Source organism: Taudactylus pleione, unplaced genomic scaffold (genome assembly GCF_031769625.1).
Source record: "Taudactylus pleione unplaced genomic scaffold, aTauple2 ptg000535l, whole genome shotgun sequence".
Lineage (NCBI taxonomy): Eukaryota > Metazoa > Chordata > Amphibia > Anura > Myobatrachidae > Taudactylus > Taudactylus pleione.
Genome location: NW_028284937.1, coordinates 6,041,968 through 6,186,146, shown reverse-complemented (window position 1 = coordinate 6,186,146; position 144,179 = coordinate 6,041,968). Strand labels below are relative to the sequence as shown.

The 144,179-nt window shown below is 44.2% G+C and overlaps 1 protein-coding gene and 1 long non-coding RNA gene across 2 annotated transcripts; one reads left to right on the top strand and one right to left on the bottom strand.

The window, feature by feature from the left end:
• The first annotated feature begins 58,820 nt into the window (after nt 1-58,820).
• LOC148501072 (uncharacterized) lies at nt 58,821-88,789 on the top strand. The gene is made up of 3 exons (XR_015870088.1): nt 58,821-58,873; nt 61,492-61,539; nt 88,773-88,789. It is a non-coding gene; the product is annotated as an uncharacterized LOC148501072 (long non-coding RNA).
• Nucleotides 71,425-119,555, bottom strand: LOC148501071 (suppressor of cytokine signaling 3-like). Its single transcript, XM_088450992.1, has 2 exons — nt 119,095-119,555; nt 71,425-73,036 (listed from the first exon to the last, which is right to left on the bottom strand). The coding sequence occupies exon 2, from the start codon at nt 72,919-72,921 to the stop codon at nt 72,286-72,288; it is 636 nt and encodes a 211-aa protein (XP_088307118.1). The 5' UTR covers nt 72,922-73,036; nt 119,095-119,555; the 3' UTR covers nt 71,425-72,285.
• Between the last annotated feature and the right edge of the window lie 24,624 nt (nt 119,556-144,179).

Below are 144,179 nucleotides of genomic sequence, written 5' to 3'. Positions count from 1 at the left end.
CTGGGAAATTCTCAATACCTCCTGCAGCATAATAATATGAGGTGTTGCTTACCTCATGAAAACAATGAATAAGAAGCCAAAAAATTCTGCGCTGAAGAGTATACTTAACACTAGGGATGAGCGGGTTTGGATTTGCGAAATCCAAACCCCCCAAGCCCCCCCTATCCGTGCCGGGAACCGAGTCTGGCTCGGGTTTTCCCACCAGACTCGGGTCCTTGAACGGGGCAAAACATCATCATCCCGCTGTCGGATTCTCGTGAGTTTTGGATTCTATAAAGGTCCCGTGATCGCCGCCATTTTTCATTCCAGCTGTGGAGCATGCAGAGGGAGGGAGCTGGGAGGTGTTGGCTACTGTTGTGTGTTAAACAAACTTATAATAAAGTACTTATATTATATACACTGGGTTGGCTGGCTACTGTGAAGAGGGAGGGAGCTGGGAGCTGTTGCTGACGCTGACCATAGGGGCTGGCTGGCTACTGCTGTCCATATCCATAGGGGCTGGCTGGCTACTGTTGTCCATATAGGGGCTGGCTGTTGCCCTGTCCATAGGGGCTGGCTGGCTGTAGTGCTGTGTTGTCCAGGAGGTGCTCTGTCCTTCAGGGGTGCTCTCTTCAGACACCCCCAGTGTGAAAAAAAATATATATTTTTTTTCTTCTGTGTGCGTGTTAGCCACACCTGTCATCAGCGTAGGTGTGAAGTGGTGCTGTACTCCTGTCTGTCAAGGGGCTGCTGCCCAAAAATAAAAATAATTTTTACAGGGGCTGTCCTGTGTGGTGTAAGTTGCCCTATATCCAAATAATTTTTACAGGGGCTGTCCTGTGTGGTGTAAGCTGCCCTTCATCCAAATAATTTTTACAGGGGCTGTCCTGTGTGGTGTACGCTGCCCTTCATCCAAATAATTTTTACAGGGGCTGTCCTGTGTGGTGTACGCTGCTCTTCTTCCGAATATTACAGGGGCTGTCCCTCCTAGTGCTGAAGCTGCTGCCACTAGTCATGACATAGATGATTAAAGGTCGATGCCCAGTGGCATAGTAGAGGGCATGTAAAATCCAAAAAGCCAAAGTTCAGTAAAATTACCCCCCAAAATTTTTTTAATTGTCTGAGGAGAAACGTAAACTTGCCAATATGCCATTTACGACACGGAGTGGCAAGGAACGGCTAAGGTCCTGGCCTATGTTCAGTGGTTCAGCTTCACATGATGATGGAAGCCCTCCTCCTCCTGCTAGAAAAGTGAAAAGATTTAAGCTGGCAAAAGCACAGCAAAGAACTGTGCGTTCTAAAAAGATATCACAAATCTCCAAGGAGAGTCCAAGTGTGGTGGCGGTTTCGATGCCTGACCTTCCCAACACTGAACGGGAAGAGGTGGCTCCTTCCACCATTTGCACACCCTCTGCAAGTGCTGGAAGGAGCACCCACAGTCCAGTTGCTGATATTCAAATTGAAGATGTCACTGTTGAAGTACAACAGGATGAGGATATTGGTGTAGCTGGCACTGAGGAGGAAGTTGATGAGGAGGATTCTGATGGTGATGTGGTTTGTTTAAATCAGGCACCAAGGGAAATATTTGTTGTCTGTGGGATGAAAAAGCCCATCGTCATGCCTGGGCAGAAGACCAAACATTCCACCTCTTTGGTCTGGAAATATTTCTATCCATCCATCTGGACAACAACTGTCTTGCCATAAGTAGCATATGTAAAGGTGTAATAAGTAGGGGTAAGGATGTTAACCACCTAGGAATATCCTCCCTTATACGTCACCTACAGCACGTTCATAAAAAGTTACTGTCAAATTCACAAACTGGTTACGACCGTAAGCAGTCCATGGACACCTTATTCCCATTGTCCTGTTGTATCCAAGTACCTGCAAACAACACCGTCAACTCCCTCCTTGTCAATTTCCTCCTCAATCAGGATCGGAAGTAGTCCTGCAGGCCATGTCACTGGCATGACTGACTTCTCTCCTATCCAGGATTCCTCCAGAGGATCCTGCATTGCTACGCCAACTGCTGCTGCTGTTGCTGCTGGGAGTCATTCATCATCTCAGAGAGGAAGTTGGAACACCACTACTTCTTTTACTAAGCAATTGACCCTCCAACAGTCTTTAGCGAGGAGAATGAAGTATGACAGCAGTCATCCTTTTGCAAAGCGGATAACTGAAGCCATGACAGCTATGTTGGTGTTAGACGTGTGTCCGGTATCCTCCATTAGTGCAGTGGGATTTAGACAATCAGCCTGCTTTTGCCTTTTAAATAATTGCCGCTTTAAATCTGCTACCCATTTAAAATTTGTTAAGGACCACTTGGATTAGCCCGAATACTATTTAATGTTCAACAGTACTTATACATATACATGGAGCGATGATACATTACTCTGTTACAAAGCCAAGATTATAAACTATATTAATGCATGAGTGATGGAAGGAGTTACTACTAAGGAATTTTATCCCCTTAAACTATTGCTTATTTTTCCAGAATTCAGCATTATTATGAATTTTAGACTAGGAAAAGGATAAGTGGTAATAGTTTCCCATAAAGCCCTGGATTTGTGGAAAGACCAAATAGGTTTGGGCTGAGCATCGTGGCCTGCCAGAATATAGAATAAATAATCATTGTGAATTACTGGTAGAATACATGTATTTCTTTTATACAGATGGGATGATGTACCATGGAGTGCTGCTGAGAAAATCACTCATTTCCTACATCTATAACAACCAGAAACAGAATGCGAGCTTCAGCAATATTCTAACATCAGAAACAAAGAAAAATAAATCCAAAAAGGACTTTGTTCCGCTGATGTATTTAAATAATCCTCTCATTCCTTTTTTGTGTGTCTTTAATTATTTGTCTTTCTGCAAATATAAAATTAGATTTTCTTCTATTGTTCGCACATATATTCACCATATTATTATTACCATATGTGTTTATGGTACATATCCAAAGCATAATAATATGATTAATAACAATTGCAAGCATTGGCGGCTCCAGAGGTGGGGCTGCAGCACAGTCCAAAATTCAAATAGGGGAGTCACACCAACTGCCAGCGAGTCCCCGGCCAGTGATGTCTGGCAGCATTTGAAAGGGCAGTTGGTGTGGCTCCCCTCTTTGTATTTTGGACTGTGCTGCAGCCCCACCTCTGTAGCTGCCACTGATTGCAAGTGTTCAGAGGTAAGTTAGGGTATATACTTACAGTAGCAGTAGGTACATAGGGACTGATGCAGAGCTGTACGTTATGCCGATGTTTTCGTAAATGTAGCGATTTTTGGCCATTGTACATGATTCTGAGTCACACTACGCATGTGTGATTGACATTCAGGGAGCACTTGAGGGAAGCAATGGGGAGAGTCGGCTAAAAACGCAGCTGTGTCTTGACTGTTTCGGGGACGTCATATACTGCGTCTGCGATCCTGTACACAGGAGACATGTCTCCAGCGTCTCAATTATGGCGGCCGTTCTGAGGGGGAGATGTACTAAGCTTCGGAGATAAAGTGGAGAGAGAGAAAGTACCAACCAGTCAGCTCCCAACTGTCATTTTACAGGCTGTGTTTGAAATATGACAGGAGCTGATCAGTTGGTACTTTATCTCTCTCCACATTTATATCTCTCCACGGCTTAGTACATATACCCCTCAGTGACCATAGACTCACTCAGGAAGTCAATGTTTGCTTGATCTGTGTCCGATGATGCGCATTTGTATGCAGTTGCAGATAGCTGTTATGGCTCATTTGGGCATCTCCGTACAAATCCCAGCCACTGTTGCATTAGCGTATTTTAACACATCCACAGCCACAAAAATTGTTGCAGCGGCAGCATTAACGTACAACTCTGAATCAGGCCCATAGTCACCAATGGTGCGGTATCCTGCACTGATAAGTAATGTAGACTAAAATATTGATATATTTGTCACAATTAAGGTGCATACACACACAACGATTTTTTGAATGATTATCGATAAACGATATCGATTATCATTCATTGTTGAAAAATCGTTCACTTTCTAAGTTAAAACGATGAATGATTATCGTTCATGCGCGTTCACGTTTGTAGTTTGTAGTTCAGTCAGACTGACCAACTGAACGATTTTCATTAAGGGAACATGCAAGAATCATTTGTAGTTCAAAAAAATCGTTCATTCCACTTTAAAAAATCTGACAGATAATCTGACAGAAAATCGTTCAGAAAATCGTTGGTAACAAAATCATTGTGTGTGTATGCAGCTTTAGGAATACTTTGGACTGATGCCGAGTTTGCTACAATTGTGCCAAAATCGCATACATAAAAAGCATTCACTAAAAAAGTCACAAAAGCAGGCATACGCTAAGTTGCAACTATAACAAGATGTGTGCATATTCGCCATACTTATGTATCATATAGGGGCAGGATTGACTACAGGGCTTACTGGGAATTTTGTTCTCTGTGTCCTATGGTGCTCACTAGGATTCGCTCTACACTGTATTGTGCTCAGTTGGAAGTATGGCTTTGGCAGTCATTCGCATGCTCTCTATATTGTGTATTGGTTACTAGAATGCTCTCTGTATTGTATAGAAGTCACTAGGATGCTCTCTGTATTGTATGGCAATCACTTGGTTGCACTATGTACTGTTAGTCTCTCAGGGCCATCTGTGACCTGTGCCGGCCAATGCCTCCTCCCCCGAGAGCATGACGTCATGAGTAGGGGGAGGGTCCAGCAGCCACAGTAATAACAGCTCTGACCAGAGCATCCTCAGGAAGCTCAAGGCGACACTGAAGCAGCAATTCTGGCTGTATAGTGCAATTCCAGGCACACTTCTAGCCAGATGCAGGGGCCATGGTTGAGCAACGGTGCGCACTAGTTATGGCACTGATGTCACTATAATGCTTTACATTTTGGGTATAGGTAGGCAGAAGCAATATGATTTATTTCTCTTACACTGCTAGGGAAAAGGTTTGTCAAGCCCACCTTTGAGGTTGCCCGACTTGAAGTTGGTTTGGTCTTGCCCACTTGATGCCACTTTCATTTCCAGGGCCCCTTTAAGTTCACAATCTGCCCCTGGTGTCATATACTGCTATGGATTCTACCTATCGATTCCTACCTATACCTTCTAAAATTGTCGCTATTTAGCGTAATGAGTTGCGCAAGAAATAAATGCTTTCAGACTTTGAGTGTGGTTCCAAAGCACAAAAAGTTATTATTCAATATAAAAACATATGGTTACATGCTGTGATCTAAATACAATTAGCGCAAATAAATCATACAGACTCAAGGTACAGTTGTTACATACGCACGCACTCTGGAACCAGATACCGGCATCAGAATAGAAACCTCCGTCAGCAGCAAAGCAGCCAGACTGGCATCCAAGTTTCGAGAGCCCCATATATACCCTTACAGAGATAGGCAATACAATAGAACAGTTTGGCATGATTCCATTGGTTCTTCTTCCTGGTTCTTCTGTTACAGTATAGTTCATAGGTCAATTCGTATGGACACAAACCAGCCTCCAACAGCCCTTTGTGTCCTGTTTCCCGCTGCATAATAAATCTAAGCTGGCTATATTACAAAGTACATTTTAATGTTTAACTCTCTATAGTCCATAGTTTGCAGACACATGTTGAGATCTTCTCACCGATGGTACCGGAAATCTGCAAAGACACAGTGGATCAGTACAACACCAAAAACGGTATACTTACCATGTGCTAAACCTTAGATATCAATTTACATTTATTTCACAACATTAATAATACTGAATAAACCTTGAATACACTTTAATGTTAGGCAACCTTTTCATGTAAGTGTGCAGTGTGTAAGTATTGGGGAATTGAGAAAAGACGCTAGTTAGCGTTGTGCGACTACGTGTTTGTGGAGTACACCATGGTACGTGTTTTGCAGGGTTAATCATTTTATATGTTTTAGTGACTGTCTGTATTTATATGGTGAGGACTTTTAACTTCTTTCTATTGCGTGGGAATCGCATGGCGCTAAATAATAGCTTCGCCGTATGTACTAATAATGGGCTAGATTCACTAAAATGGCGCTGGGCGGCCAGTCGCAAAATGGCTTCTCATTGCCATTCGCAAAATGGTGTCGCGCAGATTTAATTTTGAACCGATCCTGCTCAGCCAATTATCCGGCTTCGACACCGCATACACTTACACTCATGTTTTTAACCATTCATTTTGGTTGTGAAATATGCATTTGCTATTAGGCTTTAATTAAAATTGCCTAACACAGCAGACACAACACTCCATATTGTGTATGAAAAATAAATTGGCAAAACACACACAAAAATAATATATGTACAACAAGATAAGGGCCTATAAGCGTCAGGGGGGCCTTCACAATCAGCCAATCGTAAGCAGTATGCTGATTCTGGTCTACATGTTTTGACACTTATGTGAATACGCAGGGGCTTATTATGAGTGGAGGGGGACCATGTGCAGTCTCCATCTGGGACCCCATCCTCTATCTGGCGGCCAGCAGTACAGTACATAGCTCAGGGACATGCGGCAAATAGAATAAAGCACCTTAATTGAACTTACATATTGCTACTTTGGATTATAGAATCTGTCGGAGGTACACAAATGGCAAACAAGTCAAAAAGGAATACAAAAATCCTCATTGAATTTGTAGCTGCCACAACCAAGTGCCTTTTCTATTTTAATACGTATGCCTCACTCATGTTTCCCAGAAGGAGAAAAATAGGAAAGGTGATTCATATATCAAATCTGTGTTACTTGGAGTCCAAAATAGAATGCTCTGCGCTCTGCAGCCAGATGGAGCAAGCACATTGGGAACATCACAGCTTCATCTTCTGATTAGTTTCTGCATTATCCTTCCAGCTACAGCAATGGCATCATGACTGCATGGTTGTAAATCCAGAGCCAATTGAAATTGGAGCATTTTATAATCCTTGTAATACACTATTTGAATTATATATAAAAACAGCACATTAGGACATCAATTCACAAAGTTTACAGATATGAATTCTGTTTTCAGTAGAGGCCAAGTCCTTTCACGTTCAGAAATCCTGAGAGAGGGCGGAACCAAAGTACCAGGGACAAAGCCTTCAGGGGGCATGGTACACAGTGTCTGCAGGGAGCCCAGGGATGTGAGCCCCATCCCCACAATTCTAACCACGCCCCCTGACAGATCACTGTTCGCTCTCATTTGCAAATTAGACATTAATGACTGTTGAGTGCTGTGTGTGCCTTGTGTACTACAAGTCATCATCATCATCGGAGTGTAGCAGGTGCAAAAGATACGCCTCTAAACTGGGGTATATGGGTTTTTCTGCAGGTCTACATGATGCAACTCTGCGGTGAGAGTGGGTTAAAGCCGTGGGGCTCTAAGGGCAACCAAAACTGACACCCTGCTTTGGACACTTTTGGAACAGTAATGCTACTGAAATCCACCTGTGTTAATCCTAATGGTGAGGAACAAAACTAGGGATTATTGGTATGCATATGTGACCAGATTCAACTAGAAATCTAAGACTATTGCTTTGGAAATCTGCTGAATAAATTATGAGTAAATGCTTTAAAATATTCTTTTTCTTTTAGAAGGCAGATAGAGATATTTAGAGCGATTGGTAGTTCCAATGTTACTCCAACGTTTAATTCGTAGAGTGTTTTATGGGTACTGAGAAAGAGAGAAATGTGTATAGTGTATACCATGTAATATATGTGAAACAATCATCCAATCATCCAACAAGTGGTATGCTCACCATTTGGTGTAGAGAATTGCGCCTTGGGTAATGTTGCACCGATACCCGCTGAGGGTCACGCTTTGCAACCGTTGTCTCCTGGATTTCCAGACTGTGTAGTCCTCAATGGGTATATGGAATACAATGGGAGAAAAACATTTTGCTCTCTGATATAAAGAGTTGTAGGGATGCCCTCTTAATTGTAGGAGGAGAATTGCGTACTGTGAATGCTATACAGTACTCCATTATTAAAAATGTATCAGTTGGTAGATGGGACGATTGTTTCACTTATATTACACAGTGTACACTATACGTTTCTTTTCTTTCTCTGTACCCACAAAACACTCTATGAATTAATGGTTGGAGAAGCCCTGGAGCTACTAATCTTTCTACATATATTCACGATGATACTCAAAAGGACAAATCCCTTACTCACATATAGGGCAGGATGTATTAAAGATACGGTACATCCCGCCTCTCATTGGGTACATACAGCAGTTGATGACTGCGATATGTACTTAGGAATGCTATTTAAATCACAAAGGATAGCTCTTCCGATAAGACCTGTCCTTTGCAATAGCCTCGGCTAGAGAGACCTCTGGGTTTAACACCCAGAAGTCACTCTGGCATCCCTCTGCGACCCCGCATACCACATCCCACACTGTGAAGCCCCTTGGTTTGACAATAGTGTTAGTGAACTCAAGAAAAGGGGTCGTAGGCTTGAAAGACGATGGAGGAAAACAAGCCTAGAAGAGGATAAGTTAAAACGAATCAAACATATGGGAGAATATCAGTCAACAATCACCCGTAATAAAACAGAGTTCTTTTCAAATGAGATCAAGGCAGCAAACAATAGGCCAGCTCAGCTTTTACGTACAGTGGAGATGCTTTGGAGCATGCCTGCAGCTTGATGAAACCATCTTCCAGTCAAGATGCGATGAGTTTGCAAAATTCTTTGCAGATAAAGGATCTTCCACACGCAGACAGCTCTCATGTTACCTCCGCCAAATGCTGACGCTGACCACATGACATTTTCTTTGCCAAAGGATCCTCTGTGCGTACGAAAGAGCACAGCAATTGCGGTGCATGCACAGTGCAACTTACTCACATGTGCAATGGCAAATAATTGCTCGATTTGCATTAATATCGGCATTGCGTCTACTGCTGAATCAGGCCCAGAGTCAAGTAATTACACCTGGCTCATGGTTAGCAAATTGTCATGAAGATAAGTGTATAAATATCACAATATATGTTTTTCTCGCTATTTCAGACTATACATTGCATCTAAACAGTAATAAAAGAAGACTCACATGCAGACACTGTTTATTGGCCAAGTGTGACAATATTGTTTGCACCTGGTTGTCTATCTGAGGTGCAAGTTCAGTACTGCACATGCTGATATTGGATAATAGGGGGCCGTGCCTATTTTGCCAGTACCTGACCCCACAATTTCTGATGGCAGCCATGCTCACAGACCTTCCACATGCTGCTATGTGTATATCTCACAGACCTCCCACATGCTGCTATGTGTATATCTCACAGACCTTCCACATGCTGCAATGTGTATATCTCGAAGACCTTCCACATGCTGTTATGTGTATATCTCACAGACCTCCCACATGCTGCTATGTGTATATCTCACAGACCTCCCACATGCTGTTATGTGTATATCTCATAGACCTTCCACATGCTGTTATGTGTATATCTCATAGACCTTCCACATGCTGCTATGTGTATATCTCGCAGACCTTCCACATGCTGCTATGTGTATATCTCACAGACCTTCCACATGCTGCTATGTGTATATCTCACAGACCTTCCACATGCTGTTATGTGTATGTCTCATAGACCTTCCACATGCTGCTATGTGTATATCTCGCAGACCTTCCACATGCTGCTATGTGTATATCTCACAGACCTTCCACATGCTGCTAGATGTATATCTCACAGACCTTCCACATGCTGTTATGTGTATATCGCAGACCTTCCACATGCTGCTAGATGTATATCACACAGACCTTCCACATGCTGCTAGATGTATATCACACAGACCTTCCACATGCTGCTAGATGTATATCTCACAGACCTTCCACATGCTGCTAGATGTATATCTCACAGACCTTCCACATGCTGTTATGTGTATATCGCAAACCTTCCACATGCTGTTATGTGTATATCGCAGACCTTCCACATGCTGCTAGATGTATATCACACAGACCTTCCACATGCTGCTATGTGTATATCTCACAGACCTTCCACATGCTGTTATGTGTATATCGCAGACCTTCCACATGCTGTTATGTGTATATCGCAGACCTTCCACATGCTGCTAGATGTATATCTCACAGACCTTCCACATGCTGCTAGATGTATATCTCACAGACCTTCCACATGCTGCTAGATGTATATCACACAGACCTTCCACATGCTGCTATGTGTATATCGCAGGCCTTCCACATGCTGCTAGATGTATATCACACAGACCTTCCACATGCTGTAGATGTATATCACACAGACCTTCCACATGCTGCTAGATGTATATCACACAGACCTTCCACATGCTGCTAGATGTATATCACACAGACCTTCCACATGCTGTTGTGTGTATATCTCACAGACCTTCTACATGCTGCTAGATATATATCACACAGACCTTCCACATGCTGTTATGTGAATATCTCATAGACTTCCACATGCTGCTAGATGTATATCTCACAGACCTTCCACATGCTGCTATGTGTATATCGCAGACCTTCCACATGCTGTTATGTGTATATCTCACAGACCTTCCACATGCTGCTAGATGTATATCACACAGACCTTCCACATGCTGTTATGTGTATATCTCATAGACTTCCACATGCTGCTAGATGTATATCTCACAGACCTTCCACCTGCTGTTACGTGTATATCTCACAGACCTTCCACATGCTGCTAGATGTATATCACACAGACCTTCCACATGCTGCTAGATGTATATCACACAGACCTTCCACATGCTGCTATGTGTATATCGCAGGCCTTCCACATGCTGCTAGATGTATATCACACAGACCTTCCACATGCTGTAGATGTATATCACACAGACCTTCCACATGCTGCTAGATGTATATCACACAGACCTTCCACATGCTGCTAGATGTATATCACACAGACCTTCCACATGCTGCTAGATGTATATCACACAGACCTTCCACATGCTGCTATGTGTATATCGCAGACCTTCCACATGCTGTTGTGTGTATATCTCACAGACCTTCTACATGCTGCTAGATATATATCACACAGACCTTCCACATGCTGTTATGTGTATATCTCATAGACCTTCCACATGCTGCTAGATGTATATCTCACAGACCTTCCACATGCTGCTAGATGTATATCTCACAGACCTTCCACATGCTGCTATGTGTATATCGCAGGCCTTCCACATGCTGCTAGATGTATATCACACAGACCTTCCACATGCTGCTAGATGTATATCACACAGACCTTCCACATGCTGCTAGATGTATATCACACAGACCTTCCACATGCTGCTATGTGTATATCGCAGACCTTCCACATGCTGTTATGTGTATATCTCACAGACCTTCCACATGCTGCTAGATGTATATCACACAGACCTTCCACATGCTGTTATGTGTATATCTCACAGACCTTCCACATGCTGCTAGATGTATATCTCACAGACCTTCCACTTGCTGCTAGATGTATATCACACAGACCTTCCACATGCTGCTAGATGTATATCACACAGACCTTCCACATGCTGCTATGTGTATATCGCAGACCTTCCACATGCTGTTATGTGTATATCTCACAGACCTTCCACATGCTGCTAGATGTATATCACACAGACCTTCCACATGCTGTTATGTGTATATCTCATAGACTTCCACATGCTGCTAGATGTATATCTCACAGACCTTCCACATGCTGTTACGTGTATATCTCACAGACCTTCCACATGCTGCTAGATGTATATCACACAGACCTTCCACATGCTGCTAGATGTATATCACACAGACCTTCCACATGCTGCTATGTGTATATCGCAGGCCTTCCACATGCTGCTAGATGTATATCACACAGACCTTCCACATGCTGTAGATGTATATCACACAGACCTTCCACATGCTGCTAGATGTATATCACACAGACCTTCCACATGCTGCTAGATGTATATCACACAGACCTTCCACATGCTGCTAGATGTATATCACACAGACCTTCCACATGCTGCTAGATGTATATCACACAGACCTTCCACATGCTGCTATGTGTATATAGCAGACCTTCCACATGCTGTTGTGTGTATATCTCACAGACCTTCCACATGCTGTTATGTGTATATCTCACAGACCTTCCACATGCTGCTAGATGTATATCTCACAGACCTTCCACATGCTGCTATGTGTATATCTCACAGAGCTTCCACATGCTGCTATGTGTATATCGCAGGCCTTCCACATGCTGTTATGTGTATATCGCAGACCTTCCACATGCTGCTAGATGTATATCACACAGACCTTCCACATGCTGCTAGATGTATATCACACAGACCTTCCACATGCTGCTAGATGTATATCACACAGACCTTCCACATGCTGCTAGATGTATATCTCACAGACCTTCCATATGCTGCTATGTGTATATCGCAGACCTTCCACATGCTGTTATGTGTATATCGCAGACCTTCCACATGCTGCTAGATGTATATCACACAGACCTTCCACATGCTGCTAGATGTATATCACACAGACCTTCCACATGCTGCTAGATGTATAGCACACAGACCTTCCACATGCTGCTATGTGTATATCGCAGACCTTCCACATGCTGTTATCTGTATATCTCACAGACCTTCTACATGCTGCTAGATATATATCACACAAACCTTCCACATGCTGTTATGTGTATATCTCACAGACCTTCCACATGCTGCTAGATGTATATCACACAGACCTTCCACATGCTGTTACGTGTATATCTCACAGACATTCCACATGCTGTTACGTGTATATCTCATAGACCTTCCACATGCTGCTGGATGTATATCTCACAGACCTTCCACATGCTGTTACGTGTATATCTCACAGACCTTCCACATGCTGTTACGTGTATATCTCATAGACCTTCCACATGCTGCTAGATGTATATCTCACAGACCTTCCACATGCTGTTACGTGTATATCTCACAGACCTTCCACATGCTGCTAGATGTATATCACACAGACCTTCCACATGCTGCTAGATGTATATCACACAGACCTTCCACATGCTGCTATGTGTATATCGCAGGCCTTCCACATGCTGCTAGATGTATATCACACAGACCTTCCACATGCTGTTATGTGTATATCTCACAGACCTTCCACATGCTGCTAGATGTATATCTCACAGACCTTCCACATGCTGCTATGTGTATATCTCACAGAGCTTCCACATGCTGCTAGATGTATATCACACAGACCTTCCACATGCTGCTAGATGTATATCACACAGACCTTCCACATGCTGCTATGTGTATATCACACAGACCTTCCACATGCTGCTATGTGTATATCGCAGGCCTTCCACATGCTGCTAGATGTATATCACATAGACCTTCCACATGCTGCTAGATGTATATCTCACAGAGCTTCCACATGCTGCTAGATGTATATCACACAGACCTTCCACATGCTGCTAGATGTATATCACACAGACCTTCCACATGCTGCTAGATGTATATCATACAGACCTTCCACATGCTGCTATGTGTATATCACACAAACCTTCCACATGCTGCTATGTGTATATCGCAGATCTTCCACATGCTGCTAGATGTATATCTCACAGACCTTCCACATGCTGCTAGATGTATATCACACAGACCTTCCACATGCTGCTAGATGTATATCTCACAGACCTTCCACATGCTGCTAGATGTATATCACACAGACCTTCCACATGCTGCTATGTGTATATCACACAGACCTTCCACATGCTGCTAGATGTATATCACACAGACCTTCCACATGCTGCTATGTGTATATCGCAGACCTTCCACATGCTGCTAGATGTATATCTCACAGACCTCCCACATGCTGCTAGATGTATATCTCACAGACCTCCCACATGCTGCTATGTGTATATCTCCCAGACATTCCACATGCTGCTAAATGTAAAAGTCAATATAATTCACATGCCAGCATCCAATTCAAATGTCCCCATAGAAATGTTAAAATAGACTCCGATAGTGTCCCCAGAGAGTCCAATAGTGAGGAAAGATGAGAGAACTATAGAGAACAGTCTGGTAAAATAAAGCCCATCAGCCCTCCCAGCATCCTTAGCAGCACAGAGTGTGTAATGATGCTGTTGCACTTAGAGATGAGCGGGTTCGGATCTCAGAGATCCAAACCCACCCGAACTTAGGGGATCCGAGTCACATCCGAGTCGACTCTGGTTTTCCCGCCTGACTCGGATCTGAAAACGAGGCAAAACTTCATCATCTCGCTGTCGGATTCTCGCGGGTTTTGGATTCTATAAAGGTCTCGCGATCGCCGCCATTTTCCATTCCGGCTGTGTAGAATGAAGAGGGAGCTCGGAGCTGTGCTACGCTGCTGTTTGGCTGCTGTTGTGCATTGTGACTTGCAGGGGCTGGCTGGCAACTTTTAGTCTGGGGGGCATATGCAATCAAGTGGCCCGGGCGGGGGCGTAGACCGAGGCCTGGCACCGTAGATGCAGATGGAGGGCCTGGCCCCGGGATGGTCTGGGCCCCATAGCATCTGCAGTTACTGCACCTACAGTAGTTACACCACTGCACACATATACAATACAATAACACACATACATACAGTTACACACATACATACAGACACAATTTGCAGTCACACACTAATACACACATTCATACAGTCACAGACTAATACACACTTGGGGCTCTATTTATTAACATTATTTTTACTAAAATAAAGTGAAAAAGGGTGTTTTCACACCCTTTTCACATTATTGTAGTTTCACCTGTAGTTATTACAGGGCAATTGGAGTAGAATTAGTAAAATTCTACTCCAACCCCTAGGTATCACTTATTTTTAGTAAAGCAGATCGCATTTCCCATAATTGTAATGGGAAATGTGATCCGACCATAGTTACTAAAAATAAATTGTAAAAAAATACCGGGGGAAGCCCTGTGATAATAACGCCACCTGGAGGTGGCGTTATCCAGGGTCTCCCACTCTGCTCTAACGGGGAGAGCAGAGCCAGGAGCCGGTACCAGTAATCAGCTGTGTGGTCTAAACAGACCGCAAGCTGATTGCTGTAAAATAAAGAAAAAAAAAAATGAAACATTTTTTTTTTTACTTACCTGAATCCAGGGACCGGTGATCGGGCCTCCGGTGATGGCTCCTCTCCGGTCAGCTGGTCTCCCACAGTGCACTGCTGCCTGGTCTTCAGGTGATCGGGCCCCAGTGCAGTATGGGAGATCACTTGACCGGAGGAATGGAGAACATCACCGGAGGCCTGGAGCATGCAGGTAAGTGTATGTAAGGGAGAGGGGGGTCGCGCGGGGGGGTCCGCAATCGGGGGGGCGGGGGAGGGGGGGCCGGAGGGGGGTAGCAGCGGCGACCGGTCAGCGCATGCGTGGGCACTTAATCACTGTATTTTTCGCGAAAATACCGTGATAAGGCTCCAAAGGGGATTCGCAGGGACAGAGCTTTATCGCAAGCTCTGTCCCTGCAAGGGATTTGTAGTAAATCCCTGTGATATTGCCTGAATTCGCAATGCGAATTCAGTCGGTAATATCACACTACAATCTGCATTACCAATGTGGATTGTAGTAAATAGAGCCCAAAGTCACATACGCACTTACAGTTACACACATGCATATACACATTTATTCACTGTCACACACTAATGCACACATACATACAGTTACACACTAATACACACCTACAGTCACAAATTAATACACACACACAGTCTACATATAATCACATACACACACATACATATAGTTACACACATACATACACACACTGATAAATATAGTCAGACACACATACCCACAGTCACAGACATACATACACACACTTATACAGACATACACAAAGTCACACACAAACATGCATAAACACACTTAAATATAAACACATACCCAGACATACATACACAGTCAAACACACATACATACAGTTACAGAGACACATACATACACACAGATACATGCATACAGTTACAGAGACACATACATACACACAGATACAGTTACAGAGACTCATACTTACACACTTATACACACAGATACATACACAGTCACAGGATCCCCCCCTCTCTATCACCTTACTGTCAGACAGGATACAGTATACTCACTGTTTATGTACTCTGGGTCTCATTCAGACTCGCTCGCGAGCACTGTACGCTCGCAAGCGGGTCGATGTTACCCAAATGCGCATGCGCACGACGGAGGCGCCTCTGTCGTGCGCATGCGCGAGACCCGGCGAGCGACGGGGAAGCCGTCGCTCGGTCTCGCACCAAAGGGGGCGTGCTGTCGATGATGAGTGACAGCACGCCCCCTTTGGTGGGCGTGCTGGGGGCTTGGCTGCCCAGACGGAGGCGTTCCCATGGAAACGCCTACCGTCTGGGTCCGGCCCCACTGACATCACTAGTGATGTCAGTGGGAGTGTTTTTGGCTCTGATAGAGCCAAAAGCACTCCGGGCTTGCGGCAGACGAGACCCTACCACAAGGGTCTCGTCGCAAGCCCGATGGTTGCGATGGTCTTGACCATCGCGACCAACTTTTTGGCCGCTCGCATAAGCTGTGGGTGGTCACCCACAGCTATGCGAGCGGCCAGGAGGCCGCTCCAATTTTAGGTATGCCGGCCCTGATTCAGAGCGAGCGCTCTGGTCAGAGCGTCCGGCTCTGAATCAGGCCCTCTGTCTCCTCCATCCACTCTCATCCATGCTGCTGCTGGCCTGGCACTGACTGCCGTGTAGCCCCGCCCCCTGTCCCGACTCTGCCTCCCTGTTAGCCTACTTCGAACTGCACTGCATTGACTGCAGCTGCAAATAATGGCCTGGGGCCCGCTGCCAGAGAAAGGAGAACAGGAGGCGGGGCACGAAGTAGGAAGTTCGATGGAGCAGAGAGCGGAGGAGGACCAGCCCCAGCGACGGCCCAGCCCGCCACTGGTGACTTGTGACTACTACTAGGTTGTGCTGGGAGCTGTGCTTCATAGGTTGTCCTGTCCTGGCTTTTATCCATAGGGGCTGGCTGGCTATTGCTGGCTGTTGTCCTGTCCATAGGGGCTGGACAACCTATGCTGGCTGGCTGTTGTCCATAGGGGCTGGCTGTTTTGAGGTTGCCCTGTCCATAGGGGCTGACTGGCTGTTATCCATAGCGGATGGCTGGCTTGCTTTTGCTGGCTGTTGTAATGTCTATAGGGGCTGGCTGTAGTCCATAGGGGCTGGCTGGCTGTTGTCCACAGGGCTGGCTGGCTGTTTTGAGGTTGTCCTGTCCATAGGAGCTGGCTGGCTGTTGCTGGCTGTTGTCCTGTCCATAAGGGCTGGCTGGCTGGCTTTAGTCCATAGGGGCTGGCTGTTCTGGTGTGTTGTCAAGGGGGTGCTCTGTCCATCAGGGGTGCTCTTCTTCACCCCCAGTGTAAAAAAAAAAAAATTGTGTGTACGTGTTAGCCACACCACCAGTGAAAAAATAAAAACAAGTTATTGTGTGTGCGTAATTACGTATTAGCCACACCACCAGTGTGAAAATAAAAATTTTTTTTGTGTGTACGTGTTAGCCACACCACCAGTGAGAAAATAAAAACAATTTTTTGTGTGCGTAATTGCGTATTAGCCACACCACCAGTGAGAAAATAAAAACAATTTTTTGAGTGTGCGTGTTAGCCACACCACCAGTGAGAAAATAAAAACTAATTTTTGTGTGTGCGCGTTAGCCACATTTATCAGCAACATAGGTGCGCAGGGGTGCTGTGCTGCATGTGTCATTTAACAAGAGGCTGCTGCCTCATTCGGGTGCTCTCCCTCCCAAGTGCCCCCCAAAAATTAATTCAATCAATCAATTTTTTTTTTTTGTGTGTCAGGGGTGCTGCCTGTGTCGTTTATCAAGAGGCTGCTGCCTCGTTAGGGTGCTCTCCCTCCCAAGTGCCCCCCAAAAATTAAATCAATCAATCTTTTTTGTGTGTGTGTGTGCGCGCATTAGCCATGGCATCACAAACGCCTCTGCTGAGATTTGCATAAACAGTTTCAAAGGCGAAAATAGAGGATATGGTTTAAAAAATGGAATAAAGCAGCTAAAACTGCGTTCTCTGATTAGAGTGTCCCTACTCTCAGTCCCTACCCATGGCACCTCGACCTGAATTTCAGTGAGGTAGAGGGGCAACTCTATGCAATCGTATTCCAGAGTGCAGTTGTTCCTCCTGTAACCCAGGTCAGAATATGTGTACGGTGTGTGGTGATGATATGGACTAAAATGGAGCTCACATCCGCTAAAGTGGACAATGAATCCCTAATCTAACAGGGTGCGCAGCTGTAATTTATACACAACACAGGATGGGATGACGATATAGGCTTGGGTGCTGGTATAATCTGGGGTGATGTATACATCATCCTCTTCACACAATATTAATTTGCCCCCGCTGGAATTCACCATTACAGGTGCCTCTGTAATTTTTGCACGGAACTGACAGTAAAGGTCTTTCTCGTAGAATTTGTAGTTCATTTTGATGGGCATCATATTTTCCACATTTTGGGGAAGTAGTCTCAGGCCGATCACTGACAAGGTTCCCGGCTGTGCTGAAAACTCTTTCTGAGTACACACTGGAAGGTGGGCAGCTCAAGTAAAGCAAAGGCAGTTTTGTGTAAGGGCTTCCAAATTGCCTCTTTTTCCTGTCGGTAGTTATTTACATCTCTTCAGATCTGTGTCCGTTGGGAAGAAAAAACAATGTATTTATCCCTTCTGGGATGAAAATCCACTCCCAACAGCAGGCATGGCACTCAAGACACAATATAAGACTTAAACCTTAAATCTTAAATGTTGCATTTGCTACTCTGTTCCGCTTGTCCACAATATCTGCTCCTGTTAAGTGAACAGTGGGTACAATGGCAGTTTGAACTGAAGGTCACTAACTAACTATGGGCCTGATTCAGACCCACTCGCGAGCGGCTGTCCGCTCGCAAGTGGGTCGATGTTATGGACTGAGCATGCGCACGACGGAGGGAGCTCCGTCGTGCGCATGCGCCAGACGCGACGAGCGAAGGAAAGTCCTTCGCTCGTTGTGTCCGATCAAAGGGGGCGTGCTGTCAATGTTGATTGACAGCACGCCCCCTTTGGTGGGCGTACCAGGGGCGTGCCTCCCTGACGGGGGCGTTCCCACGGGAACGCCTCCCATCAAAAGCCGGCCCACTGACATCACTAGTGATGTCAGTGGGAGTGATTTTGGCTCTGATAGAGCCAAAATCACTCCGGCTCGCAAATTCGATGGTCGCGATGGTCTTGACCATCGCGACCATCACAATGCACGCTCGTATAGCCTGTGGGTGGTGACCCACAGCTATACGAGCGTCCAGGAGGACGCTCCATGAAAATGGAGCCCGGCCCTCATTCAGAGCATGCGCTCTGCTCAGAGCGTACGGCTCTGAATGAGGGCCAATGTTTTTTTAATGTCCCTGTACAGGTTGGGAAATGCTTTTTTGGAAGGTTTGCAAAGTATTTAACAGTCAAGTGAAAATCCACTCCTAGCCGCAGGATTCTCAAGAAAGACACAACGTAAGGCCTTAAATCAGGGGTAGCCAACATTGGTCCTCAAGAGCTAACAGTTTACGTTTTCCAGACCACCTAGCAGGTGCACAGGTGTATTCATTACCCAGCACCACATTTGAAAAGATCTACAGGTAGAGTTAATTATTACAGTTGTGATTCTGTCATGAGACCTGGAAAATATGCACCGTTGGTAGCTCTTGAGGACCAGGGTTGGCTACCCCTGCCTTAAATCATAGTTCTTACGCTTGTCCACATATCTGTGCTGGTTAAGTGGCACTTTGAGGCCACTAACTATGTTTTTTTTCATGTCCCTGTACAGGTTGGGAAATGTTCTTTGTGGAAGCTTTGCAAAGGATTATTTTACAGTCAATTGTTTTGGAAAGCTGTCTTCCTGGTCCCCTTCTGGGATGAAAATCCACTTCTAGCAGCAGAAGTTGGCGCAGGATGCGCAAGAATGACACAACGTAAGACATTAAGGGGTAAATTTAATTTACTAAAGTGAGAGTTTTTAGAAGTGAGTTTTAGAAGTGATGTTCCTTGCCCATAGAAAATAATCAGATTCTAGCAATTATCTTCTAGAAAGTGATGTTAAGTAGAATCTGATTAGTTGTTATGGGCAACATCACTTCTAAAACTCACTTCTAAAAACTCTCACTTTAGTAAATAAAATTTTCCCCTTAATATCTTTGTGCTGGTCTAAGTGGCAGTTTGGAGGCACTAACTAACTATGGCCCTCATTCAGAACCGTACGCTCTGAGCAGAGCGCACGCTCTGAATGAGGGCCGCCCTCCATAATTCTGGAGCGTCCTCCTGGACACTCGTATAGCTGTGGGTCACCACCCACAGCCTATACGAGCGTGCAGTTTGATGGCCGCGATGGTCGTGACCATCGCGACCATCGAAACTGCGAGCCGGAGCCTGCGGTTGAGGTTTTCAACCGCAAGGCCCGGAGTGATTTTGGCTCTATCAGAGCCAAAATCACTCCCACTGACATCACTAGTGATGTTAGTGGGCCGGCTTCTGACGGTAGGCGTTCCCTTGGGAACGCCCCCGTCAGGGAGGCACGCCCCCGGCACGCCCACCAAAGGGGGCGTGCTGTCAATCAACATCGACAGCACGCCCCCTTTGATCAGACACAACGAGCGAAGGACGGCTCCCGCCGTCGTGCGCATGCGCAGTGCACAACATCGACCCACTTGCGAGCGGACAGCCGCTTGCGAGTGGGTCTGAATCAGGCCCTATGTTTTTTTAATGTCCCTGCACAGGTTGGGAAATGTTTTTTTAATGTGGAATGCACTACTAGAAGTCTTCCTGGTCCACTTCTGGGATGGGAAAATCCACTCCCAGCAACAGGCATGGCGCTCAAAGATTCTTCTGGGGCAAAGACTGATGTGAATGAGTAAAATATTTTTTTGTAAATGCCTCCTCCACTCCCCTTCTCCCTCATAAATTTACTTCAGAATAAAAAAATTCAATTAAATTTACTACCAAACCCTTCCTGCCCCTGCCTTCAACTACATTTGTTTCCTGATGTGCCATGTTGGCAGTTGAACTGCCACGTTTTTGTGCTGCCCACTGCTGCCACATAGCTTAGTCAGCCAGCAAGCTTGGTGCAAATTTTAGGCCTAAACTGGATGAAAACAATATAGTGAGCTGTGAGGTGGTCAAAATTGACAGGAAACGAGTGGAAATAAATGTTTTTTGAGGTTAATAATACTGTAGGAACAAAAACAGGCCAATTTTATGTGATTTTAGCTGTTTTTATGATTTTTTAAAGAATAAATCCAGATCCTTAACCAAAAAAACAAAACACGGAGGTGAGGTTTTGGCAAAACCAATCCAGATCCAAAACCAGGGGAGATCCAAAACCAAAACACGGGGGTCGGCACACATCTAGTTGCACTCACATGCAGACGCTGCGCTAATTCAGTAAGGATTGCTAATGCAATCACAGCTGTGATATTGCACGGAATACAGCAGTGAAAATTTGCTAATGCCTGCCAAATCACAGCCGGCATAAAGACACCCACTGCATGCGTACAACGTCACTTACCTGCGGAAACATCGGTACTATCGATGTACATCAGCCAGTCATGCAGCTGATGTGACAGGTCTGACCTGCTGTAGACACTGCAAGTCTCTTCATATGCAGTAGGCTCTCAAGCTGCGTATGCAATCGCAGTTGCTAATTTATGCACGCCCAAGCAATGGTGTTCAAGGCATGTCTGTGTTTTTCCGACCACTCCCACGTCACCACCCACAAACGCTCACAGCTTGTCACTCACTCTGCGATGGATGCCTCTATGCATGCGTAATTGCAATGTGATTGCATTGCACGTGCAGTGTGGCTTAACCTTAGACGCATGCGCAATGGCTATCAATAGCTTGGTATGCGTACGTAGTTGCATTTGCAATCGCTGCTGAATCAGACCCACTGTTTGTTGGCCAAGTGTGATGATATAGTTGCATCTGATTGTCTATCTGGGGTGCAAGTTCAGTACTGTGCTTGCGTAGGACTGGCAAATTGGTGAATGATCATTCCAGCCCCCACCCCCGCCTTCCGCAACCCATGAAAACTTAATTTTGGGAATGAGGAGGATCTACTCCACCCAGTACATATAAAGCCATCATTTAAATACATCCAAAATATTAACATTTAGTAGATAAAGTTACATGTATACATTTATACTGTATCTATACTCTTCATTATATGTATCCACATACCTTTATCTTCTAAATGTAAATGGTTTTAATGGCATCTCTTCATGCTTTATGAAGTACGGATTTTACTTATTTTTATGTTTTTTACATGGTTATCTGAGGGTCAAACCATATGACTCTCCCACATGGTGGGTCTTGAGTCAAAACTGGCTGTGGGCTTCACTAGCTCATGCCAGCATGTACAGTAAACAGTAGATTTCTGCACAAAGCTTTAAATCAGAAATAGTGAAAAAAAAATAATCCTACATGATGTATTAGCTGTTGGCACATCTTGATATGCTACCTCTGCCTCTGTATTAAGTATATTCCCATAATGTGCTGGAAATGCATGATAAACATGTGGTGGTTTTGCATTATTAGTTACCAAATTGTTGGTGCTTAACCCCCCAGTCAAAATCTCTCCTCTAAACCTGTCTCTGCCAACTGAGTGAAGTTAAGGAAACATTTGCTAAACAATTTTGCAGATAAAACCTACATTTCTCCACTTGGAAACAATAATGTTGTAGTGGGGTCCGGCGAAGGCCCCTGGCATGGCAGCAGGCCCAGTTCTGGAGCAATCCAGGCTCCATCTGCCAAAGCAGTGAAGGCCTCGGGCAGGCCTCCCTGGCTCACTCAGCAGAGTTCGGCAGTGGCCGTGGCTCCAGCGGCATTAGTTTCACACCAACGGCCAACGTGTACAATGGTGGCAGGCTTGCATCTGTAAAGATTCAGGTCCTGCCAATCACAGTGGCCCAATTTTAAAATGGCTCCCCGAGCAAACCAATCACAGCTCACCGCATCACCACCCTTTCCCCTGGCCATCAGCGGAGAAGAAGCAGAGAAAAGCATCTGAAGATTAGAGACAGAAGAAGACGCAGGACACAGCCTTTTGTCGGTTCCCATCCTATGTAATCACTGTTTCAGTGTTCGCTTCTTTGAATCCACCTCCTCTTCGCTACCTCTATCTGTTGGAGTACCGCAAGCCTCAGTCTTAGGTCCTCTGCTTTTGTCAATCAATACCACATCTCTTGGCAAACTAATCAGCTCTTTTGGATTTCAGTATCATCTGTACATGATCTACATAAAAAATCTGCACCTAATTGAATAGCAAAAATCCCGCACCTGCAGGAAATACCTCGCAGGTGCAAGATTTTTGCTTTTCTCGCACCCAATTGAATATGCCCCATGAGCTCCATATGACTCCCTCTTGCACCTGCCCCTAGAGGTTGTTAAATTTAAGTTAAGTGTCTATTTACCAATGTCTTTTGGCACTCAAATGTCAGCACACCACCATCCCCATACCATGTATGGGGACGTTGCAATTTTAAAAGCTTCGAAAACATTACATTTTTGGAGCTTTTTTGCATAAGGTAAAGAAAATTGAAGATGGCGTTACCCTACTTACTATTCTGAGCAGCCCTGAATCTTGAGATCTTTTCCAAATGGGCTGTAGCTGAACCAGATGCCCATCACAATACTTTGCACTGCACATTTGAGGCCACATGGCTGTGCATGCCCGGTTGCTGGCCAGGTCCAAACCCAATATAAAGCTATCACTTTACTTCTTATTCATTCAGTTTGGACTCTTTATAGCCCATGTCCCAGCAGTTGAAGGATGATACATACCACCGAAAAAATATTCCTTATTGCTGCGATACACCACAATTACATGCATATATGCCTTACTAAAATAAAATTCAGCACACCCTGCTACTAGGAACACCCTGTAGATCTAATTGGGTACAGTTTGTGCCATAAGAGTCCATTTTTTAAAATGGTTGGGGGTGCTCAAGTTACAAACAAGCACAAAGAGAGCTGGCTTCTCCAGTTTGTATTATCTCTGCACACTTCAAAACTAAAGATGTCCATGAAAAGTAGGAGTTAAAGATACAATACAATAATGCAGCATAAGCTTAGTCAATACACTCTACATACAGTGACAACAGAATGTTCTAGTGCACAGGTTCTCAAACTCGGTCCTCAGTACCCCAAACAGTGCATGTTTTCCAGGTCTCCTCACAGAATCACAGTGAAGTAATTAGCTCCACCTGTGGATCTTTTAAAATGTGTCAGTGAGTAATGACTACACCTGAGCACCTGCTGGGTGACATGGTAAATGTGACCTGTGTGGGGTCCTGAGGACCGAGTTTGAGAACCACTGCACTGGAGTGGTAATTTTCATGTGACTACTTCTGTCCATTATGGACTTGATTCTGAGTCGGACGCAGCAGCATCTGTGTTTTGGCGTTCTCACGTCTGCAAACACCGCTACAAGCCCTTCCCTGCTGTACAGCCATGTATCGTAATGTGCAAGGACTGAGGCGCTCACTTTGTGCGTCTTTGGCGCTAAAATACTGCTTGGTGTGTCTATAGACACGATCATCTGTCACACCATCGAAACCGCTTGGTGTGTCTATAGACACGATCATCTGTCACACCATCGAAACGTGCACCAGCCCCATGCAAGTGGCAGATTCTCCACCAGAGTATGGCCTCCAATGTGGGTTATTAAGTGTCTGAGATCACAACCACTTCTGCAGCACTCCCATTACACGCCCATAAGACGCCCATGCATCTGAATAGCCACCGCCCATTACATTTTCAATACGTGTGCTTTAATCGATACTGTGACTTGTACATACTGTACAGCCCTTTGACGCATGCACTGTGCAACTTTTTTGTGACTTTGATGCACGTGCAGTTAATAAATATTGGCCATTTGCGCGTATATTGGCATTGCGCCCGACTCAGGCCTATAAGTCACAAGGATAAGAGAAGCAGATTCAGGGGCCTATTCATCAACACTAAAATAACGGTTTTAAGGACATAAGTCCTTCATTACCGTTATTTTAGTATTCATTAACACAGGAGATATCACTGATATCTCCTGGCTAAGTACGCCTGCGTTAATTTCCACACTCCCCATACATTAGTACATTAGTATGGGGATGTAGAAATTAGGCTATCCATCAAATTCATCAAACTCCATGCGAGTTCTACACCTAATTACCTCCATCGATTTTTTAGTTATGATGAATAGGCCCCTCAGTCCTTTATCATGCAGAATTATGTTACCATGTAATAATTCAATGAGGCTGTTTTTACTTTGTGCAATATTGCAAATGTTATACCATTAAGCTAATATAAAAAGCGGGGGTCTTACTGCTTCATTTCTGGGAGCTCATTTACTTTGCATCTGATTAACCCTTGTGTGACAGTTATCTCTGCTGCTTTGTTGATATGTTTGAGCTCATACTCAAGTACTGGGATATCTATGACATTATTAACAAGAGTGTCTATTCCTCCTGCATTGCAGTATATGTGTTTAAAATTAAATCTATTCTATTTTTCTTTCTTATTAGTCACAACTCACAACACCTGCCAAGTATTACTCTCATTGGTTGTTCAGTGCTTAGAAGGACAACAACCAAAAGCAGACATTAACAGCTAATTATTTGGTGTTAGTAGCTGTTGTCTCTAAGGGTAAACTGCTTTAAACAGATCTCTCACTTCTCATGCAATGCTATTTAGGAAAATGAGATGCAGCAGAATCTAACAAATGCAGACCAATTTATCCTAACTAACCTTACACCTCATCTAGTTACTTATTATTGTCTAGAGATGTGCGCCGACCCCCATGTTTTGGTTTTGGATCCAAATTCATCTTCGTGTTTTGGTTTTGCAAAACCACCCTCACGTGTATTGTTTTTTTTATCTGTATTTTTAAAAATATAGAAAAACAGCTAAAATGGTGTCATTTGGTGTAATTCTGTTCACATGCAATCCAAAACCAGAGTTCGGTTTTAAAATCAGAGTTCCGAACTGTGGGAAGTTCTGAATTGAGAATCAGTTCGACTCGGTAACCCAAAGTGATTCCGAAATCGGACTCGGTTCAACTTGGTACCCCTAAATTAGTTTGTTGTCGGTTGTCTGGGAACCAAACTCGCACATCTCTATTATTGACATTTACTGCAAAAGGTTTCCAATTGTTATACTGTCATATAACTGTGTCTGATATCTTTACATACAATTTCGTACATGTGCAGAGCTTTAACATCTAGTGGCCATAGGGCAATGTTGCCTCTACTGTATAACTGGTGCCTTTTAGAATATTTTTGTCATTTGTACACTTATACATGTTTTGTCTATGTCTTCTCCTTACCTCGCTGTCCCTAGGAATCAGGGATAATTAATCCCCCACTTTCCACCACCTGCACTTTACCTTGTTAATATGTAGTCTATTTTAAGTCCATTTTAACTATATATTGAACTATGTGCATTTCTCAGTCCCATTCCCCCAGCCCCAGTGTGTGTCTCTCTGCCCCAGTGCGTCTCTCAGCCACATTCCCCAGCCTCAGTGTGCCTCAGCGTCATTCACCAGCCCCTGTGTCACCCCAGCCCTGTTTAAACTCCAACCCCCCCAGCCCTGTGCAATCAACTCCAACCTTCCCCCTCCAGCCCCCTGTGCAGTCAGCTCCAACCTTCCCCCCCAGCCCTGTGCAGTCAGCTCCAACCTCCATCCCAGCCCTGTGCAGTCAGCTCCAACCTCCACCACCCCCCCTGCAGTCGCCACCACCACCAGCACTTACCTGCTGTTCCTAAAATAATTATGATTTTCACTGTGCTTCTTGTATTCGTATGATAAATGTTTGTTTACTCTTACATAGCTATGCCAAAATGGCTGCCCCTGTCAAAATGGCTGACCTCGTCTAAGCACTTAAATTAATATTAGATGTACTCCAAGTCATAAAATAATGTGTGTAGAATGAATGTGGTACAGTGAAAATAATAATGAGCATTACACAATTCCATCCGTTTAAAATTCCTGACTGCAGCATCAAACCATTATGTCCACTCTGCATATTCTTGGATCAATGGTCTCCTTTTCCAGTGCCTTGGACTAGCCACTCTTATTATGTGAGGGGAAGGGGAGCTCAGGCTATTTAGAGGATGTACAGTCTTCATAGATGTTTTACAATATATTGCATCTAATAACTTGCACTGCCTGCCTGTTGCCCTTTGAACCCATTTAAACATCAATATTTTTCAAGGTTAGAGGGCAGCTGGGATAGATACCAAACAAATTTAACATTTTAGTTATGTGTGTCTAGGGAAAACGTTAAGCTACTCTAGATCACCTCATAGATGGAGGCACTTTCAATACTAGAGGATTATGGATATATTCAAAACCACTTTCCATCTTCTACGTGTAATAATTTCTGTGCCTTACCTAAATCTATGTGGAAGAAAGTTTAAGATTTTAGTTTAATCAGATTTATTTCACTATATTATTATTGTTTTGTATAATGTTTGATCCGATTAATTCTTACTGGTCTATTGTAATATATACAATATTATCAAGACAATTCCATATTGTTGGCAGATTGAGCCTGCACAAAACAACATTTTATTTGTCTCCATGCTCTAATGAAACAATTGTTCTCCATTTATGAACTAGGCATCTGAGGAATTCATAGAGGGCGAACGTTAGGGGAAAAACTGTTGTATATTCCTCCATATGACCAAAGTGACAAGAATTGTCCCACTTTAATGTTTAATCTTTTTTTCTTATACATCTTTGTGGTTAGTCTGTCTGTCTGTCTCTTTGGTGGAATCTGTATGGTTGCAATAGGTATCAATGGAATATGAAATGGATGGTCAGTCCACACAGATGTCCTTCATTATTAGGAACAGTGGGTTAACAGTGGTTGGCCAGCATTATACACAGTAAGCAGTATGCACAGGGTTAACAGGGGTAATCACAGTGGCTATAACAGCGGTAATCACAGGTCACACATAGGAGCATGTCCGTGCAGTACTGCGGCACTCTAACACAGTGGTGCAAATGGGGTTCGCACATGCACCCAACACAAGCCCGGTGGTGACGTCATCTTTCTAATGCATCACAGCAAACAAGTGAAGTTAGCACAGAAGCGCATTCCCGTCTCCCTCACTTGGGGCTGTCTCAAGTTACACAAAAAAACATTATACCTTACTTGAGCATCTCAGTAAACTCCACCCGTTACCAGAAATATGGGGTTATGCAATAAATAAGTAAGTAAAGTAAGCAGGTAATAAGCAGTGAAACATATCAACACTTCAAATATATTCCAGGCCACATTTTCTTAGGAACACATTTAACAATTGTGACATCAGTCCCTATGTTAGCATATCAGCTGCATTCTTTGCTTGCTACATGGGTCACACTTATAGACTTTCTCTACACTAATTCATGGAGGAAGTGATGTCTAATAGTAATTTGCTTAGAACGTCCATGGTATTTCATGTTATAGGACAAGTCAATTGCACCCTTGTTGTCACACTCAATGCTGATAGTCTCATCTTCAGTAAGAAGATTTCATTCACGCAAAGGGCCCTATTCAGACCTAAACGCTAAGCCGGGGACGCACGCTATGGGCGATTGTCACCTGTCTGCGCATGCGCGAACCAGTCACTGCGTCCGGGAATCGTGCGCTCGTAGTACACAGACTGGACACTACGTGACAGGGGAATGTGCTTGTGAACAGGGGAGTGCTGCAGTGATCACAGGCATGTCTAGGCATCAAAACTGAGTTTTATGGGTGTGCATTATTAGCATGGAAGCATCATTGTACACGTCACTTGGTTGTATTTCAGCCTGCAGTGATCGCAGTGCTTGCGGCGGGGTAGGGTCTACCTCAAGGTCTGCGTGCTACTCTGATGGCTCTCGATAGTTCTGATTAATCATACACTTCCTAAAGATGACGTGTGTTAAGAAGGAAAAGTGGGCGTCTTTAGACTGGCGTGCATTCACTCTGCTGTTGCTCTCTAAGACATAGAGGGCATACTTACACCAGACAGTGCGATCACGGAATTTGCATACACTGCCCCTTTTGGCAGTGAGAGAGAGCAGCTTAGCGTCCGGGTCTGAATCAACCCCAAAGTCTCTTTTAAGCATAAGGCTTCCTTGATGGTTTCTGTAAGTGCCATGTACTCCACCTCAGTGGTACATTGGGCAATAGTGGGTTATTTTCTGCTTGCATAGTGGGCACCTGTGCCTAAGAGTACAAACAGGAATCCTGTGTATGAATGACGGTCATCCTCATCTGAACCCCAGACGGCATCACAGAAAGGATTTAATGCAGAATTTCCAGACTTTGAACACTCTAATTTCAAGAAAGTTGAACCCTTTCAGTATCTCAGGATTCTTTTAACTGCAGTCCAGTGTTGTTTCCCAGGATTAATTACAAATTGGCTCACAGTATTTGTGATGTCCTGGCGAGTCCCAGTGCTTACATACATTAAATTTCCAAAAGCTCCCTGATAAGGAACATTCTTCAATCCTCTAACGCTGCCTCACCTGTTGATGACATGGCTTTTGTACTTTTGGGCCTTTGTCAATGGGAGTACTGACTTGTTTTGCATCCGTCATTACATTCTTAGTAAGTTTAAGGTCCTTAAGCCTAAGAGGTGAAGTGCAGGCCCTAGGTCTTTTATCTTGAATTTTTGTTCTAACTGATGCTTGACACTGGCTGAATGTTTCTCTTGAACATGCTAACAACAGATCATCCTTGCATACAACTATAATGAGCAATTTTTGCTCTGTTGTCTTTTGGATAGACAATGATCAGTTTCTGAACACACGAAGTTCATCTCCAATAGTACAGCCTCTAGCTTAATGTACCAACAATGACTACTCTGTTTTAGATCATACAATGCCTTTTTCAACAGATATACCTCCCTCTTGGAACATGTCCTCATTATAATGCGCAGGAGGTTCCATATTAATTTATTCAACTAGTTCTCCATTTAAGAAAGGTTAGTCAAAGTCTAATTGGTACAGCAGTAAATCATGCACAGCAGATATGGCAATGACTAAATGTAATGTACTGTATCTTGCAAAAGGTGCAAAGATTTCCTCATATTCAATCCTGGATTTTGTGTATATCCTTTAATGACAAGACAGGTTATGTAATGGGCAATAGTTCTGTCTGTATTTAGCTTTTTACAAAAGATCCACTTGTTCTTGACTGCCTCTGCCTGTTAACAACAGTCCATGTATCGTTGTCATCCAATGATACCATTTCTTTATCTATGTTAGGATTATCTTTAATAAGAGAGTCCTGCAACAGCCTTGAGGGCTGGAGTTCTTGGCTAGCTGCGGCCGTGGAGCAGCCTTGTGGGCTGGTAGACCTTGACTAGTTGTGGCCTGTGGGCTGTAGAACTTGATGCAGCCTTTGGGCTGTGCAGCAGCCTTGAGGGATAGAAAGTCTTTGACTAGTCATGGCCAGAGATCCGTAGGACAAGATGCAGCCTTTTAGGGCCATGCAGCAGCCTTGAGGGCTGGTAAGCCTTGGCTAGTTGTGGCCCGTGGGCCGTAGAACAAGATGCAGCCTTTGGGCCATGCAGCAGTTTTGAGGGCTGGTAGGCTTCGGCGAGCTGTAGCCTGTGGGCCATAGAACAAGATGCGGCTTTTGGGCCATGCAGCAGCCTTGAGGGCTGGTAAGCCTTGGCAAGTTGTGGCCTGTGGGCCGTAGAACAATGATGTGGCCTTTGAGCCGTGCAGCAGCCTTGAGGGCTGGTGAGCCTTGGCAAGCTGTGGCCTGTGGACCATAGAACAAGATGTGCCCTTTGGGCCGTGCAGAAGTCTTGAGGGCTGGTAAGCCTTGGCAAGTTGTCGCTGATGTGAGACCTGTGCCGCCGGGTTGACACAGGCGGCGGTACTCTGGATTGCATACTTTGGATGCTGGATTGCAGCCTGTGCCCCCGGGTTGACACAAGCAATTGTACGCTGGATTGTGTACTCTGGATGCTGGATTTGCGGCCTGTGCCGCCGGGTTGACACAAGCGGTGGTACGCTGGATTGTGTACTCTGGACACTAGATTGTGGCCTGTGCCGCTGGGTTGACACAAGCGGTGGTACGCTGGAATGCGTACTCTGGATGCTGGATTGCGGCCAGTGCTGCTGGGTTGACACAAGTGGTGGTACGCTGGATTGCGTACTCTGGACGCTGGATTGTGGCCAGTGCCACCGGGTTGACACAAGTGGTGGTACACTGGATTGCGTTCTCTGGATGCTGGATTGCGGCCTGTGCCACCGGGTTTACACAAGCAGTGGTGAGTTGGTATGTGGACCGTGCCGCCTAGATGACACAAACGGCAGGTAGTAGATATGCGGACCGTGCCACCTAGATGACACAAACAGCAGGTATAACAAAGCTGACAGGAGAACTGGGTACTTGACTGGCTAACAGGAGACAATGCCAGAACCAGAAACGCGCTATCACCGGCATCAGAGCAGCGTTCACACCAGAAGGAAATAGCCGCAGGAACCAATCCAGAGTAGAGCAGGGATGATGGAGAGTTGATAGGAGGAGTTCAGTGAATGGTCTCCCGGCACTCGCATGAGCAGCTTGTGACAGTACCCCCCCTTGACAAGGGGTTAAGCAACCCCTAAACCCTGGTTTCTCAGGAAAATTCTCAAAAAACTTTTTTTTCAAGATAGGAGCATGCAAGGATATCTCGGGATCCCAGAAGCTCTCCTCCGGTCCATAGCCCTTCCAGTGGACTAAGAATTAAAGTAGGTATCAAATATAGTTGCACCTGGCTCGGATAAATAAAAACGTATTGAACACAGTAACAAAGCGCCACTCCCTGTTAAGGGAGTAGTGGCATAGGTACATGATTAATTAAAATAGCATATAAAAATATTTGGTATACAACAGTCAACTGACTGTAATGTCTCACTCATGTGAATATCACTACTGGAGGGGTGAATAGTGATGGATAAGTCCCGGAATAATGTCCAGCAATAATGTAAGGAGACGTTACCAAACCTGGTTGTAGTTAGCAAGATGTCCTCGCAATAATATCCTCCTGTGAGGAGGTGGTCCAGTGGTGTCTCTAGATGAAAATATTGGCTGGTCCGGATCTATTAGCAATCATCCAGATAGTTACTTAGTCCTCCTTAAGTGAATCCAACATACAAGGGAGTGATATCAGGCTCAACATGTTTCCGTGTGGAAATGACCCACACCTTCATCAGGAGCAAGTGTATAGGTTTCTCTGGGTGTCCCAGGTATTTATACCACTTTGATGAGTAAACTGTGAGCAGGTGTTCAAAGAGCTAAAAATAATTAACCAAGCCATTTCACAGAAAATAACATCAGAACTAGGATTATTAATGAAGCCAATCATAATATAAAACAACATCTTATTTTCGAATGAAAACGAGCGGTTATATACTTAGAGATTTAGTTAAATACCTATTTCCATTAATCCCTCGTCGTGGTTACATGAGTCGGGTCCGGTCATGTGACCCGCGGCGTGGGGAAAATCTTATTGATTTATGGCCAGTCATGTGTCCGCAGCTTGAGACAGTCTCCGACGGAGATGAGCGGCAATCTGCACCAGGGCTGGAGAAAGCTTAGATACATAGCAGGGTCACGTGATGTAAACAAACTATCACGTGGCTCCGCAATGATATAACAACATAGCCGTTTTCCCATTGACAATCTTATTGGTTTCAGTTATGATTTTAAGTAACAGATGAATATCGATGGTGCATTATAATCATGTCTACAATAGATTCCAGGACCGCAATTGAACAGGGTCAATTCTTGATCAATCAAAGAATGGGGACGATGTGAAGTAACCCATGGTAACCGAACATATATTGATCTCTCCCAGTTTATCTGAGGTTAGTCGGATATTCACCTATATCACCCCCAATTAATTGGGTAAATGGCAGACCTCAGTAACAATAGAGATCGTAATACATTGCAACAATTTATACAGTTATCTCTATAGATCATCTGATGGTATTACATATAGTTCCATGCATTAAATTATATCATGGTGGACATACATGATCTATTAATCAATAATCAATAATAACAGGCAATATTGTGGCATAATGAGGAGAGTCAAATTATTAACAAATATGCATTAATCAAAATATCTTTTTGAGTATCAACCCTAAATCTCAGTAGGGGTATTGTTCTTCAAGAAAAGGAAAACTAGGAAGAAGTGGAGGGAAGGGGAGATGATGGTGTGGTGAGGAATGGAGGAAAAAGATGTTCCCCATTGCTTTAAAAAGCTTGGGACGCATGAGGAAGTTATATTGTCCAGTAGGATGTTGACGGAATGGAGAGCCCCTAGATCAGATTTTCAACCCTCTAGGGGAGTACAACATAAATATGCTAATACACATAATGAATTGGGAGCTAAACCCAAAATCCGGTACTCAACCAATAGTAGGTTGATAGATTCCCCCCATAAGGAGTTTCGAGAGGTTCCACCTCGCCCCAACCATTGGGACATGAAACACCATCCTTCAAGAGATTTGGGAACACCAAAAAGACAGAGGGAAAAAAGTTTAGAGGCTGTAGAGGAGGCATATGCAGTAAAGAGAAACACAAGAAGGACTTAATATCCAAAGACAATAAGAACACAAATGAAAATATAAATGAGGATAATAAATTACACGTAGCCTCCACACATCCAAATGTATTTAACATCTCCTCTAGGAGATTGAATCAAGATGAATTATCCTTACTAAGCAGGGGCTTAAAATTTTCTCCGACAAGTGAACCCAATATTTTTGAGTTATTTGTAGACCTAAACAAGTATGTAAGGACTCTATGGGGCCCATTTATTAAGGATCACATTTTGCAATGCGATCAGGGCATGCAGTACCGCCCATGATCGCATTGCAAAATGCAATCGTAGCGGCCGAATGTATGACCCGGCACATGCAGGGTGACGAGCTCCGAAAAGAGCCCGTCTCTGCGATGTGGCCGGAGTGCATTCCGGGCTGCTGCGCATGCGCAGTCCTGTGGACTGCACATGAGCGGCGCCCATTGCCGGCGGATGGATCTAGGAGATCCCTCTGCTGGCTGATATGCGGGTAAGTGCCTATAGGATACAGCGGCTAACGCTATCTTCAGATGGCGTTAGCTGCTTGGGCCAATATTGGGAATGCATCGCATTCCTGATATTGACACATTTGGCAACATCGCATCCCCATAGATACCTGCTGCAGTCCCTCCTTCATACATCCAGGGGATACTTAGTATTTGAGGTAAACCCCCGAAAACAGTTTTTTTCGGGGAATTTACCTCAAATGCACTTTGATAAATGGGCCCCTATGTTGCAAGAGATACTTTGCGAATAAGAAATTAAGGCATGACCAGGATGAATCCATCCCAATCATTCTGGACTCTACAGATAATCAATCCCTTTCTATATTACAAGAACTTTGGGAAGAAGGTAACACTGCTGTTCGGGATACGACAGTGAAATTATATGACACTACATACCCTAATTCAAACAAATTGAAACTGAAATCGGAATTCTTTCCCATCTCAGCTAGAAGTAACAATATCGAGTCATTTTATAAGATTACACTTGAATATTTCAAGTCTCTATGTAATAGGATCTCAAAAAAACCCTCTCGTACCTCCAATTTGACAAGAGCAGAGAAGCGAGCACTCCATTTACTAAGGACTCTTCGATAATAATAAAGGAGGCAGATAAGGGAGGTGGTCTGGTAGTTCAAGATAGGAAAGATTACCTCAGGAAGCTTATAATCAATTAAAATATCCTACTTTTTACCAGACCCTCACCAGTAATCCTACTGCATCTTTCCTCAGTTAATACAAAATAGTGTTGGACAGTGCTTTACATGAAGGGGTCATATCCAGGGAGACATGTTGGTTTCTTTTCATTCCGTTCCCCACTATTCTTGTGTATTATCATTTGCCCAAAATTCACAAATCCCTCACATCCCCCCCTGGCCGTCCTATTATTTCTGGTATTAACTCACTCATGTCCAATCTTTCCTTTTATGTTGATTCTTTTCTGCAACCCTATGTCCCCATGCTCAGGTCCCATCTCAAAGACACCACTCAATTTATACAACGTATGCAGGATATAGAATGGAAGGAGACCTTTGTGTTCCTTACATTGGACGTTCAATCATTATATACCAAAATTCCCCATGAATTGGGGGTAGAGACTATTGCCACCTGTTTATCTAGAGATGAGAACCTGACACGGGAACAAAAATAATTTTTGTTATCTTCCATATCTTTCATTTTTTCACACAATTATTTTCTTTTTGATAACACTTATTTTTTACAAATTATGGGGACGGCCATGGGGACCAGATTTGTGCCGAGCTATGCCAACCTATACATGGGGGAATTTGAGGACCTCCATGTGTGGAGTGGCGGCTTTGACGCATCTCTGGTCTTCTATGGCCATTACATTGATGATCTTTTTATTATTTGGGATGGGGATTTCACTTCTGCGGAATGATTTGTCACTTCCTTAAATTCCAATCCTTTCAATCTCACTTTCACATTCACATATGATAAGAAACGTATTGACTTCCTGGATGTGACCCTCGAGGCACTTAGGACCACAATACACACTTCTACTTTCATTAAACCAGTGAACACTCAGTCTTACCTTCATTTCCAAAGTTCTCATCACAAACCATGGAAATTATATATCCCAAAGGGACAGTTGATGCGCTTGTGCAGAAACTGTTCCTTGGAGAGTGTATTTAGAGACCAAGCTGATGGGATGTTAAGTGCCTTCAGACGTAGAGGCTATCTAGAGGGCATTCTTAATAAAGCTCTGATGGAAGTTCTAGAGATTAATAGATTGGATCTCTTGCAACCAAAACCTTTATTCTAGAGAGAGGATCAATCTTCAGAACAGGATTTTGCATTCATCTGTAGATACACTTCTCACCATAAGGAGATAAGTGACATTATCAAAAGAAACTATAAACTGTTGGGTAATGATAATGTTTTAATGTTTTGAAAGATTTTTTACCATACACACCACGTACCATCTATAGGAAGAATAACTCTTTGAAAAACATACTTGCCCCCAGTCATCTTAAGACAAGCAAGCCCACTGACTCTATCTTTGAGAATTCTATCCCTACACAATGGTTACCATCCCGACCACCAGGCTTTTATGGGTGCAGAAAAAACAGATGCACTATGTGCACTCATATTCCTAAACGCACCATTAATATTAATTTGGGTCCCAAAAATGAATCATTCACTATCGGCAGCTTCATGAACTGTGATTCCATCTATGTCATTTATTTGCTGACCTGTGGGTGTGGCCTGAGATATGTTGGTGCACACCACCAGAGCCATCAAAAAGAGATTCATGGAACATCGCCGTAATATTACTAACAAATTCCTTAACCATAGTGTATCTAGACACTACATTGAAGCCCATGAGAGTAATACCAGTAGCTTATCCATCGTAGGGCTAGAACAGATTCAGAACACAGCGCGTGGTAGTGACAGATATAGAATTCTATGTTGTTAAGAAGTCTACTGGATGTTTAAGTTAAACACCTTATATCCAAAGGGCCTGAACGAATCAATAGAACTCAACAGCATTGTCTGAACCAGTTTTCAAGTATGTAGGTAGATAGGGTTCCCATCACCTCATTCAACTCATCTATTAGTATTAGGGACATCACCAGTTGCCACAAGAGTTCTGTTCTCTGTATGCTGTTATGTACATAGACCCAAATTTCCTACTGGACAATATAACTCCCAACATCTTTTTCCTCCATTCCTCACCACACCATCATCCCCCATTCCCTCCACTTCTTCCTATTTTTCCTTTTCTTGAAGAACAATACCCCTACTGACATTTAGGGTTGATACTCGAAAAGATACTTTGATTAATGCATATTTGTTAATAATTTTACTCTTCTCATTATGCCACAATATTGCCTGTTTATTATTGATTAATAGATCATGTATGTCCACCATGATATAATTTAATTCATGGAACTATATGTAATACCATCAGATGATCTCATTATAGAGATAACTGTATAAATTGCATTACAATCTCTATTGTTACTGAGGTCTGCCATTTACTCAATTAATTGGGGGTGATATAGGTGAATATCCGACTAACCTCAAATAAACTGGGAGAGACCAATATATGTTCGGTTACCATGGGTTACTTCACATCATCCCCATTCTTTGCTTGATCAAGTTTTGACCCTTTTCTATTGCGGTCCTGGAATCTATTGTAGACATGATTATAATGCACCATCGATATTCATCTGTTAGTTAAAATCATAACTGAAACCAGTAAGATTGTCAATGGGAAAATAGCTATGTTGTTATATCATTGCGGAGCCACGTGATAGTTTGTTTACATCACATGACCCCACTATGTATCTAAGCTTTCTCCAGCCCTGGTACAGTGTGCCGCTCGTCTCCATCGGTGACTGTCTCAAACTGCGGACACATGACTGGCCATAAACCAATAAGATATAACCACTCGTTTTCATTCAAAAATAAGATGTTGTTTTATATTATGATTGCCTTCATTAATAATCCTAGTTCTGATGTTATTTTCTGTGAAATGGCTTGGTTAATTATTTTTAGCTCTTTGAACACCTGCTCACAGTTTACTCATCAAAGTGGTATAAATACCTGGGACACCCAAAGAAACCTATACACTTGCTCCTGATGAAGGTGTGGGTCATTTCCACACGGAAACGCGTTAAGCCTGATATCACTCCCTTGTATGTTGGATTCACTTAAGGAGGACTAAGGAACTATCTGGATGATTGCTAATAGATCCAGACCAGCCAATATTTTCATCTAGAGACACCACTGGACCACCTCCTCACAGGAGGATATTATTGCGAGGATATCCTGCTAACTACAACCAGGATTGGTAACGTCTCCTTACATTATTTCTGGACATTATTCCGGGACTTATCCATCACTATTCACCCCTCCAGTAGTGATATTCACATGAGTGAGACATTACAGTCAGTTTACTGTTGTATACCAAATATTTTTATATACTATTTTAATTAATCATGTACCTATGCCACTGCTCTCTTAACAGGGAATGGCACTTTGTTACTGTGTTCAATACGTTCTTATTAAATGCTTTTTAACCAAGCCAGATGCAACTATATTTGATACCTACTTTAGTCCATTATAGGGTTGATTTCTTGAACCCCACTTCACAGACCTATATGTCCCACATTAGCACTGTTTATCACCTTTTCATATTTACCTCATATTGAGGAGATTAACACCCTCCTTTTAACAGCTGCTTGTTGATAAGTGCCACACCATTTGTTTTATCTCCAATCTCAGTAGCGTTCACCTCAATGACAAATCGAAATTCTGGGTTGGGATGCCGAAGAACAGAAGCAGACACAAAAGCTGTCTTAAGTGTGTTGAAGGCTTGAATGGCACCAGTCAACCAATTAGCGACCTCAGCTCCTTTTTTATTTAATTCCACGATGGGCGAGACAATGGAGAAGGATTTAATGAACCTGTGATAGTAATTCGCAAAACCCAGAAAACGCTGGATGGCCTTTAGCATAGTGGGTTGTTCCCAATCCAAGATAGCCTTCACCTTGCCAGTGTCCATGGAGAAACTTTGTGAGGAAATGATGTAACCTAAGAAGGAGACTTCTTTCACCTCAAATTCTCCAGCTTGGCGTACAGGTTGTTATCTAATAATCTCTGCAAGACCTGCCTCACATGCCTATGATGCTCCTCCACGGCCTTGGAATAGATGAGAATGTCATCTAGGTAAACCACTGCAAAGACTCCAAGAAAATCCCTTAACACCTCATTGATAAAATCTTGAAAGACGGCTGGGGCGTTGGAGAGACCAAACGGCATAATGAGATACTCAAAATGTCCTGAATGGCTGTTAAATGCCATCTTCCACTCATCTCCTTCTCTGATGCGAATGCGGTTATAAGCATCACTAAGATCAATTTTAGAAAAAATAGAAGCTTCCCGCAGTTGATCAAAGAGAACGGAGATGAGCGGCAGGGGATACGTGTTCTTGACGGTGATCTTATTCAATCCTCCGAAGTCAATGCAGGGTCGGAGAGATCCATCCTTCTTCTGGACAAAGAAGAAGCCCGCTCCTATTGGGGATTTGGAAGGATGAATGAATCCCTTATCCAGAGCCTCATGAATGAATTTCTGCATAGATTTATCTTCCGGGATGGACAATGCATATTATCTGCCTTTAGGAAGCCTGGTACCCGGTAACAAATCAATGGCGCAATCAAATGATCGGTAAGGCAGAAGAACGTCAACTTTTTTCTTGGAAAATACCTCGACTAGGTCATGATAAGGAGTGGGAATTAATGAGGATTCTGATGAGACAGCAGCAGCAAGACGAATGGGTCGAGACAGACACTGAGAAAAACAAGCAGATCCCCACTCGAGAGTTTCACCAGTTTGCCATTGGATCACGGGGTTATGTTTTTTCAGCCAAGGTAATCCCAACACGACTGGAGCCAGTGGACATTGAAGTAGTAGAAATGACAACTCTTCCCGATGCAGAGCTCCAATGGACAATTGTAAAGGAGGGGTCCGGAAGACAACTGGAACTTTGGAAAGACTTTCGCCATCAAGACCAATAACTGACACAGGACTGGACAAGGACTCAGGATTCAGGCTCAAAGTTTCAAAAAAAAGACAGGTCCATAAAATTATCCACAGCTCCAATATATATGAAGGCAGGGACAGAAATTTGAGCATTGGGTAAGTTGATAACTGTGGAGATAAGGACAGAATTTTCAGGAGTCGCCGGTCAGGTCAATGCGAATGGCCCAATTCATCAAGTCATCTAAAGATTCTGGAGAAGTGTATTGGACCAATATATCCTTTATCCCCAACGAGACTGACTTCGTATGGCCAGGTCATTCCAACCAGCATCGACAGCCCATTTACGGAATTCCGTACAGTAGTCCTCGACTGCCCTGTTCTCCTGTTTCAAAGACCTGAGACTTGCCTCTGCCATAGCCGCTTTATCTGGGTCATCATAAAGTAGACCCAATGTGGCGAAAAAAGAATCCAACGTCTGAAGTGCAGTTCTACTGGAGGGAAGACCAAAGGGAAATAGTGATCCCAACTTGTTGGATCTGCGAGCCCGAGGATCTGGGGCGGAGCTTAAAATAGAGTTTGCAACTCTCGTTGAAACTTAAGAAATCCTTACGGTTCCCCAAAAACTGGTCATGCAGATTTAGTTTAGGTTCAAACACTGCAGGGGCTGAAGCACCTCAAGTCTCCTCAACCCAAGGAGAAAGATCCTGCACCTTTTGGGTCAGTACCTGAATTTGTGGTACCAGAATTTGAGCAGGATTCTGCGAGGGCCCCATAATAGTAGGATCAAAAAACAAAGAATAATACCCTAACATATAGATATAGAATTCTTTGTGGCCGGTGATAATGGCCCTCATTCAGAGCCGTACGCTCTGAGCAGAGCGCACGCTCTGAATGAGGGCCGGCCTCCATGAAAATGGAGCGTCCTCCTGGACGCTCGTATAGCTGTGGGTCACCACCCACAGGCTATACGAGCGTGCATTTTGATGGCCGCGATGGTCGTGACCATCGCGACCATCGAAACTGCGAGCCGGAGCCTGCGGTTGAGGTTTTCAACCACAAGCTCCGAAGTGATTTTGGCTCTATCAGAGCCAAAATCACTCCCACTGACATCACTAGTGATGTCAGTGGACCGGCTTCTGACGGGAGGCGTTCCCGTGGGAACGCCCCCGTCAGGGTGGCACGCCCTCGGCACGCCTACCAAAGGGGGCGTGCTGTCAGTCAACATCGACAGCACGCCCCCTTTGATCAGACACAACGAGCGAAGGACTTTCCTTCGCTCGTCGCGTCTGGCGCATGCGCACGACGGAGCTCCCTCCGTCGTGCGCATGCTCAGTCCAGAACATCGACCCACTTGCGAGCGGATCAGGCCCAATGTTAGGATTCAGGTATTATCTTTAATGAGATAGTCCTGCAACAGCCTTGAGGGCTGGAATGCTTGGCTAGCTGCGGCCGTGGAGCAGCCTTGAGTAGTTGTGGCCCGTGGGCTGTAGAACTTGATGCAGCCTTTGGGCTGTGCAGCAGTCTTGAGGGCCAGAAAGTCCTTGACTAGTCATGGCCAGAGATCTGTAGGACAAGATGCGGCCTTTTAGGGCCATGCAGCAGCCTTGAGGGCTGGTAAGCCTTGGCTAGTTGTGGCCTGTGGGCCATAGAACAAGATGCGGCCTTTGGGCCATGCAGCAGTTTTGAGGGCTGGTAGGCCTTGGCAAGCTGTAGCCTGTGGGCCGTAGAACAAGATGTGGCCTTTGGGCAGTGTAAGTTGTCGCTGATGTGAGACCTGTTCCGCCGGGTTGACACAGGCGGTGGTACACTGGATTGCGTACTCTGGATGCTGGAATTACCGCGGTTGACACAAGCGGTAGTACGCTGGATTGTGTACTCGGGATGCTGGATTGCGGCCTGTGTCGCCGAGTTGACACAAGCGGTGGTACGCTGGATTGCGGCCTGTGCCGCCCGGTTGACACAAATGGTGGTGAGTTGGTATGAGGATCATGCCACCTACATGACACAAACGGCAGGTAGTCCATATGTGGACCATGCCGCCTAGATGACACAAACGACAGGTATAACAAAGCTGACAAGGAAAACTGGGTACTCCACTGGATAACAGGAGACAATGCCAGAACCGGAAACACGTGAAACGCTATCACCGGCATCGGAGCAGCGTTCGCACTTGAAAGAAATAGCCGCAGGAACCAATCAAGAATAGAGCAGGGATGATGGACGGTCACCCGGCGTTCGCATGAGCGGCTTGTGACAATCTATTGCTAATTTCCATTCCTACCAGTCATTGTTTGACTTTGCATCTTGCATATTTTGCGGTTCAGAGAGAAATAATATCTCTTAGTGGTTTTTCCCCAGGTAGTCTAGTCACCTATGCCACAGCTCCATAGATTGGCTTGAATCAGAGGCAGTCATCGCAAAACTATCCTCCATATCTAGGAGGTACAGCTGATGGCACCGGGTTGCTGTTGCTATCACAGTCCCTCTTTTATTTTGCAGAACACACTAGCCCTCTGCAAACTTGACCTTGAATCCTTTGCTTTCTAGGATACTTATGGTGATAAGGTTGGTTCCCAAATCTGGTATGAATAACACATCCTGAAATGTTTGTGACTATTGTTTCACCTTTGATCCTCAGGCGTACCATAATTGTCCTGAATTTTGTGGCGGTAAGGACTTTGGCCCTCATTCAGAGGCGCTCGCAAGAAGCGAGCGCCCGTTCTGAATGAGGGCGGCCGCTTATATTTTTTAGTGCGGCCTCCTGGTCGCTAGCTAAGCTGTGGGTTACCACCCACAGCTTAGCGACTGACCAGGTTGAAGGTCGCGATGGTCAAGACCATCGCGACCATCGGGGCTTGTGACGAGACCCTATTTTTGGGTCTCAGCAGCTGCAAGCCCCATGGAGCTTCCTGCTCTGATCAAGCAGGAAACTCCCCACTGACATCACTGCTGATGTCAGTGCGGCCGCCAACAAAACGGCAGGCGTTCGCTTGGGAACGCCTCAGTTTGTGTGGCCACCCCCCCCGCCCCGCCTACAAAACGGGCCGAGCTGTTGATCAACATCGACAGCCAGCCCTTTTGTAGTGAGCTCCGGAGCGAGAGAGTTTCTCTCTCGCTCCGGGGCTTGCGCACGCGCAGTGCGGCCGCTGTGCGTGCGCAGGACCAAAACATCGACCCGATTGCGAGCGCTCAGCGCTTGTGACCGGGTCTGAATGAGGTCCTTTGTCTCCAATTCCTCTGACTGATAAAGGGTCACACGTGCTCAATCATGTAAACCATTTTTGATTACAACTGAAATGCGCACCCGAATCAATGTACCAGAAATCCTTCTTGTGACTGTCTGTAACATTTAAAATTTACTTGTTCATTTTACTACACTTCTTTTGTGTACAACTTAAATCTTTCAACCTGCATTTAGAGGCTTTATGTCCCATTTTGTGACATATTAAACACTTGTACTTAGGCCTTTTGGGCTTATTGTCCTTTGTGAGTAAAGCAGAATTCTCAGCATTTGCCTTAACCAGTATGCATTCTTGGACCTGCAGCAGCTTAGCCCTAACAATCTCCATTGATAGGTTAGTTACACAGAATTCCAAAGTCACCACCAACAAATCAAATTCAGGAATCAGATTTTGCAGCATTGTCTCCTACAGATCCTCAATTGCTGAGATATGGACAGCATCTTGTCATCTATTAGAACTAAGGGCCTGATTCAGACCCGTTCGCTATCTGCGTACGCTCGCTGGATGCGTATGCAAATTTGTCAAAGTCGCCATGGCATAAGCACGCCCACCATGTCTTAGCAAGCGACCACTTTCTGTATGCGTACACCCAATCGCACAGGCATAGCCACCCACCAGCAACACGTCATCTCCAGGAAGTGTATTAAAACATCGGTACATCGAGCACCATCGGATGTGAACGCAGTGCTTGAGGTAGCTTTACCCTACCGCAAGCATTGCGAGGAAATCAGTCTAAAAAAAAAGGCAAGTGACGTGCACTATGACGCTGCCTGTTAAATATGCACGCCTCTAAAACGGCGTTGAAACACTCAGGCATGCCTGCGTTCACATCTCCAACCCCCCATTATTAGTGTCCTGCCCCTGTAACCACCCACAAACGGCTTCTCCTGTCACTCATTACCCCTGGGCTGCCTTTGCTGGGCGAGTGAGAGGGATTTGATCGCAGTGTGTAGTTCGCGCACGCGCAGAACGAAGCATGCGCATGTGCGTACGCAGAACATTGGGCCACTTGTGAACGCACAGTGCGAGCCAGTGCCTCTGAATCAGGCCCTATGTCTCAATTACCAGCCTTGGACTACACCTGACAGTTGACTATTTAATCTATAATTTGGGTCATTAATGTTTTTTGCCTGTGCTGATCTGCCATGCCTGGAACCTGCCTCTGATGTTCACTGATGTTTCATCCAAGATTTTTGGATTCCTATTCCTGTTTTGCTCCTTTGTACTCCAATGTTTCTGGACTTTGTTTTGCCATGAAATACTATGTTCCTTGCCTGCTAAGCCAATGAACTTCTGCCATTTATTATGTTACCCTCCTGCTGTTGAGTATTAATGTTTCTAGTCTTATATTCCTATGAGCTTCTGCATGCTTGCCAACTTTTTAGGTCTCCTCTCTGGGAGAAGCCCAGAGATGAGATACAGCTGGCCACTTCAGTGGGCAGAGCTGGGCCTCCATGTCATTAGACCCTATGTTTTCGCATCATTTAGCCACGCCTCCTCCATGTGGAGCTGCGATTCCCTGCAATTTTCTCCCCATCTTACCCACTTCACTAGGAAGAAGAACTTCCTGGAGTGCTCTGTAATGCCATTCCCACTGTGGATTTGTTTAAATGCCGTTTCATGGGCATGCATAAATTAGCCAATGCTATCTACTTTGCAGCAGGACAGCTCTCAGCGTGTCAAGAGACACAAAGGGCCTGATTCAGAGCCGGACGCTCCATTAAAATGGAGCGTCCTCCTGGACGCTCGTATAGCTGTGGGTCACCACCCACAGCATATACGAGCGTCCAAAAAGATGGTCGCGATGGTCTTGACCATCGCGACCATCGGACTTGTGACGGAGACCCTGCGGTATAGTCTCCCTGCCACAAGCCCTGGAGTGATTTTGGCTCTATCAGAGCCAAAATCACTCCCACTGGCATCAATAGTGATGTCAGTGGGGCCGGCTTCAGACGGTAGGCGTTCCCATGGGAACGCCTCCGTCTGGCAGGCACGCCCACCAAAGGGGACGTGCTGTCAATCAACATCGACAGCACGCCCCCTTTGGTGCGAGACCCGGAGCGACAGCTTGGCTGTCGCAGTCCGGGTCTCGCGCATGCGTACGACGGAGCTCCCTCTGACTCAGGCCCTCAGATAGCGCAGACTCTTCCTGTTTTGCCTTAACTCCTTATGAAAAATGTCTTCACTTTTTTTAGTTGTTTCCCCTTCCAATACTACTGCAGTTCCTGAACTGCTGACAGAAAATTACACCCCTGTACCCCAAAATGTGCTTTCTAGTTACACCCAATTTCAGAGGGTCTCCGCTCCTTGTTTCATGGCAGCCTCTAATGCTGCACAGACAGATACTGGGAGTATCAAGGGTTCAAGTGGTCCTCGTGCTCCCCTTACTGGGGCAGAGCGAGATTTTCCCAGATATAAACAACTGCGTTTGTATTGTGTCAGCCCTGAACACTTTTCGCCCTCTTGCCGTAGCCACAGGCCCAAAATTGATATGTAAAATTCAGGTCTCAGTTGCTACCTGAATCTACTTTTAAAGCAATTCACAGTTTCATTCCTGGAGGACTGTGTCCAGCCACAGGAGGGGGGTTCAGTATGTCTAGTTCCAGGAAAGGATTCTAAGTCTGCTACCCCAGGAGAGGACTCTACTGCCACATACCCAGGAGAGGGTTCTGAGTCCTTAGCCCACACAGATGTTCATAACCAGGATGCTGGGTTTATTAGGAACAGTGGTATATACAGTGATGTAGTCTTGCCCATATCCTTCTGTTTCTTCATGCAATCCCAGACAGACTCGATGATGTTGAGATCAGGGCTCTGTGGGGGCCATATCATCACTTCCAGGACGCCTTGTTCTTCTTTACGCTGAAGATAGTTCCTTGTAACATTGGCTGTATGTTTGGGGTCATTGTCCTGCAGCAGAATAAATTTGATCCACGAATCACTGCAATTGCCATAAGGGGGTGGCTCTTAATAACATGGTGCCCTGTCTCACGTCTGTCAGCAGTACTCAGAAACCCCACTTGCATGCACTACTGTCTCCTACGCTTGATAGTGCTAATGTTACATAGAATTTGACGGCAGAGAAGAACCACATGGCCCATCTGTTCTACACCTTTAGGGTTAGGGTATTAGTATTAGGGGTTAGAGTATTAGGGTTAGTTTATGGGTTTGGGTATTAGGGTTGGTTTAGTGGTTTGGGTTAGGGGATTAGGGTTAGTTCAGGCCAGGGTGGTGAGGGTTGGGATTAAGGTCGGAAAATGGTTGCTCCTTGCAGTGTCCAAACAGGGACCTCACTAAGAAGTGTCCAGTATATGCAGACAGCAGGTGTTCCAAGCGTCGCTAGAACTCCTCATATACCACTTTGTATGCGTTTGCCAATCGACTAATAATATAATAATGGGAACTTAAACTTATAACTACAGGTTAACCAGAATACCTAAAACCAGCATTTTATGAAAGGTGCAAGGACAAGTAGAGCAGTGATCACCGGTGCATAGTTAAGTAAATAAGCCTCCTTCTATGTCCATCCATCTGTGCTTCAGGTAACGCCCTTCAGCAAGGGGTGTTCCTGGGGCACCACCTGTTATTCCTTCTTCATAGTAAACACGTTGTCACGCCTGAGGGTTGGTTTGGGCAGGAACAGGCATGGGAGGATATCAGAAAGGCGTGAAGGAACTTGGGTGGCTTGAGCCAGGACTTCCTCATGTAATGATGTGTGAGGATAGAGATACGGCAGTGGATAATGGGCCCAAAGGCAAGGACAGAAATAGAATGTCATTATTAAACAACAGGTTGGAATGTGAACTGGAGATGATAATACTGAATGAATGAGCAGAATCGGATTGACCGATGATGCTGGATTGTTTGAGACCGATGTTGATGATATGAAGAACTTGATGGATTTGAATCCGATGTTGAAGAATTGATGAACTTGATCGGTTTGAGACTGATGTTGAAGAATAGAAGAACTTAATTGATAAGAATCCAATGTTGATGAATTGATGAACTTGATCAGGTGGAACCGATATTGATGAGCTGAGGAACTTAATTGATAAAAGTCCGATGTTGGAAGCATCAGATGAGACCGATGGTTGGAGGTATCAACTGGAACCGATGGTGGCTGTAAGAACAAGTCTAAGTGGTAAAAACCAGACTGATAGGCTGCTGCCGTTGGAGGCAGGGAGGGGGCGGCGAAAGCCTCTGTTACCCGAAACGGAGGCGTGTCGCCGCTGTTGGGGGGGAGGGAAGAGGCCAGGATCTCCATTAGCTGACAGAGATTTCCTGCCCTTTTCCTCTAACTGCGGTGGCCGGCTGTGTAACCCCATGGGTCACCTTAGCCAGCTGATGTTACCAGTTTATCTGATGCTGTGTTGGACAATGAAGCTCAAATAAGTAATGCACAGGAGGTTTGATGCCTCCTGCTGCATTACCTTATCTGCAAGGATCACAATTGCAAAGCCGCCTGCGTGCAGCTTTGCAATTGCGATTCTTGCTGAATCAGGCCCTGGGACCGATCAGACAGAGAGTACCTGGAAGCTCAGCACTGAGCTGTAACTTCAGCAAGAAGCGACGTTGTACTGGCAACAGAGGTCAGTCAGGAAATGGAATTTATAGGGGAGGATCCCCAGGGATTGGATCAGCTGGTCTGGGAGCATCACTCTGTGGTGGAGGAGTGTCAGGTGACAGAGTCCATCATGGCTGCACCCATACTGTTGTTCTGGAGGGAACTCTGGCATGCTGTTTGCATGCCATCATGCTGGGGAGACATGCTGTGAGCAAGTAACTGCAGAGAGCAATCTCCATGCTCTGTGACAGGACACTGAGCAGACGGGGCAGGAGTAGACCTCAGCACCAGCCGGGAGCGATGTGCAGCATGAGCGGACCTCTGTGCTATCCTGGACAGGCACCGGAGAGGTAAAAAGGTGTTTAAGTGTCCGGAGCGTGGCACACATTAAGACACATGCCCACTTTGTTGGACTCTCCCGCCAGGAAGATAATGAAATATTAAACTCCACACCTATGATTTAGTGGTATGCACACAATACATGAAATAAATGAACAAAACATTTTTGAATCCATTTCTTACAAATATATATATATATATATATAAAATGTTGATAAAGTGATAGTTATATATTTTTTTTAATTCCCATACTCCATGCGATATTTCACTAGAGAGTTTTCTCATCTATACTAATATAATAAGAATGTTGTGTCTGTTTGTTCCCAGTTCGTGCAAAAACTACTGAATCAATTTATGTGTCATCTCGTTAAAGCTGAGCAAAAACAAAATCTATTGACATCATCAATGCAAGTGTGGCACCATGCGCGCTGCCGGTAAGGCATACTTGCCGACATTCAGCTCCCTCCTTCCGGGAGGGAGCTGAATGCCTGTATGCTACAGGGGGCATGGCCGGACAATGACACTGTATTGGGGACGGGGCTAGGGGCGGGGCCATGCAATTGCGTCATGGTGGCCCTGCCCCTTCTATGCAATGTCGAAATTAATTACATTATGTAGCAGGGGGTGGGGCCACGATGGCACAATTCAGCGCAAAATACGTCACTGCCCCCATGCTGCGAGGGTTTCTATCATTAGTGCAGGTGGGGGCGGCGGTCACCGGGAGGCTTGCTTGCCTTTCTGGGGGGCTGGGAGCGGCACCCGATATTCTGGAGGCTCCCGGCCAAATAGGGAGGGTAGGCAAGCCTGGGGTAAGGGGTGGAGGGAGAGGTGCTATGGACCCTCGTTCTCTTGCATAGTATAGGCTACATAGCAGTTTGTACACAGGGCACACAGTGACATTGGTGTGAACGATGGGTGAAGGCGCTTCTACCAACAATCGGAGGGGGCGAGGCAAAATGACGCGATTCACAGAATTTTAGCCCCACTCCTCCGTGGGTCCCTGTATAATCTCCTCATCCTGCTCACTTCTCTAGCTTAGCCAAGAAACCTTGCACTGGCATGGGAGGGAGTAACAGGTTGCTATAGTGGAGCCCAAAATTACTCTTGGATTTAGATTTACTAAAGCTTCTAAAAGAGACTAGTGGTGGTGTTGCCCATAGCAACCAATCAGATTCTAGCTAACATTTCTCTATTGCATTCTAGAAAATGAGAGACAGAATCTTGTTAGTTGCTATGGGCAACATCACCACTGGTCTGATTTAGAAGCTTTAGGGGTCTATGTACTAAGCAGTGATAAGTGACAGAGTGAAAAGTGATAAGTCTGTGATAAGTGCCAGCCAATCAGCTCCCAACTGTAATTTTTCAAACACAGCCTGTGAGATGACATTTGGGAGCTGATTGGCTGGCACTTATCACAGACATCACTTTTCACTCTGTCACTTATCACTGCTTAGTACATAGACCCCTAAGTACATAGACCCCTAAGTAACTATACCCCCTGCAGTCCATGGGCTGGACCAATTTGTATTATGTGTAATGTATAAAATTCATATTGCTAGCTTGCGAGTAGGGTCCTCTCATTTTAGTACTGTATTTGTTCCCAAAAGTACAGTGCCATAGAATATCCTGGCTATATAGAATTGTTCTAATTAAGAAAATGCTTTAGAGTTGTTTTTTTAAATTCTATTTCACATAAATAGAGCCATTTGTGTTGTTTAGTGGGAAGAATTCCTGAATACATCCATATATTACATATAATAAATAAAATTTTACAAATGCCAAATTGGATGAATATTTTTATAACCACTGAACGCAGCTGTGGCAGTTAAATTCTCTGGAAAGTTTTTAATCGAGCGCGCATTTTGTAGCAAGTTACTGTACTGAGTTTTAAAAGCCCATGTCCTTTAGGGCCACTGGGCCTGATTCAGAGCCGAATGCTCTGACCAGAGCGCTCGCTCTGAATCAGGGCCCTCCTACCTCAACTTGGAGCGGCCTCATGGACGCTCGCATAGCTGTGGGTTACCACCCACAGCTATAGCGAGCGTCCATGATGAAGGTCGCGATGGTCTTGACGAGACCCTGCGGTAGGGTCTCGCTGCCGCAAGCCCTGGAGTGATTTTGGCTCTATCAGAGCCAAAATCACTCCCACTGACATCACAACTGATGTCAGTGGGGCCGGACTCAGACGGTAGGCGTTCCCATGGGAACGCCTCCGTCTGGCAGCCACTCCCCCGGCACGCCCACCAAAGGGGGCGTGCTGTCAGCAACCATCGACAGCACGCCCCCTTTGGTGCGAGACCCGGAGCGACAGCTTGACATGCGCAGTGGGGAACATCGACCCACTTGCGAGCGTACTGCCGCTTGCGAGTGGGTCTGAATGACCCCAAAAGCTTTTAAGACTGGTCAGACTTCACTCAGAAGCTGTGTGGCTGCCCGATGTGCGTCGATGTTCCCGATGTTTACGCTGATGCATGTTGTCGGATGGATATTAGAAGGCAACAGTGGGTGTCCCTATGCTTGGGTAAGCTTTGGAAGACATCTTATTTTCGCTATTGCGGCCCGTAAGGGATTGCAGTTGCATTAGTGAAAATCTCTGAATCAGGCCCTCAGATAGCACAGACTCTTCCTGTTTTGCCTTAACTCCTTATGAAAAATGTCTTCACTTTTTTTAGTTGTTTCCCCTTCCAATACTACTGCAGTTCCTGAACTGCTGACAGAAAATTACACCTCTGTACCCCAAAATGTGCTTTCTAGTTACACCCAATTTCAGAGGGTTTCCGCTCATTGTTTCATGGCAGCCTCTAGTGCTGCACAGACAGATACTGGGAGTATCAAGGGTTCAAATGGTCCTCGTGCTCCCCTTACTGGGGCAGAGCGAGATTTTCCCAGATATAAACAACTGCGTTTGTATTGTGTCAGCCCTGAACACTTTTTGCCCTCTTGCCGTAGCCACAGGCCCAAAATTAATATGTAAAATTCAGGTCTGAGTTGCTACCTGAATCTACTTTTAAAGCAATTCACAGTTTCATTCCAGGAGGACTGTGTCCAGCCACAGGAGGGGGGTTCAGTATGTCTAGTTCCAGGAGAGGATTCTAAGTCTGCTACCCCAGGAGAGGACTCTACTGCCACATACCCAGGAGAGGGTTCTGAGTTCTTAGCCCACACAGATGTTCATAACCAGGATGCTGGGTTTATTAGGAACAGTGGTATATACAGAGATGTAGTCTTGCTCATATCCTTCTGTTTCTTCATGCAATCCCAGACAGACTCGATGATGTTGAGATCAGGGCTCTGTGGGGGCCATATCATCACTTCCAGGACGCCTTGTTCTTCTTTACGCTGAAGATAGTTCCTTGTAACATTGGCTGTATGTTTGAGGTCACTGTCCTGCAGCAGAATAAATTTGATCCACGAATCACTGCAATTGCCATAAGGGGGTGGGGCTTAATAACATGGTGCCCTGTCTCACGTCTGTCAGCAGTACTCAGAAACCCCACTTGCATGCACTACTGTCTCCTACGCTTGATAGTGCTAATGTTACATAGAATTTGACGGCAGAGAAGAACCACATGGCCCATCTGTTCTACACCTTTAGGGTTAGGGTATTAGTATTAGGGGTTAGAGTATTAGGGTTAGTTTATGGGTTTGGGTATTAGGGTTGGTTTAGTGGTTTGGGTTAGGGGATTAGGGTTAGTTCAGGCCAGGGTGGTGAGGGTTGGGATTAAGGTCGGAAAATGGTTGCTCCTTGCAGTGTCCAAACAGGGACCTCACTAAGAAGTGTCCAGTATATGCAGACAGCAGGTGTTCCAAGCGTCGCTAGAACTCCTCATATACCACTTTGTATGCATTTGCCAATCGACTAATAATATAATAATGGGAACTTAAACTTATAACTACAGGTTAACCAGAATACCTAAAACCAGCATTTTATGAAAGGTGCAAGGACAAGTAGAGCAGTGATCACCGGTGCATAGTTAAGTAAATAAGCCTCCTTCTATGTCCATCCATCTGTGCTTCAGGTAACGCCCTTCAGCAAGGGGTGTTCCTGGGGCACCACCTGTTATTCCTTCTTCATAGTAAACACGTTGTCACGCCTGAGGGTTGGTTTGGGCAGGAACAGGCATGGGAGGATATCAGAAAGGCGTGAAGGAACTTGGGTGGCTTGAGCCAGGACTTCCTCATGTAATGATGTGTGAGGATAGAGATACGGCAGTGGATAATGGGCCCAAAGGCAAGGACAGAAATAGAATGTCATTATTAAACAACAGGTTGGAATGTGAACTGGAGATGATAATACTGAATGAATGAGCAGAATCGGATTGACCGATGATGCTGGATTGTTTGAGACCGATGTTGATGATATGAAGAACTTGATGGATTTGAATCCGATGTTGAAGAATTGATGAACTTGATCGGTTTGAGACTGATGTTGAAGAATAGAAGAACTTAATTGATAAGAATCCAATGTTGATGAATTGATGAACTTGATCAGGTGGAACCGATATTGATGAGCTGAGGAACTTAATTGATAAAAGTCCGATGTTGGAAGCATCAGATGAGACCGATGGTTGGAGGTATCAACTGGAACCGATGGTGGCTGTAAGAACAAGTCTAAGTGGTAAAAACCAGACTGATAGGCTGCTGCCGTTGGAGGCAGGGAGGGGGCGGCGAAAGCCTCTGTTACCCGAAACGGAGGCGTGTCGCCGCTGTTGGGGGGGAGGGAAGAGGCCAGGATCTCCATTAGCTGACAGAGATTTCCTGCCCTTTTCCTCTAACTGCGGTGGCCGGCTGTGTAACCCCATGGGTCACCTTAGCCAGCTGATGTTACCAGTTTATCTGATGCTGTGTTGGACAATGAAGCTCAAATAAGTAATGCACAGGAGGTTTGATGCCTCCTGCTGCATTACCTTATCTGCAAGGATCACAATTGCAAAGCCGCCTGCGTGCAGCTTTGCAATTGCGATTCTTGCTGAATCAGGCCCTGGGACCGATCAGACAGAGAGTACCTGGAAGCTCAGCACTGAGCTGTAACTTCAGCAAGAAGCGACGTTGTACTGGCAACAGAGGTCAGTCAGGAAATGGAATTTATAGGGGAGGATCCCCAGGGATTGGATCAGCTGGTCTGGGAGCATCACTCTGTGGTGGAGGAGTGTCAGGTGACAGAGTCCATCATGGCTGCACCCATACTGTTGTTCTGGAGGGAACTCTGGCATGCTGTTTGCATGCCATCATGCTGGGGAGACATGCTGTGAGCAAGTAACTGCAGAGAGCAATCTCCATGCTCTGTGACAGGACACTGAGCAGACGGGGCAGGAGTAGACCTCAGCACCAGCCGGGAGCGATGTGCAGCATGAGCGGACCTCTGTGCTATCCTGGACAGGCACCGGAGAGGTAAAAAGGTGTTTAAGTGTCCGGAGCGTGGCACACATTAAGACACATGCCCACTTTGTTGGACTCTCCCGCCAGGAAGATAATGAAATATTAAACTCCACACCTATGATTTAGTGGTATGCACACAATACATGAAATAAATGAACAAAACATTTTTGAATCCATTTCTTACAAATATATATATATATATATATAAAATGTTGATAAAGTGATAGTTATATATTTTTTTTAATTCCCATACTCCATGCGATATTTCACTAGAGAGTTTTCTCATCTATACTAATATAATAAGAATGTTGTGTCTGTTTGTTCCCAGTTCGTGCAAAAACTACTGAATCAATTTATGTGTCATCTCGTTAAAGCTGAGCAAAAACAAAATCTATTGACATCATCAATGCAAGTGTGGCACCATGCGCGCTGCCGGTAAGGCATACTTGCCGACATTCAGCTCCCTCCTTCCGGGAGGGAGCTGAATGCCTGTATGCTACAGGGGGCATGGCCGGACAATGACACTGTATTGGGGACGGGGCTAGGGGCGGGGCCATGCAATTGCGTCATGGTGGCCCTGCCCCTTCTATGCAATGTCGAAATTAATTACATTATGTAGCAGGGGGTGGGGCCACGATGGCACAATTCAGCGCAAAATACGTCACTGCCCCCATGCTGCGAGGGTTTCTATCATTAGTGCAGGTGGGGGCGGCGGTCACCGGGAGGCTTGCTTGCCTTTCTGGGGGGCTGGGAGCGGCACCCGATATTCTGGAGGCTCCCGGCCAAATAGGGAGGGTAGGCAAGCCTGGGGTAAGGGGTGGAGGGAGAGGTGCTATGGACCCTCGTTCTCTTGCATAGTATAGGCTACATAGCAGTTTGTACACAGGGCACACAGTGACATTGGTGTGAACGATGGGTGAAGGCGCTTCTACCAACAATCGGAGGGGGCGAGGCAAAATGACGCGATTCACAGAATTTTAGCCCCACTCCTCCGTGGGTCCCTGTATAATCTCCTCATCCTGCTCACTTCTCTAGCTTAGCCAAGAAACCTTGCACTGGCATGGGAGGGAGTAACAGGTTGCTATAGTGGAGCCCAAAATTACTCTTGGATTTAGATTTACTAAAGCTTCTAAAAGAGACTAGTGGTGGTGTTGCCCATAGCAACCAATCAGATTCTAGCTAACATTTCTCTATTGCATTCTAGAAAATGAGAGACAGAATCTTGTTAGTTGCTATGGGCAACATCACCACTGGTCTGATTTAGAAGCTTTAGGGGTCTATGTACTAAGCAGTGATAAGTGACAGAGTGAAAAGTGATAAGTCTGTGATAAGTGCCAGCCAATCAGCTCCCAACTGTAATTTTTCAAACACAGCCTGTGAGATGACATTTGGGAGCTGATTGGCTGGCACTTATCACAGACATCACTTTTCACTCTGTCACTTATCACTGCTTAGTACATAGACCCCTAAGTACATAGACCCCTAAGTAACTATACCCCCTGCAGTCCATGGGCTGGACCAATTTGTATTATGTGTAATGTATAAAATTCATATTGCTAGCTTGCGAGTAGGGTCCTCTCATTTTAGTACTGTATTTGTTCCCAAAAGTACAGTGCCATAGAATATCCTGGCTATATAGAATTGTTCTAATTAAGAAAATGCTTTAGAGTTGTTTTTTTAAATTCTATTTCACATAAATAGAGCCATTTGTGTTGTTTAGTGGGAAGAATTCCTGAATACATCCATATATTACATATAATAAATAAAATTTTACAAATGCCAAATTGGATGAATATTTTTATAACCACTGAACGCAGCTGTGGCAGTTAAATTCTCTGGAAAGTTTTTAATCGAGCGCGCATTTTGTAGCAAGTTACTGTACTGAGTTTTAAAAGCCCATGTCCTTTAGGGCCACTGGGCCTGATTCAGAGCCGAATGCTCTGACCAGAGCGCTCGCTCTGAATCAGGGCCCTCCTACCTCAACTTGGAGCGGCCTCATGGACGCTCGCATAGCTGTGGGTTACCACCCACAGCTATAGCGAGCGTCCATGATGAAGGTCGCGATGGTCTTGACGAGACCCTGCGGTAGGGTCTCGCTGCCGCAAGCCCTGGAGTGATTTTGGCTCTATCAGAGCCAAAATCACTCCCACTGACATCACAACTGATGTCAGTGGGGCCGGACTCAGACGGTAGGCGTTCCCATGGGAACGCCTCCGTCTGGCAGCCACTCCCCCGGCACGCCCACCAAAGGGGGCGTGCTGTCAGCAACCATCGACAGCACGCCCCCTTTGGTGCGAGACCCGGAGCGACAGCTTGACATGCGCAGTGGGGAACATCGACCCACTTGCGAGCGTACTGCCGCTTGCGAGTGGGTCTGAATGACCCCAAAAGCTTTTAAGACTGGTCAGACTTCACTCAGAAGCTGTGTGGCTGCCCGATGTGCGTCGATGTTCCCGATGTTTACGCTGATGCATGTTGTCGGATGGATATTAGAAGGCAACAGTGGGTGTCCCTATGCTTGGGTAAGCTTTGGAAGACATCTTATTTTCGCTATTGCGGCCCGTAAGGGATTGCAGTTGCATTAGTGAAAATCTCTGAATCAGGCCCTCAGATAGCACAGACTCTTCCTGTTTTGCCTTAACTCCTTATGAAAAATGTCTTCACTTTTTTTAGTTGTTTCCCCTTCCAATACTACTGCAGTTCCTGAACTGCTGACAGAAAATTACACCTCTGTACCCCAAAATGTGCTTTCTAGTTACACCCAATTTCAGAGGGTTTCCGCTCATTGTTTCATGGCAGCCTCTAGTGCTGCACAGACAGATACTGGGAGTATCAAGGGTTCAAATGGTCCTCGTGCTCCCCTTACTGGGGCAGAGCGAGATTTTCCCAGATATAAACAACTGCGTTTGTATTGTGTCAGCCCTGAACACTTTTTGCCCTCTTGCCGTAGCCACAGGCCCAAAATTAATATGTAAAATTCAGGTCTGAGTTGCTACCTGAATCTACTTTTAAAGCAATTCACAGTTTCATTCCAGGAGGACTGTGTCCAGCCACAGGAGGGGGGTTCAGTATGTCTAGTTCCAGGAGAGGATTCTAAGTCTGCTACCCCAGGAGAGGACTCTACTGCCACATACCCAGGAGAGGGTTCTGAGTTCTTAGCCCACACAGATGTTCATAACCAGGATGCTGGGTTTATTAGGAACAGTGGTATATACAGAGATGTAGTCTTGCTCATATCCTTCTGTTTCTTCATGCAATCCCAGACAGACTCGATGATGTTGAGATCAGGGCTCTGTGGGGGCCATATCATCACTTCCAGGACGCCTTGTTCTTCTTTACGCTGAAGATAGTTCCTTGTAACATTGGCTGTATGTTTGAGGTCACTGTCCTGCAGCAGAATAAATTTGATCCACGAATCACTGCAATTGCCATAAGGGGGTGGGGCTTAATAACATGGTGCCCTGTCTCACGTCTGTCAGCAGTACTCAAAAACCCCACTTGCATGCACTACTGTCTCCTACGCTTGATAGTGCTAATGTTACATAGAATTTGACGTCAGAGAAGAACCACATGGCGCATCCGTTCTACACCTTTAGGGTTAGGGTATTAGTATTAGGGGTTAGTTTATGGGTTTGGGTATTAGGGTTGGTTTAGTGGTTTGGGTTAGGGGATTAGGGTTAGTTCAGGGTGGTTAGGGTTAGGATTAAGGTAGGAAAATGGTTGCTCCTTGCAGTGTCCAAACAGGGACCTCACTAAGAAGTGTCCAGTATATGCAGACAGCAGGTGTCCCAAGCGTCGCTAGAACTCCTCATATACCACAATGGGCTCGATTCTATTCAGCGCAATGTAAATAGCTACGGGAGTGAGCTCCCGGAGCTATTCAATACACCGCGCTGACAAGTCCGACTAATGATTTCTTCTCTCATCCCTCCGGGGATGAGAGAAGAAATCCGACAAAAGTCCCGGCGCGAGGCTGTTTTCTGCCCTTAGCGCCGGGAAAACAGCCTCGCGCCGGGAAGTTAGGTCGGGGAATGCCCGTTATCGCGCCTAAACACCCTGTTTAAGGCGCGATAACGAGCCTTCACCGACCTAACAGCGCGATGAATTGAATAGCTCCGGGAGCTATCTCCCGGCGCTATTTACATCGCGCTGAATTGAATCGTGCCCTTTGTATGCGTTTGCCAATCGACTAATAATATAATAATGGGAACTTAAACTTATAACTACAGGTTAACCAGGATGCCTAAAACCAGCATTTTATGAAAAGTGCAAGGACAAGTAGAGCAGTGATCACCGGTGCATAGTTAAGTAAATAAGCCTCCTTCTATGTCCATCCATCTGTGCTTCAGGTAACGCCCTTCAGCAAGGGCTGTTCCTGGGGCACCACCTTTTATTCCTTCTTCATAGTAAACACGTTGTCACGCCTGAGGGTTGGTTTGGGCAGGAACAGGCATGGGAAAATATCAGAAAGGCATGAAGGAACTTGGGTGGCTTGAGCCAGGACTTCCTCATGTAATGATGTGTGAGGATAGAGATACGGCAGTGGATAATGGGCCCGAAGGCGAGGACAGAAATAGAATGTCATTATTAAACAGCAGGTTGGAATGAGAACTGGAGATGATAATACTGAATGAATGAGCAGAATCGGATTGACCGATGATGCTGGATTGTTTGAGACCGATGTTGATGATATGAAGAACTTGATGGATTTGAATCCGATGTTGAAGAATTGATGAACTTGATCGGTTTGAGACTGATGTTGAAGAATAGAAGAACTTAATTGATAGGAGTCCTATATTAATGAATTGATGAACTTGATCGGTTGGAACCGATGTTGATGAACTTAATTGATAAGAATCCAATGTTGATGAATTGATGAACTTGATCAGGTGGAACCGATATTGATGAGCTGAGGAACTTAATTAATAAAAGTCCGATGTTGGAAGCATCAGATGAGACCGATGGTTGGAGGTATCAACTGGAACCGATGGTGGCTGTAAGAACAAGTCTAAGTGGTAAAAACCAGACTGATAGGCTGCTGCCGTTGGAGGCAGGGAGGGGGCGGCGAAAGCCTCTGTTACCTGAAATGGAGGTGTGTCGCCGCTGTTGGGGGGGAGGGAAGAGGCCAGGATCTCCATCAGCTGACAGAGATTTCCTGCCCTTTTCCTCTAACTGCGGTGGCCGGCTGTGTAACCCCATGGGTCACCTTAGCCAGCTGATGTTACCAGTTTATCCGATGCTGTGTTGGACAATGAAGCTCAATAAGTAATGCACAGGAGGTTTGATGCCTCCTGCTGCATTACCTTATCTGCAAGGATCGCAATTGCAAAGCCGCCTGCGTGCAGCTTTGCAATTGCGATTCTTGCTGAATCAGGCCCTGGGACCGTTCAGACAGAGAGTACCTGGAAGCTCAGCACTGAGTTGTAACTTCAGCAAGAAGCGACGTTGTACTGGCAGCAGAGGTTAGTCAGGAAATTGAATTTATAGGGGAGGATCCCCAGGGATAGGGGAGGATCCCCAGGGATTGGACGCTGCGATCAGCTGGTCTGGGAGCATCACTCTGTGGTGGAGGAGTGTCAGGTGACAGAGTCCATCATGGCTGCACCCATACTGTTGTTCTGCAGGGAGCTCTGGCGTGCTGTTTGCATACCATCATGCTGGGGAGCAAGTAACTGCAGAGAGCCATCTCCATGCTCTGTGACAGGACACTGAGCAGACGGGGCAGGAGTAGACCTCAGCACCAGCCGGGAGCGATGTGCAGCATGAGCGGACCTCTGTGCTATCCTGGACAGGCACCGGAGAGGTAAAAAGGTGTTTAAGTGTCCGGAGCGTGGCACACATTAAGACACATGCCCACTTTGTTGGACTCTCCCGCCAGAACGATAATGAAATATTAAACACCACACCTATGATTTAGTGGTATGCACACAATACATGAAATAAATTAACAAAACATTTTTGAATCCATTTCTTACAAATATATATATATAAAATGTTGCTAAAGTGATAGTTATATTTTTTTTTAAATTCCCATACTCCATGCGATATTTCACTAGAGAGTTTTCTCATCTATACTAATATAATAAGAATGTTGTGTCTGTTCGTTCCCAGTTCGTGCAAAAACGACTGAATCAATTTATGTGTCATCTCGTTAAAGCTGAGCAAAAACAAAATCTATTGACATCATCAATGCAAGTGTGGCACCATGCGCGCTGCCGGTAAGGCATACTTGCCGGCATTCAGCTCCCTTCTTCCGGGAGGGAGCTGAATGCCTGTATGCTACAGGGGCATGGCTGGACAATGACACTGTATTGGGGACAGGGCTAGGGGCGGGGCCATGCAATTGCGTCATGGTGGCCCTGCCCCTTCTATGCAATGCCGAAATTAATTACATTATGTAGCAGGGGGTGGGGCCACGATGGCGCAATTCAGCGCAAAACACGTCACTGCCCCCATGCTGCGACGGTTTCTATCATTAGTGCAGGTGGGGGCGGCGGCCACCGGGAGGCTTGCCTGCCTTTCTGGGGGGCTGGGAGTAGCACCCGATATTCTGGAGGCTCCCGGCCAAATAGGGAGGGTAGGCAAGCCTGGGGTAAGGGGTGGAGGGAGAGGTGCTATGGACCCTCGTTCTCTTGCATAGTATAGGCTACATACCAGTTTGTACACAGGGCACACAGTGACATTGGTGTGAACGGTGGGTGAAGGCGCTTCTACCAACAATCGGAGGGGGCGGGGCAAAATGACGCGATTCACAGAATTTTAGCCCCACTCCTCCGTGGGTCCCTGTATAATCTCCTCATCCTGCTCACTTCTCTAGCTTAGCCAAGAAACCTTGCACTGGCATGGGAGGGAGTAACAGGTTGCTATAGTGGAGCCCAAAATTACTCTTGGATTTAGATTTACTAAAGCTTCTAAAAGAGACTAGTGGTGGTGTTGCCCATAGCAACCAATCAGATTCTAGCTAACATTTCTCTATTGCATTATAGACAGTGAGAGACAGAATCTTGTTAGTTGCTATGGGCAATATCACCACTGGTCTGTTTTAGAAGCTTTAGGGGTCTATGTACTAAGCAGTGATAAGTGACAGAGTGAAAAGTGATAAGTCTGTGATAAGTGCCAGCCAATCAGCTCCCAACTGTAATTTTTCAAACACAGCCTGTGAGATGACAGTTGGGAGCTGATTGGCTGGCACTTATCACAGACATCACTTTTCACTCTGTCACTTATCACTGCTTAGTACATAGACCCCTAAGTACATAGACCCCTAAGTAACTATACCCCCTGCAGTCCATGGGCTGGACCAATTTGTATTATGTGTAATGTATCAAATTCATATTGCTAGCTTGCGAGTAGGGCCCTCTCATTTTAGTACTGTATTTGTTCCCAAAAGTACAGTGCCATGGAATATCCTGGCTATATAGAATTGTTCTAATTAAGAAAATGCTTTAGAGTTGTTTTTTTTTTATTCTATTTCACATAAATACAGAGCCATTTGTGTTGTTTAGTGGGAAGAATTCCTGAATACATCCATATATTACATATAATAAATAAAATGTTACAAATGCCAAATTGGATGAATATTTTTATAACCACTGAACGCAGCTGTGGCAGTTAAATTCTCTGGAAAGCTTTTAATCGAGCGCGCATTTTGTAGCAAGTTACTGTATTGCAAAAGGCGCAGCCAAGCAACAGGTCATTTACAACTGGGTGAGTTTTAAAAGCCCATGTCCTTTAGGGCCACTGTGCCTACTTTAGCACCTCAATGGGCATAACATTTACATTTTGCTGTTATGTCTTCAAAAGTGGTTTGTAGCACTTTTGTGTGTGGGAGTGCAAAGGTAATACACTGTTAATAATAATAATTATAATAATAATTATTATTAATACTACTAATAATAATTATTATAATATTAATAATAACAATAATATTAATACACTTTTTTTTTATTAACGCCAACATAGGGCCTAATTCAGAGATGTATAACCCAATGTTTACTTACATCTCCAGCGATTGACATGCTGACATGATTGACATGCTGCAGGCGTTCGGGGGTGGCGATGGGGCGGCAACAGGCAGTGTCCCAGAAAATGGGTGCGTGTCTGCGTCCTTGGACGCAGCTTCAATGGTTTAAGCAGCGGGAATTTCTCAGCCATCCTGAGGGTTACTCGCATGACCGATGTTCACGGACGCAGCAGTGGATCTGAGTAGCTGGCAGAAGGCGTCTATTTACACAAGACCTCTCCTGCGACATTAGCGTATTATCACAAAGACGCAGCGGCTGTGTGATATGCGTCCATGACTGAAGCAGGTCCATATTACGCTATCTATTTACGGAGAATAATCTTACCATTGGCATCAGTTGTCTGGCATATTTGGAAATTCCTCTTATTAAATTAACATTTTCCATTCTTTTCCCAAAGCACTTGCAGGATTTAACCATCAGCCAGGTCTTCAACGGGAACATCAAGGTATTCATTCATTACTTCACATATAAATATTGTGCAGTTTATAATATCAGGTACACTGGTATATTGTGCCTTAGTGCAGGCTTGGCACATTTGTGAATAGATGACATTGCATAAATATTGCCTCTATTTCACCCTACCCATGATACAGAACTATAATTGCTCCTTAATAACAGATCTCATCGTGCTGCACAAATTTCTCAATGCAAGAGCGGTACTGTAGGGGAAAACGTATATCATGATGATATCATCTCACAAAGGGGAAATTATGACTGTACTTTGTCTTTTGCTCTGTAAATAACTTCCTTTGTTATGTAACCATTTCTGGTTGTTTATGTAATCAGTTGTCGCTAGTAATTCTGATTGTGTGTATGTTTCTGGAACATCCTCTTTTAAGTGTCAGTAAGTGAGCTGGGGGTGGTAGGTTATGTCGACATTCAGAATGTTGACATGGGCAATATGTCGACATGTGACATGACAACATACACACTGTCGACATGGTCATCATGTTGACATTGTGCATGTGGACAGTCAGCATAGCATTTATTCACTATCTAAGCCCTAACCCTAAATATAGCACTAAAATTTACTGTGACATTGTGACTGAAATAAAGATCATGAACGGGATGTGCTAAGGGCAGAAATGTGTTAAAACCCCTGAAAATGCAGTTTTCTGGGTTTTACTGCATTTCTCAAATCTACTAAGCACCAGAATGCAATGCTTCGTCCTGGTGGGTAACGCCATTTTTAGATGGCATTACCCAATAGAAGCCTTTGGGCTTCTTAATGGAATGCCCCCTGACAGGGATCCAATCGGATCCCAGCTCCCCCTGCGGCCAGGGGAGTAGAGCTGGCTCAGGCCCAGGGGATGGGGTCGTGGCCTAATTGCGGGTGGCGTGACCACACCCCCTTCAGGTGCGCAGGTATGTACCTGATAATGAGCGGTATGTACGGCATCACAGATGCGTTGCTTAGTTCATCCCTCCCCATGTCGACATTATGTCCATATCAACAGCATCAATGTCGACATTCAGAACATGTCAACATTCTGGTGTCAACATTCTGACTGTCGACATCATGACAGAATACCACTGAGCTTCTCAGTTGCATTGTACGGGTGTTTGATAAGTCACTATATATCTCTCTGCCTGGGGATGATTTATCAAATCTTCTGATGTGGAGGTGTTGATCATAGCAATCAATTAGATTCTAGCTATCATTTTATAGAATACACTAGAACTAGATAAATGATAGCTAGAATCTGATTAGTTGCTAAGGGAAACACCTGCAATCTTCTTTAAATGCTTTGATAAATCTTGCCCTTTATACAGTGTGGTTTATTAGCTGTACAGTTTATTAAAGTAAAGAGCACTGTACAAAAAAGATCAATGTTTATAATTTAAAACAATCATTTTTAATGTTCAAGTATATGATCATACCTCCCAACATCTTAGATGGTAAACACGTGTCCAAAAAGGAGGACTGGCCTCTCGTGAAAGGGGGTGTGGCCTAGTTAGACTCACCTGGTTTCATCATTCTGGGGGCATGCCCGCACTCCCGCAGATACTGGGTTTCCCCCAGGCTCTCACTGCACTGTGAACAGATGACGTGCGCATGCACACACCATCTATTCACCTTTTGCATGGTAACAGTGCTCCCCCCACCTCCCAATCCCCATAAAAGTGCGTGTGTGATTCACAATGAAACCTGACATTGTGGGCTAACCCCAGGTTGAACAATGCAGTAATTTGCAGCATTGCACAGCGAGGGGTTGGGCCACAATCATGTGATTCACAGCACCTTATTCCCCACAGCTCCCACATTGGCATCCCACTCCGTCATACACTAGGAAGCCCCAGTGGAAAGTCAGTAGTGTTTATTTTTGAAGATAATATAAAATACTAATCTGAAACCACTTAATCATCTCATCTCTACTAACTAGGACCATGATTAGGGCAAGGCCTATTTCTGTCATTTCACTGTTCCGTGTTAAACAGGGAAGACAAAGCATAATTAGAAATAAAGACATCCTGAGATAACTAATTAGCAGTTATTAACTATCTGTCATTAGGGCCCTTCTTGGCCGCCATGCTAAGATCATCCTGATCATTCCTCAGTACCACAGGGGTCAGAATTCAGTTATCTTAAAACAGAAATGTACTTTATGATCACTCAATGTGTAAGCACCAGAACGCTGACTCATTCTTCCTAATTGCATCTCCATTGCTGCTTCTCTCTGGAACTACTCATAGAAATGCAGGAGGAGGCAAGTGGTGAATGCTGCAATCACATGAGCTTCATCCTGCATCTGTGTGAGGCCATTGCCAGTGAGTGCGGGATGTGGTTGTTGTGGAGAAAGGAAAGATTCTCCTGTCCTCACTTGCCCTCCAAAGACAAAAGTGAGGAAGCTCATGGTGATTGCATCATTCTCTATCTGTCACTCCTCCTCAAGTAAACTATGGAGAGTCCAGTAGCATCAGGTATTTGATTGCATCTAAGTGCAGTTAAAGTCCTTGGTCACCTCAGAGATAATAAAAATGACTATTTTTTCAATTAGAACATAATAAATAATGTCACCTTCACCTCTCTTTTCATTTCACTGAATGGGGAAAGGAAGTCCATGTCTACTGGCAGAAAAACTGCTATTTGTTAATACATATAATGTAACAGTTGGACTTGGTTTCTATGTTGGACTTCATGGAATACAATTTAATTTATAATAGTAAGGGAAAACAAGGTATAATTTCCCAACATTAGTAGTCAGGTTAGCTGTGTAGGATCCTCATATTGTGTAAGTTATGCTAGAAACATAGCTCTAATTGCCTCCATAAATATATGCAATTAGCTTAATAGGCAGGACCGCAGGTATGTTAAGATGTTTGCAACTGTGTATTTTTCATAATTTATGCAAATAGAAGATACGCTAATAATGTACGGTACACTATTGGCATATCTTATGCTGGCGGCGTATAATTCCATTGTATTACAGTGAGGAATCCCCATGGTCTGCCTTGCCACCATGGGAAAACCCCACCGTATAATTGAAGTGATGTACAATTTCTTGCATCGGGCTCAATCATTTTTTAAATTCGGTGTCTGTATAGTTTTTTACTTAATTTCTCCTTGTCCCACTACAAGTCCCAAGCGTGATCACCCCACAAGGTCGGAAAGCCTGAACATTTTGGTCAACCCCCAATTAGTCATTGTCATGTATTCACTAAACCCCCCCCCCACATCCCCCAGTTATTTTCTTTTCCCTACTATTTCTAGACCTATGCACAATATAAGTGAGAGATGTTTGACTTCTTGTGAATCAAAGCAATTATATACTGTCAATGAATGAATGTGTTGTAATTACTACCAACTGACCAATGTTAGCCGTCATCAAACTAGTGCAAGTTGGACTATGAAAGCAAATAGTTTCCTAGTAGTTATGGATTTTCGCACATTTCTATTGTGCTAGCAATGGACCCATTCCCATTTGAGAATTAATATATAATGAATATTCAAATCCAAACAATTCCAAGTATGGAACCTTTAACGTGTGTTGATGGATGTTTTGAGATCCATATATTATACTGTAGGATTAAGTAGCATGTGCATCAAGACACCAATTACAAGTGTGTTAGGACAAAACATACTAAATCTGTGTGTGAATGTACACAATTTTAATGTTAAATAACAGTTTGCAAATATTGTAAATAATAATAATATTTTTATTTTTATAGCGCTTTTCTCCAATAGGACTCAAGGCGCAAGTAAAAAATAATGTATATTAATGCTGTTGTGTACATTAATTCCCAAGAATTCACAGGAGGTTACTTAAAATATCATCATTACTTGAAACGCAACACATTAGATAAAAAATAAAACAACAATAAAGATAAAAAATATTCCGGTGCACCATGGAGACATGAATAAGACAGAAGATTTCCCTTACAGCGCTTTGGTCAGTATAGTTCTTCAGTTAGGTAAGACATATGTGAATTAGTAGTTGTGTGTGATACCTTTATGTGGATCTATTTTTTTTGCTCAGCTATAAAGAGAAAAATAAATTTGTCCTATGGGATATTTGCCCTCAAAATATAATTAAAGCTTTAATTAGTAAATATGAAATAATGTTTGGATGTGATTAGTTCTCATATTTAAGCATATCAGGTGGACAGCCACAGGTAGCAATTGCAGGGGGCATGGTAATGTGGTTTGAACCATTATGACCGTATACCTCAACCGTCCAGATTTTGGTGGCACAGTCAGTGGCGTCACTATAGGGGGTGTGGGGGCCGCACTAGGTGACAAAAAAATAGCAGAGCTGCTGGGGGCTTCCCAGAGCACTGGGCAAGCCCACAGAGTGATGAGGATGGGGTCATGATGAACGTTCATGGCACAAATCTTTGGGCGTGACCTTGCAGGTATGAGACCACACCCCCTCTGTCACGTACGAGGAGTCAGTAGGTGTCACCACTCGCTGTGACGCCTCTGGGCACGCCCCTAGCATGATAACAATCGGGGGAGTGACACATGGTCACCCCCCCAAAATGTCATACATTAGGGAATTAACCTCACAGACACAAGGTCATGCCCCCTTTCGCCTTAACAGGATGTTGAAAAATTAGGAAGTATGCAACTTGCAATCAATCATGTCATCAAGCTCCTTCCTAGGGAAGTGCCAGGAATCTGGGAGCTTCCTGCTCCATTAGGCTTTGGGAAAGATTATTGAAATTATTATTGAGTCTCACGGACATCCCAGGAGAATGGACAAGTATGTATTTAAGGAGGAAGACAAGCCACTGTACCATGTTTTCCTTCATATTTGCTTCTCATCTCACAGCTATTTTCTCAATAGATTGTAATCTTTTTCATGAACAGGACCCTCCCTACCCTTTAATTTTATGTCTACATTGTATGTCACCATTTTTTTTCACTGTTTGGCACTGTGGTGCCTTTCTAATTTAGGAACAGAATAATTCTGCTTAATGTCCCAAATATAACTATTCACCTTTTCCACAAATGCTAATTTGGAAGATTAAAACATGTCCTTATTGCATAGTATGGTGACTGTCAGACCGTCACTGCGCTAAGCGTTAGCAGTCTCTTTTATCTTTGTAGACATTTCTGTGTTTGCATGCCATAATATAGTACTACAATATGCTATCCCCTTGGTTGCACATATCCTTTATACCATTGTGGAGTGTTTATATGACAGCATGTGTTAAAAAAGAAGAACAAGTACAATCTTTAGGTTATACAATCTTCAGCAATCTATCAATTAGTAACCAGTGTCCTTAAGGTGCTTAAAATCTCCAGGGACTATTCGATAAAGTAACCCAAAGAAAAGAGGGACATAGTTGAGTACTTATTATTGCCATGTAAACCTATACAGTTGATTAATTTAAAAGCATGACAGAATAGCACCATCCTATAACCAGTGAAGTGTTGAATATACAAGGTATGATGGGAGTGATTTAATAACCATTCATAAATTATGTATGTTTTAATGCACGGACAGGCCTTAGTTTGGGGAGTATGCATACAAGCCTAGGTCTAGGGTGGCAACATTGGGGACAGTTTGTATTTGGTAAGTGGATGAAAAACAAGCAAACTTATTTTATATGTTGGAATTTTAGCGGTGTATTGGTATTGTAGGGAACACATGCCTGTCAGCATAAACAAAGCAAAGGTCATTGTTAACTAGGGGTGTGCAACTTGTGCCATCGCAAAGGGCATGGAGATGGCATCATTGCTTCCCCACGGCACCTGCATGCGACTTGCAGGGAGCCTGGAATGGTAAAGGTAGCGCTCAAAACAACAATAAGCAGTTTAAAATCAGTAATAATAACAACAACTATTTAATGCACAAGAAGAGAACAACAACAATACAATTGTAAATGGCATATGTTATAATGCATCTGCAAAAATTGCATCATAAAAATAAGAGCAAATATGTATCATGGATAGTGACACCACTGGATAAAAAATAAACTGCTGACCGCAGAGAGAGGATCTCACTCCCGTTTCTATAATAACCCCCACTAGCAATAGTTCCACTTTGAAGATGGCAGTGCTCCTTATATATAGGGAAGTCCTGTAAGGTACATAATTGCCAAGTGCACCAATAGAGGAAGATCCTCCTGGAAAGATGATAGTCCAGTTAAGGTCCTCAGAATGTCTGGTGGTCTTTGTAGTAAATAAGCTGGCATGCCCAAGATATGAAGGAGCTGCACACTATGGTGATGAGATGGGAGTTGGTCCGGGACTCCGCGGTGAGTCCAAAGTGTCACCAGAGGATAATATGAAGCAAGTACTAACGCGTTTCACTGCACCATAGGGCAGCTTTTTCATAGGTAACTGTGAGGTGGTTGAATCCAGCTAATATACCCCCTGCTCTAATTATAAATCACTCGCATCTGTGCATAAAAGGTGAATCATCATTATTTTGCATGTTTTCATTATAGGATTATCATTCCTAATATTGCCTTATATTTGACTAATGCCTCCATTTACAGTATTCCTTATTATTGTTTTGATTATTTTAACTATCTAGTTGAAAAGCTTTTTTAATTGTGCACAGATGCAAGTGATTTATAATTAGAGCATTGGGTATATTATGGGCCCTATACATTAGCGATGGATTGCCGCGATCCCACAATGCTGCAACCCGGCATCGCAGGATCGCAGAAATCCAACATGTTGGATTTCAGCGATTTGACGATCGCGATGAAAATATTATCGCATATGTCAAATCGCCGACATTTAACATGACAAATGTCAATGGTGGGAGGTCGGCGTTTCCACCTGGAAACACCAGCATTTCCCATCGCCCGATCGCGACAAACAGTCGCTGATGTATGGGCACCTTTAGCTGGATAAAACCACCTCACAGTTTTATAGGAACGGGAGTGAGATCCTCTCTCTGCAGTCAGCAGTTGATTTCTTATCCAGTGGTGTCACTATCCATAATACATTGTTGCAATTGTTTTTATGATAGTTGATGAAGGTGCATTATAACATATGACATTTATAATTGAATTGTTGTTTTTGTTGTCTCCTTATGCATGAAATAGTTACTATTACTGATTTTAAACTGCTTATTGGTGTTTTGAGCACTACCTTTACCCTTTCATTTGTATAGTATATGGGACTAACTATCGCTATTAGTGGTAGCCGCTATACACAGCGCCCACCATATATCGTGTTTGCTAGGTATATTTCAGCCTGGAATGGTACCCTACAGCCAGTAGCACTACTGTGGAGCATACCAGAGTGTCCAAGGGATGCTCCTGGAAGGTACCGTGCAGAGCTGCCCACAGCGTCCTTAGGACACTGGGCAGTCTTTAGCTCACAGAGCTGGCGGCCCCGCCCCCTGTGTGACATCATAACGTAACGGTTAAGGCTGTGGTGCTGGCACAGGGCACACTGCCATCCTGTTACGGCACGGTTTTTAATTCGGAATAGAAAACATTTGTTTTCTACAGGTGGGATATCTTATGCAGGTGGGGTCCTCAAAGTGGTGAAAAGGAGTAGGTGTTGCAAAATCAGTCTATGGGGGAAAAAAATGATACCCAGGTACTGGCCTGCAATTTAATGTATCCACACATCGTCAATCACTCCATAAATGTTTAGCAATTTGCTTTTTAATTAATCAAAACAAGGCTTAATTATAGTATATTGTATGTGGTGCTAAATCATATGGTTGTGGTGGGCTGGAGATACAGCAGTAATTTGCTATGAGATCATGTTGGATGCAACTGTACAGCAATAATACAGAAGATAGTTTATATGACCCTTCAACAGAGGCCCATTATGGGAGCTGATCATGATGTAAGCTAGCATTTTACACTCATTTACTAAAGTGTGCAAATGCTAAAATACAAATCATACAAACAGAAAGCCATTACCATGGTTGTAATTAAAAGAAATACAGAAGTAGGCTTATGCAGACTCTCTTGAATAGTGCCAAGAGTCACTTTTGTACTTGTTCAGAGAAGAACCGATTGTAAAATCCGCAGTAGTTACCGGATACTGAAAGTCATTTACAAGCTGCAGAAAGTGGGCATCCCCAGGGCATCTGTGTATATGTACGGTCAGAGCTGGATTAAGGCCCACATGGGTCTGGAGCTGAAAATGTTCAAGGGCCTATACTGAGAAGGGGAGGAACTGTGATCGCTGCTGTGTGGGTGTGGTCAGAGTCACCTTGGTGTGTACACCCCCTACAGTATGAACACAATGTATCCCTAACTACATAGAAATAGAAAAATTGCATTTTTTTTGTGGGGGGATGGGGGGGGACTAGAAAAACTATTTAAATACTTAATTTATGGCCAGTTAGGCACCTGGTAATCATGCTGTCATGTTGATGGGCCTATTTTTATGTGGAGGCCTGGAGCTGTAGCTCCATCTGCCCCATTGTTAATCTGGCCCTGTGTACGGTCATTAGAAATGCCTGACCCTAAACTGCTAGGATTTTTGGATACTCCTAAAAATGTGCATGGTGGAAAGAGTCCAACCTACTAACATTTTAGGAAAATCCCTTTTAAATGAATCATGACTGTATATTATGTGTCCTTTTTAAGTGACTAAAATGTTTTATTACATTGTTTGATTTGCGTCTAAATATGTGATTTCCTGCAAGAGCGCAAATGGATGATGGAAAAGGCATAAAATATAAGACATGAGGCTAAATGTAATAGGCTGCAAGCTGGCGCTGCTGCGGGAATACATGCCAGTATGGCCATATTTTTAAAGCAGCAAGCATGTTGAAGGTGAAACCAGCTTGGTTTAGCCTTTAACATGCTTGTTGCTTTAAAAATACGGGCATACTGGCATGTATTCCCGCAGCGGTGCCGGCTCGCAGTCTATTACATTTAGCCCATGGTCCCCAACACCTCAAATGGTGCTGTAAGCAGTATAGGCACCATTGTACCACTGCAGATGCTGACATCCTGGCCTGTAAATCCATGTGCTGCCCTGTAAAATTGGGCAGTTACACAAAAATGGTCCATGGCGTCACATTTCTGCAGCAAGTTGAACTCTTGCAAATTATAAATTACCTTTATTTTGAAATGCTTAAAATGTTGGAATCCGCATTCATGTACACTAGCTGAAAGCAGCACACTTTATATATGGCCAAGGAAACACAGAACTACATATTTGTTAATGTTTCAAACCGCCCCTCCATACAAAAACAACATCTGGGGCGGGATGCGTGATGCAACACAATTTGCATACGATGCGTCCCGCCACTCATTGCATGCATGCCGGCATTAATTATGCCGGTATGCATAAAGAAAAATGCAAAGGACAGCTCTCTTGGTAAGAGCTGTCTTTTGCGAGTAAGAGATTTCTGGGTACAAATTACTGCGCATGTGCAGAGGGTGCTGGTATTCGCGGCTCCCAAGGGGGAGCCGCGAATAGAAGCTCATAGGCTTCTATTGGTCAATGCCATCTAAAGAAGGCGTTGCCCACCGCATACAAGCCCCGGAATGTATCGCATCCCAGGGCTTGGTGCATATGAGAAATACGGTCACTGGATTTTCAGGGGTTTGATCGCATTTCTGACATTGGTGCATCCCGCCACTATTATCTTGTTTCTAGTCTTTAAATCCCATCGCAGCCACTCAACCCGGGACGGATACAGAGTTAAACGCAAGTCAGCCGCAATTGCTCTGTTGTCATTGTAATCATCAAACTAATTGCATATATTCGCCATTGTGCAGATTTGTAAGCATTTACACAGCCAGGTCGCCCCTATCAGTCAGCTTTCACAGCCATCATTATCATTGCACACTTTCACCAGACTTATCTTTGGTGCAAATGAGCTGCTCAAAAACAGGCATATTTACATGTACGCACAACTCTGTAATGATAAGTCCTCTCTGGATTGTACCTACATGCTAATGCCCCATTACAACCCAGGTACGGCAATTTGGTCAAAGTTGCGAGGCGAATGTATTACTTCCGGCTCTGCACCACCTGTAGATGTGTGTGCTCCAGAGAGCACACAGTGCAAAATCACACAAAATATGCTTTGAGAACTGACTTGGGTTCATCTCTGTGCCAGTCCCAGTGTCTAATCCAATGATATTTGTGCCAAAGATCTGGATTTTTGGAAGTGAGAAGAGGCCGGGCATGTGACTTATCATACAAAGTAGAATGACCCTGTGAGAAATGATATTAGCATGTACATATTGGGGCATGGCTGGGCCCGTTTGGGAGTACAGTATATTAGGATTAGTCGGGAAGTATGCAAGAATGTAATAGGATTATGCTTTATAAATGTCATGTGACAAGAGCAAGATTGGCCAAAAGTGTGCTTGCTTTTTATATCTGAAAGTGTTAAAGGTATATTTTAAAATAAAAATTGTATTTCCTTCTAAATCAACTGAACTTATATTTATCTAACTTGCTGTTTTGCTGCAGATGTTCTGTTACATTAATAAAGTTTTTACAATGTAATGCAGCAAACCTAAAATAAACGGAAATTGAATATCAGCCGCATTACCCAACAGGGATTCATCTAGGGAAACACCATGTAAGGAAATAATCTTCTATTATCTCAAGCGGAACTAATTTTTTTTATCTGTGAAATTTGTTACTAATAAGTTCATTTCATGATCACTTTCCTGGATGACTTCATACTGAATTTAACAAAACATAGACCAGAGATCCTGCAAGCATTTTATTTAAGAGACTGCCTTGAGGGTATTTTAACAGTCTCTAAATAAATGTATTCATCTTAATTAGATAGATCTAGTTTTGAAAGGCATTCCTAAGCATCTTAGAAACAGGAAGTTCCTCTAAGTTCCCGTCAGAGCCAGATGCTTCTGCTGGCATGCTGGCCACCACTGTCCTTTTGCACAAATACTGTAGTGACACCACTTTACAATTTAGTGGTTGTGTAAGCATAAGAGGAACAGGCTGTTCCTTCCCTTCGATGTAGCATAGATTAGAGTCAGACTCTCCGGCTGCCGTTAAGCGCATATAATGTTCAACCAGCTTCACCACACACGGAAAGGTTGGTGGGCTTTCTGCCCCAGCCACTGTCTCAAGGTAGAAAGAAGTTCCCTCAAGTTTAATACGTAGGTTGGTAATCCCAGCAGATGTGTGAAGACTAAGGGTAAACAGGTGGTGGTGGTCCGAAGAGTCACGGATGAGAAAAGACCCCACAGGCTGGTCAGATAAGAGTTTTTTAGCTTCAGTACCAGAGAGGGTGCTCCAGTAGTAGCCACTGGCCTCCAGCCTCTCGAGTGCAGTCTCCACCCTTTCATAATCTCCACAGAAAGACTTATAGTGGTAGGACAGCTGGGCAGCCTGTGAGCTCATGGCTGCAAGGATGGATGATGGGCAGAAGCAGCGATGGAAGCAATTCCAACGAAGTGTGACCATCGTCAAGCTAATGAACCTGGACAGCTGCACTCTTTAAGAGGGAGGATCCAGGTTGGCAGTGCTCAGTGTTCTGCACCACTTTCAATGCTCACCTGTGTCCATCTTCCCCAATCATCTGTAAGATAAATGAGAGAAATACAGATTTTAAATAAAGTCAGCTTAATGTTCAAATCCTGGATTTTTAATTTAAACATATTAATCGTGGCCTTAAAGGGGTTCTCCTACCTCCCAACAGCCTGATTATTGTATTTGACAGTGTTCAAGCTGCAGGAGAATATATTAAGCAGGAGGGTGGGGGTGGCACAGGGCATGAGGACTTTAGCCACAGCTATACTGTACTATCGTGTGCCTTTCCCATAACATGGCACTATCCCCTTCAAATCTCCCTCAGTCGATGGTCTAGTTCAGCGACTGGGGTTTAAACTATTACTTCCTTCCAATCAACAAGGCTTTATCTCCTCATGAGCTATAACAAAATGGAGTAGAATAGAGAAAATTCTAAGACACAAATGCTAATGGGAGACATTTATGTCCAAGGCCTCAATAACTAGCACCATTTTATAAGCTAAACCCCACCCCAGCTCTAGCCCAATTGGCTAGTTTTAAACCCATGTCTTTCTCTCCCCGAGTCTGAGAGCTCCTTCCTTCTCTAAATAAAGCTAGCAGCCTGCTAACATCAAGGGAAGCTGAATCTCATAGAAGGGATAATACTTATTAATATTGGAATGCAGAACTGTCAGTTAAAGTAGAACACAGATATTGTTTTTCTTCTGGTTCTGTCCATTCATGCTCTTACAGCCTTAATGAAGTTTCTAATTATAAAGTGGACCTATCATGTACACACTAAATCATAGCTAGTCTCCAGAGACTCCCTGAAGAGTGGGGTCACTCTTCTGTATCCATGGTGAAATGGTTGGGATTGGGATGGGGGTGAGCATTATCTCTACGAATTGTGTCAGAGTAACCTCGGATCTACTGTGCCATGCCACATTCCACTGGTCACTCCATATTATGCCATGAGCATCTTTGAATATGGGAACTCTCAGAAAGGAGATAAAGTCATCAAACATGTACTAAACAAATATATGAAATTGCAGTATAAACACACACACGTATGACAGAATTAAACTATACTGGCCACTGTGTCTTCATAGTCTGTCTTGCTGACTTCAATGTACAGGACTTATTTTCAGATTTTGGAGACTCCACCACAAGCTAGCAGGGCACCTAGTCTTGTGGTAAGGAGGTAACAACATAGAAGCAGATGGTGCAAAGGTATAAACTTCATAAGAACATCACACTGTGGGAGCAGACCTCACTAGTCAGACCTCCATGAGTTAAAAAGACATCTGTGATGGGAACATTGATACTTTAGTTTCCAAGAGACTATGAAGATCTCTAATGCTGGATATACACTTGCCGATGTGTACACGGACGATATGTCGACCCGACGGGCCGACATATCATAACGCGGGTACACATTGAGCAATGTAATGAAGGATGGAACGATTCCTCGTTTCGTCCTTCATTGCCCTCAACGACGCCAAGTGATATCGTTTGGATGGCCGTGCATTGCAGGAGGACCAGACGATATAGCGTGCGACCGCTCGATCTATTGTTCGGATCGGCCTAGAAATGATCGATCGTACAGTGTATACATGGGTTAAGGGATTAATCTCAATTATTTTATGTGCAGATACCAAAAGATAGTATATGCAAGATGCTAAAGCTACTGTAAGTTCAACTACTGGTAGACATGGGACTTCTATAAGTTCAAAGAAGAAAGAACTATGTATTGATGAAGATTGTTCTGCTATCTAAATATTAATGTGTACTGTGCAAGTAACATGTTAGCATTTAGTTTTCACTATTTCAGGTTATAACATAGTATGTAATTCCTTACAATTAGTAGTGTGTTCTATCCTCTACCTGGGGCTCCTTGCATCTCCCCAAGCTGATGAATGTAGAATAAAGGACATTTTTTAGACAAGATATCACTATTCCCACAGTATCACCTTGTGACCCTCCTATATTGCCTGTAAAGAAACATACTTATGGTGTGAACAAGACCTTAGAGTGGTAAACAAAGTTATGTTTCTGTATCTGATTTTCCGGTTGTTCCAAATACCGTAACCATTCTGTCCTGTATACAACCAATCCCTACTTATTTCATGGTGGTTGAGCTCGGCTCCATCTTCTTTCCTATGTTTATGTGCCCTACCAGCGAAGTCTTGTTTGCAGTCACCAACTTTTGAAACTTGTAAATTTTTTTAATACATATATTTGCTTCTTTTGCTCAAATAAGACCTTTCATTATTAGCTCCAGTTTATTCATGATTATACTTCAACTGTAAAACTCTTCAGACTCAGGGCCGGATTCAATTAGAGGCGAAACGCCAAGATCGGCGAAAAAGTTTTGCCTGTTGCCGCTGTTCTCCTGTTTGCATCTTATCTCCAAATTCAATTCCGGGACCAATTCGCCTAAGCGGAAACTCAATGCACTGAAACAGGTGGAAAAGTTTCTCCAATGAATGGTAAGAAAAAAAAAAGTGCAAAATCTCTATTTTGGGGTGCAAATGTGGGGAATTGATTTAGAACCCTTAGGACAACCCCCCAAAAGGGCAAAATCAGCCAAAAAATAAAAAAAAAATTACCTTAGAACACCCCAAACAAAAGAAATGTCATTTTTGGGGCAAAAATGAAAAAAAGTGGAGGGACAAGGATAAAAAGTAGCAAGATAGGTTTCTTGGGGGGGCTGTATGGATGGGGCAGGTGTTTTAGGCTTGCAGGTGCATGCAGCAGCTGGATTTTTCTCATTTTTTTAAAGTGCACTTTAGAGACACAAAAATATGCTAGCACCCATTTTCAAGTACCCCGAATTTGACTGGACTATTTTCCACAAAAAAATACTGTTCTCTATCATTCTTCACCACTCTTACAAATATGCTTCTAGAAGCTTTTAACACAACTTAAGGAAACAAAGTACTTTTATTAAGGCTAATAGTACACATCTGTAATGAATTCCAGTGTCAGTGCGGCTTATTTTGTGGTACAGACTGATACCCCCAATCTATTCAGTACTTTGCGCCTGTAATGCATTCGCCTATTTGCGTTTTTGTGTGTTCTGCAATTGAATACATGAAATTGCGGGGACGCACATGCCGCAAATTCGCGTGTCAAACAGGCGAATGCAGCAGAAAGTACAATAGGCGAAAAGTTTCCGACTTTTCGCATCTAATTGAATAGGGACCTTAGGGGTATATTTACTAAACTGCGGGTTTTTAGAAGTGGAGATGTTGCCCACAGCAACCAATCAGATGCTACTTAACATTTATCTAGCACTTTCTAAAAGATAATAGCTAGAATCTGATTGGTTGCTATGGGCAACATCTCACTTTCTTTTGTACCTGCTGTGGGATGACATGTAATGACATATTAAACTCCTCGATTCAATGGCTTCTGGTTGCTCCCTTGTTTTCTAATCCTCAGTACCGCTTGCTCTGGGTTCTCAACCCCTTGTGGTAGTTGTTATTAGGTTATAAAGAAAGACACAGCAGTCTTATGCCAGACTTTTCACACAGATAGCGGCTTCCATTAGTCAACTGCAAAGTAGGCATTTTACAGGGAAAAGCGAATGTTCTGCTATGGAGATAGTGTAATTTTGTTGAGGACTTTGAGCAAACAAAAAAGGCTCAAAAATTGGAATGTGGAAGTAGTACTTAATAATTCTTCCATTAAAAAAAAAATTTTGGAAGTACGATGAGGCTTAAATGATATTAGGCCTATCTGCAGAGAAATGATACCATGCATTTTATGGTAGAGCGAAGTTCAACTTTTGATACATTTGTAATTGTACTGATATAGTATACATTCCTTCATGCATGAGCTATAAGAGGATCGTTTTGCTTCCTTTTGTGTACAAATATCTTTTTTCCCCCACAGTGGTTTGCGGGTATAAATACTGTAATCCTGTAGGTAGAGTACTGTGTTCTGTGATTTACATGGTGAATCTATCACACTCATCAGGTGCATACTAGGGGTGAGCGGGTTCGGATTTCTGAAATCCGAACCCCCCCGAGCCCCCCCGATCCGAGGCCGATCCGAGTCAGGCTCGACTTTTCCCACCTGACTCGGATCTGAAATTGAGGCAAAACGTCATCATCCCGCCTTCCGGGTCTCGCGGGTTTTGGATTCTATATAAAGTACCCGCGTCGGCGCCATTTTCTCACTCGGCTGTGGACAGTGAAGAGGGAGGGTGGGAGTTAGGGCTGGCTGTGTCGTGTAGTGTAGTGCAGTGTAGAGTTGTGCTGTGCTGCTGTTGTCGATAGGGGCTGTGTCCCCTCCTCCAAAGTCCATAGGGGCTGGCTGTGTTGTGCTGTGCTGCTGTTGTCCATAGGGGTTGTGTCCCCTCCTCCAAAGTCCATAGGTGCTGGCTGTGTTGTGCTGTGCTGCTGTTGTCCATAGGGGCTGTGTCCACTCCTCCAAAGTCCATAGGGGCTGGCTGGACTGTGTTGTGCAGTCAGTTGTCCATAGGGGGTGCTCTATCCACTCCAAAGTCCTGTGTAGTGTCCCAGTCCTAAAGGGGTGCTGTAGTGTTGTCCAGGGGGTGCTCTGTCCATCAGGGGTGCTCCCCCCAAGTGCAAAAAAAATTAATATTCTTTCTGTGTTTGTGAATTGTGTGCGCAGTAGCCCCACGTGCATCAACAAAGTAGTGCCAAGCGTGCGCCTGTGTCATAAGTAAAGGGCCGGCTGGCTTGACCGTTAAATGGTGCTGTAACCCCCAAAGTACACTCCGAAAAAAAGAAAAAAATATTTTCTGTGTTTGTGAATTGTGTGCACTGTGGCTGCACGTGCATCAACAAAGGAGCAGCGCCAAGCGTGCGTCTGTCTGTTAAAGGGTGGTGTAACCCCCAAAGTGCGCTCCACAAAGAATAAAAATTATTTTTTTTTTCTGTCTTTGTGAATTGTGTGGGCTGTAGCTGCACGTGCATCAACAAAGGAGCAGCGCCAAGCGTGCGCCTGTGTCCCATAAGTAAAGGGCCGGCTGGCTCATTTCTTAAAGGGTGGTGTAACCCACAAAGTGCACTAGTCTACAACAAAAATAAAAAATTATTTTCTGTGTTTGTGTGCGCCTTAGCCGCACGTATATATCAATATAACATAAATGGAGGACCAAACTTTCTCCAATAAAAATAAAATGAGGAAATATCAAGAACCACTTCCTCCTAGTGCTGATGCTGCTGCCACTAGTCATGACATTGACGATAACATGCCATCAACGTCGTCTGCCAAGGCCGATGCCCAATGTCATAGTAGAGGGCACATACAATCCCAAATGACAAAGTTCAGGAAAATGACCTTAAAAAAAACATTTAAATCATCTGAAGAGAAAAGTAAACTTGCCAATATACCATTTACGACACGGAGTGGCAAGGAACGGCTAAGGTCTTTCCCTATGTTCATGACTAGTGGTTCAGATTCACATGACGATGGAAGCCCTCCTCCCGCTAAAAAAATCAAACGAGTTAAGCTGGCAAAAGCACAGCGAAGAACTGTGCGTTCTAAGAAGATATCACAAATACCCAAGGAGAGTCCAAGTGTGGTGGCGGTTGCAATGCCTGACCTTCCCAGCACTGGACGGGAAGAAGTGGCTCTTTCCACCATTTGCATGCCCCCTGGAAGTGCTGAAAGGAGCACCCACAGTCCACTTGCTGATATGCAAATTGAAGATGTCACTGTTGAAGTACAACAGGATGAGGATACTGGTGTAGCTGGCGCTGAGGAGGAAGTTGGCGAGGAGGATTCTGATGGTGATGTGGTTTGTTTAAATCAGGCTCCGAGGGAGACAGTTGTTGTCTGTGGGATGAAAAAGCCCATCACGGTCATGCCTGGGCAGAAGACCAAACATTCCACCTCTTTGGTCTGGCAATATTTCTATCCAAATCCGGACAACAACTGTCTTGCCATATGTACCATATGTAAAGGTGAAATAAGTAGGGGTAGGGACGTTAACCACCTAGTTACTGTCAAGTTCAGAAACTTTGGGTAAGACCGTAAGCAGTCCAGGGACACCTAAATCCCTTTTTCCTGTCTTATCCAAGGAATCGGTGGATGAGGAGGATGAGGACGACATCTTGCCTCCGTAGAGCCAGTTTGTGCAGGGACGCATTCATTGCCAGCTTGTTTTGCGGGGGCCCAAACGAACCAATCATTTCAGCCACAGTCATGTGGCAGACCCTGGCGCTGAAATGATTGGTTTGTTAAAGTGTGCATGTCCTATTTATACAACATAAGGGTGGGTGGGAGGGCCCAAGGACAATTCCATTTTGCGCCTCTTTTTTTTCTTTGCAGTATGTACTGTTTGGGGCCTAGTTTTTCAAACTGCCATCCTGTCTGCCACTGCAGTGTCACGTGTTTGTGCCGCCCACTCGTGTCGCTTAGCATAGTCATCCAGCTACCTCGGTGCAACCTTTTGGCCATAAAAACAATATTGTGAGGTGTTCAGAATAGACTGGAAATGAGTGTAAATGAAGGTTATTGAGGTTAATAATAGCATAGGAGCAGAAAAACCCACAAATTCTGTGATTGTAGCTGTTTTTATGCTTTTTTTCAAAAAAATACAGATCCAAAACACAAAACCCAGAACCCAAAACACGGAAGGGTGGTTTTGGCAAAACCAATCCAGATCAAAAACACGAAGAAAGATCCAGATCCAAAACCAAAACACGAAAAGTGGCCGATGCACACCCCTAGTGCATACATAAATAACTTGATTGTAGTCATTCCAAATTGATAGACACCCCACAACTTTATTTCGTCTACAATATCCAGCCTCCTATCACTTTAGAACCGCAACTTTCATTAAATTATGCTGTAAAGGATCATGCCAGTGAGAGGACATCAGGACAGTCTTTATTACATGTAGTCCTTTGGACATTGGCAATATCTATATTACATGTAGTCCTTTTCTGTGTTTGAAGAAAAAATGAGCAGTTTTTGAGAAAACTGAACACACCTGAACTTAGGGGTTCTGAGTCGGATCGAGCCCAAATCGGAATCCCTTTGAGTCTTGACTAGTCTTCCGGCAATTCGGATTTCAGATTTAAAAACTGGATCTTGCGTGTTTTGTACTGAATATAAGTCCCTCCCTCGTGATTCCAGGTGCTGTGAGGGGGTCAAAATTGACTTCAAATGAACTTAACAAAAATATGTCTGATTTTATCAATTTTTAAAGAGATACAAAACCGAACCAAAACATTTGAGAGTAGTTTTGCCAAAACTAAAACATGATGATGATTTAGAACCAAAACCAAAACACGGGGGTCTGTGCACATCTCTGTTTTAAACCCTCTTCTTTGTTTAAAGTGCACTAACAAATGTGCTTCTCAGCTGAAGAACAAAAATTGTATTTTATTATAAGTATAGGATCTGACCAGGGGGTAAATGTATTGCACAGTGGACTTTCAAAATAATGAATTTTGCTGGCCGCTTTTACCCACTGTCCCTGGGTGTCCCCTTCCTCTACTTTCTCTCCAACATCAAACAATGCACTCCACATCTAGTTGCGAATGGACAGTATAAATATATGGCTTAAACATACAGAAAGGGGCTGTCTTTCATAAGTTCTTAACCTGCTAAGCACCCGCTTTATTGGTAGCAGCATGAAAATCGCTGGCCGCGATTCAAATCAAAGCGATGATGAATAGCCCCGGGAGGGAGCTCCCGGAGCTATTCAATTCAGCGAGATGTTTTGCCCGACTAAAGGATTTCTTCTTGCACCCTCTTGGGGGTGCGAAGAGAGATCTGACAAAAGTGCCGTATGCGCGGCTGTTTGACGGCTTAGCGCGGCTGTCACTTTAGTCGGAGAATGCCGGTCCTCGCAACTAAACACCCAGGTTAAGTCGCAAGAACCGGCATTCTCCGACTTAACAGCGTGCTGAATTGAATAGCTCCAGGAGCCTCCCCGTGGGACTATTCAGCATCGCGCTGAATTGAATCGTGGCCAATGACTGCTTTTACTAATCCTGAACTGCGGCTACTTTCCCTGATACTAAAGGCTGCATGATAAAGAACAGTGATAAGCATGCACTAACATATTTTATTACTTAGAGCTATTAATTACATATGCATAAGTTATTTTATTGGCGTTTTATCTCCATACGGGAAGATGCCTAGAGCGGCCATATATTCTTTGATGATCTCTCATTTATTTATCGATGTGTGGAGAGCCTGCTATCAGTTGTAGTCTATCACCTTTTATAGGGGCACTAACCTGGAACTGTGGACCTCATTCAGAGGTGGTCGTTAGTTGCAAGCGGTCGCACTGAATCAGGGCGACCGCTTGCATCCTGAACGACTGCCTCCTTGTCGATCGCTAAGCTGTGCACAGCTCTAGCGACCGACATGGGTGATGGTCGCGATGGTCAAGACCATCGCGACCATCGGGGCTTACGACCAGACCCTATGGTTGGGTCTGGGGACTCATAAGCCCCAGGGAGCTTCCTGCTCTGATCGAGCAGGAAGCTCCCCACTGACATCAGCAATGATGTCAGTGGGGCCGCCCCCAAACGGCAAGCATTCCGGCGGGAACGCCTCCGTTTGGGCAGGCACACCCCCTGCCTGCCTCCCAAACGGGGCGAGCTGTCACTCACCATCGATAGCTCGCCTCGTCTGCTGCGAGACCCCTAGCGATGGAGCGTCTGTCGCTAGCCGGGTCTCGCGCATGCACACGACGGAGCCGGCTCTGTCGTGCGCATGCCCAGTGGGGCAACATCGAGTCGGTTGCGAGCGCTCAGCGCTTGTGACCGACTCTGAATGACCCCCTGTATCTTATGTTTTTCTTTATAATGCCTAGTTACTGTATACAGTTTGAAAAACCCCAAGAACAGTGGAATGTTGCAGATGACTTTACTTGTCTCTGTAATACTCTATAGCAAGATGCTGTTAATATCTTTTTGACCTGTTTGTCATAAAACAAAACCTTAAATGTCATCTTGCTTTTCTTTAATTCTTGTACAAACAAACCAATGCCTAATATATGAGCTATAGGACTTGTAAGGATCTAATACATGTTTGCATGAAAATGATCTTAAGTAGGTAAACAATTTAAATTGTGAATATCAGAAATGGAACCTGATTTTTTCATACATATTTATTAGATCTATAGTGATATAAAAGTTGTAAATGGGAAGTATGTGTGCCTTAGGATCTTGGCTTTTGTCTGGTGGCAAGTTCAGGTTAAGGATGCCGTTTCCTGGGGTAGACTGGTGCACGGGACGCAGCTTAGAAGCTATTTTGCAACACTGATTATCAGAGCACCTGAGAGACTGATATACAAGCGTGTAAGGATGCCCATCAGTGAGGTGTCCATGGCACAAAAACCATCTGTGGTGATGGCCACGGCCCACCGCTGCTGGGGGAACGGCGGGTGCAGGCACAGCAAAAGCAGAGGCGTGGCTTAGCTGGCACCAGGGGCGGGGCTAAGCTGTGTCCCGTCCAAAAAAAAAAGAAAACACTGGCTCAAACGCATCCATCGATGGCTAAGAGCCATTGGCTCTTTACCATTGATGGTAAAAGCATTCGACATAGACCATAAACCATTAATGATTTTGAATCGATGGTTGATGGCCATCCTTATAAGTGTGTCAGTTGCTAGTCTCACTTTCTCACTACCTGGGTAACAGGTAGCAGCCCTGTTGAGAGACACTGTAATTACTGGCTGTTTAAGTACTATGCTAATACTATTGTTTTGTGAGAGGGACGTTAGGTCCCTTCACTCTTAGATAGGAAATAATTTTAGTTAGAGCCGGACAGGCTAAGCTTTCTTTTATGTTTTATTTATCTTTATCCTGCAAAGTAAAACTAGCTGTGGATAGACCCTGGGCTGGTGTGCTACTAATTGGCTGCTCTGTGAAAGTGCACCAGTCTACTCCAGGAAACAGCATCCTTAACCTGATCTTGCCACACTATGTATAATGTTATTTTGTAAACTTTTAAGGGGTTGTCAACACTGTATGATCTCATGAAAATCAACCGGGGTGTGGGGCAACACCAGAGAAGAAAAAGATGCCCACTTGAGTATGTCCTGAAGTATTTATATTGGGGAACCACACTATGGGTAATCTGGTTTGGGATGCAGGGCAAATGCAACCACAGATTGACGAGTTACTATCCTATCACTAAGACGCAATCGGACTAAGCTGTACCACAAAGCATCTAGACAAGCCAGTGAATGTCCCCAAGCAATAACGAATAGATCTTGAAGCACTTACAAAAGGAATGAATAAGTCAATCTGATATTGCATGAATTCTGTAATTGAATAAGAGACAACTCATTTGAGCCTTAAGTCAGACATTATATGATGTATTGCATCATAAAAGCAGTTCAAGATGCTTATTCCCAGAAAGTAGCATTACTTATCTTTATTCTGATTTGTTACCATCTTACTGGGAAATGCTCTTCAATTATCATGTAACAATCATCTACATTTTTAAATACCTGAGCTACCCAGTAGATTTTACAGCAGGAAGAGAAGAAATGCCAGATATTAATGCTATCAGCGACATGGAAAAAAAAAGCCTTTTCATTGATTCATGTTTATTGTCCACTTGTGCTCTGACGGATTGCCTTTGTGCATTATTCATTTGTTCTAATACTGACTGTAACTTCACAGTGTGACTGTATATTCTGTCTGATTAATAGCTACTAACACTTTAATGAGTGCCCGCCAACACTGAAATCCCCTCAGCTGCACGTTATGAAAAGTTCATGCAGGAATGATAACCTGGAAAGAAGTGGCTGTATATGTTCTCCTGCTAGAAAAGCAAAACAGAGTTCAAGTAGGTTTCCACTTTCAAATGACTTCCATTGGGGTGTCCTGCATTTTCCAGCCATACCTTTAAATCATTACTTGCACTTGTTTATTCAGTTATCTTTGTATAGGAAACTGCTGGGTACACACTAAACATTTTTTAAACCATTTGCAGATTTCCAATGGATCAGAATGACAAATCGTTCAAATCGCCCAGTGTGTACGCACTATGGGCCTGATTCAGAGCCGCTCGTAAGCGGCCACTCGTTCGTTCCGAGCGATGTTCACACATCTAGCGTTCCCGCTAGGCTGTTTTAGCGGGGCGCGGCGCCCTGCCTCCTTCTGGAGGGCAAAAAGCACCCTGCCCTCCAGGAGGAGGGCAAAAAGCGCCCTGCCCTCACAGCCTGCGGGAGCCGTTCTCACCCGCGGGACGCAGTGTCCCGCGGGTGGAGAAACATGCGGTGACCCGGTCACCACCGGAGAATAGACGCCGTGCGCATGCGCCCGGCATCTATTCTCCCTGTCTGCAGGGCTTGGGGGCTGCCCGGCGTGTCCGTAAGTGCCGGGCACGCCCCCAAGAGTGACGAAAAGGGGACGCGTCTTATAGACACGCCCCCTTTTCCGATGACCACGCCCCCTTCTCGGACGCGCGCGCGGGCATACCCTCTCTAGCTCCGGCGCCCTGCCTCCCGCCGGAGCTAGAAGGAACACTACACATCTGCGCATGCGTATGGGTTGTAATGCGCATGCGCCAACCAGTCAGTGCAGTCGGAAATCATGTGCTCGCAAAATAGCGAATGCCTGCTAATTTGAGTGACAGAATGAGGCGTTTGTGGGTGGTAACAGGGAAAGGTGCTTGAAAACGGGGAGTGGAGATCCGAACGCAGGCGTGCCAAACGGTCAAAACGGGCGTTTTAAGGGTGTGCATAATTAGCAAAGCAGCGTCATCGACCACGTCACTTGGTTGTCTTTTAGTCTGAACTGCTCGCATGATTGCGGTATGAAAATGCTACCACAAGAATAGCGAGCAGTTCATACGCCGTTTGATGTACTCGATTAATCAAATAAATAGCGGAGTTGACGTATGATGCAAGCGGCCAGGGGGGCGTTTTTTTCAAAATAGCGAGTGCATGTTTAGTTCGCTCGTTCAGACATAGAGGCGTCAACAGACCGCAAAGAGCGAGCACTTAATTTAAATATCCGGCCCCTTTTTCAGAACGACCGTCTGCAAATAGCGTCCGGCTCTGAATCAGGCCCTATGCACGCTCCCGCGGAGTCGTCTTCAGATCTGCCATACATGCTGCTCAATCTGAAGATCTGACTGACGTCCCCATGCATTTGGAAGCGTCGGGGGAACGACAACTGAGGCATGAGGTGCATGAGTAGGCAGTGCTCCTCTTCGCCGACACCTTCCTCTGCCCTGGTTAGCTTGTGAGTGATGGCAATAAGTGGCCGTGGGTCCCCCATGCACACAGGTTTTACGGTGAGTCTTTTACAGGTGTGGACGCAAGTGTGGTTGCTAAATGGTGCAGTGCTGGACAGTAGAGAGGAATATATTTGGTGCCAGACCATTACTATACCAACCTATATTCTCTGTATTTACACAACTCCAGAAGTTCATTACTTGGTTTCAAAATGATAATGTTCCCTCTCCTCTCCTGCACAGTACTTGGATTACAAATACAATAATATGCACATCTTCTCTCCTCCTGCACAGTCTTACAACACAGATGGCAAACCTTATGGTGACACTTGTGCCTGAGGTCACATATATTTCTCTCTACAGTCTCGCTCTCCCCTACTCGGCAGGAAAGACCCTCACATAAGCCTTCATGCAATTTGCCTCTTTACTATTTCCTCCACGAGGGAGTAAGATCTGTCCAACTTTGCTCCATATACTTCTCATGATCAGCACTGCACAGAGACTCCCTTATTCAGAGTTCTGCCTTTCTTTGTTCCCCCTCTTCATAGGGACAGCAATACACAAATCCCTGTGTGCAGTTTAGTGTTGACCATTGATGGCTTTGACGATTGTTTTAAGCCATGGATGGTTTGTTTTTGCCCATGCACAAAACATAGCTTTGATTCACTATCTGGCTCATACATACATCGATATTATAGCATCATCTAAGACCATCAATGGTCGATGGCCAACCCTAGTGCAGTTGACCTTTTCACATTGTTATGCTGATTCTCACACTAGTGAGATGCATCACAATTTGCTTTCCGTCACTCATCGCATGCATGTCAGCGTTAATTACGCCGGCATGCATGAAGGAAAATGTAATAGAGGGACTTCTGGGTTTATGACCTAGAAGTCTATCTGGCATCCTACGGTGCATGCGCAGAAGGACGCATGCGCCGCAGGGAGTGCCATGAATAGAAGCCCATGGACTTCTGTTGGGAAATTCCATCTAAACATGGAGTTGCCCACCGCATCCATGCGTATGAGAAATGTGGTCAAACCCCCGAAAATTCAATTATCGTGGGTTTGACAGCATTTCACACATTGGTGCATTCCGCCCCAGGACTCTTCTGCTTGCCTCAGGCCTCTCTCACTTAAAAACTTTAAGCTGGGTACACATTGGGCAACTGGCATTCGTTTCAACATCGGAACGAATGCCCATCAAACAGTGATTGTGCATCCATACTGGACGACTTTAATGAACGACGTAACGATCACAGTTACATCATTCATTAACAATGCACTGGTCGCTAGCGATATCGCTAGGTTTGATGTGCAGCACATCAAACCTGGCGACCGTCGCTAGTAACCATGGGAGCGCACAATCATGCGTACACACTGAGCGATGTAGGCGATATGTTGTTATAAAAGGACATATCGTCCTGACATCCCTTCAGTGTGTACCCGGCTTTACACAATTAGCCTGCTTCCTACATTAGACACACTTGAGTATAAGGGCGGGATGTACTAAGCATAGCATCCACGATGCGGTACCTTTTCCTCTCATCGGGTGCAAACCGTGGTTGATTACCTAGAAGATCGTAAAGGACAGCTCTCCCGATAAGAGCAGTCCTTTGTGATCTGGGTTTAGCAGCCAGATTTCCCTTTGGTGTCCTTCTGCACATGCACAGAAGGACGCGGGCCGCAGGGGGTGATGGGACGGATCCGATTGGATCCTTCTCAGGGGAGACATCCCAAAAAGCAGCGGTCCTATTGGGTAATTCCACCTGAAGATGGAGTTACCCACCGGGATGGAGAACCAAAATGCATCTCATTCTGCTGCTTAGTTAGTACATTTGGGGTATGCGATAAAACACCGGAAAACGAAATTTTCGGGGGTTTTACCTTATTTTCGCGTTTAGTACATCCCACCCTAAAACACCAGAATTATCAGGCTCTAGGAAATGGTTCCTTTTACATGGAAAAATGTTTATTTCTTATTCTGCTGCAGCAGCCTTCTGTACTGTGAGTCACTGGACACTCACTAAACACATTTCCAATATTGGAAGTGATTCAAGTGAACAATCAAAAATCAATGTGAGGCACTGAGCTTGTTACAAATCAAATAGTGTTGGTTTTGCAGAAAATTATATCAAGACACATGTGAATAAATTAATAACCAAGAAATGATCACACAATACAAAACATACTGTAAGTGTACTTAAAAGATAGGTTTAGATAATAAAATGTAAATAAATCAAACAATAAATCTCCTGAAAAACTGCTGTTTAAAAAATAACAATTGAATGCACTGTAAGCTCCGCCTTTGTCCATAATTATTACAGCCCAAACAAAGTACAGACTGAATGGGCTTACTGATGTCCTAATGCTGCACGTTATTGTGAATGATCCAAATAAGTTAAAACTGAGGAATCCGATTTACCAGAGTCAGTCCGACACAAAGGCAAGTGTTCCTTAGTGAGGGTCCATAAGCAGCGCAGCTTCAAGCAAAGGGTCTGATTCAGATATTACGCAATGCCGATATTTACGGAGACTGAGCAATTGTTAGCCATTGCGCGTGCGTGAAAACCACATTTTGCACGTGCAGAGATTGCACTGTGATTACCTGTCACTCATCCTCTGTGTGAGTGTAGTCAGAGCTTGTGGCAGGTAACAGAGGCGTGGTTTAAAAAAACAAAAACGCAGGCATCTGATCATTTAAACGTCGTTACATGGGCGTGCATAGATTAGCCATTGCGTTCGCCTTTGCACCATGTGGGTTCTCAGCGTGTCAGGAGAGATGCAGTGTCTGAGACAGGTCAGACCTGACTTAGAGGCTGCGTGGCTGCAAGATATGCTTCCATGATCGCAGTTGTGATTGCATTAGCGTAAACCTCGAAATCAGGCCCAAGTACACTACGTGGTTGTGCCACTGAACAAAGCTGAAAATCCCATTGTGAGCTCACATAAAAGTCCTGGAGCGTGCGCTGATGGCAGTGCAGGTGGTAATAAGGTGGTCGCCGGGATTTTTTTGAGCATGATGCAGAGACTTGCAAACAGTGAAATGTATCAGACTGATATATCCTCAGACCAACTTCACCTCAAACAGAGGCTTTATCAAAGAGACTGAATTGCTCCAGAAAGCAGAGGCAAATGCAACCGCCCCCCCCCCCCCCGCCACACACACACACACACTATTATTATTACTACCAGTCATTTATATGGCGCACACATATTCAGCAATGTTTTACAGAGAATATTTGGCCATTCACAACAGTCTCTGCCCCAGTGGAGCTTACACTCTACGAGGGCTGATTGAAAAGTAAAGTAAGCTCTTACGAGCAGGGCCCTCTACACTCTTGTGCTTCTCCTTACTTTAGTTTCATCTACTTCTTACTCACCACTAGGGCACCTAACACTTGGTTGCTTATGCTCTGTTGCTTATCTGGGTGTTATGGTCGCTAATGTAGCAATATATATTATCCATGTCCTGGTCCTGTAGTGTATTGTTCTGTAAGTCGCTTGTCTACAACTTGTTTATGTACTTGGTAAGGCGCTGCGGAACATTTGTGGCACCATATAAATAAATGATAATAATAAAGTAATGAGACTGCCTCTGTTTTTCTGTCCCACAGGACGTGGCAACTCTGTACTGGTTATTGTGAAACATATCGATGTGTTTGAACCTGAGGTTGGACTGCCATAGTCTACTTTCTTTGGTCACAACGAGTGGAAGAGATTCGTACATTTCATGATGGCGGATGAGGAAGACGTGTCTGTGAGATTACTTCAGAGATGTGATTGAATTTTGTGTTAAACTTGGAAAAAGCAGAAATGAAACTCATGAAATGTTACGGCAAGCATACGGTGGAGAAACAATTAGCCGTGCTGCATTATTTTGGTGGTGGAAGCACTTCAAAGAGGATAATACATGAGTGACTTACGAAGCCTGTTCTGGGAGACCATCCACCACGGTTACAGATGTCAACATTGCCAAAGCTGCGGAGATGTTGCAAAATGACAAAAGGTTAGCTTGATGCAAACTTTCGGGTTCACTTGGCATCTCATTCGAACAGGTTCAGCATATTGTAACAAAGGAACTGAGAATGCATCGCGTGTGTGCCAGGTGGGTACCCAGAAATCTCACAGAAGAGCAGATGCAACGACAAGTTGAATCGTGCAAGAACACAGGCCCTGATTCAGAGCCGGACGCTCTGACCAGAGCGCTCGCTCTGAATCAGGGCCCACCTCCATAAATATGGAGCGTCCTCCTGGACGCTCGTATAGCTGTGGGTCACCACCCACAGCATATACGAGCGTGCAGGATGATGGTCGCAATGGTCTTGACCATCGCGACCATCGCCACTGCGAGCAGAAGCCTGCGGTTGAGTTTCTCAACCGCAAGGCCAGGAGTGATTTTGGCTCTATCAGAGCCAAAATCACTCCCACTGACATCACTAGTGATGTCAGTGGGGCCGGCTTCTGACGGGTTGCGTTCCCTTGGGAATGCCTCCGTCTGGCAGGCACGCCCCCGGCACGCCCACCAAAGGGGGCGTGCTGTCAATCAACATCGACAGCACGCCCCCTTTGATCAGACACTACGAGCGAAGGAAAGTCCTTCGCTCGTCGCGTCTCGCGCATGCGCACGACGGAGCTCCCTCCGTCGTGCGCATGCGCAGTGCAGACCATCGACCCACTTGCGAGCGGACAGCCGCTCGCGAGTGGGTCTGAATCAGGGCCACAGTTTGAATGTCGGAGAGGATACCCGATTTCCTGACATCGATTATGACATGTGACAAATCATGGATTCGTCATTATGATCTGGAATCCAAACAATCCAGGGTATGGAAACACGCAAATTCGCCTCCACCCAGAAAATGGCGTGTTATTCCTTATGACGTGTAAAGTCATGCTTCTACTGTTCTTTGATACTCAAGGTATGATCCTACAGCACTGGTTTCCCCATGGACAGTCAATTAATGCTGACTACTATGCAAATGTCCTGAAAACCCATTTGCGTGGAGCCATGAGGAAGACCAGATCACACTTGCTGAAGAAACAGTGGTTTTTGCTCCAGGACAATGCCTGACCACATTCAGAGGATTAGCGTGGAACCATGGTGCCCAGAGAAAGTGCATGTCATAGCGCCCTCCCCCTCCCTGTACTGAACTGTGCCAGTGGGGTATGGCCAGCCTGCAGGGGAATACTGAAGTGAAGAGAAAAACAGCAAACAGTGGCAGTATCACGCTGGGCATTGAGGTCCCATTGGGGGAATAGAATGCTTTGGTGATCTGACATTAAGGGGTAGCTCCTTTGACACTGCTTTATTTATGTATAGCACCTAGGATCTGACTTTTATCTCCTTTGAGTCATTGTTATTAGTCAATAGAGGGAATTGTATTATATATTCTGAGTCATTTAACTTAAACTGACAGAATACATGTGCAAGAGTGAGATTCCACAGGGTGCACAGCTTATTACTGCAATTACTGCCCAAGCAGCTATCACTGGAGTGGGAACACCTATGGGAAGCTCCGTTCTCAGCTATGCTCCTACTTCACAAATATACATTACACCTATATTAATGTGAATACTACTAATCATATTATGTCTACCACCATTATTATTATTTCAGGTCTCCTAATATTTTTTAAAAGACTTTCAAATAACACTTTGTGATCAAGCCTGGGAATATCTCATTACTTATCTAGTCAATTGAAGCACAGAATGAGGAGAGGGGATCAAAGAGGAGAGGGGTGAGGAGGTGACAAAAGCCAATAAGAAAGGAGTGGACTGGGCAAAGAGCCAATCACAGGGTAGAGGGGAGGGAATTAGAGGTGGGAAGTGAATGTAATCAATCTGACAGGAAAGGGGAGGTAACAGAAGATGATCACAGAGGAGAGAGGGCCAGAGGGGAGGTAATCTGGGCTGTTTGAGGGAGCATGTAATGTAGAAACGGATCTCAGATCTGTAACTTATTTAGGATGTAGAGCAGTGATTTCCAACCTCGGTCCTCAAGGCACACTAACAGTCCTGGTTTTAGTGATATCCATGCTTAAGCACAGATGGTTAAATCAAAATAACTAAGGTACTAATTAAGTCACCTGTGCTCAACTATGGCTATCCTTAAAACCTGGACTGTTAGTGTGCCTTGAGGAGCGTTGTTTGGGAACCCTTGATGTAGAGCAAACAAACCGAGATAGAACTAACAGGCGGCCATCATACTGTATAGCGCCCCATGAATTCCGGAACCCTGAATGACACCCTCTGTCTATTCTGGTGCCCAGAGCTCATGCTCCACTGGAACCACCCTCGCTACACCCCTGACCACATGTTGATGCTGGCAGCACTGACTGTAATTAGTGGGACAGCACTGGTACACCCTCCATATAGCCAGTACTTACTGTAGCACCCTGTGATTTCAGGGCATTCCCAACCCTAGAAAAACAACTGCACAGAAAGAAGTTCTCAACAGATGATGAAGTGAAAAATGCCACAGCTGCAACATTAAAAATGATGTCACAAAACTGTCTACTGCACGTCTTTGAATCATTGTTGAAATGCTGCAAAAAATGTATTGAATGTGAAGGATGCTATTTTGAAAAAGGAAAATGATCAGGTCCTGCAGAGTCATCTGATTCTGAATAAGAAAATCAGTCTCATTACTTTTCAATCAGCCCTCAGATAAATCCCTTCCACATGTACATACACATACACACTAGGGTTAATGTTTTTGTTCCCTGTATGCAGTGGTTAGTGCCTACCAAAAGTGGTCCAAGGAAGGACAACCGGTGTTAGGATCATGGTCACTTAAGACTCATTGATGCGCATTGGGGAGCGAAGGCTAGCCCATCTGGTCCTATCCCACAGAAGATCTACCCTACCGTAGCACAAATTGCTGGCTATGATAGCAAGGTCATAGAAAGAGGGAAGTGGAGAAATGGGATACCCTAAGCACTATGATCGAAAGGTGTCAGAACACACAGTACATCGCAGTTTGCTGTGTATGGGGCTGCATAGCCAAAGACCGGTTTCCATGCTGACCCCTGTCCACCACCAAAAGCTCCCACAATGGGCATGTCAGCGACAGAGCTGGAAGCAATGGAAGAAGGTGGCCTAGTATGATGAACCATATTTTCTTTTACATCATTTGGACGACTGGGAACATGTACGTCATTTACCTGGGGAAGAGATGGCACCAGGATACACTACGGGAAGAAGGCAAGCCTGCAGAGACAGTGTGATGCTCTGAGCAATGCTCTGGTCCTGGGGAACCTTGGGTCCTGGCATTCATGAAGATGTTGTTATTTTCACACCTACAACCTACCTAAACATTGTTGCATACCAAGTACACCCCTTCATGGCAACGGAAACGGTATTCCCTGATGGTAGTGACCTCTGATACCTTTAGATACAATAATCAATAGTATAGAATACAAAAAGGATCAAACATTAGAACATTACATAGCAATAGTTTTTATAAAGTTTGATGAAACAGATGAAAGTTCTCTCTCTTTAGCACACTTCCCCTATAGGTGTTTCGGTGGCTGCTGATCTCTTTCAATATACTGATTAGGTAGATCAGTTAGGAAAATCTAAAATGGTAAAAAGACTTGCACTTAATAGTGTAATATTTAAGAGCTTAAATGTGGTAACAGTATGTATAGGATATTGCTCGTACCAAAAAGAAAAAAATAGTGATGCGTATCAGTCAAGGAATTCCTGGATTAAATAACCTTCAATGGTCTGTCTGGCACGTGTCTCACTTGAACATGTATGATGTCATCACGGTTCCGGTATATTAATTAATATGAAAAAAAAAAAACTCACAGTAGCGTAATAAGATCAAAGATGGTGGGGAAGGGCGTGGGGTAAAATGCCAAAAATAAAGTGTTCTGTCTCTTTATAGGAGACAAGTGTCCATACCAAATGGTAATTCTTTAAGGCTCATCTTCACATGCACATGTATAGGCTTAGATAAAAGAAATTCTCCAAAGTGCAATATATATTGCAATAACACAGCAAACAAGAAAAGCATTATAATGCACAAAGAATAAAAAACAAGGTGATTATCTGTAAATTTCAGTATAGTCCGTGTAGGGATAGCATTGGTAGCAGCGTAAATAGTCCAACTCACAAATGTGGCTGTAAGTGAGAAGGTCAACCCCTACGCCTTTCGTCCATCTGGGGATTTCTCGGTGCGACCGCTGTCTCCGACCTATCACTGCACATGTGCAGTAGCGAAAAATTGCTCCAATGTATCCAACATATCCACTGTGTCCACATCTGAATAAGGCCCATGGTCTTAAGCCACCCATACAAGGTGCGATATGCACCGTGCGTCGCGATGGGGGATCCGACATCTGACATATCAGGCGGTCCCCACACACTGTGCGATCGGGTGGCCGACCACCCGATACGCGTCCCCACCTACATGGCGCTGCATGGGATTGCACATCGCATCCCCAGATCAACTAGAGGTGCGATGTACGACCCCATGGGTGCGCGCTCTGTCCAATATCATGCCCATACACTGTACGATAGAGCAGCGATATCATACCAATCCATCGGATCGGTTGCTTTATCGCACGGTATATGGGCACCTTTAGGCTACTTTAGAGTCAAGGAGCCTACGCAAGTCATGCTTGGTAATATTCTTTGCACATTATGGCCCGTATTTACTACAATCCACATTTCAAATGCGGTTGTAGTGTGATGTTTTCGCCTAAATTTGCATCGAAAATTTAGGATATATCACAGGAATGTATCAAAATCACTTGTTGCTGTATTTTTCAAAAAAATACAGTGAGAAGGTGGCCACGCATGCGCTGCCGGAACAACCCCTCGCGATCACCCCCCCACGCGCAATCCCCCCTGTTCTGCTTACACTTAATTAGGTGATAGCTGCTGCGGTGAGGTCCTCTCTCTGGGGCTCCTGTCAGCTGGTCTCCAGGCTCCTGCAAATTGAGATGCCGGCATAGTGCATCTGACCGGGGTCACAGTGCAGGAGCCAGGAGACCAGCTGACTGTAAGCACAGAGGACCTCACCACAGCACCACTCACCGGTCCCTGGATGCAGGAGTGTGTTTGGTTATTTTAACTATTTTTTTTTCAAGTGATTAACGTGTGGTTTGTTTAGACCACAAAGCTGAACACATGGGCCAGCTCCCGGGTCTGCCCGTCAGAGCAGAGCAGGAGGTTTCGGCAGAACCACAGAGAACTGGCCCGGGCCCCTTTACTATAGGGGGGCATGGTCTAATTGTCTAAGGCATGACCACTCCCCCTTAGGGAAAAAAACACTTTGCGTGGCACTGTACCCTGGGGAGGGGGGCACTGTAAGCCCCTTAGCCTGGTGCAAATCCAGGGGAGGACGTGATCAACCCCCTCCCCCAGAGGCAATAGAGAGGAGACTATCCCATTGCAGCCCAGCACACAGCAACCTGTGCTGGGCTGCTGACAGATAAGAGAGAGAATGGGCAGCGTCTGACCCGGGCCCCTCCAACAAGCTCGGGCCCGGGCAATTAGTACCCGCTCCCCACCCCCTTCCCTCCTCAGGGTTTCGGGGAACCTGGGGAGATCGCATTTCCCATTACAAGTAAGGGAAATGCGATACGCTTACTAAAAATATGTGAATTGAAGGGATTTGAGTAGTTTTTCACAGAAACTACTCCAATTGCCCTTTAATACATTTATGTGATACTAAAATAATGTGAAAAGGGTGTAAAAAAAACATTATTCAAATTTTTTTAGTAAAAATATTGATAAATAGAACCCTATAGGTTAAAATAAAAAAAAAAGTTGCTACTTCCTCTATAGCTCTCTTCTGTGTATGTACCTGGGATAGATGTGGCTGGAAGCGTGCTTTCACTGAGTGCTGAAAAACCTAAACATCGCAGTACCCAATGGAAACATATTAAGTTAATGGCCAGACAATGCAGATTATAAGTACCCACAAGGTTTGGAGCATTTGAAATACAAAGTGACGAGGAAGCAAACAGGACTTTTTATGTTCACGCTTCCCCTTTACTAACGGAGATTGAAGTCGTCTTTATTTGTGACTTTCAAAATAGTGTTCCAGCAGCTTTAATGGATGTGCAGTGCAAAAAGATGAGCGGTAAAAAAAATGTGCAAGTTGAGGACAAAAAAAGGCATTGAGTTTACGTGTGACTGAATAAGGCCCTATTTGTCAATCTGGTCTGTTCTTAACCTTGAGTGAACTATGCCTTTGACCCTAGCCTGGAGTTTGATCACCCTCTTGTCTTGTGATTGTGCATCTCATCTGAATCTGAGTCATAAATGTCCTGCAGCAACTTCAGATAGAGTACATTGTGACCTAGAAGTTGTTCAAAGTGGGACTGTTAGTATCTGCATTGCACATCAGCCATACAATGGATGGTTTCAATATAGGGCAAGGATCATTTTTACCCCTGCTATGTCAGCAATAAGCAAACCTGGCTAATTTCTGGACACCTGGTGGAGAGAACATGTTGATGTAACATATGTCATCATTGCCCTGCCTCCTACTGCCCAGTGTCTTGATTTTGGGAAAGGTATGGCACAAAGAACAGCACAGACGGTGTAATGGTTAGCGTTACTGCCTCACAGCACTGAGGTCGTGGGTTCGTTTCCCACCACAGCCCTAACTGTGTGGAGTTTGTATGTGCTTGCGTGGGTTTCCTCCGGGTACTCCGGTTTCCTCCCACACTCCAAAAATATACTGGTAGGTTAATAGGCTCCAAAACATAAAATTAACCCTAGTGTGTATGTGTGTGTGTCAGCATGTGCTAGGGAACAAAGATTGTAAGCTCCACTGGGGCAGGGACTGATGTGAATGGCCAACTATTCTCTGTAAAGCGCTGTGGAATATGTGTGCGCTATATAAATAACTGGTAATAAATAAATAAAGAAACAAGTAACACTCATAGCATGTCTATGAACAGGGCCTGAAGAAACTAATCGAGTCAACAGAGCTCCATCCTGTTGGAAAGAGATGTGTGTTCTGGGTATGTGTCCTACATTTCCCAGTGGTCTGGGAGGACTTTGGCCCTATTTACTACAATCTGCATTTAAAATGCGGTTGTAGTGTGAGATTTCTGACTAAGGCCCTCATTCAGAGCCGTACGCTATTTGCGGTCGTTCGTTTAAAAACAAGGGGTGGCTATTCAAATGATCCGTACGCACATTGCAGTCTGTTCACGCCTCTAAGTCTGAACGAGCGAGCAAAACATACGCTCGTTTATTTGTTAAAAACGCCCCCTGGCCGCACGCATCCTACGTCATGTCCGCTATTTATTAGATTAATCGAGTACATCGACCAGCGTATGAACTGCTCGCTATTCTTGTGGTTGGTGTTTGCTACCACAAATTTGCGTGCAGTTCGGCCTATAAAATAACCCAGTGACGTGGTCAATGACGCTGCTGTTTTAAATATACACTCCCTTAAAACGCCCGTTTTGACCTTTAAGCACGCCTGCGTTCGGATCTCCACTCCCCATTTTCAAGCACCTTCCCCTGTTACCACCCACATACGCCTCATTCTGTCACTCAAAATAGCCGGCACTCGCTATATAGCGTACAAAGGATTTTCGGCCGCACTGACTGGTTCGCGCATGCGTACTAAAAAGCGTACGCATGCGCAGATGTGCAAACATCGCTCGGAACGAGCGTACTGTTGTTAACGTGCGGCTCTGAATGAGGGCCTAAATTCGCATTACGAATTTAGGTAATATCACATGAAATCAAAAATCCCCTGCAGGGACAGAGCTTGCAATAAAGCTCTGTCCCTACGAATCCCGTCCGCACACTTAACCTGTAATTTAAGGAAAATCTGCATAGGTTTTTTTTTTTTTTTTTTTTATTTCCACTGTTCTCAAAACCGATTTGTAAAATGACTAAAAATAAATTAAATAATCCCACAGCTGATTATGAAAGGGCAACTTCGGATCATTTTATGGCCATAAAAAAAGAAACACTTGTTTTGCAGAAAAATGCAAAAAGATCTGCAGGTACATAAAAACACAAACTAGCACAGAGGTAGTTCTCCAGCTGATGTACTGTAGATCAACAACTCACAGTACAGGCATACAGGAACTTGTAATAGTACATATTGGGCAACTGGCAGATATTGGAGCTTGAGAGGTGCCTGAAAAGGAATGGGATTGTAAAGCCAATCCCGACAACATGAGGCCGAAAGGAGGAAATCCAGACAGCGGAGGTAAGTAACGCTAACCCTCCCCTCTCCCCCCCTAACCCTCATTTAGGGTTGCATAACCCTAATCTCCCCCACTAGTGCCTAACCCTAACCTCCCCCCAGGGTTGCCTAACCTAACCCCCCCCCTCCCCAAACCTAACCCTCCAAGGGGGGGTGCCTAACCCCCGCGCGTCTAAGAAGACGGGCACCCGGACTTACTTCGTTCAGTCCTGGAATCCGGCGTTGGGATTACGATGCCTGTCATATATTCCTAGCCCGGATTCTGACATCGGGATTGTGACTGCCGGTAACTTAACTACATCCCCGTGAAAGGACTATCACCAATATTGATGGGATCATTATCATTCAGTCAGATTACCACCTATCGGTCTGTTGGTACAGTCATCTTCCAGCCACATTACAAATTTTCCAACTTGGCCCCAAGCAGCAGGGAAATTTGTCAAAGACTGACTGCAGGAGATATCAAAGAAGCTTTTTTTAGGATTATGAACATGCAAAAACTTTGTAGCCTATATACAACCTTATTACTATTATTTAGCTGGACAGGTTCTTTGCATCCCTCCCGAGAAGCCGATACTTGCAATTGCGTAGTGACCAGTTGCGGCTCCAGAGGTGGGGATGCAGCGCAGTCCAAAATTCAAATAGGGGAGCCACACCAACTGTCATTTCACACACTGCCAAACATAGATGGCTGGGACTCACTGGCAGTTGGTGCGGCTCCCCTATTTGAATTTTGGACTGCGCTGCAGCCCCAACCCTGGAGCCACCACTGGAGGTGACTAAGGAGTCTATTTACTAAGCCTTGAATGGAGCTAAAGTGAACAGAGATAAAGTACCAACCACCAGCTCCTGTCATTTCTCAAACACAGCCTGTAACATGGCAGTTAGGAGCTGATTGGCTGGTACTTTATCTTTGTCCACTTTATCTCCATCCAATGCTTAGTAAATCGACCCAAGTTGGGCCCCAAACCGGAATGAGCTCTTATATGCTCACTATCTACCACATCTGTGTCACCCCTATCTTTGTACCTCCAGGGGCGCAGAGACAAGGGGGGAGCAGATACTAATTACCCGGGCCCATACTTGGTGGAAGGGCCCGTCGGGGGCCTGGGTCTGATGCCCCCCTTCCCTCTTATCTGTCAGCAGCAGCAACAGTCTCCTCTCCTCTGCCTGTGGGGGGGGAGCAATCACACTCATCGCACCCCCCCTGAGTGTGCGCTGGGCTGAGGGGCTCACAGTGCCCTCCTCCCCAGTGTGCAAATAGTATTTTCCCCCTAAGGGGGTGAGGCCACGCCTCACGCTATTAGACCACACCCCCAATCAGTACCTGGGCCGTTTGGCAGCTTTTGATAGGCATGTCTAACTCTACCCTTTAGAATGTAAGCTCTCACGAGCAGGGCCCTCTTCCCCCATGTGCTTTTCCTCCCCTTATTATTACTTACGGAACCTAACCTTGACTTTTTCCACCCTGCTACCTATATGAGTGTCCTGACCGTATTTGCAGCAATGAGAATTTTGATACTTAAGCACACAAAAAAATGTCTTATCGCCATGAAATGCATTGATAACAAATGATAGTTTACCAAGCCCCAATGCCGCCAATGATAAATAGGTCCCTTATTCTTACTCACTAGGGGGCCTATTCATCAAAACTAAATGGCCCGGTAACCATTATTATTATTATCATTTATTTATATGGCGCCACAAGTGTTCCGCAGCACCTTACAAAGTACATAAACAAATAAGTTTACCAGTGACTTACTTACAGTACAATACAGGACAAGGAACATGGATAATATACATTGCTACATTAGTGACCATAACACCCAGATAAGCAACAGAGCAAAGCAGTCAAGTCTTTGGTGCCCTAGTGGAGAGTAAGAAGTAGATGAAAGTAGAGGAGAAGCACAAGAGGGCAGAGGGTCCTGCTCATAAGAGCTTACATTCTAAAGGGGAGAGGCAGACAAACAGGTGTGACACAGATGTGATAGGCAGGGAGGAAGGAGTATGTAGTAGCAAGTTAAGATGAGAGCTGGAAGGCTTTGATGTAGTGGGTCTTGAGAGCCCTTTTGAAGGATTGTAGAGAGGTGGAGAGTCTGATGGGAAGAGGGAGAGCGTTCCAAAACTGGGGAGCAGTGCGGGCAAAATCTTGTAGGCGGGAGTGAGAGGAAGTAATCAATGGGCATGAGAGGCGGCGTGCATTTGTTGAACGAAGAGGGCGGACAGGAGAGTGAAGGGAGATGAGGTCAGAGATGTAAATGGGAGTGAAATAGGTGAGGGCTTTGTAAGTGAGTGTGAGGACCTTGTATTGGGTTCTGAAAGGGAAGGGGAGCCAATGTAGAGCGTGTAGGAGAGGGGACACCGATGCAGAGCGTTTGGAGAGGAAGATGAGCCGAGCAGCAGCATTGAGGACAGATTGGAGGGTGGACAGAAGGGAGTTGGGGAGGCCAGATAGGATGAGGTTACAGTAGTCCAATCTGGAGATGACCAATTAGTGTATGAGGGTTTTAGTGGCATCCTGGGTGAGAAAAGGTCTAATCTTGGAAATATTGTTAAGATGAAAACGACAAGACTGCGAGAGTCTAACTAGAGCTAGTTTCCGCATATTTTAGTTACCAGGCCATTCATCATCAGGGGTTCGAAAAAGGAACCCCGATATTCAGCAAACTCCAAAAACTCTCAGTTTGCTTCAGAGAACATGCACCATCTTCAGACGGCACTTGTTCTCGGATCCCCACTCCTCCCTATGGGAAGCAGTTCTGGGGATGTCTGAGAGGATCCCTCCGCCGCCTCCTCACTACCTCCCCGGCGGCTGTGCGCATGCGTGACCTCGGGTCAATCATGCGTAGCCGGGATGACGGGGAGGAGGTAAGGAACGCAGTTACTTCTGTAGCTGCGATACTAACCAAGGGGACAGCTGCTTTTTGGAGCAGCTTTCCCAGCACCGGAGCTATGATGAATGGCTCAGGTGTCACGTTTCCCCCCGCTGCGAGTTGGATACTTAATCATCGGAGGCCGTATGGCCCCAAAATCCTTAGCAGTTAGACCTTGCCCGAAGATATTTCCTAGTTTATGTCCATCTTAGATAGATAGGGTTACTCTTGCACACCATGGCTAATGTTCCCTCTAAAGCTGAGGAACCTGTAAATAAAATAGTTAAGAGCTTAATCCAATGAAAACCGTACCCTGAAGGGCTGCAAGCAGGAATATGCTATTGTGTAGCATGGCAAGGAACAGACATTTTAACAAGTTCAGCTTTTAATACTACAAATTCCAGATTGCTCAGATGAGAGAGGACTGCGGTTATAACTGGCAAAGCATGCTAGTTCATGCTGTTCCTCTCTAAACCTAGGTTTAGCCTATTTAGCAGTACAGCACCCCACCCCCAGTTTAAAGTCTATTTTACAAATGCTTCATTATCTTTACAGAATGTCTACCGGGAAGACAGGTGACTTTCATTACATCTGTCCTACTACTAGACAGCAGTAAAACAGTAATTGCATGCTTCTTTTACAACAGGCTCGTTAAACAGCACTCTGCTTACACTAGCCCTCCTTCATTGCGTTTGGGAAGTGCTTACATCACATCAACTAGATAGAATTTACTGTGCATGCAAAGGCAGTATAAATACCGCCAATGGGTTAAAATACAACATGTCAAATTCAGCAATGCTTAATGGGTTAAGGGTTTCCATCCATTCTTGCCTTTGGCTGCTTTTCCTCTTTTTTTTTTTTAGTTGTTAAACAGAGCTATTTATCTGGAGTTCACAATCAGCAGTTACAGGTTACAGGAGAGCTTCAGTTCTGGGAAATGTTTCGGGATCAGGAGAGAGGCAGAGGCTGTTGAACACCAAGGCAGGGGGCTCTACGGCTGACATGGCAAATGTGTACAGGGGAAAGAGAGGCAGTAACAGGACGGATTTCAAAACCACAAGCTAGCTCGTTATTTCAGTGCTGTGCAAAACATTTACACTGCAAACACGGTGCTACACAACAAGGATTTACTTTATATTGGAGATGTGGCTTATAAGAGCCCTATTTAACCCTCACTTAAAGGGGGACTTTCTTTATAAGGCTCAAATAAGGAATGGGTTAAATTAAACACAACAGATCAGCATCGGAATTATTAAACCACAGAATATCATTGGTCTCCTTAGGGCAGAGGTTGGTCTTCGCTGCATAAAAATTAACGATATATCATTGAACGATAACGTTATTGTTTACATTGTTCATAGATATCATACCGTGTGTACGCACCTTTAGGTTGCCATGAGGACAGTGTTTGGGAACCTCTGCCTTACGGGAAGATATGTAAGGCCCAAAGGGTGAATGAATATCTAGAATGGTACTGGACAACGTTGTACTAACTCTAATGGAGGCCGGGAACTACAAATCCTGATGGTGAAGAGAATCTTGTTTGTTTCCACACTGTGCATGCTTTGTTACCAAGACTCAATGGGGCTTTATGTACATAATACTGCATTTCTAAGAGGGCAATTGTCATGCCCATAGGATTTTGCAGACTAAGGGGGTCATTCAGACCCACTCGCGAGCGGCAGTACGCTCGCAAGTGGGTCGATGTTCCCCACTGCGCATGCGCACGACGGAGGGAGCTCCGTCGTGCTCATGCGCGAGACCCGGCGAGCGAAGGACTTTCCTTCGCTCGGAGTGTCTCATCAAAGGGGGCGTGCTGTCGATGGTGACTGACAGCACGCCCCCTTTGGTGGGCGTGCCAGGGGCGTGCCTGCCAGACGGAGGCGTTCCCAAGTGAACGCCTACCGTCTGAAGCCGGCCCCACTGACAACACTAGTGATGTCAGTGGGAGTGATTTTGGCTCTGATAGAGCCAAAATCACTCCTGGCCTTGCGGTTGAGAAACCCAACCGCAGGCTTTCACTCGCAGTTCCGATGGTCAAGACCATCGCGACCATCTTTTTGCATGCTCGTATATGCTGTGGGTGGTGACCCACAGCTATACGAGCGTCCAGGAGGACGCTCCATATTAATGGAGGAGGGCCCTGATTCAGAGCGAGCGCTCTGGTCAGAGCGTCCGGCACTGAATCAGGGCCTAAATGAATAGTTCCCCACAATTAGAGATGCTTTGCTTTGTCTCTTTATGACCCAGATTTATCAATGAGCGATATTCTAGTTATCACTCATTACAAATCTTAAATGATGCTCCAACCAATCATTTCCGAACGGCCATGTGTTTGCAGAATGACAGTTATGAGCGGATTAGTTGGAGCACCATTTAAAAGGCGCATATCCACTACACGATATAAATGGACAATTGAACGATTACGACATTGCCCGCTGGTTGTTTTCGGCATCGGTCATCGCCTGAACATACTGCCCAACCTGACGATATTCACAGGTTGTGCATGTTGGGGATGAGGGAGGGTGCCTGCACTGAACGACATATCGTTCAGGGTGGGCATTGCACAGTATAATGAACGATTGTACGATAACGATGTCGTAATCGTACAGTCGTTCATTACTCATGTAGTGGATATGCACCTTAAGACTTGTAATGAGTGATAACAAGAATATCACTCGTTGATAAATCTGGGCCTTTATCATTATACTATCTCCCTATAAAGAGATTTTATTGCACCTGGGTAGAGGAAACATGTTGGCAGTTACTACATAAACATATAGGGCCTTATTTATCAACGAGTTTTATTATTCACGAGTCATAAAATTTATGGTGCTCCAGCCAATCAGCTCCCAACTGTCATCTGTTATTTTTCAAACAGATGACAGTTGGGAGCTGATTGGCTGGAGCACCATTTACCATACTCAACGAGTTTTATCACTAGTTGTGTATGATAAAACTCGTTAATAAAAAGGAGGCCCATGGTATTTTATAAACAGAATAAAGGGCCACATTTATATACGAAGCATAACCCCTTTGGAATCGGTATGATTCCGGCGGTTGGAATCCCGACAGCGGCTGCCCGACATGGGTGAAAATCCCGATCGTCCCTAAGATAAGTATAGACTACCCAATTCCCTCCCCTAACCCTAACCCTCCCTTAGGGGTGCATAACCCTAATCTTCCCCCCGGTGCCTAACCCTAACCCTCCCTCCCCCTAGCCTAACCCTAACCTCCTAGGGGGGAGCCTAACCCTAAGTCCCCCCCCCGGGAGCCCTAAACCTAAAACCTGCGGCTATCTGCGCTCGGCGTCCCTTCGATCGGGATGCCCAGCGTCGGTAAAATTACAGGCGTCTAGATTTAGACACCTGTCATTTAACCCTCGCTGGGATAAAGCAGTCGGGAAGCCGGCTGTCGGGATTAGGTCTGCCGGCTTCCCCTCTGCATACCACTCCTTTAGTGCTCGCTAAAGGGGTTAATGTCATCCTTTTTGGATTTAAGCAGTGGTAATCTAACATTACCGCCGTTTGTCCCAGCATCGATGGCAATGGGTACCCGGCGCTGCCTTTCTGGCTTTAGCGAAGCCTTCCAGGCACTGCCGAGTCCCTGTGTCATGCACATGCGCAGATGGCCCGTCGCGCATGTGCATTACACAAGACCCCCGCCGCTGGCCCAGCGGAGGACCTCGCAGACGAGAAGGACGTCGCCAGAGGGGTAAGTATTGGTAAATACTAGTGGCTTTTTCATTTGTATCACAATGATACTAAACGAAAAATGCAGCTGGTGTTTACCTTCGTTGATAAATGGGGCCCAAAGTGTGCCAATGAATATTTATGGAACTAAGCCCTAGTTATCTTGAACACCCTCATACAGTTTTGTTTTTGTTTTGTTTTATAGTGATTTGTTTACAGTGCTATTTTACTTCTTTTATATACAGAAAAAAATAGGTGTGATCTGAGGTGTGGCTGTTTGGGAGGCTGTGGGCGTGGGCATGGCTGGGTAGGCTGTGGGCATGATCAATAATGTTTAGAAGTGTGGTCCAATTTCTTCATCTGCAATGTGGGCAGGCTTGTAAACTGGGAATTTTTAACTTTCATTGGCAAAGTTAAAACAAAGCCAACCATAAACAGGGATTGGAAGTCACTTTATACCCACACAGAGCAATTTAGGCAGACTTTGGTCTAAAACTATCGACTGGACCTTAGAATTGCTCTATGTAATTGAAGCTTTAGTCAAGAGAACATTACTAAAACCAGAGTTCACAACTTCTATGACCCATTGACTCACTGCCAATTTTTGTGCCCTTATAGACACATTGGCCCTCATTCAGACCTGGTCGCAACCGGGTCGATGTTATGGCCCTGCGCACACGCAGCGGCCGCACTGCGCGTGCGCAAGCCCTGGAGAAATTCTCTCGCTCCGGAGCTCACTATAAAAGGGGCGGCTGTCGATGGTGATCGACAGCTCGCCCCGTTTTGTAGGCGGGGCGGAGGTGTGGCTGACGGAACGCCTGCCGTTTTGTGGGCGGCCACACAGACATCAGCAGTGATGTCAGTGGGGAGCTTCCTGCTCGATCAGAGCAGGAAGCTCCCTGGGGCTTGCGGGTTGCTGAGACCCAACCTTAGGGTCTCGTCGCAAGCCCCGATGGTCGCGATGGCTTGACCACCTCGACCATCAACCTGGTCGGACGCTAAAGCTGTGGGTGGTTACCCACAGCTTAGCTAGCGACCAGGAGGCCGCGGAGGTGTTCACTAGTGATGTCAGCGGGGCCGGACTCAGACGGTAGGCGTTCCCATGGGAACGCCTCCGGAACGCCCACCAAAGGGGGCGTACTGTCACTCACCATCGACAGCACGCCCCCTTTGGTGCGAGACCCCGAGCGACATATTCCTCGTCGCTCGCCGGGTCTCGCGCATGCGTACGACGGAGCTCCCCCCCGTCGTGCGCATGCGCCCAACATCGACCTGCTAGCGAGCGACCTTCGCTCGCGAGCGGGTCTGAATGACCCCCATAGTGTCCCTGATTCACATTACACCATAAATTAATGTCTCTTATTTATGTTACGACACACAGTAGTGCCCCTTTTACACAGTGCCCACAGTAGTGCCCCTTTTACACAATGCCCACAGTAGTGAACCTTTTACACAATGCCCACAGTAGTAATGCTCCTTATACAATGCCCACCGTAGTGACCCTTTTACACAATGCCCACAGTAGTGACCCTTATACACAAAGCCCACAGTAGTAATGCCCCTTATACAATGCCCACAGTAGTAGTGCCACTTATATAATGCCCACAGCAGTGGTGTCCCTTACACAATGCCCCCAGTAGTGGTGCCGCCTATGCAGTCCCCTTAGTAGTAGGGCCCCCTATGCAGTGCCCCCAGTAGTAGTATGCCCCCCAGTTGCAGTGCCCCCATTAGCAGTGCCCCCAGTAGTAATATCCCCCCAGTAGTAGTGCCCCCATTAGCAGACCCCCAGTAGTAGTGCCCCCTTTAGCAGGCCCCCAGTAGTATGCCCCCAGTAGCAGTGCCCCCAGTAGTAGTATGCCCCCCAGTAGTAGTGCCCCCATTAGCAGGCCCCCACTAGTGCCCCCATTAGCATGCCCCCAGTAGTAGTAGTGCCCCCATTAGCAGGCCCCCACTAGTGCCCCAGTAGTATGCCCCCAGTAGTAGTGCCCCCATTAGCAGGCCCCCAGTAGTAGTGCCCCCATTAGCAGGCCCCCAGTAGTATGCCTCCCAGTAGCAGTGCCCCCATTAGCAGGCCCCCAGTAGTAGTATGCTCCCCAGTAGCACCTCCTTACAAACACACAAATAAAAAACAAACAAACAAACAAAAAAAAACTTACCTGAATCCCAGCTCCTGCCGCCATCCGCTCTGCTCTATTACGTGCGGAGGGAGCCGGAAGACGGAGCTCATGAGTGACCTCCAACAGGCTCCCTCCGTGCAGCAGCCAATGAGAGTCTGCCTGACTCTCATTGGCTGCTATTACAAACACACAGCTGTCGCTGGCGGCTGTGTGGTTGATCTGTGTAGGACACACCGCTATCACAGCGGTCTGCCCTACACTAGAGGAGCCCTGACGTCAGATTCTCTCGCGAGAATCCGACATCAGGAGGCCGCCATTCGGCCCCAAACGGGGATCAGAGTCAGGCGGGAAACACCCGAACAGGGTTCGGGTGGACTCGGATCCCCTATGTTCGGAGCGGTTCGGATTCCACAGAATCCGAACCGCTCATCTCTAATACTAACTAGGGATGTGCGCCGGACCATTTTTGCCGGATTTGGATTTGGATTTGGTTCTAATTCGTCGTCCGGCTTTGGCTTTGGATTTGGATTTGCCAAACTGCGGTGACTGGATTTGGATTTGGATTTTTTTACAAAAATTGACAAAAAAAGCTAAAATCACATAAATTGGTCTTTTTTTTCTTCCTAGAGTATTATTAACCTCAATAACATTAATTTCCAGTCAATTTAGACCATATCACAGCTTATAATATTGTTTTCAACATTATTGGCCAAAGGTTGCAGTGAGCTGACTGGTTACTAAGCGACAAAGCAGCGGCACAACGACACAGACACCACAGTATAAAGCACATCTATGACACATTGCCACACAGCAGTGGCAGAAATGAAAAGTAGTGCACCCACCCAGTGGGGTACGGCCAGCAGAGTCACAGTACTTGTTTACAAAGTGGGCTACGGCCCTAGGAGTCACAGTGCACAATCTTATTCGCATTACACCGCACATAGGGCCTGATTCACATTACACCATAAAGTAGTGTCTCTTATTTATGTTACGACACACAGTAGTGCCCCTTTTACACAATGCCCACAGTAGTGACCCTTTTACACAATGCCCACAGTAGCGGTGTCCCTTACACAATGTCCCCTATGCAGTCCCCTTAGTAGTAGGGTCCACTATGCAGTGCCCCCAGTAGAATGCCCCCAAGTAGTATGCCCCCATTAGCAGGCCCCCCCAGTAGTATGCCCCGCATTAGCATGCCACCCAGTAGTATGCCCCCCATTAGCAGGCCCCCCCAGTAGTATGCCCCCCATTAGCATGCCACCCAGTAGTATGCCCCCCCAGTAGTATGGCCCCCCCAGTAGTATGGCCCCCCCAGTAGCAGCCCCCCCCCAGTAGTAGCCCCCCCTGTAGTATGGCCCCCCCTGTAGTAGGCTGCCCCAGTAGCAGGCCCCCCCCAGTAGTAGTAAGCCCCCCCAGTAGCAGGCCCCTCAGTAGTATGGCCCCCCCAGTAGCAGACCCCCCCCCGAGTAGTATAGCCCCCCCAGTAGCAGCCCCTCTGTAGTATGGCCCCCCCAGTAGTATAGCCCCCCCCCAGTAGCAGACCCCCCCCAGTAGTGCAGACCCCCCCCAGTAGGCCCACCCGCACCCCCAGTAGCAGACCCCCCCCCCAGTAGCACCCCCGGCCCTTGCACAAATAAAAACTTACCTGTATCCCCGCTCCCGCGCCGTCCGCTCTGTCACACGCTGAGGAGAGAGCCGGAAGACGGAGCTCATGTGTGAGCTCCAGCCGGCTCCCTCCGTGCAGCAGCCAATGAGAGTCTGTGTGACTCTCATTGGCTGCTGTAACAAACACACAGCTGCCGCTGGCGGCTGTGTGTCTGTGTAGGGCAGAGCGCGCTCTGCCCTACACGCGAGGAGACCTGATGTCGGATTCTCTAGTGAGAATCCGACATCAGGCGGCCGCCGTTCGGCCCCGAACGGGGATCCGAGTCAGGCGGTGAACACCCGAACAGGGTTCGGGTGAACTCGGATCCCCAATGTTCGGAGCGGTTCGGATTCCACAGAATCCGAACCGCTCATCTCTAATACTAACCCTGCAACTATTTCACAGCCGAATGGCCATGCAGACACAATAGCACTGACAAGTGGGTCTGAATCCGGAATTAAAGTGAATGTGTAAAAGATCACTTTACACTTTAGCATTCGCAGGCATGTGGTCTTATCGGAGCCCATGTCCCGATGTCTGATACTAGATATATTGATAAAGCATTCCAAATCTGTATGCAGCTATGAGGAATGCTAATTTCTTGTGCTTTTATGTGCCATTTTTTTTAAATATGCCCCAATGCCTGGACTGTGGGCCTGATTCACTACGGATCGCAACTTCATATGCAATTGTGATTACGCACGCAGTTCAACTGCGATAGTATGCTAATCCATTGTGATCACTATCCTGTCGCAGAACTACACAGGGACTCCCATTTTACTTAGCACACATATGTACTGTTGAGCAAGACTGCAAAACCATCGGTACAATCGAGTACCATCGCAGCCTCACGCACACACTTGCACAAGCTCTGACCTTACTCAGAAATTGCTAACTTCCATGCACGCTATGAGACCTCAGGCTGCGTAGGCTATCGTATTGGCTAATTTATGAACGCCCCTGCACTGGGACGCCTACGTTTCGCAGACCACCCCCCATCACCTCCCACAAACAGCATTTCCTGTCTAACACTCTATGATGGATCTGCGTAGTCACTCCGATCTAATTCCTGATCGCAGCAGCTGGTTCACGCACAGCGATGCATCCCCAGAACGCAACAATCGCCCGATTGCGTGCGTAATCGCAGTTGCGTACGGTAGTGAATCAAGCCCAGTGTTATTAAATAATAAAGAAGGCACATTTAGCATGTAAAATACAATTAAATACAAATGCAAAGTATGAGTACTAATTAAATTAAATACAAACATCCGTTGTGGTCTTCCCCTTTAAAACAGTGATCTTCTTTCCTGCTGCGGACAGATTGCAAATGTCGTTGAAAGAATGCAAATAGATCGCAGGAATGACATTACAATATTAATCGTATCATTGAGAAGGAAGAACTCAGCAAATCAGAAGCAGTTGCCATTTGCTGTCACCATCAGTTTTGTAGCATAGGTCGAGCATCCAAAAGTGATTATACTCCTCCAGATAGGGGCCGCTTTGTTGTGATCTGTATCGGCTGTATGAACATGCCCTTATTGTACTATGCCAGTGCTTACGCGCCCCAACTTCATTCTACTCATCTAATTGCAAGGAGATGTATAGGCACAATGTGTTTGAATCTACTTAGGCAGAGACACGTACAAATGTTTTGCTCACACGTGCAATACAAAGAAGTGCAATTTGCAGAAAGACATAAATTACACACAATTTTATTTGAGCTGCTCTATTGCCTAAACACCCCTGTTGCCATGACAGAATTTCTCTCACAGTTTTGTCAACGCGCTGAAGGGGATGTAGTTATGTGACAAAGGATTCATGATAGGCGTTGAAATACCGACGCCTATCATAATCCCGACGACAGAATCCAGGAGGACGCGTGCCCGAATGAGGTAAGTACGGGCCGCGCGTCCCCTTAGCCGTGGGGAGTGGGGGTGGGGGGGTTTGAAGGGTTAGGTTTAGGGCACTTAGCGGGGTTAGTGTTAGGTTTTTTTGGGGTGGGAGGGGTAAGTAATAGGCACCCCTAGTGGGAGGGATAGGCACCCCCCTGGCAGGTTAGGTTTAGGGAGCGGTAAGGGGGGGTTAGGGTTAGGCACTCCCGGGGGAAGGTTAGGGTTGGGCACTAGGGGGAGGTTAGGGATAGGCACTAGGGGGAGGTTAGGGATAGGCACCACTAAGGGAGGGGTAGGAGGGAGGGGGGGGTACAGGGCAGGTTAGGGTACTCATCTGCCTCTGTCGGGATCTTCATCCTGTTGGGCAGCTGCCGGCATTTCAATCCCATTCCCGCTGAAGAACTTGAAATAGGCAAAGGACCGCTTCACTAATTACCCGAGTCCAGGCTTATTGGAGCAGCCCGGCAGGGGAGGAGGGGACGTGAGGGCGGGGGGCACGTGCTTCCTACTGATCACAAAGCACACACCACAGCAGCTTGTACCTATGGGGAGAGACTTCCCCCTGAGTGCACATGCCCTCACGTCCCCTCCTCCCAGCTGTCCTGTGGGTGCAGCAGCTGTGAAGGGGGACAGGTAAGTGCTCCTATGTGGCCACCAGTGCCCAGTGCGGCAGTTGGTGTCCTCCTGTATAGCATGCCTCCTCTCAGTACCAGGGCTCGTGGACGCTCTCTGCGGCCCTGGCAGTGGGCATGCTTTACATCAAGCCATACAACATACAGTCCTGGCACATTATGAAAGATACGCAATTTATACCTAAATTTATACCTGTTCCTACAGAAGTTCTAGGAAAGAATTACTCTGTGTTTTTAACTGTTAAGCTGGGTACACACTGGCCGATATATTGGCCGATCAATTGATCGGCCAATATATCTGGTGCCCGTCGGCCAGTGTGTGCCAGCGATATGTCTGTGAACTACGTCGTTCACAGACATATATCAAATTGGCTGTGCTGCACAGCCGATGGACAGATATAGCTACAGACATATCTGTCCATCGTCAAGTGTGTATGGGTGGTCCGCAGAACGCCCTTACACATGCAGTGGCAACCGCAGGGAGGGGGGCAGACAGACCCTCGAACCGCCTCCTGGCCAACGTGCCCGCGGCTGTCTGGAAGATGATGGTCGTTCAGTGTATATGAACGACCATCATCTACAGATATATCTGCAGGTCACTCGATCTGCAGATAGATCTGTTCAGTGTGTACCCAGCATTAGAATGCAGATGAATTTGACTCCTCCCTCTAATTTGCATAATGCAATCACTTGCATGAGGCAGGAAATGCAAACAGGAAAGGGTAGATTTAGATTAAGTAGTTAAAAAAACCATCAAACATTTGTCATAGGCCCCATAACTATTATGGGCGGCCCGGCTTATGAGCATCGCAATATCTTGTTTCATTGAAAAAAGGGACTAGCATATAATAAGCTCTCTTGTAATACTTCTCAAAAACATTTCCAACCACAGATGACGTCACGATATATGTAGAAACAGTTAATGAGAAGTAAATATAGTTGCGCACTATCATACACCAGCTTAGAGGCAGGAGACATTTGAGGAGTGCTGGCTCAGTCTAGGGATACTGGGAATTCTCAAAGCCTGATTAAAGCATACCCTTCTGGCACCACCATTCTGGTAAATAACCAAAAGAAGTGTCAATGTTTTCCATAGATGAAATGAGTAGCAAACTTGGAGACAGTATTCTGGAAATTACGCATGCCTTCACATTTGCAGAATTGCATTAATCCTTCCAGAACTGGAGATGTACCAAGTATGTTCCAATGAATACAGTCAAATGATAATCTAATACATTTCACATGCAGACTCAATATGCCATAAAAAAAATAAAAGACCTGCGACCTTAAAAATCAAGTTGCATCGCTGAAAATAGCTACGAATTACATTCACAAACATGTAGGAAATATCAGAATTCTATCATATTTGAAGACATTTGAGATATTTTAGATAAATCTGTTGTCATGAGGAAAGTATTTTATTATATATAGCAGACTTCTGTCTTCAAACCTGGAAAATGTCCGAAGCCTAATAACATAGGACAGCAGTTAACATAACAAATGTAAATAAAATGCAAAATTACCTCAAGTACTTGTCAAGAATTTAGTGTTATTGAGAAGATTATAGTTCATCATTGCCAAGCACCCTTCTGCCTATTCACTATCTAAAGATCTGTTTCCACTACTCCCTCATGTATTCATGTTGACATATTTTGCATAGAATCTCATAATGAAGTATTAGGTATAGCCCCAAAACTTTTACACCAGTGGTGCACACTCCTATAAACTTCAAGCGACATGTGCCTTATAAGTAGAAATGAGCTGGTCTGGTTCTCTGAGAACCGGACCCACCTGAAAATTGCATTTCCGAGTCGGATCCAAGACCGGCTCGGGTTTTCCCGCCTGACTCGGATCTCAAAACGAGGCAAATAGTCATCCTCCCGCTGTCTGATTCTCACAGGTTTTGGATTCTATAAAGGTCCCGGTGATCAGCATATTTTCACTCCGGGTGTGGATGGTGAACTGAACAGATGTGTTGCTGTCATTGTCTGTGTGTTGTCCAACTTGTCCTGTCGGGGTCTGGGGCTGAAGGCTGCTGTGTTGTCCATAAAGGGGCTGGGGCTGCAGTATATAAAGGGGGTTGCTTCAGTGGGTGCTGCAGCTGCTGTGTCACTTGTCCTGTCAATCAAGGGGCTGCTGCTGTGTTGTTGCCCTGTCCATCAAGGGGCTAGGGCTGCAGTCCATTAAGGGGTGCTGTGTTGTCCAGAGGGGGTGCTCTGTCAATCAGGGGTGCTCTTCTCCAGTGTAAAAAACAATTAAAAGTACTTTTTTTGTGTGTGTGTGTGTGTGTGCACGTGTTAGAAAATTAGCTACGCTTTTATTGTTTGGTGACACTGCCGGCCAGACCACAGTTTATCGTCCATGTATTTGTGACTCTGCAGGTGGTCTGTCCTCACTCGGCAGGGGTGCTTTGTTGTTCATCAAGGGGCCACTGCCTCGTCCAGGGGAGATCTTTTTTGATTTTTCTTTGTGTGTGTGCTACTGTAGCTAGTAGCTACGCTATTATTGTTCAGTGACACTGCCCTCGTAAATTTCCTTAAGAATCAAAACATTAAAATAAAAAATAAATTAAACACCAATCAATCTTTCCGTCCTTTCCCTGTCTTCAGTCCATAAACATATTCCAACTCCGTCGAGCCTCTGACCTAGTTAAGGAAAACATTCTTGGTTTTTAAACTTCCTAGGGGTCGTATAGTTTATTAAACTGTCATCCTGTCTACCACTGCAATGCCACTCTGTGCCATGTTGGAAGCTGAACTGCCACGTTAGTGAAGCCCACTGCTGTCACTTAGCTTAGTCAGCCAGCTAGCTAACTGGATGCAACCTTTTGGCCTAAACTAGATGAAATCAATATTGTGAGGGGGTCAAAATTGACCGGAACTGACTGGAAATAAATGTTATTGAAGTTAATAATACTGTAGGTACAAAAACAGGGCCAAATGATGTGATTTTAGCTGTTTTTATGATTTTTTTTTTTAAATACAGATACAAAACCAAAACACGGGGGCCGGCGCACATCCCTACTCATAAGGGTCACACTTTACTCTTAATTTAATGAATAAAAATATCCCCAAAACAACTTCAGCACATCACTCATCCCAAAATGCCCTCACTTGCCTCAGACCTCCAGCTTGCTCTAAAACAGCTCCAATTGTCCTCAGAACCCATAAAAACTCCAATACTTTTCTACTATGATCACTCCACATACCCTCCGCTTGCTATTCAGACCTCCTCACCTGCCACCTAGACTTCCAAACATGCCACATTCCCCTTGCAGGTCACTCAGACCTATCCCACATGCCCCTTGCAGGTCACTCAGACCTATCCCACATGCCCCTTGCAGGTCACTCAGACCTATCCCACAATCCCCTTGCAGGTCACTCAGACCTATCCCACATGCCCCTTGCGGGTCACTCAGACCTATCCCACATGCCCCTTGCAGGTCACTCAGACCTATCCCACATGCCCCTTGCAGGTCACTCAGACCCGATGGCATAACTACCATAGGTGCAGGCAGTGCAGCTGCTTTGGTGCCCACAGCTTCTCTGACAAAGTTACAATACATGTGTTATACACATTTTTCACCATTGGGTGATGCATAGGGGTCCTTACAACTTTTGCTGTAGGGCCTACAGATATCTAGTTATGCCCCTGCACAGATCTATCCCACATTCGTCGCACAGGTCACTCAGACCTATCCTACATGCCACTTAAACATCCTCACAGTTCTAAAATGACTTTCCTGTACAGTTGGAGTTTGCAGAAATGAAGGAAAGAGAGCACTTGTGCAGAATGCACTGAACTCACACCTCCTGCTTTGATTGGATGAGCTGCAGTGAGCCTGGGATGTCATGTGATTCTTTAAAATAAAATAGATTGAAAAAAAAATAAAAAAATAAAATTGGGAGAAGCCAGCTTGGGGCTGTGGGTTAACACTTATCAGCATACTGTATTACCCATGTTCCCTAATTCATACAAGTTTCTCCGATTTAAGTAAGGGCTCGCCAGCCCTTAAACCTAAGTAAAAGTCCAATAAAGTTAAGCAATTACAGTTCTTAAAATGTAATTCCAAGTTTAAAATTCTGATTTTAAATAAAAGTTCTGAGTTGCGGAAATGGTGGGTGTTCCTCCCTTTATTGCACTAGGGAAACCTTGCTTGCACCTCCGCAAAGGGACACCTGATTGGACAGCTGAGAGTAAACAATGCCGAGTCCACCTCCAGCCACTTCATTTCAAAGTCTCACAGCGGTAAGTGAGCTAAGGGACACTGGTGGGCTGAAGTGACGCAATGACACAGGCCCAAACTTCCGCCTTACTACAGCTTGCTCCACTGCATGGGCCCTACTTTGTGTAATCCTTCACTGTGCAGAAGAAAGGGGCCTTTCTACTCTATCCATTGCAGACGGGACAAAAGAACTTTAAGTAGGAGATTGAAGACCGTGTCCAAAATTCTCACCGTGTTTAGTAGTAGTATGGTCGTGGTGTTTGTGTAGGTTTTCTTTTTTAACACCTTAAATAACTGTATTCTTCAGACTCTTCTGTCCGTCACATAATCATCATTAATGACTTCAGGCCAATGCAGATCATATTGAACCAGAGCTAGTGGTATTAAATATTTTCCTTTCCCAGTTTATAATTGGAAATTACTTGGGGGAATTCCCAATCTTCTGGGGTTAAGTTAAAAAACCAAAAAACCCCCCCACACAATACACCCTTACAGATGTAAGGCTCATCTAGCCTCAATACGCCATGCAGCACGATATGCCTGGCGTTAGTGAGCCATCAGGTCCTGTGCAATTCTGCTAGCGTTGGGCGTCTTTTTGTGCAGAATGCGATGTGACTAGGACGCACCAGGAGACTGCTAATTTGATGTGTGACACTTGTATATCTGTGTGCAACTGAAAATTTAAATGGCACTTGGCGTGGAAAAAAAAGCTGCTGCATCGCAGCACTTTGCATGCTGATTGAAGGACTCAGCCATATACAAGTGTCAAATATTAAATTAATCAGCACAGTCTGCTGGTGCGTCCTAGTCACATCGCACTGCGACTTAGGGCTTTATTCAATTAGTTTCGCACCTGCGATACTTTTTCACCTGTCGGACTTTTCGCCTACATCACGTATTTTAGCCGCGGAAACTTATCACGCGCGTACCCGCAATTCACCCTATTCAATTCCAAAAGACGCAAAAACGCTACCCGGCGAATGCAACCAGGCGAAAAATGGTGACAGAATTGGGGAAATCAGCCTGACACCCCCTAAAAGATGCACTAACATTGGGGATCAATGTACATGCCCCCGAATAGCCCTAATAAAGCTATTTGGGGTACTTAAGGTGTGTCAATTTCCTCTAATTAGCGTCTTAGCACAAGTTGTGTAGAATAGCATTAACAGTTTTTTTGGGTGAAAATAAGTAGTCCTGTCATATTTGGGGTACTTGAAAATGGGTGCAAGCATGGTTTAAAGTAGCTAATGTAAAGTTTTAAAAACGTAAAAAAACAACAAAACAAAAAAAAACACGCACCTGAAACAAGCACCTGCAATCCAAAAAACACCTCACCCATACTTGCAGGCCCCCCAAAAATGTTTTTTGCTAGTTTTTAAGTTTGTACCCCCACTTTGCAGTTTTTCGCCCCATTTTCAAAGTGCTTTTTTTGGGTGTTCCTCATTTTTTTTAGGGGTTTTATGACGCAGTTATCCTTTGGGGGAGGGGGCTGTCCCAAGGGTGCAGAGTGGTTTCCCCACCTTTGCACCCCAAAATAGCGATTTCGCACTTTTTTTCTCCACCTATTCAGAGGCGAATCTTTTATCCATTACATTGCATTGCGTTTTCGCGTACGCAAAAAGTGTTTGCAATTGAATACGGAGATAAGTTTCCGCCTGGCGAAAGGTTGCAATCGCCGATACTTTTTCACGGATTCCAACTTTTCGCGGCTAATTGAAGACGGGCCTTAGACGCATTTTCGGCACAAAAAGATGCAAAGAAGACACCAGGTGCTAGCAGAGGCTCACGCAACCAGTCGCACCATGAGTGGCTGTTTGACGCGACTGCAGCAAAGATGAGCGAGGACACATCTGTATTCTCTTGGCAGTGATGCCGATTTGTTTGATTACTTTATTGCATTACTATAACCTTATACACAGCCGAACTATCCAAGGCGAGAACAAAGCTTCATTTTACGATTATAGGTCGTCATTCGGTTTATAATACTGTACAGCAGTAACTTTATTATATGCATACATCCCTTTATAGAATGTCTGTACAAACTGGCCGTAATGAGCCACTGTCTGCAATGGTTGCTAGTTAATGGTATCACTTAAAGATTAATTGGGAATACCTATATGTTAGAAGCAGCTTATACCTACGATAGATAGATAGATAGATAGATAGATAGATAGATAGATAGATAGATAGATAGATATGTACTATGAGGCGACTATACATATCAATATGTAGAAAAGCAGTTTGAATTGCTCCTTTTGTCCTAATTTTTACTGGCGTGTTACTAGCTGTTTACTAATGTTTTCTAGTGTAGGCTCCCAGATGTGTCTACATGTGGTAAACACAGAAATAGAGCAACTAAAAGTCCTATAACGTTAAGCAAGTAAATATGCCAAAAAGTAACAATTGCTTCTAATATTCGGAACACTCAAATACTTTAAAAGCGCACGTGAAATGCATTTAAAAAGCACCACTGGATAGGAACACTACAGCTGTCATAGAACACTCTGTTTATCTAATTCATAACATTCACACCCTATTATATAGAGCAGCTGTCCTGATCATGCTATACAATTATAACTAAATTCATGTTTAATTTATTTTCTTTAGCTCTCTTTAGAGATCTTAATTGTGCTGGCTCATAATTTGCATGTAGTGAACACACTCTGCTGTAACAATTATAAAAGACAGTAGGAATAAGTTACTGGTGATCTCGGGAAGACCAGCAGACTCCAGGTTACTAAGTCTCGGCATTAGAAAAATTCACAAAGTTTCAAAAACTGTAACTTCTCCCCACCTCTGAGAGAGGTTTCCCTCTTTTACAAAAATAGTCTGCTCGATATGTCATTTGGTATTTAAGTATTATAAAACTTGTAACATAAGGATAGTGTGGGATTTCTCTTGGGATACAGATAAACAGTGTGAGATAAGGTTCAAATGTCTATTTTAAACGCTCAGTCAGTAGGCATTTTGCAGAATTATTTATGAATGGTTACTCTGTGCTCATTCTCAAAATTTCCATTCATTTAATAGCAAAAGAAAGAATTAACACCTGGTGCCACTGTACAGTGCCAAGTTGCCACCGGCATTCTATAAATTGCTTACTTACAAGTAAGAATACAGTGGTCACAAGCCAGAATAACTTTTATGGCAGAATGCCTCAATGTGCATATTGAGGAAACTCCAATTCACTATACAAAGCATTGCCCGTTGCCCTATGTGGTTTGGTAGCATAGAAGCCAGACACTTTAGGGGGTATATTTTTTTTACATGCGGCAGCTACTGTAGATTGTTAGCTCTGATGGCACACAGTTGCTTATGGCACTTTTCTTAAAAAAAAGTATGCACTAATGTGTTAAGACTGTACAAAACTACGCAAGCTTATGTTCTAGGACGTCTACAAAAAGTAAAACTTGCATAGCACACCACGATTGTCAATCTTTTGGTACAAAGTGCAATTGAGTTGCAAGATTTGAGCATTAACAAGCGTTATGTCAGTGTGTTTTTAATTCAATCAAAAACAATGATGAATTCTGTTTGTAAGATGATGCTTGAGTGCAAAATGCTGATAGGCTGTAATATACTAGGACACGTGTTCCCAAACTGGGTGCCTCGGGGCACCTGCAGGGGTACCACAGGCTGCTGGCCCAGAACCAAATCAATTTATTTACGGTCAATGTGATAGGTCAGTGGTTCCAAACTTTTTCAAATCACGGCGCACTAAAGTATCAGGATTTTTTCCATGGCACCCCTGGGCCAAAAGTTCCTTATTGAGAAACTCAGCAAAATTTAAATGAAGTAAAATGTGCTTATATAGGTCGCTCTTAGGTTCAGTTATGTGGTGGTTAACAGGGCTATGCTTCTTTTTGTCCACATATGTTTTGATTGGCAGACGTTAGCACTGGTTTTGCCTATCACAGTGACTAAAAATCATTTTAATTTGGTACTGGACCAATGACCTGAGGCAGCCTTGCAAGTGCCCTGAGGCACCCCAGGGTGCCACGGCACCCAGTTTTGGAACCACTGTGATAGGTAAAATTAGTGCTGGTTGCTGCCAAACATAAAATATATGGTAAAAAACAGAGAACAACCCTGCCCACCTCCACATAACTGAACCTAGGGATGACAGGTCAGCACAATTTACTTTATTTAATCATTTTTGCTACATTTCTCATGAAGAAACTTCTGGCCATGAAAAAAAATGCTGATACTCTATGGCACCGTGATTCAAGAAAGTTTGGGAACCGCTGTACTAGAACATATGTGGGGACTTTATAAACACTTAGAAAAAAATATAGAAACTGAATAGCTCCCTGCTGTAACAGATCATGTTTTTGTCCTGGCTCCACATCTATAATAACAAAATCTGCATTTCACATACAAGCCTGCCTAATTAGGCTGCACGGATATCATCTGATATTCTGTAAAGCCTGATTGCCCAAGAGGGGATAATGACATGCAAGGCAAATAAATAGTTAAATATTTAACATTTACCAGGATAGAATTGGAGTCAACTCTGCTAACCCAAACATTGATGCTACACATCATTATGCACAGTGTGGGAAAAGCACAGCAGGGAGGAAGGGGGGAGTGAGCTTATGGGAAGTTCAATACAAACATGCATATTATTATAATACACACAACGACACTTTGTAAAACAAAGGGTACCTTACCTTTGTTTTTGCTCTTATTGCACAGCTCTCCCTATCTTGCTCCTATCCAACTTGTACAGTTTTTGTACTGTACCTGGAAAATCAGATGTAACATGATGCATCTTGGTACATACTAGGCTAATACATATTTACAAACACGTAGCTCTCTGCCAAAACGTGGGGGCTTTATTTTAAGTAAATGCAAAAATTAATCCATAAATAATGCTGGTGGGTGAAAAAGTCTCCTTGGTCCAGCATTCTGCATGCAATTTTCCCATTGGAGTCAGACCCCACTTCACCACATTCAAAGCTTTACTTTTTCAAGGGGGGAGGGAGGAAGGGGGTGTTTTTCTTGGTGTGTGTATGTGTGTTCTTTTTCCTCCCTCCCGAGCGCGCTATTGGCCGGAGCAGGGGTTTGGGCTGTGAGTCCCCGCTCAGCCCTCCCTCCCTTAGTATTCCTGGAAGTGCTGAGGGTGATGTTGGTAAAGGGGTGGGCTTGCAATGCTCTATCTCTTTTTTATTCTCTTTCCCTGCATTGCAAATGTCATTACAAATAGAAGCTGAAATGATAACAGGAAGTCACCCCCCACCAGGATTTCTTCTCTCTCTCTTTTTTTTTTTTTTTTAAATCTCTCCTAATAAGCTTATTAACGCCTTAATTATTGGCAATGGCTGATAGTTGCTCATAATGTGCAGAAGGATGAACTACATATAGCAAGTCAATAATGTATTTTTTTGTTGCAAACTGCTTTTTTTCTATAAGGGACAAGCATGGTCAGAGCAGCACAGGACATCACTCATAAAAGTGCCCTTTAGTTGCTATTTTGCATCATTTAACCCATGAGCTGCTAATTAATCTGGTACACAAGGAGTTAAAAAAAAAAAAATCTTGTGTAGGTTATAGTCTAGTAGTGCATGAAATAAGCCCTTTCATAGCCCCTGTGGCTGCATGCCAATTATGGCAAATGTGGTTAGGTTATTTGATATACTGTATTTTTATTATTATTTCCGTCTATAACTTTGGCGTTCAGCCCCCCCCTTTTTTTTTTCTCTCATTTTTTTTTTCTCCTGTAACGATACAATCATTATCATCCGTCTTTGACGTCACTTCAGGATTTTGAACTGAATCGAGTGCAGCCAAGCATAACATCAATATGCTAATAATTGACAGATTGGAATAGTGTTCCCAGGATGCTCGAAAAAAAAAAAAAAAAATCAATTTACCGTACGGCACTAATGTGCATTTACTTGTACTGTTGTTGAACGATTCATGCTTCACTATAAAGTCATTTCAAGGCTCTTTTTGAAATCATGAAATCAGTTGAACTTGAAACACTCCAGGCAGGAATATAGTTAATAACTTGACCACATCAATAACAAGGTAACCAGAAGTGATGAAGCTATCCTTGTGTACATTAGTGTGACAGTTGGTCTTGTGACTGCTAAGCCAGGTACACACTGGGACGATGCTATTACGATTTGGTCAAATCATAATGACATATTGTGTAGTGTGTATGCGCGATATGCGCGCTCCCGTGGTCGCATGAGACCCCATTCATGTTAATGAAGGATGGAAGAATGATCGTTGCGTCGTTCATAACATCGCTCTGATGTGTACCTGCGGCACGACATGTTGTCCCGACGGGCCTACATATCGTCTCGGTACACATCGTCCAGAGGAGCTCATTCAGATCCGCTCGCAAGATGCGATCGCTCGCTGGCAAAAATGGGCCGGATATTTAAATTAAGCGCTAGCACTGCGTCGCGTAAGGACGCCCTCTATGTCTTAGCGAGCTACGGCAGTGAGCGCTCGCTAGTGTATAAAGACGCCCCCTTGCCACTCGCAACACACGTCATCTCCGGGAATTGTAGGATTAATCGGTAACATCAAGAGCCATAGGAGCTGCTCGCAGCTCTTGAGGTTGCCTTTCCCCGCCGCAAGCACTGCGATCAGTGTGGGCTGAAATACATACAGGTGATGTGTACAATGTCGCTAATTATGCACGCCCTTTAAACGGCATTTTGGCGGTCTGACACGCCTGCATTCGCAGCAGCACCTTCCCCTGTTACCACCCACAAACGGCACTATCTGTCACTCAAAGTAGCGACCTGATAGTGGCGTACGGGCAACCAAACCATTCACAGAGAGCGAGCGCAACTCAGTGAGCGGGTCAGAATCAGGTCCAGTGTGTTCCCACCTTAAGTATACAAAACGTCTGTCAATAGTGAAACGTTTGGGCTACATACACACTGGGGCTTGAGATATGTTTGACTTCGTGTTTTAACATTCGTTTTATACTTAAAGGTGCGTACACACTTAGCAATTTTTTTTTATGATTTGCCCGATTCTGGTGTATTGGAATGACAAATTGTTAAAATCGTTAAGCGTGTACGCACTATGTCGTGCAGTGTGCGCTCCCGTGGGGTCATCAGCCACATCGTCAGGTCAGTCCTACATGCAATTCCTCTTGGTTGAGGTGGTTCTGTTTTCCCAGTGGTTACTTTCCATGCCTTTCCAACCTGTGTCTATGCACTTCAATGGGAAAACCAAATTAATTTGTAAAATACCTTTATATGCTATTTATTGTTGTGTTATTGTTGCAATTCATGATTTTCATGTCACTCTCATAAGTGTGTATCCTGGGCCCTTAGACAGTGAAAAGAATATATTTTGTCAAATAACAAGTTAATAAAAGCAAATAATTGTTTTCCTTAAGCTGGGTACACACTAGACGATTTTTTGAGCGATTTGCCCAATTCCGACAGATTGGAACGACAAATCCTCAAAATCGTCTAGTGTGTACCAACTATGTCGGGCCATGCGCGCCCCTGTGGGGTAGTCAGTCGCATCGTCAGGTCGGCCCTAAATGCAGCGGGATGCAGCAGGGGCCGACATATCGGGCGTTCAGGCACCAGATCGTCTAGTGTGTACCGGCCACCCGATATGTTGACCTGTCGGCGGGGGGGATCGCTGGGTACACATCTTGTTTAGTGTGTGCCCAGCTTTAGATTGAAGTCTGGTTCCTTATATGGAACATGTGCGGCTGCAGAATCTCGTGTAAAAAGTTAATTTATTTACAGGTGACTTCTTTTTTCAATTACATCCATTTATGTGATTTATTCCACCTGGAATAGATGACATAAGGGATGCCCATTATTGTTAATACAATACAGAGCCTAATTTAGTACCGTACGCAACTGCGATTACGCACACAATCTGCCGATTGTTGCATACTGCGCATGCGTATCCAGCGCAGTGCGTGTGCGTGAACTAGCCATTGCGATGGGGACTGCGATTGCAGTGACTACACAGACCCTTCGCAGAGTGATTGACAGGAAGTGCCATTTGTGGGTGGCAACAGGGTGGGGGGCGGTCGGGCGAACGCAGACGTGCCAGTACGTTTCAATCCCGGTTCAGGGACATGCATAAATTATCCACCGCGATGGCCTACGCAGCCTGAGGCCTGACAGCGTGCGATGAAGTTAGCAATTTCTGAGTAAGTTCAGATTTTCTGCAAGTGTTTACATGAGGCTGCGATGGTACTCTATTGTACCGATGTTTTCGCAGTCTTGCTAAACATTACGGGGGTAGGGGGGGTAAGGTGCGCTCTTCCTGCTAGTAATGGTGATGGTGATGACTTGTGTGTGTTTGTTAGTGGTGTTAATTAGAATGTTTCTTCTGGTGGTGGTGATGTTTTGGGAGTGAGGAGGGTGTGATTGGGTATGGAGTGTAGTTTGGAGTAATGTGAAAAGGGGAATGGAATAGGATCAAAATGAGGCCAGCGAGACACAGTAATTTTGGGCAAAATCTTTTATTGAGTAGTCACAATGCTGCTCTGTTAAGATCCCGGGCAGGTGGGTGGGGTTCAGTGATGAGTGGTGATGAGACTGGGGAGGTAGGTGGACCCTTTTAGGGGGCTCCTTCCCGTGCGGTTCAGTGACCTTGCACGTCACCCCTGCTGGACCTATGGTCGACAGTCTAGGAAGTCTGGGGGGGGTGGGGGGATTTGCAGAGTGGGTTGGAACACCTGTGCGGCGTCCCGCGTGTTGGTGTGAGTCTTGGCAGTACTTACCTACCGGTAGGTTTTTTGTTATGGTGATGTAGGTCGACGTTGCAGCTGTTGCAGATGGGTTGGAAGCTGCAGGTTTGTTGGTGAGCTGGATCAGCGTGTTCCTGGTGTGCTGCAAGTGCACGGCTGTTCTGATTGGTCTGCGGAGGTCAGCGACCGGAGTATGCAGCTGAAATTGGCTCTTGGTCGTGCCGCTGGTGGTGCGGAGCCAGAGGTGTGGATGGGTGAGCTGCTGGGAGGCTGGGTTGCAGCGTGTGTGCTGGGACCACCCCTGGGGGGTGGTCTGCCTGGGATACTGATTCAAAAAAAGCCAGGGAGGAGGGGGGATGTGGAAAGTGTGACCGGGATGGAGCTGGTCACTGGCGATGTTGGCTGGGCGGACTTGCGGCCGGATGTGCGGGATGCTCTTATCACTGACGGTCCCTTGTGGAAATGGGGATTGACGGAGACACCCCTGGCCAGGAGTGAGTTGCTGAGCACGCCTGGGAGCATGGGGGGAGAGGGACTGGTCCGGGGTGGAGCCGGTCACTGGAGGTGTGAGCGGTGCGGACCAGCAGGCGGGTGGGCTGAGAGCTTTCTGCACTGGTGGTCCCTGGTGGGGATGGGGATCTTTAGTGGAGGTCAGCCTGGATCGGTGTCGGGTTAGATGTGAGGGTCTGTGTAAGGTAAACTGGGCGTCCTTATGTAGTGCTGCATATGGCATTGCGATCACAATGAGTTAGCATACTATTGCAGCTGAACTGCGTGCGTAATCGCTATTGCATTCGCAGTTGCGTACGGTACAAAATCAGGCCCATAGAGATGGTTATATTGAATTCTTAATTCTACCAGTCTAATCATTGGTCAGGTGACATGTAATTAGTAGTAACAAAGTACATTCTCCACCTTCTTGAGACAGACACATTGGCGAAACGCGTCTGTAGAGATCCCTGAAGTGTCACAAGGGACCTGGCAGTCTCCGAGCAATTCCATCTTTAAAGGACTTGAGTTAAAGCACATTGTAAGAGGCTTATGCTGAGTTCATTAAGTTGCGTAAAATGCATCACGGAAAAAGACGCATTTTACTCACTATGCACAGCTGGCTGTATATACAAGATGTGTCCAATCTATGCTTGGGTACCATATGCGCCTGCTTTACTTCTGGAGTGCACAATATTAAATGCGTCTGGTTTATGCCACAAGACACGATTATCGTACAATATAATACATGACTAGGCAGTGTTAGTAGTACATAATAACGTTACACTCACCATGTGGAAGATACAAATAAGAAGCTAGTTTTTATTTAGTTCACATCAATGCACACAATACATTAATCTTATTCCCCAATAAAAGATCATTTGGAAATTTGCTCTAATGTTGGAGAACACTTTCTAATCTCACTGTAAGAATGTGAACTGATCACAGCATCAACGTTACTAAAGTATTAGAGTGAGTAGGAGGGATTCAGACGCATTCAGCCAATTAAAAGCGTCTACTGATGTTCATCATCATCATAATCAGGGTTTGAGGACCCACAAATGATACGCTTCCAAGCAGATGCTTCTTTCTTGTGGGCAGCATGGAAAGCATTTTACCATTACTGCTCACACTTTCCTTCCAAACAGAGGGCCTGATTCAGACCCGCTCGCAAGCGCACATCGCTCACAAGCGGGTCGATGGTCCCCCACTGCATATGTGCATGCCGGAGCCGGCTCCGGCGTGTGCATGCGCGAGCCCCAGCGAGCGACGGCAGCTCCGTCGCTCCTGGGCTCACTACAAGACGGGGCGGCTGTCGATATTGATTGACAGCTGGCCCCGTTTTGTAGGCGGGGAGGGGGGTGGCTGTGCAAATGGAGGCATTCCCGAAGGACCGCCTGTGGGTGGCCCTACTGACATCACCAGTGATGTCAGTAGTGAGCTTCCGGCTCTACTAGAAGCTCACTGGGGCTTGCGGCAGACGAGACCCTACCACAAGGGTCTCGTCGCAAGCCCGATGGTCGAGACCAATGCGGCCATCACCTGGCCGCTCGCAAAAGCTGTGGGTGGTCACCCACAGCTTAACGAGCGGCCAGGAGGCTGGCTCCAATTTAAAAAAAAATGCCTTGATTCAGAGCGAGCACTCTGAAAGAGCGCCCGGCTCTGAATCAGGGCGACTGTCCCATCGCAAGGAGTCATAAGTCCAAAAGTCACCTCAGTCATCATGAATACAGAAGTGTAATGCGGGGTACACACTAGATGACTTCTCGGACGATATGCCATATTAGGCCGACATATCGTCTGGATTGTCTAGTGTGTATGCACTATGCTCACTCCCGCGCGCCAACATCGGGGTCTTTCCGACGAAGTGACCCAGCTGCCGATGCCAGGAAGGTAAGTGGTGCAGATAATTGATATATCGGGTGGTCATTCATCGGATCGTGCTGTCTGTACTGAATGCCTGATATATCATGCCATCGGGCGCAGCATTGGCGTTGCATATCAGTAGCATCCAAACTAAGACCGTTAGCCAAATGTGGCCCGCCACTTGCTCCAAAGCGACTCTCTGACCAGACCACAGTTAGTAGTCTTCGATCCACCGCTATATCACTGTGCCTCCATCATGGAGAGTGAGGATAGCTGCGTGTGCTTTGCTTAAGGCGACCTCCCTTGAATGGAAGCAGAAGCCTGCCCAGGTTTCCAACCCCTAGGCCATCCCCAGATCCAGCCTGGGGTCTCCCACCTAGCAGCACAGTTAAACACAGGGTGGACATGGATCGTAAACTACTTCTAAAGAAAATAGGGGCTATGCTATGAGGAGGATAAGGACCTGAGTAGTGATTGGGACTTTTATTTGTGGGAGGACAGACTGTATATCAGGGCTGTATTTCAGGAACGATCCTGTATAATGGGGACAGGGAGCATAGGATCCGGGAACAGTTTCTTAAGCTGGGTACACACCTGGCCGACCCACCAACCTATCTAACAATTGGTAAGTGTATACATACTTACCAATCATTATACCCTTGTGTCTGCACTGACATCACAACTGGGCAGGCATTTCAATTTGCCCAGCCAGTTCAGTTGTCAGTCACTGGCTGGTTCCTGCAGCCAGTGTACGGCCGGTCGGCGGCTTGCCCGTACACACAGTCAGAAGTGCTGCTATATCTGCAAGATATCTGCAAGTATCTGAGAAGAAAAATATTTGTGGCTCTCCTTTCAAAGTCATTTCCTTAATATGGCACTCCAGGAAAAAAATTTTGGACATCCCTGGTACATTATAACAGTGCACTCGATAGATGTTTTGGAGTAAGAGCAACACCTTAATTTAAATAGCAATTTATTCCTATTCCCTACATTTTATATGGTTATATTATTTTGTTTAGTTTTTTATTATCCTTTTTTGAGCATTAAAACATCCTTGGAATAAAGGGCCTGATTCAGACCTGTTCGCTAGCCGTCAGCAGTCAAAGTATGCAAATCCTGTGATCGCTAGCAAGACATTAGCACACCCACTATGTCTTGCCGTGCGATCGCGGTATGTATTTAGACTCTCACCAGCCTGACACAAGACGCCCACTTTCCCTTAGTAATATACAGTGTCTTGCAAAAGTATTCACACCCCTTTGCATTTTTCAGGTTTTGTTGCCTCACAACCTGGAATTAAAATGGATTGTTTGAAGGTGTGCATCATTTCATTCACAGAACATGCATACAACTGTGAAGTTGTGTTTTTTTTATATTGTGAATCAAACAACATGTAGGACAACATAACAGAAAACTTCAGCGTGCATAACTATTCACCCCTCTAAAGTCAGTACTTGGTCTAGCCACCTCTTGCGGCAATTACAGCTGCAAGTCGCTTTGGACAAGTCTCTATGAGCTTGCCACATCTTGTCCCTGGGATTTTTGCCTATTCCTCAAGGCCAAACTGCTCCAGCTCCTTCATGCTGTATGGTTTCCACTTATGAACAGCAATCTTCAAGTCTGACCACAAATTCTCAATAGGCCATTCCAACACATTTAAATGTTTCCCCTTAAACCACTCAAGTGTTGCTTTAGCAATATGCTTCGGGTCATTGTTCTGCTGGAAGGTGAACCTCCGTCCCAGTCTCAAATCACAGGCAGACTGAAACAGGTTTTGTTCAAGAATATCCCTGTATTTAGCACCATCCATCTTTCCCTCGACTCGAATCAGTTTCCCAGTCCCTGCTGCTGAAAAACATCCCCACAGCATGATGCTGCCACCACCATGTTTCACTGCGGGGATGGTGTTCTTGGGGTGATGGGATGTATTGGGTTTGCACCAGACATAGCGTTTTCCTTGGTGGCCGAAAAGTTCAATTTTAGTCTCATCTGACCAGAGCACATTCCTCCATACATTTGGGGCGACTCCCCAAGGCATGTGGGGAGTCGCCCACATGCCTTTTGGCAAACTCAAATCGTGTCTTATTTTTTTTTTTCCAAACAATTTTCATTGACAGATTGACAAAAAGAACAAAATACAATGTCAGGTACAAATATTTGATATAAAATATCCAATAACATACAAACAAATGTAAATAGGATATATAGCAGAAAAGGGGTATAAACAAAAATATAAGTCCCTCATAGGAAATTTGGTCATAAGGCCAACCGCATCAATTAGAAAAGTGCTCCTGAACCTAGAACTTCCGATTGATACAATTCCGTTAGACCATAGCATTTTCTTAATGCTTCTTTTAATACATCCGAAACTGTATGAATATAGGGGAGCCATGTTTCAAAAAAGGTTTTCGTCTGTTTTTCCTTATGTAAGGAAACTTCTGTCCAATCCCAAAAAATAAAAAGGAAAATTTGGTATAGAATAAATTTGTGGGAAGTGGATCAGGTGAAATCCATTGTGATAAAATAACCTTTTTGGCAGCTGCTGACAATTTAATAAGTAAAATGCGGTTGTCCATAGTCAGACCATCACTACTTCTATTGGAGTAAATACCCCAAAGGAACCATTCTTTAGTTGTTTTGAATCTAAATTTCAAACAGTTAACAATATAGTCCTGAAGGAACTTCCAAACACTTGAACATGAGGGCAATACCAAAAGCAGTGGATAATATCTGCCTCTGGAGTACCACATTTGTAGCAGTTAGAGTTTACCGCGTCTCTAAAAATACATTTTAATTTTGGGGTGAAGTATGTTCTGTGCAAGATTTTCTGCTGCATTTCGGTGTAGGAGGATGAGGACAAAATTTTATTGAGTTTCGTACCGGCCTCTAGAATACTTTTCATGGAAAGGTCAGGGAAGTCTAACTTCCATTTTAGTAATCCCTTCGAACCAGTTTATAAATTTAGAGTAGGACGTGAATGTGCATAAATGGATGAGGTGGAGAGGGGGTCTTTAGGTTTAAAAAGTAACATTCTGTCTAGGGAGCAAAGTTGATCTAATCTTAAGCCTTTTGAGATACTTTTTGAGCATAACTCACCGCTTGTAAAAAGGTGTTCTTATTTTTATCACTAAGTAATGGCTTTTTTCTGGCCACTGTTCCATAAAGCCCAGCTCTATGGAGTGTACGACTTATTGTGGTCACATGCACAGATACACCAGTTTCTGCTGTGGAACTCTGCAGCTGCTTCAGGGTTACCTTTGGTCTCTGTGCTGCCTCTCTGATTAATGCCCTCCTTGCCCGGTCTATGAGTTTTGGTAGGCGGCCCTCTCTTGGCAGGTTTGTTGTGGTACCATGTTCTTTCCATTTGATGATGATGGTTTGATGGTGCTCCGGGGATCATGAAAAATTTGGATATTTTTTATAACCCAAACCAGAATTGTACTTCTCAACAACTTTGTCCCTGACTTGTTTGGAGAGCGCCTTGGTCTTCATGGTGTGATGCCTCTTGCTTAGTGGTGTTGCAGCCTCTGTGGCCTTTCAGAAAAGGTGTGTTTATACTGACTGATCATGTGACACTTAGATTTCACACAGGTGGACTTCATTTCACTAATTATGTGACTTCTGAAGGTAATTGGTTGCACCAGAACTTTTGAGGGGATCATAGCAAAGGGGGTGATTACATATGCACATGCCAATTTTCAGAATTTTATTTATAAAGATTCTTTTTTATATATATTTTTCTCATTTAACTTCACCTATAGACTATTTTGTGCAGATCCATCACATAAAATTCAGATAAAAAAAAAAATTGACAGGTTGTAGTGTAACAAAAATGATAAAAAGCCAAGGTGCATGGTATCGAAGCCGTATAATTGGCTGAGACTGATAGGGGTATTCAATATGGGAGCGATAACATAGTTTTTGCGATAATATCGCAATTATGACGTCATTATCGCAGGTTTTAGTTTTACACCCTATTCAATTTCAAAGACTTATCGCAGTTTTGAGAAGTCTTTGATAAAAAACGGTGATAACTTTTCACCATTGAATAGGTGTCGAAAAAAAGTGCAGAATTGGGGTTTAGGGGTGCAGGCTTAAAAATAAATAGCCTGCACCCCTGAGATTGACATTTAAAAAAGAACTGTGTCAAAAAAAGTAAAAAAAAAAAAAATAGGGACACCCCAAAAAGTTAATTTCAAAATTGGGGTGCAAAAAAAAAAATGGGAAAAAATTGTTAAACAATAGGGAAATAGGTTCAGGGCTATTCTGCAACTATGCGGCAGGTGTTTTGTAGAATAGATTTATAGCGGCAGGTGCACAAATGCAGAATTTTTAAAAACTTACTTTAGGGACATCAAAATATGCTAGTACCCATTTTCATGTACCCCAAATTTGATGGGACCACTAAAAAAACGAAAAAAATAACCTAAATGCTCTTCTGCATCACTTCTTCAATGTCGGGAAAAAAACACCTGCTGCGGCTATTTAAATCCCCGACTTTCAATTAAAGGCTAAAACGGGGGTATCCATAGTGTTCCCCCATGTTTTTACAACTTTAGGGGGGTCTTACAATTATTTTAAGGAATAATTCGTAACTTTACGCAAATCCAACTTCGGGGGTTTCCCGTTTTCGTTAATTTTATATTGAATACGGGGATAAGCGGGAGCGCACACCAGACTTTAACGCAGGAAAAAACTCCGATATGAAACGTTAACTTCGACAGTGAAGTTAACGTTTCATATTGAATACCCCTTTGAATCTGTTAAAACTAAAATCTGCACAACGCCATTTTGCGACTGGCCGCAAGACGCCATTTTGCGACTGGCCACCCAGCGCCATTTTAGTGAATCTCACACATTATTAGTACATACAGCGATGCTATTATTTTGTGTCGTGCAATTCCCACGCAATGGAACAATGTTAAAAGTCCCCAGTATATAAATGCATACATAGATATAAACATATAATTTGATCAACCCTGCAAAACACGTACCACGGTGTACTTCACAAACACGTAGACGCACAACGCTAATTAGCATCTTTGCTTAATATCCCAATACTTACACTCTGCACACTTACATAAAACGGTTCCCTAGCATTAAGGTTAATATTTAAGGTTTTATTCATTATCAGTAATATTGTGAAATACATGTTATTTAATATCTAAGGTTTAGTGCATGATAAGCAGACTGTGTTTGGTGTCATTCTAAACCACTGTGTCTTTGCAGATTTCCGGTTCCATCGGTGAAGAAATCGCAACATGTGTCTGCAAATTATGGATCATAGAGGGTTATGCATTAAATTGTACTCTGTAAGGCAGCCAGTTTAGATTTGTTATGCAGCGGGAAAATGGACACAAAGAGCTGTTGGAGGCTGGACTGTGACCAGACGAACTGACCTATGAACTGTACTGTAACAGAAGAATTAGGAAGAAGAACCAATGGAATCATGCCATCCTGATCTATTGTATTGCCTATCTGTGTAAGGGTATATATGCAGGCTCTCTGAAACTAGATGCCAGTCATCCTTTCTTTGCTGTTGACGGAGGTTTCTTCTTTGATGCCGGGATCTGGATCCAGAGCGCATGCGTATGTAACGACTGTACCTGTGGTAAACAGGGCTTTTCTCTGCTAGGTGCTATGCACAGAGCAGGTTACCATGTAGAAGTTAATTAGTTTAGTATGGTGAGTGTGATTCATGAAAGAACGGAAAGCTCAGCTTTTCTTTCCTCTGCAGTGTGCAGATTACGCCATCTCAGGATGGTGTAATCTGTGCTGGAAACGAAAAGAGCAGACAATTTGCATACTTCCCTGCTCTCTGCCTGGCACCTGGTGCTGGCTCCTCCCCCTTTAGTCCAACGTCCTTTGCAGCAGGTATGACATCTCCTGCTGCTTTTAGAAGCAGACATATCAGACTCCCAATATGTCTGTCTTCTGACTGCTTCCAGGGATTGTGGAGGGGCTAGTGACCGCAGTAAGATGCTAGACAGGTACGTGTACATGAATGGCAACAAAACATCACTATATACAGTAATGCATCAATGTGATGTGATATATAGTGATATTTTTCAGTAGCCAGTTCATATTCTACATGAATAGACCCCTAAAGTGGTTCCCAGGTTACATAAGCATAGTGGATATTACGGCATGATGTTGCAGCTCTATTAGTAGAGAGGGGGCCAGTTGAGAGAATAGGAAGAAGAGAATGAGAAGCTGAGAGAAAAAGAACAGGGGGCCTAATTCAGACCCGCTCGCGAGCGCTGAGCGCTCGCAAGTGGGTCTATATTTTGCCCAGTATGCATGCGCACGACGGAGGCGGCTCCGGGTCTCGCACCAAAGGGGGCGTGCTGTCGATGTTGAGTGACAGCACGTCCCCTTTGGTGGGCGTGCCGGGGGCGTGCCTGCCCAGACAGGCGTTCCCATGGGAACGCCTACCGTCTGCGGCCGGCCCCACTGACATCACAAGTGACGTCAGTGGGAGTGCTCTCGGGTCTGATAGAGCCGAAAGCACTCCAGGGCTTGCGGCAACGAGACCCTACCTCGTCGCAAGCACGATGGTCGCGATGGTCTTGATATTGCTTTTATTTTTCAACCAAAAAATTGGAACAGCTTGCACAATTCAATAGGAAGTGGCAAGTCACAGGCATGGTGGCGATGTTGATCTTTAAGGGCTCTATTTACTAAGCTTTGTTAGGAGATAAAGTGAATGTTGATAAGGTGCCAGCCAGTCAGCTCCTAACTGTCATTTTTCAAACACAGCCTGTGGCATGGCAGTTAAGAGTTGATTGGCTTGTACCTTACCACTGTTCAATTTATCTCCCTAACACAGTTTAGTAAATAGACTCCTAAATCTGCAGTGTGCGAACTATAGGCCTGATTCATTACGGATCGCTATTGCGATCGCAGCTGCGATTATGCACGCAGACACACTGCAAAAATATACTAATGAATGCTATCGTAATGCTATCGCACGGCCAGCATAGAGACGCCCACTACAGCCCACTACCGCTTTTGTACATCCGTAATACCTTGCAGTGCTGCGTATACATCAGGAACATCAAGTAACATTGGCCCCTCAGCCAGAATTACAACAGGTCTGAGCTTACTCAGAAATTGCTAACCTCGTCGCACACGGTGAGAACACAAGCTTCCTATGCCGTCACTGTGGCTACTTTATGCACGACCCTGCAACGGCGTTCAAACGGACAGACACGCCTGTGTTTCTCCAACCACTCCCATGTCACCACTCCCAAATGCTCACAGCCTGTCACTCGCTCTGCGTTGGATTTCTATCTGCGTGAGTGATCGCAATGATAACGTTGACTAATGAAGGCAAAATAATAACCAGCAATTGAAAGTGTTTCAAGTATTTTGCGGTATGTTTAAATGGGATGCAGTCAGGAAGCCGATGGTCGCAATGCGGACCGCCGGCTTCCCGACTGTCTAATCCCGACAGGGGACTAATGACAGGCATTGAAATACCGACGCCTATCATTATCCCTACACCGGGAGACAGCCGCGCGCGCGGGGGGGGGAGTGTTAGGATTCAGGGGTCCCGGGGGGAATTAGGGTTAGGCACCCCCTGGGAGGGTTGGGGTTAGGCTAGGGGAAGGGGGGTTAGGGTTAGGCACCCCGGGGGGAGGTTAGGGTTAGGCACCCCTCCCGGGAGTCTTAGGTTTAGGCTGTGGGAAGTGGGGGTTAGGTTTAGGCACTTACAGGGGGGATTAGGGTTAGGCACTAGGGGGGGAGATTAGGTTTAGGCACCCCTAAGGGAGGGTTAGGGGGGGAGAGGGTTATGAATAGGTAAAATACTTACCTTGTCGGGATCTCCTCTGTCGGGCATCGACTGTCGGGATTTGAACCGCTGGGCATAGGTTCGGTGGTCATTCATACCGATCCCGTTTAAATGTCTCTATTTGATTTTTAAGTGTTTATATACAAGTTTGTAAAAAACTCTCATCTGCGTTCAAAAACCCATTTCCTATCAATACAACACATCAACATACATGTCCCATATCATTAAACCATTTTACTGCTTTTTAGAGGAAATTAAATGAAAAATGACATGTATTTATCGGCCATATTTTACTATTTAAACGTCTCTAAATTCTAGAGTGTCCCAGGGGTACTGCATTGTGTCAGAACATTACATTAAAATTAGACTTTTTCATAGTTATTATTACATATTCCGGAAGTGCAAGCTAAAAGCTGCGATTTCTCCGACTGAGAGGCGCACTAACTTAATGCTGATTTCTCATTGAATAACAAAAAGTCGCTTCTGCGGGTTGCATCCATGTTAAAAAGTTGCACAATTCGCGATTAATTGAATTGACCTCTAATTGTGATAGGCAATTATTGAACCCAAGAGTCGATTCCAGACAAGGGAAGTAGGGAATGCAGGAATATTTTTTTTGAGGGGGTGGGTGGGGTAATTAATCGGCAATCAATCTCATTAAATAGAATTTAATTGCACTTCTTTTTTTTTAAATGATGAAACTTATTAGTACTAATTCCAGGACTGAATATTGCCGGTGTAGACATACTGTAGCCTATGTTAGTGATCACGAGGAACAGTGACACCTGCTGGCTGTAAACATTTAATGTATTTCAAAAGAGGGTCCTGTAAATCATGACAGCATAAAAGTCGGGAATTAGTTCATATCCCGACTGTTGGGATGCCGACGCTCAGAATGCCGGCACCAGAATCCTGACACCAGTCAGAATCCCGGCACCGGCATCTTGATGATGTTGGGGTTAGAGTTATGGTTAGTGGTTAGGGTTAGGCACTAGGGGGTAGAGTTAGGTTTAGGGGTAGGGGAGGGGTTAGGATACTTACCTGCAGGTGTTGATATCCTAACCCTCCCGTACCCAACACATAAAATACACATGGTCAGTAGGTTAACTGCAATTGGTTCACATGCATGCTGCATCTCTACAGTTGTTGTTACACATGTATTATCGCATGCATAATATAGCTAATCTTAAATTACTGTATGATGGGTCCAGAGATGTACGCAATGCCGATGTTTTCACAAATGGCCAATGTTCGTTGTACTGCGCATGCGTCGGAGTCGCACTGTGTGCTGTGATGGTCTTGCGATGTCGGTCGCTGTGAGGATTCATTTGAAGTGATTGGCAGGTAGGGACCGTTTGTGGGCGGCAATGGGGGGGGTGACTTAAATGCAGGCGTGTTGCATACATTTTCTAAGCATGTCTCAGCCTGTGACTGTGATCCCGTGTGCAGATAAGAAGGCTCAGGCATCTCAGTTCCGGTGACCATTCTGAGTGTCCATAGGGTTACTAGGAACTTCGATAGCCGACTGATCTGCGTCCGATGCTGCTTCATTGTATGCAAGCGGTAGCATTTGCGAAGCTGCTGGTGGGCGTCTCAATACAAATCCCGGTCATTGCGACAATTGCATGTTTTTTTGCACAGTCGCTATGTACTAAGATGCAGTCGCGTCTTTCTCTGAATCAGGCCCAATGTAGGAGTGTGCGTCTTTGACATTATTTGAAGTTATCTGCTGGTGTCTGCCATACTTTATAGTATATCAATAGGTTGGGAAGACTAGACCCATTATAGGAACTGTGTTGTAAAGGTCGCACATGTAAAAGGGGGGGGAAATGTCCCTTCATGTTCCCCACCCTCTCTATACATCTTCTACTCTGGAATTACCTGAGTGTAACTGTGTAAGTCATTTTCTTACAAATTGATCGAAAATCACAGTTATCCAACAACGTTGAACAAACTGCGGACATCTGAGGACCACAAGGAACAATCTCTATGTGCGATATCCACAAACTGCTTTTCATCATCTCACTAACTTGGACAAGTTAATTTACTGATCTTATTTCTCAACATCTCCCTTTGTTATTTCCCATGGTTATTTCCCATTCACAAACGCTATCAGATCCCAAAATGCTCAACAAACTGTCTTTTCTGTTCCTCTTTGTCATTTACCTTATTATTATTATTATTATTATTATTATTATTAATAATAATAATAATAATTTATATTATTAAAATTATTATTATCTTTCTCATCTGTATACAATGAGGGGACCATGACACAAACAAATAACATACATGACATGAAACAGAAGGTAATGATTGCCCTGTCCAACTGAGCTCACAATCTAAGAAGTGTGGGCATACTTGATACATAAGGTAGTGTAATAACAATTGTAGCTGCTGGTTGGTAATGTGTGGCTATTATAAGGCAGAAGCATTATCAGCCACAAATAATACATTACTCATTGGCAACTGGTATTTCTGTGCAGTTACTGGTGGTGCATCACTAATGGAATGAGCGGAGACAAAAAACAGGAACCAGTCATCCAATAATCCATCTGATGTCATAGATAACTGCTATCTATCCCAATTCAACCTTATTACCCACAGGGACAAAATAAGACCGGTAAAGGCTTACAATCATCAGCTCTACTTTTTAAGCCTTCTGTATCTACTGTAGCTCACAGTGATAATACACTAAATCCAAAGCACCCCTCACATATTCCCACAAATTCCCCAAACATCAACAATGCACTTTATTCTGAACTATTTAATCCAGATTGTAAATTCACAATAGAACTGCCCTCTCTCCTTTCTGTCTCAGGTCCGCTGATTTTTATTAAGGTATAATGTGCTATACCCCCATCAGACATGTTAAAATTTTATGTGTCTTAGAAATAAGTTATGATGATGACAATTCAACGTGTTGTAGAAATCCAGCAAATCTTAAACATGTTTGATAAATCTTGTATAAGTGCCCCTGGAATGATGCGTCGAGGGTCTGCTGCAGACTTTTTAATACACAATACAGTAGTGAGGTATTGCGCTGGAAAGGAGCAGCCCAGGATTCTGTCCAGTGTTATCAAAACTGGACTAATAAAATGCATAAAAAATAGGTGGTAGAAACCTGGCGCTCCACTGTAGGGTTACAACTCAAAGTTTCAGAAAGACATAATAATCATATACAGGAAATTATAATAAAACATGGGGTACTTATGTTTCTCCAAGTCCTTAGATTTTCCTGCGGTCCAAATATTTTTCTTAAACCAACGGTCCATACATAAAAGAAAGAAAATATAACAATAGTGTTCCCTGTTTTTCAAAACAAATGTTCTTCACTTAAGGAGAAAGTAGGGCAAAAAGTCCCAAACGTAATTCCTTGAACCAATTTCACAACCACGTGTCGAGATATAAAGATGAAAAACACCTGGAGTGAAGTTTAGAAATCAGCACTGCTTACATCCAAAGCTTACATCAAAAGGTATGTTGAAATCATATAAAGGTATCTTTTATCCTTCACGATATTAGTATCACAATTATCTATCATCATATATCCATATTCATGGGCAAGAAAGAAGCTTACATGTATGCTTACATATAAAGGACGCTGTATGTTCATATAGCGGTTTCTTTAGGGAATTCTTCCAAATCACAGATGTCACTCTTACTCCACAAATGTGTGTAAGAATGTTTATTCAAAAATAAAAACCAAATGTACAAAAAATATTTAACTCATCAAAAATATACTCAGATCATATTCTTTTTACCAGGATGCTGTTAAAAATTCTTACTCCAAATCAGTACAGAACCAACAAAGGGGTCCCAATCTAGTTCCTACTGTAGGAGGAAATCACTGGTAGATGATAGATCTATTCCTGTAGCACCATACCACCAACGCGTTTCGACTTAAACCGTCTTTATCAAGGTGATGGTGCTAATGTGTCCTGATATGATATATATACCTTATACAGTCCTGCCTCACTTGGGGGCTGAGTGTTGATAGGGCAGCATCTAATGTTTTTAAAACCCGATGTACGGTGATAAAAAACAATGAATACCCTATATATGATCATATATAATTAAAATGCTTATTGCATATATAATAAAAAACTCCTAAATTCATAATATAACCATAAAACGAAGTGTTTGTTATGACTGTAACTATGGTAACCAAATTGAACAGCCAATCATATTAGCCCATTATTCTAACACTAGAGCATCTTCTATATTATCTCTAGTGATAATAAAGACGCACTTCCGGTTTTACGCATATACCAATCAGAAGTGTGCTTTAAAAAATGCTTCCCATCCTGTAGTTTTACCACATTAGCGCACCTCCAGACCGCACTAAGTGGAAATCGGAAGTGCTTCATTACTGAATCTTCCCCTACCTATCAAATAGGAATGGCGTGGATGCAATCGTGGGCTCTTCCGAACTTCTGGTGTGGAGTCCACATGTCTGAAAAATGGAAATATCCGCCCACGTGTGATGTGCTGTTAGCATAACACATCATAATTGTCTATTGCAATGCTGCCTCTATATTTTAGTCGGGCGCCATTTTGGATAGAACTATATCTCATTATAGAAGGGGAACCATAATGTAGGAACTAAATTTATAATCCTCATAACTCATCGTATATAAAGAAACACATAATAAAAGTAAAAACATGCATAATATAAAAACTTAGTGCCATCTTAAAATACATTATAATAATCATAAAAAACTGCTAAAATTTACAAAAACCATTTGATTTCAAATTCTGCATTAAGGCCTGAAGGGACTAGCGTATTCACATCATAAATATATTTCATTTCACTTTGTGCTAGTATATTTCCCAAATCTTTTTTCCGCCAGTTAGCCTTTACTTTCTTAATTCCTATGACCAACGAGATGGAATTTATAGAGCATTGATGTTTATCTCTAAAATGATTAGATAGGTTATGTTTGTCAAAGCCCTTTTTAATATTTCTGACATGCTCATTCCATCGAACCCGTAATGTTTGGGAAGTTCTCCCAATATACTGCAAACCGCATTCACATTGAATCAAATATATGCAGTTATTGCTGTTGCATGTAATAAATTCCTCAATTTTAAAAGAACATTTATTTGAAGTAGAAAATAATTCTAAGACCTTACTTGGAGTCCCTTTATGTGTTTTACACATTATACAATCCCCACATCTGTGGAATCCCACTGTTTTGATGCATCCATTACAGGGATTGCACTTTTAACCAAATGGTTTTTTAGGTTCCTTGCTCTTCTATATACAAAAGAGGGTCTGTTAGGGATAATCTCTTTTAAAATAGGGTTTTTGGTTAGAATATGCCAATATTTTTTAATAGTTTTTTCAACTTCTTTATATTGACTATTAAATGTTGAAACAAATGGTATCTTATGTTTATCCCCATTTCTTTTTTCTTTATATTTCAAAAGACTAGTTCTATCTGTATTTCTTATTTGTTCCACTGTTTCATCAATTTCTTTATTATTATATCCTTTCTCCAAAAACCGTTGTTTCATATCCCCCACTTGTTCATCAAAAATCTGTATTTCAGAGCGGTTTCTCCTGATTCTTTGAATTTGACTGCGTGGAACACTTTTCAGCCATGTGGGATGATGATTACTTGTTTTGGGGATATAGGTATTATTATCCGTTGGTTTAATAAAATTTTTTGTTTCAATAGATCCTTCTTTGATATATATACTTAAGTCTAAAAATTGAACTTCCACTTTGCTAATATTAAAAGTAAGAGTAATATTAAAAGTATTCTCATTTAAAATCTTACAAAAAGAATTCAAGTCGTCCTCATCACCATGCCAGATAAAAATAATGTTGTCTATGTATCTTTTCCATAGCTTGATATTAGACATATAGATATTATTTTGCTAAACATGGTTATCTTCCCAAAAACCCATGAAAATATTCACGTATGCTGGCGCAAATTTGGTGCCCATCGCGGTACCTAGGATTTGTTGATAAAATTGGTCTTTTTACCAGAAAAAATTATTATTCAATATAAAATGTATAGCTTCTAATAAAACATTTATTTTATTTATATCCATATCACTTTTTTCAAGGGTTTGTTTTACTGCATTTATTCCAATTTGATGATCTATAATGGAATATAAAGAATGGAATATCAGTCCAAATTATATTTCTTAATTCGTTGATGGTATTTATGGTATCTTTTAATTATGATTTTATTTTTAAGACTTCAGGTTGGAGGTGATAATCCACATACTGGGAAAGGTGGGCTGTCACCGAATTGGTTCCTGCCACAATGGGTCTTCCCACTTGCAAACTCCTACGAGGGGATCCTAGTGCCAAAACAGATAAAGAACTGAACATTTTTATTAAAAGATTTTTTGATAAGGGTACTATTACTGAGAAAGAAATGAAATTTATCATTATGAGAATTCAACTTTATCAATATTTTATATATTTCCCAAGATCCATAAAGATCTATCAAATCCTCCAGGAAGACCCATTGTGGCAGGAACTGATTCGGTGATGGCCAACCTTTCCCAGTATGTGGATTATCACCTCCAACCTGAAGTCTTAAAAATAAAATCATATTTAAAAGATACCATAAATACCATCAATGAATTAAGAAATATCATTTGGACTGATGACGATTTCTTGATAACTACGGATGTAAGTTCTTTATATTCCATTATAGATCATCAAATTGGAATAAATGCAGTAAAACAAACCCTAGTAAAAAAGTGATACGGATATAAATAAAATGAATTTTTTATTAGAAGCTATACATTTTATATTGAAGAATATTTTTTTCTGGTATAAAGACCAATTTTATCAACAAATCCTAGGTACCACGATGGGCACCAAATTTGCGCCAGCATACGTGAATATTTTCATTGTTTTTTTTTGAAGATAACATGTATGGCAAATAATATCTATATGTCTAATATCAAGCTATGGAAAAGATACATAGACAACATTAGTTTTATCTGGCATGGTGATGAGGACGACTTGAATTCATTTTGTAAGATTTTAAATGAGAATACTTTTAATATTACTCTTACTTTTAATATTAGCAAAGTGGAAGTTCAATTTTTAGACTTTTAGACTTAAGTGTATATATCAAAGAAGGATCTATTGAAACAAAAATTTTTATTAAACCAACGGATAACAATACCTATATCCCCATAACAAGTAATCATCATCCCACATGGCTGAAAAGTGTTCCACGCAGTCAAATTCAAAGAATCAGGAGAAACTGCTCTGAAATACAGATTTTTGATGAACAAGTGGGGGATATGAAACAACGGTTTTTGGAGAAAGGATATAATAAAAAAGAAATTGATGAAACAGTGGAACAAATAAGAAATACAGATAGAACTTGTCTTTTGAAATATAAAGAAAAAAAGAAATGGGGATGAACATAAGATACCATTTGTTTCAACATTTAATAGTCAATATAAAGAAGTTGAAAAAACTATTAAAAAATATTGGCATATTCTACCCAAAGACCCTATTTTAAAAGAGATTATCCCTAACAGACCCTCTTTTGTATATAGAAGAGCAAGGAACCTAAAAAAACATTTGGTTAAAAGTGCATCCCTGGAAAACGTAATGGACACATCAAAACAGTGGGGTTCCACAGATGTAGGGATTGTATAATGTGTAAAACACATAAAGGGACTCCAAGTAAGGTCTTAGAATTATTTTCCACTTCAAATAAACGTTCTTTTAAAATTGAGGAATTTATTACATGCAACAGCAATAACTGCATATATTTGATTCAATGTGAATGCGATTTGCAGTATATTGGGAGAACTTCCAGAACATTACGGGTTTGATGGAATGAGCATGTCAGAAATATTAAAAAGGGCTTTGACAAACATAACCTATCTAATCATTTTAGAGATAAACATCAATGCTCTATAAATTCCATCTCGTTGGTCATAGGAATTAAGAAAATAAAGGCTAACTGGCGGAAAAAAGATTTGGGAAATATACTAGCACAAAATGAAATGAAATATATTTATGATGTGAATACGCTAGTCCCTTCAGGCCTTAATGCAGAATTTGAAATCAAATGGTTTTTGTAAATTTTAGCAGTTTTTTCTAATTATTATGATGTATTTTAAGATGGCACTAACTTTTTATATTATGCATGTTTTTACTTTTATTATGTGTTTCTTTATATACGATGAGTTATGAGGATTATAAATTTAGTTCCTACATTATGGTTCCCCTTCTATAATGAGATATAGTCCTATCCAAAATGGCGCCCGACTAAAATATAGAGGCAGCATTGCAATAGACCATTATGACGTGTTAAGCTAACAGCACATCACACGTGGGCGGATACTTCCACTTTTCAAACACATGGACTCCACACCGGAAGTTCGGGAGAGCCCACGATTGCATCCACGCCATTCCTATTTGATAGGTAGGGGAAGATTCAGTAATGAAGCACTTCCAATTTCCGCTTAGTGTGGTCCGGAGGTGCGCTAATGCGGTAAACCTACAGGATGGGAAGCATTTTTTTAAAGCACACTTCCAATTGGTATATGCGTAAAACCGGAAGTGCGTCTTTATTATCACTAGAGATAAAATAGTTTTTAATCACCGTACATCGCGTTTTAAGAACATTATATGCTGCCGTATAAACACTCAGCCCCCAAGTGAGGCCGGACTGAATAAGGTATATATATCATATCAGGACACATTAGCACCATCACCTTGATAAAGACGGTTTAAGTCGAAACGCTTTGGTGGTATGGTGCTACAGGAATAGATCTATCATCTACCAGTGATTTCCTCCTACGTTAGGCACTAGATTGGGGCCCCTTTGTTGGTTCTGTACTGATTTGGAGTAAGACTTTTTAACAGCATCCTGGTAAAAAGAATATGATTTGAGTATATTTTTGATGAGTTAAATATTTTTTGTATATTTGGTTTTTATTTTTAAATAAACATTCTTACACACATTTGTGGAGTGAGAGTGACATCTATGATTTGGAAGAATTCCCTAAAGAAACCGCTATATGAACATACAGCGTCCTTTATATGTAAGTATACATGTAAGCTTCTTTCTTGCCCATGAATATAGATATGTGATGATAGATAATTGTGATACTAATATTGTGAAGGATAAAAGATACCTTTATATGATTTCAACATACCTTTTGATGTAAGCTTTGGATGTAAGCAGTGCTGTTTTTCATCTTTATATCATGACACGTGGTTGTGAAATTGGTTCAAGGAATTACGTTTGGAACTTTTTGCCCTACTTTCTCCTTATGTGAAGAACATTTGTTTTGAAAAATAGGGAACACTATTGTTATATTTTCTTCCTTTTATGTATGGACCGTTGGTTTAAGAAAAATATTTGGACCGCGGGAAAATCTAAGGCCTTGGAGAAACATAAGTACCCCATGTTTTATTATAATTTCCTGTATATGATTATTATGTCTATCTGAAATTTTGAGTTGTAACCCTACAGTGGAGCGCCAGGTTTCTACCACCTATATTTTATAGACTTTTAACTACATATGGCGAGTCATATGCACTGCAGTACACCTCAGGAAAAGTCAGTTTTCAGAGGTTTTACCGCAGGTTTACTGATGCCCAGTATATAGCCAGCAAAACTAACCTCTACAACCTTTTCATCTCAAACAAACTGAACATTTTACCAATAACAGATGCATGACTTCTGCAATCACACACTGCCGCACCTGCAGCCCTTTCATGTGATGTTCTTCACTTCACCCACATGTCCAAGCCCGGAAGCAGATAAGGAGGTGGGGTTGTACTCCTCATTGTCACATGCTGCACATTCACAGTACCACCACCTGTTTAATCATTCACGTTCCCATCTTTCGAGATACACACTATCTGGATATTCAACCCATTTCTGAATGTTGCTACATATTTTCCATCATCCGCTAGATCACTCCAATGATTCTGTGAACATTTCTCTGCCTGACTTCCTTATTTCTTATCCTCTGGTGTCCCTACAATCGTCCTGGATCATTTCATCATGCCAATTGATTATACACATTCTTCTTTTGCTTACAAATGACTTTCTCTGACCTCTTCTACATTTCTACATTCACTTGTCCAGATCTGACAGTCCTACATTTTCATCACACCACAGCAATGGCCCATTATTATATGGATCCAGTTACTCTTCCCAGCATTGACCACAATCTCAGCAGTGGTGCCTTTATGAACAGTCCTGCAAAATAGAATGTCATTGGTGAAAGTATCATTCTTTTTGGGACTTCTACAAATATACTGCATCTACTGCTTCTACTACAATGCTTTGTACATTGTAAAACAAATATATATCCAATCACTCTGCTTCAGTGACGTACGGTGAGGTCAATGGCTGGGGAGGCACACATGGAGATATGTCTGAGTTCTGGGAAACTCTCATCCCCTAATCACTGTAACTCTCCCCTCACTACACTGAGCTTCAGTGGCCATTCATTATCCTACCTGCATCACTGTGTCTTCTCTTGCTGCTGTTAACTGAGCTCCGATCTCTAAACACTGCAGTGCACTTTCTGGTCACAGTGCTCAAGCCACACCCCTCCATACTCAGAGGCATGCCTCTATTAGCTCTCTTTCTATGCAGTATACTGCCTGTGGTGTGGCCCCGCCCCCAGCTCTGCAAGCAGTGTCTAACTATAAAAAAGTGAGGCTGAGCTGTTGCTGCCTCATCTCTCATCTCCCTCCAGTCCCAGGGAGCTCCACAAAGGAGGTGAGTGTTAACTATAAAAATGATAAAAATAAAGAAAATATTTCTAAGTTATAAATATATTCTTTGTATTATTCTAATCATTTTTACATCAAATCTCAGGAGTATGACAGTGGAGGCTCTGCCTCCCCTGACTGCACGTCCCTGCAATAACACAATGTTAGAAAAAAAACAGTCACA

What these genes read in the sequence shown, in the direction of transcription:
- LOC148501071 (XM_088450992.1), bottom strand. Translation starts at nt 72,921, where the DNA reads ATGGTCACACTTCGTTGGAATTGCTTCCATCGCTGCTTCTGCCCATCA.